Source organism: Ovis aries, chromosome 21, assembly GCF_016772045.2.
Source record: "Ovis aries strain OAR_USU_Benz2616 breed Rambouillet chromosome 21, ARS-UI_Ramb_v3.0, whole genome shotgun sequence".
Lineage (NCBI taxonomy): Eukaryota > Metazoa > Chordata > Mammalia > Artiodactyla > Bovidae > Ovis > Ovis aries.
In genome coordinates this window covers 34455706-34595840 of record NC_056074.1, presented here as the reverse complement: position 1 = coordinate 34595840, position 140135 = coordinate 34455706, and the positions used below count along the sequence as shown (strand labels likewise).

The window sequence follows — 140135 nt, the reverse complement described above, 5'->3', positions numbered from 1 at the left end:
ATAGCAAACACCCTCTTCCAACAACGCAAGAGAAGACTCTACACATGGACATCACCAGATGGTCAACACCAAAATCAGATTGATTATATTCTTTGCAGCCAAAGATGGAGAAGCTCTATACAGTCAACAAAAACAAGACCAGGAGCTGACTGTGGCTCAGATCATGAACTCCTTATTACCAAATTCAGACTTAAATTGAAGAAAGTAGGGAAAACCACTGGATCATTCAGGTATGACCTAAATCAAATCCCTTATGATTATACAGTGGAAGTGAGAAATAGATTTAAGGGCCTAGATCTCATAGATAGAGTGCCTGATGAACTATGGAATGAGGTTCATGACATTGTGCAGGAGACAGGGATCAAGACAATCCCCATGGAAAAGAAATGCAAAAAAAGCAAAATGGCTGTCTGGGGAGGCCTTAAAAATAGCTGTGAAAAGAAGAGATGCTAAAAGCAAAGAAGAAAAGGAAAGATATAAGCATCTGAATGCAGAGTTCCAGAGAATAGCAAGAAGAGATAAGAAAGCCTTCTTCAGCGATCAATGCAAAGAAATAGAGGAAAACAACAGAATGGGAAAGATTAGAGATCTCTTCAAGAAAATTAGAGATACTAAGGGAACATTTCATGCAAAGATGGGCTCTATAAAGGACAGAAATGGTATGGACCTAACAGAAGCAGAAGATATTAAGAAGAGGTGGCAAGAATACACAGAAGAACTGTACAAAAAGATCTTTATGACCCAGATAATCATGATGATGTGATCACTCATCTAGAGCCAGACATCTTGGAATGTAAAGTCAAGTGGGCCTTAGAAAGCATCACTACCAACAAAGCTAGTGGAGGTGATGGAATTCCTATTGAGCTATTTCAAATCCTGACAGATGATGCTGTGAAAGTACTGCACTCAATAGGCCAGCAAATTTGGAAAACTCAGCAGTGGCCACAGGACTGGAAAAGGTCAGTCTTCATTCCAATCCCAAAGAAAGGCAATGCCAAAGAATGCTCAAATTACCACACACTTGCACTCATCTCACATGCTAGTAAAGTAATGCTCAAAATTCTCCAAGCCAGGCTTCGGCAATATGTGAACCGTGAACTTCCTGATGTTCAAGCTGGTTTTAGAAAAGGCAGAGGAACCAGAGATCAAACTGCCAACATCCGCTAGATCATGGAAAAAGCAAGAGAATTCCAGAAAAACATCTATTTCTGCTTTCTTGACTATGCCAAAGCCTTTGACTGTGTGGATCACAAGAAACTGTGGAAAATTCTGAAGGAGATGGGAATACCAGAGCATCTAACCTGCCTCTTGAGAAATCTGTATGCAGGTCAGGAAGCAACAGTTAGAACTGGACCTGGAACAACAGACTGGTTTCAAATAGGAAAAGGAGTCTGTCAAGGCTGTATATTGTCACCCTGCTTATTTAACTTCGATGCAGAGTGCACCATGAGAAACGCTGGACTGGAAGAAACATAAGCTGGAATCAAGATTGTGGGGAGAAATATCAATAACCTCAGATATGCAGATGACACCACCCTTATAGCAGAAAGTGAAGAGGAACTCAAAAGCCTCTTGATGAAAATGAAAGAGGAGAGTGAAAAAGTTGGCTTAAAGCTCAACATTCAGAAAATGAAGATCATGGCATCCGGTCCCATCACTTCATGGGAAATAGATGGGGAAACAGTGGAAACAATGTCAGACTTTTATTTTGGGGGGCTCCAAAATCACTACAGATGGTGACTGCAGCCATGAAGTTAAAAGACGCTTACTCCTTGGGAGAAAAGTTATGACCAACCTAGATAGCATATTCAAAAGCAGAGGCATTACTTTGCCAACAAAGGTCCGTCTAGTCAAGGCTATGGTTTTTCCTGTGGTCGTGTATGGGTGTGAGAGTTGGACTGTGAAGAAAGCTGAGTGCCGAAGAATTGATGCTTTTGAACTATGGTGTTGGAGAAGATTCTTGAGAGTCCCTTGGACTGTAAGGAGATCCAACCAGTCCATTCTGAAGGAGATCAGCCCTATTTTTCTTTGGAAGGAATGATGCTGAAGCTGAAACTCCAGTACTCTGGCTCCCTCATGCGAAGAGTTGACTCATTGGAAAAGACTCTGATGCTGGGAGGGATTGGGGGCAGGAGGAGAAGGGGCCGACAGAGGATGAGATGGCTGGATGGCATCACGGCTCGATGGACGTGAGTCTGAGTGAACTCCGGGAGTTGGTGATGGACAGGGAGGCCTGGCGTGCTGCGATTCATGGGGTCGCAAAGAGTCGGACACAACTGAGAGACTGGACTGAACTGAACTGAACTGAAGACGGGAATAGTGTACTTACTAGGGATGTTGTAAGGCTGAGGTGGGCTTCCCTGGTTACTCTCACTGTAGTAAAGAATCCTCCGGCCAATGCAGGAGACTCAGGTTCAATCCCTGGGTTTGGGAAGATCCCCTGGAGAAGGAAATGGCATCCCTCTCCAGTATTCTTACCTGGGAAACCCCCTGGACAAAGGAGCCCGGCAAGCTAGAGATGGGGTCTCAAAGAGTCAGACACAACTTAGCGACTGAACAACAAGGCTTAGGTAGGTTAGTGTGTGAGCAGTGTTTGGACGGACGAACGCGGTGAGTGCTGTAGATATTTTAACTGCTGCTGCTGCTTTTACTTCCTACTGCTCCGCTGCTTAGTCTCCCTGGGGTCCCTGCCCTGCCAGCCGAGCGTCCTCACTCAGCCCAGGTTCATGGCGTTTGGCATGTCTCTCCCACATTACCTTGGAGGTGTTTATTCATTTGTCTCTTAACTATTAAAACTTAGGTCTTAATCTCCTTGAAGGCAGCACCCTGGACTCTGCTGGCATTCAATTCATTGCTGCTAAGAGGCAGACAATTTCAACTCTGGGGCTTCGAATGAAGCCCTGGTCTGTCTCTACTCAGTACACAAGTGGTAGGGGGGAGGGGGAGGGCGGGGATGGATGACAGACTTTGTTATTTCAGCCAAAATGGAGTGAGGGCTGTTACTCCTGCCATGTCTAAATTTCAGCTCATTGCCTTGAAGGCGAATCTTTTGGAACTGGGTCTCAGTCGACAGATTGTAAGAGGCTCAACTTTTCTGGGCCCTTATCGTTAGGCTCATGAATTTTTGTAATTAATGCTTATTGCGTTCTACGTGAACTTCAGCCCTTTGACGATCCATCTGGACCTGTCCATGCGTGAGGACCCAGTTCCCACCCGCACCCCTGTGCCTCCGCTGTTGAAGGTTTTTCAGCCTAGGGGCACTGATCAAGGCAGCCACCTGGGGGCGCTGTAGTTACACTAGTCTCCCCGGTGACAGTGGCACCAGGACCCAGCTCTCAGCACCAGTCAGGCGCTATCATCTGCATTCCACAGACAGAAAACAGTATTATAGTAGAGCTGGGATTTTAAACTGGCTTCAGAGACAGCTGGCTGCCCTAGCGTCAGCTGAGACAGGAGCAGGCAGCTCTGTGGTGTTCCAGGAGTGTAGGGCTGTGGTTAGGTGTGGGCTCTGGTGTCAGGGCTTCCCCTTGTGGCTCAGTTGGTAAAGAAAATGCCTGCGATGCAGGAGATCCCGGTTCAATCCCTGGGTTGGGAAGATCCCCTGGATACGGGAAAGGCTACCCACTCCAGTACTCTGGCCTGGAGAATTCCATGTACGGTATAGTCCATGGGGTCGCAGAGTCGGACAGGACTTTCACCTTTCTGGTGTCAGAAGCCAGGTTTGAATCCCAGCATTACAGCTTTCTACAACTTAGGTCTTCATGTCTCCGCTTCTGCAGGTGTGGGCTTCCCCAGTGATTGAAGCAGCAAAGAATCTGCCTGCGACGTAGGAGATACAGGAGGCGCAGGTTCAATCTCTGGGTCGGGAATATCACCTGGGGAAGGTATGGCAACCCACTCCAGTATTCTTGCCTGGAGAATCCCATGGACAGAGGAGCCTGATGGGCTACAGTCCATGAAGTCCCAAAGAGTCAGACACGACAGAACATGTGATGGATTATTAATATCATCTGTCTGTAAAACTCAGTGCCTCAAATCAAACAGGGCTGTTGAGCTGATACATGCCTCCTGGGAAAGCCCTCCATAGCTGGCTGCTTCTCTTCGCTGCTGTTGTCTGCACTGGCGTGACACTGTTGGCCCTGGTGGCCTTGGGATCCACACCTGTGTTATAAAAGTGGGGCCCACAGGGCCTTCTTCATTTGTAAGTCTTCCATTTATTAAGCTCTGATGACACGAGGTGCAACGTGATGACGCAGGGAAGTGGGAGCACACAGATGACACGACCCTGGGCTGTAGACTTTGGATAGAGGCATCAATGCAGAAGACAGGGTGCAGCTTTTTTTGAAAGGCAGGTAAATCTGGGGAGAGGTTGACATAGGCACATTTTGGAGAAGTAAAAATTCCCTAGGTTGTCCCACGGTAGGGGTGGCTGGTGTACGGAGAGGCTCTGGCAGCCCTACTGCCTTGCCCAAGTTAGGAGGGAGGAGGGAGCGGGGATGGGGTGGGAGAGAGACAGTGTGGAGGGCCTTGGGAGGCAGGATGTGGGGACATGACCCGCAGATTGTGAAGGCAGGTTGGGAGACAGCCAGTCTCAATTAGCAGCTTGAAGTCTTAAGATCTCATCTGAAGAATTTCAAAATTTGGAACAGGTCTTTAACCCACGTTTTAAAAGTTTTTTTTTTTTAATTTTAATTGTGAAACATTCATTCAAAAGGGTCTAAAACATATCTTCTATTTAAAGGATAATAAACACCCTTGTACCTACCACCCAGCTTAGGAAAGACAGCATTGGGGGCCCGCTGTGTACCCTTCCGCAAACATGTCCCTCTTTCTACCCAGCAGAGGAAACTGCTACCCTACCCTAATATGGGGTTTTATATTTATGCCACTATCTATATCTTCGCTTTTATAATTTTGCCGTAATCTATTTTTCTTCCTTTTTTTTGCTGACTTTTGTACTTTGTATAACTGCACTCATTCAGCTTGCAATCTTTGACTTTATCCACTCAACATTGTTCTTGAGACTCATCAGTACTGACTCTCATAGCTATTGTTCAGTCACTAAGTCATGTCCAGCTCTTTGCAGCTCCATGGACTGCAGCACACCAGGCTTTCCTGTTCTTCACTATCTCCTGGAGTATGCTCAAATTCATGTCCATTGAGTCAGTGATACCATCCAACCATTTCATCCTCTGTCACCCCCTTTACCTCCTGCCCTCAATTTTTCCCAGCATCAGGGTCTTTTCCAATGAGTCAGTTCTTCGCATCAGGTGGCCAAAGTATTGGAGCTTCAACTTCAGCATCAATCCTTCCAGTGAATATTCAGGGTTGATTTCCTTTAGAACTGACTTTTTTGCTCTCCTTGCTGTTCAAGGGACTCCTGAGAGACTTCTCACACAGCTGTAGTTCTTAACTATTTTGCCAACAAGTGCAAGTGGCCAAACAGAACTACCCCTCAGGTTGCTGGAACAGCATTCACTGTGGATGGGGATAGCCAGGTCCCCAGGGCGCATTCATCCTGGGCAGAGTGCTCCAGGGGAGGGACTCCTATCATCAGGCTGAGATGCTCTTGAGCCGGGTGATTGGGAAGCACAGCTTCTCCTTTGTCGTCCCCAGGGGAAGGGATACACTAACACTATGATGGGGCAGAATCTTGCTTCTGGCCCGATCTGCCAGCTCCTTGTTTGTGCTGGGTTCAGGCAGTGGTGGGTGTGGTTGTCCCAGCTCTTTCCCCTGAAATGACCATGAATCTAGGGCCAAAAGCATGCTGGTGCAACTGTTTGATGTGGCTAGCAGGCTGCAGGATTCACTCATTGCATTCATAGTTGGAGAAGCACCAGCCCCGTCCTCTGACATAATTAAGGGGCCGGGGTCCAAGCTTTGTAATGATCAGCACCTTAGGCTCTTGGCAGCAGCTGGATTCCACAGAGATAAGAGGCCAGCTCCTTTCCTTGGGAGGCCAGCCTGTAGGGGATAAACTTGGACAGGTTAATCCTTATATGTCATTCACTGTAGAGCCCCAATATAGGAATACCCTACACTGCCCTTTTATGTCCTAATGTTGATAATGGACATGTGTGTGCTTAGCCACTCAGTCATGTCCAATTCTTAGCGACCCCTTGGACTGTAGCCTGCCAGGCTCCTCTGTCCATGGGGATTCTCCAGGCAAGAATACTGGAGTGGATGGCCATGCCCTCCTCCAGGGGATCTTCCTGACCCAAGGATCAAACCCAGGTCTCATGTACTACAGGCAGATTCTTCACAGTCTGTGCCACCAGGGAAGCCCAATAATGGACATAGAGGTTTCCAGTTATTTTACGATTATAAATAGTGTTTCTGTGAGCATTCTGGTGCAAGGGTTTTCCCTAGGATATTAATCTAGGGGAGGATTTATTATATAGATCATATATATCTATATCATATAGATCATATGTATATCATATTATACATGATATGTAATGACAATTTTTAAAATTTATTTTATTCAAGTGTAGTTCATTTACAATGCATTGATTTCTGCTATACAGCAAAGTGATTCAGTTATACATATATTTATATACTCTTTTTTACATTTTTTTCCATTGTGGTTTATCATGGGCTTTCCTGGTGGCTCAGATGGATGTGAGAGGTGTATATATAATAGCATCTCTTTTTTGACATGTATACATTGCTATATTTATATATTTTTGGCAGTGCTGGGTCTTCATTGCTGCATGTGGGCTTTCTCTAATTGCAGAGAGTGGGGGCAACTCTGTAGTTTCACTGCCAGGCTTCTCATTTCGGAGGCTTCTCTTGTTGGAGAGCATAGGTTCTAGGTACATGGGCTTCAGTAGTTGTGGCTCACGGGCTTAGTTGCTCTGCAGCATGTGGAATATTGCTGGACCAGGATTGAACCTGTGTCCCCTGAATTGGCAGGCAGATTCCTATCCACTGTGGCACCAGGGAAGTCCTGGACTAGCATCTTTACTTTCACATCCATGATTGGCGATGAGGTTGAGCATCTTTTTATCCACTTGTAGGCCATTCGAGTTTATCTTTTGTGAAAGGCCTTTGCCTGTTTGGATTCTTTTTCCTGTTGATTTGCAGATGGTGACTGCAGCCATGAAATTAAAAGACGCTTGCTCCTTGGAAGAAAAGTTATGACCAACCTAGATAGCATATTCAAAAGCAGAGGCATTACTTTGCCGACTAAGGTCCATCTAGTCAAGGCTATGGTTTTCCAGTGGTCATGTATGGATGTGAGAGTTGGACTGTGAAGAAAGCTGAGTGCCGAAGAATTGATGCCTTTGAACTGTGGTGTTGGAGAAGAATCTTGAGAGTTCCTTGGACTGCAAGGAGATCCAACCAGTGCATTCTGAAGGAGATCAGCCCTGTTTTTCTTTGGAGGGAATGATGCTGAAGCTGAAACTCCAGTACTTTGGCTCCCTCATGCAAAGAGTTGACTCATTGGAAAAGACCCTGATGCTGGGAGGGATTGGGGACAGTAGGAGAAGGGGCCGACAGAGGATGAGATGGCTGGATGGCATCACGGACTCGATGGACGTGAGTCTGAGTGAACTCCGGGAGTTGGTGATGGACAGGGAGGCCTGGCGTGCTGCGATTCATGGGGTCGCAAAGAGTCGGACACGACTGAGCGACTGAACTGAACTGAATATATATGTCTATTATATATGTTAATTTATTATTAGTAATATGTAGTAATGTAATTATTATATATTTTATATTATATATTTATATATAATATAATTATGTTATATAATTATTATAATTATAGTATATATAAACATTTTGGATAGTAATCCCTTATCAATGTGTTGCAAATATATTCCCAGTTAGCCTTGCCTTCTCACTCTTTTTTATGGTGTTTTGTGATTTTTGGCTTGTGAAATTCTCGTTTCATTTGTGACTCTGAGAATTGTTTCAGATTTTAGCTGAAAGCTTTTTTTTTTTTCCCAGTCAAAATTTCCATCTGCTTCTCCTTGAGCCCAGGGACTAGTTTAATTATTACCCTGGGATCACTTTAAGTTAAATTCAGCCCTTGAATTTTCTCCAGATTGAATTTTTGAGAGCCTTCACCCCCGCCCTAGACTAAAAATCTGGACCAGAGAGAAGAAAATTGTACTCTTAATTCTCAGGGGAGATTTTTTTTTTCTTATCCATCCATCCATCCATTCATCACCATGATCAAGATATGCAAGATCCCATGTGGTCCTCTTCCATTCAGTGGGTTTGGTTCTCCTTCTCTGTAGCCTGAGAATGTGGTCCCCTGAGTCCCAGCTTGGGTAGGAATTCTGCCTCGAAGCTCCCTGCCTCTGGCAGCCCCGGGGCTGATCTGTGGTCCGTGTGCTCGTCAAAGCAGAAGGCCAGGACCTCCAGGCTTCTGCAGAAATCCCCAGAATAGAAGCTGGTTTCACTTCCCAGAGGTTTTGCTTTTGCTTTATTTTTGGTCTCTGTGCATAACCTTTAAACAAAAATTAGTTGGGCAATGATTTCAATGTTCTTAAATACACACATATAAATATAGTTGTTTACTTCAGAAGACTGATCTGGCTATCAGGTCTTCCTATTGCTGCAACAGAGTAGGACTTTTAGGTAAAACACTCTTACAGAAATGTCTGGGCATGGAGTCACACTTTACAGAATTGAATTTTACTTAAGTTGAAGAAACAGGCTGTGACGTGTTCTCCTTTCTATCTAAGGCAAAATGTGGGCCTCCAGGTGCTCAGTGGTAAAAGAATCCATCTGCCAATGCAGGAGATGCAGGAGACTTGGGTTCGATCCCTGGGTTGGGAAAATCCCCTGGAGAAGGGAATGGCTACCCCTGAGTATTCTTGCCTAGAGAATCCCATGGACAGAGGAGCCTGGTGGGCTCAGTCCATGGGGTCACAAAGAGTCAGACACGACTGAGTGACTAAGAACACGTACACAGCACAATCTCAGTGTCAGGATGAGGGAGCCTGGTGTAGATAGAGAGATAGGGGATCCTCTTTGGTCTCACCTAGCCGGCACAGCCCCTGGCCCTCTCCCCAGGGGGCAGGAAGACAGAAAATCTGGCAGGCTGCCAAGCAGGTCTGCTTCCTGCCACAGGTCAGCAAAAATAGGTTGTTATCAACCCCATCAGGTCTGACTCAACTGTTCCTGAGGCTCAGGTGATTTCTCATACCAGGAGGTGGTTTCAGGGAAGGAAGAAGTTTTAAATTAGGCAAATCTGAACTGGATTTAGACATTCAGGAAAGTCAAAGCTTAGACTGCTTCCTTCCAGAGAAAGCACAGGAAACTTAGCACTGCAGGGGCCTTCATTGTTCACATTCTTTGTACATTTGCTTCTTCAAACAGCACCCTTTGACATGGGAGTGTTGACAGAAGTCTGTATACCATGGAAATTGCACTTGCCAAAGCTACCATCAAAATCCTGAGCCTGTATATATGCAATCGTGGGAGGAAAACTGCATTTTGATCTAGGAGCATCACGAAACAATAAATGGCTACTTTTCTGACTGTATAGGGTAGCGAAGGTCTTTGCCAAGTACAAAGAGGAAAAATAAAAGGGAAACCATACCCATTGTTACATAATTCTTTCAAACAGCAAGATGGAAGGACCTTATGAAGAAAAATTCATGACCAACTCAGTGGGAAACTTTAAAGATGAGGATATCCACCCCTTGACTTGCAAAAGCTCTTAACAGACAAGAAAACAAACTTGGGAGAGTAGATAAGAGAGACAAAGAAGCAATTTATTAGATATCAGAGTCTATAAAAGATTCTTGGCGTGGGACTTCCTTGGTGGTCCAGTGGTTTAAGAATCCACCTTGTTCCTATGGCTTATTCATGTTGATGGATGGCAGAAGCCAACACAATATTGTAAAGCAGTTATCCTCCAATTAAAAGTAAATAAATTAAGAGTCCATCTTGCAATGCAGGAGATGTGGGTTCGATCCCTGGCCTGGAAACTGAGATCCCATATGCCTTGGAGGAACTAAAGCCCGAGCAGGGCAACTACTGAGATGATGAGCTCCAGAGGCTGCATACCACAGCTAGAGAACTCACACACTAATGAAAGACCCTGCATGAAACAACTGCAGCTAAGACCCAATGCAGCCAGTTTCAAACAATAGCAAATAAAATTTTAAAAAAAGAAAAAAATGCTTAGCCTCTAATCAAAGAAACCTATTTTAAATCAGTGATGCTATTTACCTAGTGATGCTCAGATAGGCAAAGCTTTAGAACGATACCATCTGTGGTGGCAAGGCTGTGAGGGAACAGGCACCCATACATCACCAGAGCCCCACAGTCAGGAGGGGTGTAGCTTTCCACCCAGCAGTTATAAGGATTTCTTCCAAGAAAATGGTGTACAAAAAATTACACACATTGGCAGTTGTATTCGGGCTTCCCAGGTGGCGCCAGTGGGTACAGAACCCACCTGCCAATGCAGGAGACTTGACAGGAGACCCAGGTTCGCTCCCTGGGTCGGGAAGATGCCCTGGAGAAGGAAATGGCAACCCACTCCAGTATTCTTACCTGGAGAATCCCATGGACAGAGGAGCCTGGCGAGCTATAGTCCATGGGGTTGACTGAAGTGACGAAGCATGCACGCATGCAGTTGTATTCAACACCTGTTATCCTTAACAATAGACTTGATTTTCATCAAAAGGAGATCAGGGAGTTCCTCATGGGTCTAGTGCTTAGGATTTGGTGCTTTCACTGCCATAGCTCAAGTTCAATCCTTGGTCAGGGAACTAAGGTCAAACAAGCTGCCTGGCCAAAACTTTTTTTATTAAAATGTTTTAAAAAATGAGATTAAATATAGAGTTCAACCATGATATGGAGGAGAATGCAGCTGTTAAAAATTATAAACAATGACACAAGATGTTTACCTTTGCATGAAAAAAGGTAAAAGAGAAAAGTCAGTTATACACTGTGATTCCAATTGGAATCTGCAGATTCACACTTGGTTCAAACACAGCATCAGTGCCATTCCCAGAACTACCCTCTCAGGCTGTTTAAGCGCTCACAATGAGCTTGAGTGATGAGGGTGGTGGTAGAAAGAGTTGGCCCTGGATGGAACTTGAATCCCTGACCCCTCAGAGCACGTCAGCCTGGCTTTTCCAAGCAGCAGCAAAACTGAAAAATATTACTTCACACTAACCCTGAAGAGCACAGCCCGCAGGCCCTGTACAAGCCAGGAGGTTGGACAGGACAGGTCATTCCTAGTCACAGAGGGTAAACAGTCTAGCTAAGGAAAGTGAAGTCGAAAGTGAAAGTGAAGTTGCTCTGTTGTGTCCGACTCTTTGCGACCCCATGGACTGTAGCCTATCAGGCTCCTCCATCCATGGGATTTTCCAGGCAAGAGTGCTGGAGTGGATTGCCATTTCCTTCTCCAAGGAGCTAAGGGGAGCTTCTTAACTAACTTCCACAGCAAGTGTCTGTGTCTTCCTGCCTGAGGGCTCTATTCTGCTGGGAAAGCCTGAGGCAGCAGCTTCCCTCAGCCCCTCCTTATCTTGGATTATCAGCTTGTCATCATATAAGGGAGGAAAAAAAATATTAGGTAAGCATTAGGTTTGGGGCAGCAGGAGGAGAAATTCTAGCAGTTAATAGCACTCAGTAAATGTTGCCGTTTTGGCTTCCCAGGTGATGCTAGTGGTTAAGAACCCACCTGCCAATGTGCCAGACATAAAGAGATGCAGGTTTGATCCCTGAGTTGGGAAGATCCCTTGGAAGAGAGCATGACAACCCACTGCAGTATTTTCATCTGGAGAATTCCACGGACAGAAAAGCCTGGTAGGCTACAGTTCATAGGGTCCCACAGAGTCGGACACAATTGAAGCGACCTAGCATACACACAATATTCTAAGGATTCTTATTTACTAATTCATTTTATCCAACACCCCCATGGGGATAGGTATTATTCCCATTTTACAGATAAGGAAACTGAGGCCCTGAAGAGTTCAATAACTCAACATTACCCAGCTAATAAGAGGTAGAGTCACACAACTCAAACATCCTGGCTGGTATTCCTCCTCCCAGATTGGCCAGCTGCCAGAGCCTGAACCCTACCCACTCTGCCTAGCTTGGGTTAGGTACCCAGCCTACTTTTCCCATTTTAGAACCTCTACATGGCAGCAAAGGCCTTTCTACACTGACAAATTAGTGATGAAGGCCCACATCATATACGAGCAGATGAAGGTCAGCACCACACCAGCACCTGTCCTGACCTGTCCGATGGCCTTGGCCACTGGGGTACCAGGAATCATCAGGGTCAATGGACTGCCATTTAGCCTGTGCCGAGCATCCTTGTGTGGACCACTCTTGAGGACCAAGGGAGAGGGAAGGGGAGCCGGCGATGGGAGAAGTAGCCAGCATCCTCCATGGGAGGCTGGGAGGCCCAGAGAGGGGCTGGGAGAAGCTTGTTTAAGTCTAGTTCTTTAGGCCCTGGAAATTCTGGGTTCCCTCATCCACAATGGCAGCCAGACAGCACAGTTTGCAGACACCAGGTCAGAACTCCCCTATCCGCGGGAAGGGGGCCATTAGCCCTGCCATTCCCCTTACCCAGCTAGGGCTGCTCTTTGACTCTGCAATGAATTGACTTCCCCCACCTTCTTTCATTCTGCTTCTTTTACCTAGGAATGCTGCCCTTCCTTGCAGGGAGGCAAAGTCTCCCCAGTTCAGTCCTGGGAGACAATGGAGTCTACCGCATAATGTGCGTGTTAGTCACTTAGTCATGACCAACTCTTTGGGACCCTGTGGACTGTGGCCCGCCAGGTTCCTCTATCCATGAAACGTGTTGTAATTGTTTAGTCATTTCAGTCATGTCCAACTCTTTGAGATCCCATGTATTGTAGCCAGGCTCCTCTATCCATGGGATTTCCCAGGCAAGAATACTGGAGTGGGTTGCCATTTCCTCCTCCAGGGGATCTTCCCCACCCAAGGACTGAATTGGTCTCTTATATCTCCTGCATTGGCAGGTGGGTTCTTTGAGCACTGAGCCACCACCCCATAATAGAGGCCACAATTCTGAGAAGACAGAGCTGACTCCAAGGAGCAAGTGTCTAAGACAAGAAAGATTCTGTCAGTCATCACCAGTAGCTTTTCCATACCTGCCTTCACTAGGCTGAAACAAGGGTCTACTCAGCCTGTTCACCCTCCTTTGCCTACTTGGAGCTTCTGGACTTGGCCTGGCTCAGGCCCACGAAGACATCAACCCCTCAGACCAGGGCAACAGCAAGAGAACTACCCAGAGGAGAGGGCTTGGGTTATAGTTCCTGGTGGAACCTGCCAGGCAGAAGGTCTGAAGGATAGAGGGCTGGGCGAGGGATGCTTTCCCCCACCCCAGACCTTTGTAATCACAGTGGGCAGAGCTGAAGCTGAGTTGCAGATGAGGTGGACCATGACTACCTTTGCTTAGTTCCCCAGTGAATGCAGTTACACCATCTCCTGCCCTCACTACAGCCAGAACTTCCCTGTTTTGTTGGCATACCCCAGGGGCCCGAGGCCTGAAGGGCTGACCCAAAGGCCTGGTACCCAAGGGCCCATACATGGAGTCCTGCCTGGAGGAATCCTCAAAGCCCAGGGACCTGCAGAGCTCCCCATGCTCTGGGCTTGGCAGTGTCACTGGGGTGACCTGAGAATCACAGCCGTCCTGCTTACCATGTGACCCAGAAGCCAGGAACAGGCCTGCAGATGGGAAAACAAAGAACCCTCCATCCTGTCCCCCCACCCCAGACTCACCCACAATCCCTGATCTACACGTACTCGAGGTCTCCAGGGGCAGCAGGCAGAGATGCTGCAGAGGAAGTAAACCTGGTGAGACGAGAATAAGGTTCAGGCAGGGGGCTGGCTCGGAGCCTCGGGCAGGAAGCAGTGAGGTAGGAACATGGGATCTGGGACCCAGCCCAGGTCCACAGTGCTGCTGGCCGGGCAGGCGGGGAAAGATCTGGGCATACTGACCAGCCCCAGTCCCATGAGGTACAGAGCCATGTGTGCTGCTTAAGCATTTGGAGTCCAGGCCTTCCTCCTTCTGGATGGCTCACGTCTATAGCAGAGGACCAGGCAGGCAGGAACCACTACTCCTGGTAGCACCCTGGCTCAACCTGCAGGGTCCCCCTGGGAGGGTCTATTTTCTCTCTTTGCTTGGTGTTGACCAACAGCAGGAGAGCCAGTGTTTGGCGCCCTCTTTTCCTGGCTCTCGATGACCAATGACTGAAGGTGAGGTGAGAGTCAGGTTACCACTGCTTCCAGAAACACAAGGCCATGGGCAGCTCCCAAAAGGAGTAGAAGCAGGAGAAACTGACCTGAACCAACCTTCAGCTTCCTAGGCTTCCCTCATGGCTCAGGTGGTAAAGAATCTGCTTGCAAAGAGGGATACCTGGCTTCCATCCTTGGGTCAGGAAGATCTCCTGGAGGAGGGCATGGCTATCCGCTCCAGTATTCTTGCCTGGAGAATTCCACTGACAGAGGAGCCTACAGGGCTATAGTCCATGGGGTCGCAGAGTAAGAAATTACTTAGCAATTAACAGCACAGCCCTCAGCAGCCCATCCAACAGGTACCCCTTCATCCAGCAGGTTAGGATTTCTTGGCTCAGGAAGAAGTACACAGCAGAGCTGATTATTAAGCCACCGTCCCAGGTGTTAACCAGTGATGAAACGGCTTCCCTGATGGAATGGGCTTCCCTGATGGTCCAGTGATTAAGAATCCATCTGCAAATGCAGAAGACACAAGTTCGATGCTTGGTTCGTGAAAATCCCAGCACACCAGTCATCCACCACAACCACTGAAGCCCACACGCCTAAAGCCCATGCTCCACAAGAGAAGTCATCGCGATGAGAAGCCTGCCCACCACAACTAGAGAGGAGCCCCAACTCACGGCAACTAGATAAAACCTACATGAAGCAATGAAGACCCATCACAGCAAAAACTAAACACATAAATAAAATAAAATATACAGAAATCAGTCTTTATTAATGTGAAAGATGTATCTTGTTTGGTAGAACGAATGTTAAACAGTAGCATGTGTCCTATGGTGCCATTTGTAGATTATGTAGAAAAACCTAAACATACCCTTGTTGTTTCTGCTCAGTTGCTAAGTCATGCCCGACTCTGCGATCCCATGGACTGCAGCATGCCAGGCTTCCCTGTCCTTCACCATCTCCTGCAGTTTGCTCAAACTCATGTCCATTGAGTCAGTGATGCCATCCAACCATCTAATCCTCTGTCGCCCCCTTCTCCTCTTGCCCTTAATCTTTCCCAGCATCAGGGTCTTTTCCAATGAGTTGGTTCTTCGCATCAGGTGGCCAAAGTATTGGAGCTTCAGCTTTAGCAACAGTCCTTCCAATGAATATTCAGGGTTGATTTACTTTAGAATTGACTCGTTTGATCTCCTTGCTATCCAAGGGACTCTCAAGAGTCTTCTCTAACACATTTCAAAAGCATCAATTCTTTGGCATGCAATAAAACTGCCATTGGTGGTGACACCTAAAACCATTGCCGAAACCCGGGATTGAACCAGGGACCTTTAGATCTTCAGTCTAATGCTCTCCCAACTGAGCTATTTCGGCTACTTCTAAATATACCCTTAATGTATCTATATTTACCTTCCAAAGAAGCTACGTGATAAAAATTCAAAGCAGAATTATGCTCGACTCATCATTCCTAGACTCAGAAATGAGGCCACTCTAGGGCACCATGCCTGGCTCATATTAGGTTGATTCAGCATTTCCCTCCCTTCCTCTGGAGTGGTTTGCAGGTCGGGGCTCACTGCCCCCCACAGCACTCAGGAAGATCAAGCCCCATCTGGGGACTGCCAGTCCCTCTGTGGACTGGAGGGATTCGGCAACAAGTTATCCCCACTCAGCAGATGAGGAGCAGACAAGAGGGAGCCCTGCTTCTGACCTGTGGGTACCAGTGGGTACAGGAGGACTCTCTGGGAGCCAGGGTCCAGGAGAGCAAAGGTGGTAACAGTGAAGTGCTGGTAATAAGACAAAGGGTAGCACTGCCCTCTCATCACCACCATTTGAGTCCTGAGCACTTGGGAAAGAGAAGTCAAGGAGGTGGAAGGGTGGGGATGCAGCCTAAGGCTCTCCAGTATCACTACCACCCCTCTGCCAAAATGCCCACTGAGGCTGTTGGAAGGTGTTGGTGCTGGGAATGGCCCAGCACTGGTGCCCAGGACTGCCCCATGGGAGGGTGTTGCCCAGCTGTCTCTTCCTACAGGTGGGTGGCACCCAGCTCATCCAGTAGATCCGGCTAGTGTCCCCATGTCTGCCACGTGGGAGTCTGCAGTCCAGCTGTGATCAGGTTTGGGATGGATCAGAGTGACCATCAGGCAACACAGCTTCTAGGACTTCCCTGGTGGTCCAGAGGCTAAGACTCCACGTTCGCAGTGCAGGGGGCCTGGGTTTGATCCCTGCTCAGGGAACTAGATCCCACATGCCACAACCAAGAGTTAACATGCTGTTTTACACATTGAATTATACCAACCATACACATTTTATTCATTTGTGGAAATGTCAGATTGCTTTCAATTTCACACTGAAGTTCTGTCCTCCAATAAATGGGTTCATTTCCTTCCAAAAAAATAAAGATTCAGAGTGTTGCAATGAAGATCGAAGACCCTGTATACTGCAACTAAGACCTGGTGCAGCCAAATAAAAAGAAAAAACTCCGCAGCTTCTATGAACACCCTCAGGTGGGGGCGCCCATCTTGCAGGAGCGGGGGGACAGCAAGGGAGCAGTATCCAGGCAGAGGAGGAGTCAGTGCCCAGGACTTAGTCCCCCTCACCCCCCAGCTCTCTGAGTGGTCTTGAGCTCCAATGTGTCCCTGGTCCCTGAGGGTCCTCTCCAACCTGACACTGGTTCCCAGCTGTGGGGTCTCCCCCAGCACATGGCAGCCTTTGTAGTCAATAGAGAAGACAGTGGGGCCCCTGGAGCTTGGCAGTCACCCAGAGCAGGCAGAGCAGTTGTTCACCTCAAATCGGTTCCCAACTTCATCTGGAATGGGGGGAGGGGAAAGAAGGATGGAGGGATGAGTCACAGGGTGAAGCCAGAGGCCGTTGGGCTCTGCTAAGAAGACTCCACTCTTAGGAGAAGTACCTCATAGCGGTCTCCTAGGGATTAAGGTCATTAATACCACTGATGACAAACACGAACGGAAAACTGAATAATGTGGCCTCCTGCCTGGGAGCCTGACACAGAAAAAGGCCTTTGGTAAAAGCTAAGGAAATGGACTTTAGTTATAACGATGTGTCAACATTGGTTCATTAATTGTAATAAATGTGCCATCCTAATGTGAGATGTTAATTATAGAGGAAGCCAAGAATGGGATATACAGGAACACTCTGTGCTGTCCTTTTGGGTTTTCTGAAAATCTAGGACAGTTCTAAGAAAGTCTGGTAACAACAACAAGCCTGGTTCACAGACTAGGCTGCTTCCCATTCACTGGACACAGTCCCAGGGCCCCTTGAATTAGCTCATTACCGGCCATCCGCCCCATCCTCCAAGGGAGGGGCTGTCACCCTCCTCATCACCCGGAAGCCTTAGTGGAGGGCCTAGCAGAGTCCAGCTCAGCAGCAATTAGTCCACATCGGTCCATCATATTAATAATTCACAGTAGGAGGAAGGATGTGTGGCTGGGCAGTTAGAGTCTGGTTGCAATCCAGCCCCACCACTTTCACGCTGTGACTGGGGACACATCATCTTTCTGAGCTTCTATTTCCAGTTTGTGAATTAGGGCTGGTGGGCTTCCCAGGTGGCTCAGCGGTAAAGAATCCACTTGCCAATGCAGAAGACACAAGAGACTTGGGTTTGATCCCTAGGTCAGGAAGATCCCCTGGAGAAGGAAATGCCAACTCACTCCAGTATTCTTGCCTGGAAAGCTCCAGGGACAGAGCAGCCTGGCAGGCTACAGTCCAGGGGGTCACAAAGATTCAGACATGACTGACCAAACACACACACACACACACACACACACAAAACGCTTACCTCGCAGGGTGGACAAGAGACATATACTGGGGGTGATAAGTCATTTGTAGTAATGACTGAATGCTTGACAATGATTAACTTTTCCTGCATGCTGTGCTCAGGGGAAGCTTGGTGGCTCAAGGGCCCTGGCAGCAGAGCAGGTGGAGGCTGTGAACCCAGAGGTGGGGTGTTGCTTGGGGTGGGCCTGAAGGCGTGTTTCTGGAGGACAGGTTGCCTGAGCAGTGCCTGGGGAGCCGGTGCATGCCGGGGGTGCTGGGGGGCTATGTGTTGAGGCAGAGGGAATTTCGGGGGCAGGGCATAGAGAACTGGGGGAACAGTGGGGTCAAGCTGGCTGGGAATGGGGGGAGAGGTGGCTGGAGTGGTGGTGGGAAGGGGCTACTGAGCTGAATTTTTCCTGGCACCATGGAGTTTTTCAACTTACTATTTTGAAGTATGTTCACCCTGTTTGGGGAAAACATCTTAGGAACGTGTTTGGAAATCGGCCATTTTTAGAAGATGGCCGCTCACATCTACCAATCCTGGACAGCAGCTGTAACACTTGCAGTCTCCTTCCAGCCCTGCTTGCTTCATATAGGCCACCACAGTCTGAACAGGTTCTGGCCATTCAGATGGGCCCCCACAGTCCGAACGGGCTCTGGCCAGTCTATCCAGTGGACATTTGCCTGGTGGCTCAGTGGTAAAGAATCTGCTTGCTAGTACAGGAGACATAGGAGAAACGGGTTAGATCCTTGCGTTGGGAAGATCCCCTGGAGGAAGGCATGGCAACCCACTCCCGTGTTCTTGCCTGGGAAATCCCACGAACAGAGGAGCCTGGAGGGCTACAGTCCGTGGGGTCGCAGATTTGGACGTAATTTAGTGACTAAAAACAACAATAAATCTATCCTGATACTGTTTCTTCAGAATTCAGTGGGTTTTGTATACTGACAAATTTCCTGGGTTTGTCTCAAGTCTGAAGTCAAGGGGAGGTTCTACCAGCAACCAAGGACCTCTATCCAGTCCTGAATGGAAGGTCTTTCCTTCCATTCCAGGGCTTGTCCTTATACTTGTACTCCAAAGTGTACATTACACCATCCCTAGACTGAAGTTGGTGAATATATTGTGCAGTGTTAAAATACATTGCAGCTTTAAAGCTGTTTGTCCATTTAATCTTCATCTCAAAATCTGAACATCCAGCTAGCATATACTTGACACCTTGGTGAAATTTAAATGTTAATAAAATAGTATACTCAGAAAAAAAGAGAAATACTTCCAGACTTATTGAAAAGTTCAATACATCCTTCATCCAGATTCCTCAAACATTGCTAACTTCTATGTTTGTTTTAGCACTCACTTTCTCTCAGATTGTACTTTCACACACACACAAGTGCACACACACAAGCACTTTCTTCCATATATCATGAGAGAGCTGGTTGCAGACATGACTGACCCCTCACACTTTACCCACAAATACTGCAGTGTGTATGTCTTTAAAAAAAAAAAAAGTAAGCACAGTCAAAAGATCAAAATCAGGAAATCAACAGAGGTACAACACAACTGTCTAGTCTACAAACCTTATTCAATTCACCAATTGTCCTCATACTTTTACAGACAAGGAGAAAGTTTTTGTTTTTGTTTTTTTCCCCAAACTAGGATCCAATCCAAGGTGAGGATCATGTTCCTTGGGCCTCTTCCAATCTGGGACAGTCCCTCTATCTGTGTCTTTCATACCATGGATGTTTTTGAGGCGTTCAGGCCAATTCTTTGGCAGCATCGCCTTCATTTGGGTTTGTCTGGGTTCTCCTCTGTTATGCATTTTTGGCAGTGTACAGGTTTGCTGTGGTGTTGGAGAAGACTCTTGAGAGGCCCTTGGACCAGTCAATCCTAAAGGAAATCAATCCTGAATATTCATTGGAAGGACTGATGCTGAAGCTGAAACTCCAATACTTTGGCCACCTGATGTGAAGAACTGACTCATTGGAAAAGACTCTGATGCTGAGGAGGATTGAAGGCAGGAGGAGAAGGGTACAACAGAGGATGAGATGGTTGGATGGCATCACCAACTCGATGGACATGAGTTTGAGCAAGCTTGGTGAGTTGGTGACGGACAGGGAAGCCTGGCTTACTGCAGTCTACGGGGTCGCAAAGAGCTGGACACAACTGAGTGACTGAACTGAACTGAACTGAATGGCTTTGCTAGGGCTGCCGTAACAGAATGGCACAGACTCAGTAAAAGTTTATGGTGTCAGAAAGTCTGGTCTCTTCTGAGGCATCTCCTCTTGACTTGCAAGTGGCTGCCTTCTTGCTAAGTCCTCACATTGCACATACACCCCTGGTGTCTCTTTGTGGGTTCAGAATTCTTCTTCTGAGAAATATCGTATGACATCCCTTATATGTGGAATCTAAAAAGAAATGATACAAATGAACTTAATTACAAAACAGAAAGAGACTCAGAGAATGAATTTATGGTTGCCAGGGGAAAGGATGGCGGGGGCGGGAAGGGATAGTTAGGGAATTTGGGATGGACGTGTACACATTGATATATTTAAAATGGATAACCAGCAGTCGAGGACCTCCTATAGAGCATGTGGAACTGTTTAATACTATGTGGCAGCCTGGGTGGAAGGGGTTTTGGGGGAGAATGGATACATGTATATGCATGCCTGAGTCCCTTCACTGTTCACCTGAAATTGTCACAACACTGTTAATTGGCCATACCCTAATACAAAATACAGATTTCAAAAGGAGTAAAAACAATTTTTTCTAAGGATATCAGTCTGATTGGATTAAGACCCACCCTAATGGTCCCCCTTTAACTTCATCACTTCTTAAAGATCTCATCTCCAAATACAGTCATATTCTGAGGTACTGTTTGGGCTTCAATCTGTGAATCGAGGCACAAGTCAGCCCATAACAGGCAGGAAGGTTCCAGAGGTAATGCTGTGTCCTCAGTGCCTTATGACCAGAGGCTCCTGGAACTGCCTTGCCTGATTACTGCTGATAGAACTTTTTTTTTAATTGGGTATAATCACTTCACAGTGCTGTGTTGATTTCTGCTGTACAATGTAGTGAATCAGCCATGGGTGTCCCCCGCTCTTGGACCTTTCTCCTCCCCGCATCCCATCCTCTGTGTCACCGCAGAGCACCGAATTGAACTCCTCCTGTTCAACAGTAGCTTCCCGCTAGGTATCCACTTTGCGTGTGGTAGTGTGTATATATGTCAGCCCTAATCTTCCAGTTCAGCTCCCTTCCCCTCCTCCCGCTGTGTGCACATGTCTGTTCTCTGTGTCTGCCTCTCTATTCCTGCCCTGCAAATAGGTTCATCTCTTTGTATCGATTTCCTAGTGTGCATTAGAAAACGTGTGTGCATTTTTCTAGTGTGCATCATTTTCCATAAGTGTGCACTAACATATGGTATTTGCTTTTCTCTTTCTGACTTACTTCACTCTGTGTGACAGACTCTCGGTGTATCCACATTTCTGCAAATGACTCAACTTGGTTCTTTTTTATGGCTGAGTAATACTCCATTGTGTATATATACCACATCTTTATCCATTCATCTGATTATTGAGTAAGATGGGGTTGGCCACTTTCCTCCATTCTATAGCTACTGTGTTTCTATTTGTAAATATGAATCATCTTATGGGGAGATACTGTGAGACTATGGAATTATCCTGTCCCTCAGAAAACATTCACTCACTGGTGTGCTGATTCTCCAATCCATCATCCTTTTAACACATTGCTCTGCTTTCTATTGTTGTTGATCAGTCACTAAGTCGTGTCCCACTCTGCGACCCCATGGACTGCAGCAAGCCAGGCTTCCCTGTCCTTCACTATCTCCCTGAGCTTGCTCAAACTCATGTCCATAGAGTCGGTGATGCCATCCAACCATCTCATCCTCTGCCGACCCCTTCTCCTCCTCCCCTCAAATTTTCCCTGCATTTCAAAGTCAGCTCTTTGAATCAGGTGGCCAAAGTATTAGAGCTTCCACTTCAGCATCAGTCCTTCCAGTGAATATTCAGTGTTGATTTCCTTTAGGATTGACTAGTTCATAACAAAGAGCTTTCCCTGATGGGAGGTTTAGGTGCCAGAAAGAGCACCAAACAGAGGAGTTGAGAGACTGGGATTTGATCCTGCATTCACCTCTCAGAAGCCGAAGGCCCTTTCCCATCTGTAAAATAGGCGTGGAATTAGACAACACCCAGAGAGAGATTTTCTAACCAATCACCAACATTTGTTGTGAGGAAGGCATCTCTTCCAGGTCCCTAGAAAGGCAGTGAAGAGCAGGGAGCTTCCTCATTGCCAAGGGCAGAGGGATACCTTTGAAAATGTGGTGCTGAGCTGTCTTGGAGCGAGAGAGCCCTGAGCCCTCGACCATGACTCTACGCTGTCACAAAGACTCAGCACCAGAGCTCATCAGTCTGATCCTGGATGACCTTGGCCTGCAGCAGCTTCAGCAGGGCTTTGTTTCCCAGCCAGAGATCAAAGTCAGGTCGGAGTTGTGAGAACGCTGAATCTTAGCCACTAGACCACAAGGGACCAGTAGCCAGTGACAAGGCCCTGGCCCATCAGCTGTGTAGAAATAAATTTCCACATAGAGAGGAAAAGTAGTGAAACAAGTATTTATTAGGAGAAAAAAGAGTGTGTGTGGATAGACACACGGGTGGGCTCAGAGAGAGTCCTGCCCTCGTGGTGGTTTGAATCACTTATATGGGGCCTCCCCTCTGGGTTTCCTTTGCCCAATCATCTTGCTTTGCCTGGTTTTGAGTCTGGATTTGGTTTATCTCAGGGTCCTCACATGCGTGTGTGCGCTTTCTTAGCCAAGATGGTTTCTATGGGTAGTTGACATTACTTACTATGAGGGGACCCCCTCATCCTTTTTTGACTTTCGAGGAGCCTTTCTACCCTGTGCAGTTGGGAAGGTCTCCTTGACATCAAGAATGAGGAATATGCAGTCTTTTCTCTCTTATCATGGCAGGGCCCAGCTCTCCTCTCCTTCCTCATCTTATAGTATCTGTCCACAGGGGACAAACTCTGGCTGCTCACCCGGGGGCCCACCTGTCTCCTGCCTCAAGCCTGCAACTCCAATGTTCACCCTCTGGAGACCTCAGAAATGTCACCTACCTGCTTGGTGATTCCATTTCTTCATGTATACAATGGAGCTAATAGAAGCATACCTAATGTGTCGGGTTGCTCTGAGGATTAAATAAATAATCCATGTAAAGCACTGAGAGCAATCTGCATGTGGTAATCAATCAAACTCAATAAGGATGAAAACCATCATCATTCTTTATGGATGAGGACAGGATCAGATCAGAGTGACTTGACTTGGAAATATTGGCTTCCCCCTCGGTCTCTTCCCAAAATTCAATTTATCTCTTTCATATCTTTTTTTTAAAAAATTACTTGTTTTTTGGCTGTGCCAAAAAGATATTATTATAATTTGGCTGTGTCTGGTCTTAGCTGTGACACAGGGGATCTTTGATCTTTAGTTTTGGCATGTGGGATCTAGTTCCCTGACCAGGGATTGAACACAGCCCCCTGCACTGGGAGTGTGGAGTCTTAGCCACTGCACCACCAGGGAAGTCCCATCTTTCTTACCTTTTTAAACTTCCGTATTGTTCAGTCACTAAGCCGGGTCCGACTCTTTGTGACCCCATGGACTGCAGCATACCAGGCTTCCCTGTTCTTCACTATCTCCCAGAATTTGCTCTAACTCATGTCCATGGAGTCAGTGATGCTATCCAACCAGCTCATCCTCTGTCACTCCCTTCTCCTCTTGCCTTCAATCTTTCCCATCATCAGAATATTTTCCAATGAGCTGGCTCTTTGCATTAGGTGACCAAAGTATTGGAGTTTCAGCATCAGTCCTTCCAATGGATATTGAGTATTTCCTTTAGGATTGACTGATTTGATCTCCTTGGTGTCCAAGAGACTCTCAAGAGTCTTCTCCAGGTACCTTTAAACTTAATCTTTTTATTTTTAAAAATTGGACTTCAGTTTCTGTAAAATGGGATTAAAAATAAGGTCAACCTCATTGGGGCGCTAAGAATAGCATGGTAGTTCTCTACCCCATCTGTTCTGGTAATTAAAGCCAGGGATGGAAGAAGGGCACCAGTGAAGGAAGGGGCCTTTCTAGGCTGGAAAGACAAAGGCTGAGGGGCACTGGGATATTGTGATTTATGGTAAGAGATATACATTTGGGAAATTCTCTGGTGGTCCAGTAGTTAGGACTCTGTGCTTCACTGCCAAGAGGGTGGGTTCCGTACCTGGTTGGGGAACTAAGATCCCACAAGCCATGAAGCATGGGCAAAAAAAGAGAGAGAGAGAAATATATATCTGGTCTTTGTTCCCATCCTAGCAGAGCTCCTAAAACCCTTGGGCTTTCCTTTGAGGAGAGCAAAACAAAGGTGTCTTTCATTATGTTGATGACGTTCCTTTTGGAAGGAACTTAGGGATGGAGGCTGGTGGCAAGGGAGACATCCACATGGTTAGAGAGCTAGAAATTCCAGTCACACATGCCTTCTCCCCACTCCCTGCGAGGAGAGAGGGGCGGGAGCCTGAGGTCCATCACCAAGAGCCAATGAGTTAATCAATCCTGTCTGTGTAGTGAAACCACCCTACAACCCTCAAAGGATGGTGTTCAGAGCTTTCAGGTTGGTGGGCACATAGAGATTTGGCGAGAGACACCCAGACAGTCCCTCCCACACACCTTACCCTGTCCATCTCTTCTATCTGGCTGTTTCTCTGAGCCATTCTGACAAATTAATTGAATCCAACAAAGGGGTTGTTGGAACCTCAGGTAAATAACCAGCTGACACCTGGACTTGGGATTGATGTCTGAAATAGGTGGAGGGGATGGTCTTGTAGGACTGAGCCTTTGACTTATGGGATCTGATGTTATATCTCCATGAAGATAGTGTCACACCTGAATTGTAGGACACCCAGCTGCTGTTGGGGCTTCCCTGGTGGCTCAGACAGTAAAGAATCTGCTTGCAATGCAGGAGACCTGGGTTCAAGCCCTGGGTCAGGAAGATCCTCGGGAGAAAGGAAAGGCTATCCACTCCTGTATCCTTGCCTAGAGAATACCATGGACAGAGGAGCCTAGTGGGTTACAGTCATGGGGTTGCAAGGAGTCGGACACGATGGAGTGACTGGCACCTCAGCTGGCAATGGGGGGTGGTGGGGAACCCGCACATCCTCACAGGGACCAGAGCATGTGTGAGAACCAGCAGGAAGAAGGTCACTTCACCTAGAAGCCCATAGACCATGGTCCCTGTTTTACAGGGAAGAACAAATATGACTCTATATAGGATCTGCTTTTTTTACTTAAACCTTTATATTCTGTTTCTTTGGCTACAAGTTAATCACTAAAGGGATTTTTGCCTGAGCTTAAATTATACATAACGGCCCAGCTAAAATACCTTTGTTTAGCTCACAGGAAACATCATGACCAGGCCCGAGTGTGAAAGGCTGTAGGAAGAAAGAAATTAACATGTGCCCTCTGGAGTCTGACTGGAACCAGGAAATGTTTGACTTTTATCCCCTACCCCCTACACACACACACACACACACACACACACACACACACACACACTTTTAGTATAAACGAAGACAGAATTCTGACTTGGGCAAGTTGATTCTTTGAGACACAAGGTCTACCATCTTCTCAGTCTCCTGGTTTTCTGAATAAAGTCTTACCCCAACAACTCCTCTCTGGATTTATTGGCCTGCGTGGGGCGAATAGTACGCCTGTGTTCGACTCGGTAACACCTGTGGACACTGTGGGCTGCAGAGACGCTTCCCAAAGCTTGCGGAGCATGTTTAACAGCTGGAAGGCAGTCCAACCTCTCCTGCAGGCAACAATGAACCTTGAAGAGTCCAGTCATCTGTGAAGAGCTGGGTCCTAGTTCTAAGAAATCATGGTCTTTTCTATCAAAGGAGAAGTTACAAGAAATAAAGAAGTGATTCGTTCTCAGAATAGTTGAACAGAAAGGTATACAGCCTGCTTGTGAACAAGATTCCTGAAATGGTGGCTAGTTAATTCTTTGTTGTTTTCACTTCCTGATTCTCTTTCCTCATAAGAACATTTTGGTGGGCTAAGTTCACGGACTTTATCCTGGACATGCGCAAAGAACTAAAAAGGTGGGGAAAATAGTTACCAATCGTCCAATAAAAAGTTAGGCCATATCTGGAAAACATTGTAACTCTGCGGTCCTCAGCCTGTGAGAAGGCAGGGGAGGGAAACTGCGTCTTAGGGATAAAAGCCGAGTGGACTTCCCACTGGGTGTCCTTGCTCCCAGACCTTTGTAGCACACTCTTCTGCAGAAGTGAAGAGCTTTTTTACCTTGCTGAGTCACTTTTGATTGTCTGTTTTATTCCTCCAACACCATTTGAGAGCATTTCCAACACAGTGCTCAATCATCTGCTTCTTTTTTTTCTTCTTGTTTTATTCATTTATTTAGGCTGTACTGCATGGTATGTGGGATCTTAGTTCCCCCACCAGAGATCGAACCTGTGACTCCTGCAGTGGAAGCACAGAGTTCTAATGACTGGACCACCAGGGAATTCCCTGGAGCATCTACTTCTGAGTTCCAGCTCTTCTGCTCACTCGTTGAGCAGCCTTGGCTGGGCCACTCAACCTCTCTGTTTTCTCCTCTGGGAGTGAGGAAGATAATGGTCCCTACCTCAGGTTCAGAGGCTGTTTGTGAGAATTAAACCAGCTAACACATGTAAAGTGCTTAGCCTGCTGAATGGCACATAGGAAGCACCTGGTAGATGTAGCTGATACTAGCTGAAATAGGTTGAGTAGTTGCTCCTCAACAAATATATCCACATTCTAACCTCTGAAATTGTGAATATAAAGCTTGTTTGGAAAACGGGGCTTTGCAGATGTAGCTGAGTTCAGTTCAGTTCAGTTCAGTTCAGTTCAGTCGCTCAGTTGTGTCCGACTCTTTGCAACCCTATGGACTGCAGCACGCCAGGCCTCCCTGTCCATCAACAACTCCCGGAGTTCACTCAAACTCACGTCCATCAAGTCGGTGATGCCATCCAGCCATCTCATCCTCTGTCGTCCTCTTCTCTTCCTACCTCCAATCCCTCCCAGCATCAGGGTCTTTTCAAATGAGTCAACTCCTCGCATGAGGTGGCCAAAGTACTGGAGTTTCAGCTTTAGCATCATTCCCTCCAAAGAACACCCAGGACTTATCTCCTTTAGAATGGACTGGTTGGATCTCCTTGCAGTCCAAGGGACTCTCAACAGTCTTCTCCAACACCACAGTTCAAAAGCATCAATTCTTTGGCGTTCAGCTTTCTTCACAGTCCAACTCTCACATCCATACATGACCACAGGAAAACCATAGCCTTGACTAGACGGACCTTTATTGGCAAAGTAATGTTTCTGCTTTTGAATATGCTGTCTAGGTTGGTCGTAACTTTCCTTCTGAGGAGTAAGCATGTTTTAATTTCATGGCTGCAATCACCATTTGCAGTGATTTTGGAGCCCCCCAAAAATAAAGTCTGACACTGTTTCCATTGTTTCCCCATCTATTTCCCATGAAGTGATGGGACCGGATGCCATGATCTTAGTTTTCTGAATGTTGAGCTTTAAGCCAACTTTTTCACTCTGCTCTTTCACTTTCATCAAGAAGCTTTTTAGTTCCTCTTCACTTTCTGCCATAAGGGTGGTAGCTGAGTTAAGGATCTCAAAACCACATCATTCTGGATTATCTGGGTGGGGCCTAAATTCATATATATATATATACACACACACACACACACACAAACATATATATACACACATAAAATATATACATATACGTTTTTTGGTGAGGAGTAACTGGCATACACATGGGTCTGAGAAAGTTATTAGTTAATAATGCTGCCGAGTCCAAGCTCTCTCTGTTCACTGCATGATGAACCAATGAATCTGAGAAATGAAGGGTGAGGCAAGGAAGAGACTTAAATTGAGAGCTGCCAGACTGAGAAGATGGCAGGCTAGCATCTCAAGGTAATCATCTTATTGGGGTCTGGATGCCAGGTTCTTTTATAGATCAGAGATTGGGGACATAGGTGAGGAAGCAAAGTAAAAAGGCCGCAAATCTTGCAGATATCTTCTAAAATGGCAAGCCTCAGGCAGAGGATGTGTTCATTTCCTTCTTTCTGCAGTCTGCAGATGGACAGGGTTCTGAACAAATGCACTGAGACAGTCAGGCAGAGGGGCAGGATGCTCTGAGGCAGGCCATTCTGTATGATCATAATAACAAAAGCAACTAAAAGCAAGTCAAAGAAACAGTTCCAACATGGAGTCAGAATTGGCTTCTTCTCCGCAACAATAATAACAGGAAGTGACTAGTCCCCAAGGTTGTACCTGTGAGTAACTGGGTCCAGAAGGGTCGCCATGAGGAGCTGGGGGTCTTTTTCAGGTCTAATCTCCAATACTAGGATTCATTTTTTTGCACACATTCATTGAGACCCCTCCCACCTGTCAGGTCCCCTGCTTGGCTTTCGTGATGAGATAAAATACAAACCATCTCTGGTTCTTCAGTTGCTGATGAAGGTGATGAGCATAGGGAGCAGGCTTGTGAAAGTTACATATGGAGGGCAAAGCTACAGTATATGAAATGAGGCAAGGATGTAGGAGGTAGGGTCTGAGAGGCTCAGCCAAGGCTTCCCAGAGGAGGTAACCTCTGACCAGGGTTTTGAAGGATGAATAGGAGTTCACAAAGAGGCCAAGGGAGGATATGGTATTATACAACAGGTAGCAAACAGCATAAGCGAGGGCACAGTAATAGTCTGATATGCACAGGGTGTGGCGAGGTGGTGCTAAATGCTGACTGATGTTAGGAAGTGATTAGGGAGAAGCAGAAATGAAGGCGGAGGTACAGGCAGGGCCAGGTCACCCAGAGGCTTACTGACCATGTGAGGAGCTAAGCCTCCACTGTGTATGCTGATGGCATTAGGGAGCTCCACCCAGGCCTCCCACAAGGTGTCAGGTGGGGTCCTACTCTGCTGTGTGTGGTCAGCTCCATGGCCTTCTGAGTATAGGGGGCTGGAGGGTTCTAGGGTAGGCCTCACTTGCTTCCTGTCATGCATCTCACTTCCTGTTTAATTACTTCTTTAAAGAGATCAGAAAGGAACATGAAAACCTGCTTCCTAAGGCAAGGCCAGAGGGAGAAAGTCTTTCTGGGCCCCACGGCTGGGGGGCAGTTGGCCCATTCCCTTGACTGTACGTTAAACACACTTGATGCCGAGAGCATCCTCTTGGGAGCCAAGAGACACTGATGGTCTCAGAAAGGGGCCCTGCAGGATAAGTGGGGAAGGGGGAAAGGTATTCCAGGCAGCAGGAACAGCATATGCAAAGGCACAGAGGTGAGCAGAGGGGATGGGGTAGCTGGGGACACTGGGAAGGGGGCAGGGATGGGTGGGTGCTGCACTGGATCCCAAGAGGACTTGAAGGTGGTGCTGGGAGTCTGGACCATTTCCACAATTGGCAGAGCCCCTGCAGAGCTCTGTTAGGCTCCAGCTTATCTCCTCCAGGGCGGTACATGTGTTTCCTGTAGAGACGGACCTGACTTTGGCTCTATCTGGCTCTGACGTCAGGTTGTAAGCCATGGAGAAGGTTGTGCTTCAGAGACTAGGGTCTGCAGTCTGGAGGTGGCTGCATCTGTCTCTAGGTCCTGGGGTGGGGGGTGTCAGTGGACAGCCCCCTCCCTCCCAGTGCTACCAGGACCCTGCTGCTCCCGGCTCTGACGGCACCAGATCCAAGGACCCTGAGCTCTCCATCCTAGCAGAGCCAGCAGTGTCAGCATCTCCCGGGGAACCTGACATGAAGGAAACACCCAGGCAGCCCCCACAGACATGCTAGATCCGACACTCTGGGAGGGCCCAGCAATCTGGGCTTCAGAAGCCGCCCAGGAGGTTCTGACGCACATTGAACATGCGGTGGGCTGGTGTATCTGCCAAGTGAAGTGAAAGTCACTCAGCTGTGTCTGACTCTTTGAGATCCCATGTACTATACAGTCCATGGAATTCTCCAGGCCACAATATTGGAGTGGGTAGCCTTTCCCTTCTCCAGGGCATCTTCCCAACCCAGGGATCAAACCCACATCTCCCACATTCGGATTCTTTACCTGAGCCACAAGGGAAGCCCAAGAATATTGGAGTGGGTAGCCTCTCCCTTCTCCAGGGGATCTTCCCAACCTAGGAATTGAACCAGGATCTCCTGCATTGCAGGAGGATTCTTCACCAGCTGAAAGCCCTGGTCATGTCACTCGCCTCTGGACTCTGGGCTCCATGAGGGCCCCTCTGCCAGTCTGGGTGTCCCCCTGCCTGCAGCAGTGGCCTGACACTGTGGAGGCCTCCACAGGGTTTTCTGCTTGTATCTTCTCCCGGGAGTGCCTGTCCTCTGCTCTCAGCCAGGAAGCCCCCTCTCTGAGCCCCCAACCGTTTGTGAGACTCCTCGTCAGTGCCTGGTGCTGAAACCCAGCGCTCGAGACTCCTGAAATCTGGAGAGGAGGCACATTCTCCCCATGCTCCCTGCCCCAACTCCATCCTGCCCAGGCAACCTCCATGTGGAGCCTGTGGGACTCACGCGGGAGGCCGGTTTCCACCGTGGGAGCGTAGCCGCTGGCCCCTCAGGAACAAATAGCCCTGCCTCCTTGTTTAGAAAATGCCTCAGGGCCCTGCTCATCTGGAGCACTGTCTTGTTTGTTTTAGTAACTTTTCATAAAATGTCCATCCCCGGATGGTTGGGAGACGAGTCACCACAGTGACTGTGGGGTTGGAAACGAGGGTTAGGGGAGGGAGGGTCAGAGTAGTGGGGGTTCCGGTCTGGAAAAGGCTTCAACTGGAGAGATGGGGGAAGGATCAGAGAAGCGAGGGTTTCAGGTGAGAAGCACCTTGGCAGGGCCGCCAGGAGAGGTTGTACAGGGTGTTCACTGCACAAGGGTATGTGCTGGTCGAGGGGGTGAGGGAGGGCTGAGAGCCAGGAGGAAGGCAGGGCCCTGTCCCAAGCTTGATGCCCTGGAGCTAAGATGTGCCTTTAGGAGGAAAGGGGGGATTCTTTTTTGTGTGTGCCTCATGGCATGTAGCAGAGAAGGCAATGGCACCCCACTCCAGTACTCTTGCCTGGAAAATCCCATGGACAGAGGAGCCTGGTAGGCGGTAGTCCATGGGGTCTTGAAGAGTCGGACACGACTGAACGACTTCACTTTCACTTTTCACTTCCCTGCATTGGAAAAGGAAATGGCAACCCACTCCAGGGTTCTTGCCTGGAGAATCCCAGGGACGGGGGAGCCTGGTGGGCTGCCGTCTATGGGGTCGCACAGAGTCTGACACGACTGAAGCGACTTAGCAGCAGCACAGCATGGTATGTAGGATTTCAGTTTCCTGACCAGGGATCGAACTCAGGACCCCTGCACCGCAAGCATGCAGTCCTAACCATTGTATCGCCAGGGAAGCTCCAAGGGGGAATTCTTTCTAAGCCCAAAGAGCAGTTTGTGCACCACTTGGGGGTAGGAGCTGCGCAGAAATCCCCCCTTTCCTCCTAAAGGCACATCTTAGCTCCAGGAGCATCTTTTAAAAAATTCCTGTTTCACTGCTGCGACGTTACTTGCCCAAGGTCACTGGCCGTACTCCGCTACCTGCGTGGCCTTAGAGGATGTCCGTGCTCAGCAGGTCGGGTGGTGGTGGGATGAGGATGAAGGTACTTTCCCCAAAGTGGAATGGAAGCACCCGCCAAGGGCTGTAGGCACTTGTGTTCAGAGGACAGGGCTCCTCTGTCACTAAGTGGAGAGGGGACATTGCCCTAGTGCTAGTCATTTGTTTAATCAAGGCTCTTACTAATCTCCATCTTGGACGAGAGTGAGCAAGCTTCCCCATCACATTCCTCACTCAGGAACTGCAGTCTCTCAGCAAATTTATCAAGTGCCAGGCCCTACATTAAGCCTGTACCAAAAATGGAAGTGTTTTAGAGTCAATCCTGTAGCGGGGGGTGGGTTTCCGAGTTCTTAATGTGTTTTGGGTATTTCCTGGGTGCTAGATGCTGAGGTTGGAGGAAGAGTCCTGACCTCAGGAAGCTTGGTTAGCAAAAGGAGATCAATCATTTCATCCATGGGGTCCGAGCCCAGACCTTTTTATTATTATTTTGGCCTCCCCCGCATGGCTTGTGGGGTTTTTAGTTTCCTGACCAGGGATTAAATCTGGGCCCTTGGCAGTGAGAACTGGACCAGTAGGGAATTCCCAGTCCATTTGAAATAAAAGCTGTATTGCCCTTGCCCAACAGTCTATACCCATTTTTCTCCCAGAGGGAAGAAACCTGATTTTTATGAGCACCTACTGTGTGCTGGGTCCGTTGTGAATGAGGGCGCCTGGTCAGCCTTGGAGGTGACACTGTCGCTCTTGGTCACAGATGGACAAGCAGGGGCAGGAAGGGGAAGTGGCTTACCTCCCGGCTAGGACTGCGGGCAGCCTGGACAGCCAGACCCGCGCTCTTACCACAGCCCCACCCTGCCTTCCTGGCCATAGAGCCCTCAGGGCCATTGCACAGACCACCCCTACCCCTGGCCCCTGTGCTGCCTGCGCACAAGGCAGGAGCCACATGAGTTTCTATCCTGAGGGTGATGGGGTCAGGGGACCCCACCAGGGAGGGCAGTCCAGGATAGGACAGATGGACAGGACACCCTTCTCCTCAAGCACTTCTCCTAAACACCTGCCACTCTCAAAATGAACATGGGCTCACACTTTCTGCCCTACACCTATTTTTCCATGTGCACTTACACTTGACCCTGGGCTTTTGCAAAATCGCCTTTGTAAAGAGAGACAGGATGAGCTGGGCTGCTGGCAGTTACATCCAGTCCCCATCAGTGGAGATGGATGTTACTTGAACACCAGTGTAATAGCTCACTCTCTAGCTGTCCCCCCCCCCCCCCCCCCCCGCACCCCTCCCCTAAATATACACGCACTGACTCTGGGGCTAACAGCTATTTCCTCCCTCAGCCTCCCTCCCCTCTCTCTGCCTGCCCGCTGCCTCCTGTCTGCCTCGAGGAGCTGACTGCCACTGGGGCTGGAATCCTGTGTGCTCTCTATGCCAGGTAAGGAGACGGTGGCCCTGGGGCTGGGCAGCTTCAGTGCCTTCTCTGGACCTAGGAGAGAGGGCATAGTTTTATCAGGGGAGAGGACTGTTACTAGCTAGGATGGCAGAGAGTAGGGTTTACCGAAGACTGGAGGGGACTTACTGCTCTGAGGAGGGAAGGACCACAGTTCCTTAGGTAATTACTAGACAGCAGTCACAGTGATAGACCATTAAAGCTCTTTTTCAAGACTCAGGAGTCATCTGGGTAGAAGGGTTCCAAGAGTGGGTCCTATGGTAATGGACCCCAAATTCACCCAGCCAGGAAGTCAAGGAGCTGGGATTTAAAGCCAGGTCTCTGACACCAAAAACCTAGTGTTCTCTGCCCCCAGCCCTCTGTCAAAACAGGACCCTTGCTGCTGGGCTTCCTGAGAATCCTGGGAGGCTGGGGGCCAGACTCTTGTCAGCCAGAAGGTCCATTCTGGCTCAGACCCCAGGGCACAGCAGGACATGCTTTCGCAGCATCCTCGGGGGACTTAGATGGGGCTAAAGGGAACGTTTCAGCACAGGGAGGGGCTGGCATGTGTGTGTTTGCTGAGAGTGGAGTTCCTGCAGCCCCCCTTCCCCAGCAGCTGAGGGACACTGGGTAAGATCTTGTGCTCCTCTGAACCTCTGTTTCCTCTTCTGAAAAATGGGGTCGCACAGGGTCATTGTGAGTGTAATTGCTCTGCAGACTCTAGAACTTGGGAAATTCTAGCGTTCTAGGGAGCACACGGGGACAACAGCTTCCCTCCTCCATACCTGCAGGTCCCGAGCTCCAAGTGCCTCACCTGTCAAGGAAATTCTAGTTTGATATCCTGGGCCCTCATCCTATGAAGGACCGTGGTCCCCAAAGAAGGGTGTAGATTTTCTCATCCTGGCCAAAAGTGTCTCCTGTGGAAAGATGGATAGTGAAGATCACTCCCCCTGACCCTGCCTTGCTTTTCCTTCTTTCCCTCCATCACCTCATGCTTAGAGCTCAGAGGCAGAGGAAAGGGAACAGATTGAGTGCTAAACTCTTGTTTCTCCACCTGCTTGTGTTATTCAGGAAATTTTGGGAAAGTGATGGAAACACTTGAGTCTCAGTTTCCTCATCTGCAAAATGGGGTGGAGAGAAGTACCAGCCCCTTTCTTCTAGAGCCGTGAGCAGGAGAACACCTACATAAAGGACCTACCATGGCTCCTAGCATGTTGTGGGGGCCCAGGTCGATCCAAGTTCCCGCCCCCTGCTACCCTGCTGACTTCCTGCAGGTAGCCTCCCACCCCAACCTCTCTGCCCTCACTGATCTCCACTGGCTCCACTTTGGGTGGTCCTGGATTCTTGATGAGGCTGTGGGTCTGCACTTCGGGGATGTCTGCACATCTGGCCAGAGCCTGGCTTCTCCAGCACTTACCTAAGTAGTTGATCAATAAAGAGCTGTTGAATGAGTGTGTGAGTGAGTGAATAAATGAATGAATCAGGCTGGGTTTCCTGGAACTGGCAGAGTGCCTGTAGCCACCCCTGGGCAGGGGAGAGGTCTTTTGGCCCTACTGGGCCTCCAGAGCCCAAATCTGGTAGTTCCTCCTGCCCAGCTCTCTCCCTGCTCTTATCTTATTTCCTCTTCAACTATCAAGGCGGGGGGCGGGGGGGGGGTGCTTCCACTGTTTGCAGCCACACACCCAACCAGCCACCACTGTAGCAGTGAAGGGCTGCAGGAAGATCGGCAGGGAGGCAAGGTCTGGGGGGTGCTGGGGGTGGGTGGAGGGAAGGCACCCCTTAAAGGCACAGACTCCTTCCCTTCCCGTCCCCCAGCCCAGTTGAATCCTCCTGCCCTTTAGGGGAGCCTAACTCACGCCCCAGTGCTCTAGGGATTGGGAAAAGGGAGTCCCGCCTGGCCTGACCTTGGTACCTATTTCTCCAATTGATCTTAGGCTATCTACTTAATCATGCCATTGATATAGTGCTTACTTTGTGCTTACTCTTGTTTGAAATGCCTATAATGGTTGTTGCTGTAGTTTAGTCGCTAAGTCGTGTCCAACTCTTTTGCAACCCCATGGAGGAACCAGGCTCCTCTGTGCATGGGATTTCCCAGGCAAGAATACTGAAGTGGGTTGCCATTTCCTTCTCCAGGGAATCTTCCCACCCCAGGGACTGAAACCATGTCTCCCAATGGTAGGTGGGTTCTTTACCACTGAGCCACCAGTGCAGCCCCTGAAATGTTTGTATATTTATTAATTCATTTAATTCTCCCAACAACCCTATAACCTAGACACAGTCCCCTATTCTGGCCAGGGTCTCCTGTTGCCCAGAACTGCCCCCCTCCCCCCCACAGCGCCTCTTCCTCTCTGCCGCAGAGCCCATCATGTTGGCCAATGTCACGACGAAGCCACTCTGTCCCCTCCTGGAGCAGATGAGCCGCCTCCAAAGCCACAGCAATTCCAGCATCCGCTACATGGACCATGCTTCGGTGCTGCTGCACGGGCTGGCCTCGCTGCTGGGCCTGGTGGAGAACGGACTCATTCTCTTCGTGGTAGGGCGCCGCATGCGACAGACCGTGGTCACCACCTGGGTGCTGCACCTGGCCCTGTCCGACCTGCTGGCTACCGCCTCCCTGCCCTTCTTCACCTACTTCCTGGCCGTGGGCCACTCCTGGAAGCTGGGCACCACCTTCTGCAAGCTACACTCCTCCATCTTCTTCCTCAACATGTTTGCCAGCGGCTTCCTGCTCAGCGCCATCAGCCTGGACCGCTGCCTGCAGGTGGTACGGCCTGTGTGGGCGCAGAACCACCGCACGGTGGCTGCGGCCCACAAGGTCTGCCTGGCGCTCTGGGTCCTGGCCGTGATCAACACCGTGCCCTACTTCGTGTTCCGGGACACCATCCAGCGGCTGGACGGGCGCGTCATGTGCTACTACAACGTGCTGCTTCTGAGCCCTGGGCCGGACCGCAACGCCACGTGCGACTCGCGCCAGACGGCCCTGGCCGTCAGCAAGTTCCTGCTGGCCTTCGCCGTGCCGCTGGCCATCATCGCCTCGAGCCACTTGGCTGTGAGCGCGCAGTTGCGCCACCGCGGCCGCCGGCGGTCCAGCCGCTTCGTGCGCTTGGTGGCGGCCGTGGTGGCGGCCTTTGCGCTCTGCTGGGGCCCCTACCACGTGTTCAGCGTGATGGAGGCGCGGGCGCACGCGAACCCGTCGCTGCGGCCGCTCGTGTGGCGCGGGCTGCCCTTCGTCACCAGCCTGGCCTTCATCAACAGCGTGATCAACCCGCTGCTCTACGTGTTCACCTGTCCAGACGTGCTGCGCAAGCTGCGGCGCTCGCTGCGGAGCGTGCTGGAGAGCGTGCTGGTGGACGACAGCGACCTGACCGCCGGCGGCAGTAATCGCCGGCGCCGCCGCGCCTCCTCCACCAACGCCTCGGCTTCCTCCATCTCCGATAGCAGCGGCCACCTCCTGCCTGCGCTCTGGCCCGCGCGCCTGCTCGACTGGCTGCGGGGCGACCGCGCGGCTCCCCCGCAAAGGGACCGCACCCTGTCTCAGGACGAGCGGGGCCCCCTGAACCGGGCGCTGAGCACCACCTCGGGGTAGGAGGCGCGGACCCGAATCGCCCGGCTCAGAACCATTCCATTCTCCCCGGGGAGGCAGGGGCTGGGAACGATCGCGCGTAGTAGCTTCCCCAGGGCCAGGATGTCCAAATGTAGATATCCTGGCTCTTAGTCTAAGGGAGGCTAAGAAATCTATCTGCATGTTAAAGCCCCCCGTGTGACTCAGTGAATTCTTTTCAGAAAAGAAGTGAGTTAAAGCAGCGATTCTCAAACATTATTGCGCAGGAGTCATCCAGGGATTCTGTCTGATTGAGCTGGCCTGGCCAAGGGCGCCGCGGGGCTGGGGAAGGGGGCGGGACTGAAATTCCTTGTTTCCAAGTTCCCAAGAGTAATGCGAGGCTAAAACCCTAAGACGTCTCAAGCTAGGGTAGTGGATACACAGGACGCATCTCCCTGGAGCTATTTTAGCAGGTGATAGGTGAGGTCGAGTTTTACATTAAACCAGTCATGTAGTTTTGGAGCAGAAAGTGAGGAAAGGTTTGGGAAGCGCTGTTCGGGGCTAACCTTTTCACTGTGGTCGTTTAGGTGTCACTTACTGACCTATATAGGCTTTATCTCAGTCTGGGGAAGAGGGTCAAGTTCTATTAGCCCCACTTTTTATTGATACCATGTGCAAACTGCAGTGGAGGACAGTTAAATACCCTGCCCAACATACAGGATCTGCATACTAACCATTGGCATTTACCTGTTTGATTACTATTAGTATGTGAAAGAGGCCTCCTACCCCCCCCCCCGACCCCATACCCAAGATCCTTAAGATAGTAAGCTGCATGGGAGCCTCCGTCTGCCCCAGCACTGCCCAAAATGGCAAAGCAAGGGGTGCTATGGTCAAATGTTTGGGAAATCTGGCCTAGTTAAAGTACAGTGAGTATCTGTACTGAGGTCTATAGTGTTTGAATGTGCCTGGCAACCTCCAAGACCACAGCCCTTTTTCTGAGCTCACCTGATGTGTCGGCCTTCAGTTCGGTGGGATGCCCTCTGGGGAATGCTGGTAACCCCCAGATCTGTGCGTCCCTCTCCTCCTGACCTCACAGGGGCTGCAGCTCTGACCCTCAGTTGGCAGGTGCGAGGGGTAACTTACCGCAGCACCTCCACTATCCTGTCTGTTTGGCTCAGCATCCCAGGCCTGGTGCATTTGGTGCAGTACACGTCTGGCTGATGGAATACCCATGGAAGAGCCGGGTCAGAAACTTCTGGGACATGGTTCAGGGCTCCCAGTGTTTATTCATTTATTCCCATACTAGGCAAACGAACAGTTGATGGACAGCTGACTGAACAGACATCCCATCCTGATGCCTCACCCATGTTCCCTCAGCCCTGCTCCCTTGCTTCACTCAGCACTTGGCGCCATCTGACACACGATACACTTTAGTTGTTTATTATGTTTTATCCATCAGAATGAAAGCTCCTTGAGGACAAGGACTTTTGTCTATATTCCCTGCCACCTAGAATTGTGCTGGTACCCAGCAGGCGTTCAATAAAGATTTTTTGCTGGAGACTGGATGGCATGAATTAATCAGATTTCTGGGGGCTTCTGCAGAGTCTGGGACAGGAAAGGGGGAGATAGAGAGACACTGCCCCCCCTGAAAAACACCTTCCCCACCCCATTTTAACTTTAAGTGTTGCAAAGCGTGGTAGAGTTCGATTTAGTCTGCTGGGTGACAGGGTCAGTGGGCTGCAGAGGGATCCAAAACAACCTTTGGAAAGGTTCAGGGAGGAGCTAGATTCCTGACTTCCGGTCTCCTGGCCTGGGTTGGACCCAAGACCCTGAGACAGAGCCCACACATTTTGGGAAGTCACCCTCCAGTCTTCAGCTCCCTGAGGAAGCAGAAATTACTCTTCTCAGTTTGAAGGCACTTGGAAAGAAGAGGGCAGTGGTCAGAAGTGGGGGAGGAGAGGGCTGACCCTTTTCTGTCTTCCAGTCTCTGTTCCAGGATGGAGGTTCCAGGCTCCGTCCGCTCCACAGAGACTTGCCCGATGGCCCTTGAAGGCTCAGAGCCCCGGCTCCGGTGGAGCCCCTGTTTGGGAGCCACAGAGCCAGAGTGCCGGGTCAACAGAGTCATGTGGCCAGTGGCCCGGGGGCTGCCGTGTGCGACACGGTGGTTGGCCACCAAAGGCCTCGGCCGTCCTGAGCTCAGACCTTGGTGGCCGGCCGCTGTGGCGGCTGCTTCTGCAGCTGGGCCAGTGTGTCCCGCTTCTCGATGGATCGCAGCTGCTTCTTCTTCGCCCGCTTGAGCTTGGCGGGGTTTCGGATCTGGGGATGGTTGAGGGGAGGGCATCAGTGTGGCCAGGCTTTCCACCTCATTCCCCAAGGAAAGGGAGGTCACCGCGGGGGCCTGGGATTGTGGCATAAGCGGGGGGCCATGAGGAAGTGGCGCCAGGGTGTCTGGAACCCGACATCCAGCCTATCCCCTAGACAGGGTGACACTCACCACTTGGACGATCTCCGCCTTCCGCTCGTTCTCTAGGCGGCGTCTCAGGTTCTCAGCACGGCGTTCCTTCTTCTCCTGGACACAAAGGGGAAGGAAATATGTATGAGTCTGGGTGCTGAGGCGGCCCCGGTCTCCCAGGCAGTGAGAGCTGAGAGAATTCCCAGGGAGGAGGGCCAAAGGGCCACTTATCCCAGCTCCCGGTTGCTCCTGGTGCTGCGGGGGTGGAGAGCCAGAGAGGAAACTATCCCTGTGCCCGTGGGACCACCACCCAGAGGCCTGCTGTAGCAGGAAGTTCCTGACTCCGCCTGAGAAGGTGGGCACCCGATCGGGTGTAAGACATGGGTAGTACCCCACCTGGAAACTCAGGCTCACGTGGACAGCGGTCCTTTGCACCATGCCCCTCATCAACTGCCGCCCTGGGAGAAAGGATCACTGGCCCTTCCCGTCATTTCCATCCTCTCAGTGTCCCCCTCCTCCTTAAAGTCCACGAGCCCCCAGAACGCAAGGGCAAGGGTGAGGCTGGCTTCCCAAGGGTCTCCCCAGTGCAGGGCTAGGAAGGGTGAAGGCTACAGAGAAGAGACCTCAGAGCGATCTGGGTCAGTCTGAATCCTGACGCTGCTACTTCCTAAATGGGTGACTTTGGCCAAGTGGTTTAAGCTCTGGGCCTCTACCGCCTATCTTTAAAGTGAAGATGTGATTACATGAGATTGCTTTGCGGACTAAATGAACGAATACACACACAGGGCCTGGATCTGTACCGGCCCACGGGGGACACTCAGAAGGTGAATCTAGGTGGCGTCTTCCTCCGGAATGGCTACGCTGACTACTGTCCCTGGTGGGCCCGGGGCAGGGATGGCAGCCTCGAGGCTGTGTGTAGTCAGGGGCCTCTTTAGGCTTCGGCAACTCAAGGTAGAAGCGGTAGCCTGGGCCCGTGGGGAGAAAGGAGAAGTGACACTTGAGCTCCCCAGAGCCTGGGGAAGGTCTGGGCTGGGGGCTGGGCAGGGGCACCCCTGAAGAGGATGGTGACAAGAAGGTTCTGTCTTGCCCAAGAGGGAGCCAGGGCTGCACAGGAAGTGAGATAAGGCCCCAGAACACAGCGGCAGCCACACCATCTGCAAGGTCTCTGCCACAGGAGCTGAGCTGGGGTGACTCAAGATGGGGGACAGATGACTGAGTGACTGGCCCACCTCTTCCCTTGAGGGTGGGCAGGGACCACAAGCTGGGGGTGAGGTGTCTGACTCTTTGGGGGCCCCTGGGACCCCCAGGTGAGTAAGGTCCCACTGATCTCTCTGCTCCTGGTGAACCAACACCAGCACCTCCCTCTCTCTGGATGCTGCCTGCTGGTGCTTCCTGGAGACTAAAGAGGTTGGGCATGAACCTCTAAGGGACATTTGTGGCCTTGGGTTGAGTGTCAGGGAGGACTGGAGGATTCTGCAGGCAGCCCTCTCTGCTGTATGGGAGCTGTGTCTCAGAGGACACTGGCAACAACACTCAGGATAAAGCCCCCGATTCGTCAGCTCTTCCCATCAGAGCAGGTCCAGGGCACGGACCCCTGAGCCCATCTCACTGAATGCTCTGATCACCAGTGAGGAACCAGGGGTCTTCATCCTCAGCCTCCTCCCATCCCTGGGGCTCACATAAGCCTCCTGGCTAAATGTGATGTTCCACTGGGCTTCCCTACCCTGGGGTCCTGGACTGCGCTTCTGCTTCTGGCCCAGCTCCCTGTCTTCCCAAGGTCTCTGGGTTAGAGGACAGCTCCTCTCCCCAATTGCCCCTGTTACGGCCAACACCCGCTCAGCCCCCCGCCTGGCCCACCCCTCACCTGCCGGCGCCGCTCCTTCTCCTCCTCCAGGTGCCGGGCGAAGTCCTTGGCCAGCTTCCTCTCCTGCCGGTCCTTCATCTTCCGCTGCCAGGATGTGCGCAGGGGCTTGTCCTGAACCATCTGGGAAAACCTGGATGGGGGGAGCGGGTGTTCAAGGAGCCACTGCGATGCCTGCTTTCCTCCCTCCTCTCGGCTCTGGGCCTTCTTCCCCAGAACGCAGTCAGAATCACCTCCCCACCTGCCAGCTGCCCAGGCAGTTGACTGTCCAGGCCTGGGGCAGGAAAGGGCTCCCAATCACACCCAAGGCCACTTCTGAAGCCCTGGTTATGTGCCTAAGGCGGGTACTCTCATTCTCTCCACTTCGCAGAGGTGCTGACCAAGGCTCAGAGAGGGTAAATAATTGCTCTGGGTCATCCTGCTCCTGAGGAGCAGTCTGTGATCAAAGGTCCAGGCCAAACGGCCTCTGCTACCAAGCTCTACTGCTCTGCCCAAGTGCAGGGGGCCTGGGTGTGGACGCCTCTGGAGCAGGGTTCACTCCCTACTGGGGTGCCCGTTTCATCTCAGAACATGTGAATGGTCACGGTCCCCTGCAGTGATTCAGAGTCTCTCTTCCCAGCAGGGGCAATGTGAACACGGAGTGGCAGCTAGGCAACATCAGGGAAGTCTGGATATTCTAGAGTGACAGTGACAAGGTCACAGGAGGAGCGAGATCACCTCTGTAAGAACACCACCAGGATCTAGGGGTTGGATGACCTATGTAGGATACACTGTGAAATCTTCCAGGAAAAAGGAAAAACACTTTGAGGAGCAAGAAGGAATGAGGAACAAGCCCAGGCAAATGCTGAGGGCTGCCTTGCCTGGTGATGCGGGCCTGGGGGTTTCTGCAACCACGCCCCTCCCTTTCCTTTTTTCCTGAACGATTTGAAACCTTGGGTGCGGGTGTCCCACGGGCCTTCTTTCCTTCTCAACAGATCTTTTCGTAGTGGCCTTTCCACCTCCCTCAATAATTTCTTGACTTTCCAGAGCTCCTGTTTATCCACATCCACTGTATCACAGCCCACACGGTCACAGTAAGCAGGGCTCTGAAGGCTGCAGTGGGCACCGCGCAGAGGCCCCACTCCCACCCCCGGGGAAGGCTCAGTACTGCTCTTCCAGTTCGTCTCTCCCCCCGCCTGCTCCCTAGGAGTCTGGCACATACAGCCTGGACCCTGACCCCAGGCCTGTCCATCCTCAGCCTGCTTCCCCCCTCCCCAGTTCTGCCTGCCCCACCCCAGCCCACCCCCGACTGCTCCCTGTCGCCCTCCCCAAGGGCCTGCTGCATGGACTCCCTCCCTGCCCTTACATCCGGGCATCTCAGACTGGGGCACGAGGCCCCGAAAGGGACAAGACAGAGGGGAGCTGGACACACGGAGCCTCAGGCAGGACTTGTGCTGCATCCCCCCTGGGGCAGCGGTGGAGACGCCCTTTATCTACACTGGCCAATCAGGGAGCGGCGAGTCACACGGGCTGCTGAGCATTTGAAAGGTGGCTGATGACCAGGAAACTGAATTTTGAACTTGAATTGTAAGCTATTTAAATTTAAACAGCCACAGGTGACTGATGGATAAGACACCGAGGCAGTGCAGTCTCAGAGCACTGCGTTTACCTGAAGATTGAAGGAAGCCAGGTGTGGATCCACCACTTACTACCTGTGTGACAGTCGGCTAGGCAGCCTCTCTGAGTCTGTGTTACCTGGAGACGAGGGCCATTCCCATTGCAAAGGGTGATGGGAGGGTTAGTGGCTCTCAGCCCGAGAAGCACTTAGCCCAGTGCTTTGCACATAGTAGGTGCCCAGTGAATCCATCCTTTAGAGATGGGAGCTGGCTCACTCAGGGAAGACTGGGCAGAAGGGGGCATTGGGCCTGGATACGGGAGGTGGGCCTTCCCAGCCTTGGCTGCCTCCCTCAAACCCCCCCACCCCATCCCCCCACAGCTGTAGTAGGTGCTGGCCTCCCCACCCTACCCCCCACCTTCTGATCTTAGAGCTCACTCACCAACCGCCAGAGCTGCTTCCTCAAAGATTCCAAACACCCATTCCACTGCCCTTCTGGCCCTTATCCACAGGCCTGGTGCAGCTTCTGAAGGTGCTTTAATTCTACCACAGCAGCTTCCTTACTGGTCTCCCTGCTCTCGCCCCAGCCCTCGGAACAGTCTGTCCTCTACAGGCCACACCGGTCCTCCCAGAGGTCAGATTGAATTACTCTTTTGCTCAATACTCCCCATGGCTCCGTTGTGCACTTGGGTCCCTACAAGGACCCACGCGACCTGGCCCGGTGACCCCTCTGACCACTCTCCTCCTATGGTGCCCCCCAGTGCCCACTGATGAAGCCTCTGGACTGTTTCTCAAACAGGGGAGCACAAGCTTGCCTCTGGACTTCCTGTTCCCCTTGCTTGGATACTCTTTTCCGATATGTTCATTCAAGCCTCTGCTCACATCCCCGGGGCAGTGAAGTTATCTCCGATCACTGTGACAACGGCCCACACTCTCTGCTCTTTTACTTGTTACTGATATACTATGGGTTGGTTACCCATTTCTCACAACCAGAATGTTTTGTTTACAGCCACGCTTACCCCCAGACCCTAGCTTGATGCAATGAAAAGTGGTTAAATGAATGCACTGCCTTTTGTTTTCATTCATCTACTTGTTCAACTCAGTGTCTAGCATGTGCTGGGCTCTGGGGGAATCCAGCCATTAAAGGTAAATCCCCCCTTTCCTGAAGCCTCTGGTCTAGAGGGGAAGCTGGCAGCCCACAAGAATCACACAACTAAACAAGCATTTGTGCAAGTGGGGGTGTTAACAAAAGAGAAGTATAAGGTACAATGACAACACACAGCTTGAGGACCTGACCCTTGTTGGGTTGGAAAAAGAGGGCTTTTCCCAGGAAGCGATGTTTAAGCTGAGCCCTAAGAGATGAGCAGGGATTGGCCAGGGAGACAGCCTTTCAATAGAAGAACAGTATGTGCAAAGGTCCTGAGCTGGGAGGAAGCATCACCCACAGGGGCACACGGAGGCGAGGTCAGCGTGAGAGATGCTCAGTGATGGTGGAGGAGAGGGAGAAGTCCGGAGCACGTCTCCAGGCAAACAACAGGAAGTCAGGAAGGGTTTCATGCTGTGAGCTGGGACAAAATACCCTGTCTCTCTCGCTTCTTGGTATCCTCTGCTGAGCCTGTTCGTGGGTGCAGGCAGCCCCCTCTTGCTCAGCGAGCTCATCTCCCCCCTCTACCTACCAAGTACCAGGCTCCCACACTCAACTTGCTCATCACCCTCTTCCCTCTTCATCTGGTCCTGCCTGGCCATCAGTGGCCTCAGGATCCTCTGGGACCTGCTGGCATCGATGTGGAAGGGCAGTGCCACCACCTACTTCTCCAAGTCCAACAGTCCAAAGTCTCTGATTGGTGACTTGTAGGAAATTACTCCCTGTTTTAGATTCTTCTCCACTTAATGGGGGAGGGGAATAATTCCCACTGCCTTGGGCTTCAGGGGAATTCAGCAATATGACATCTGCAAAAGGCCTAGCACACAAAGCATGATATACAGTCAATTCTTAGTACATTTCTGCTTCTTCCTTAAAATCACTGCCTTCCCTGTGGTCCCTCACTGTCACAAGTTCCTGCCTGCCAGGTGGTTTTATTGTTGTTTAGTTGCTAAGTCTTGTCTGACTCTTTTGTGACTCCATGGACTGTAGCCTGCCAGGCTCCTCTGTCCATGGGATTTCCCAGGACCTCTCCTTACTGGCAGCCTAAACACTTCTTTAATCAGCTGAGCCTCTTTGTTCCTTCACTCAACAAGCATTTAACTGAGCACTCACTGCCTGCAGTATAGAAAGACATGACCTCATGCATACCCTTTAGAAAGGATATGTAGGGAAGTTAGGGGGGTTGGGATTGACATGCACACACTGCTGTATTTAAAATGGATAGCCCCAAGGACCTACTATATAGCACAGGGAACTCTGCTCAATACTATGTCACAACCTAAATGGGGAAAGAATTTGAAAAAGAATGGATACAGGTATATGTATAACTGAATCACTTTGCTGTACACCTGAAACTAACACATTGTTAATCAACTATACTCCAATAAAAAATTAAAAGAAAAAAAGAAGGTTGCAATCCAGTGCAAGGTGGATCTATAGAGCGTAGGTAAAAGGCTTTCATGCAGCCTTCAGAGTCAGATCTGTGTTCAGGTCCTGCCTCTACCACTCATTTAGCCTCCCTGAGCCAAGAGGTCCTCACATGTAAAATGAGGATAATCCTAATGCCTGCTGTCTTCAGAGAGCTGATGGGTAGATTAAATGCCAAGATGCATGCTGGTCCCTGTTTGAAAGGCCCTTCCCCTGAACAATAGGTACTAGAATGCTTAGTAGCATCCTTTATACTAGGTGCTTATTAACGCCTTTATTAAAAAGGTAAGTAACTGTAATGGATGTTGGTCCATGAAGACCTCCCTTGCTGGTATACTTGTTTCTGCCCCATTATTAGAGAAGGTGGAGACAAAGATAAAATTGTGTTGAATGAACACAGACAGGAGAGTGCTATCCAGGGGTCCTTTGAGGGCACCCCTGCCTGACATCTCAGTGCATTTTACCACATTCGGGTTATAATGACATGTTTGTGTGACTTCCCACTGATGTGAGCTCTGTTTAACCCATGGCCTATCTCCAGACTGCATCCAGGCCCCAGCACCACACAAAACCCCAATGCTGCCCTGTTGTCCCCCACTTCACCTCTTCTTTGAGCGGTCCTTCCACACCCGCCCAGACTTGGGCTTCCCCTTCGGGATTACAGGAACCTCCTCCTTCGGCTTCTTGGACGCTGGGGCTTGGGCCGAAGAACCTTCTCGCTTCTTTGGCGCGGGGCCTTCTCTCGCCGGCTCCCCAGCTGCAGGTGGCTTGCTCGGCTCATGCTGATCCCGTGGGGAGCCGGGCGACCGCGGTGTCAGCTCCTGTAGTGGCTTCGAGGGCTCGGGACCCGGTGCTTTCTGACCGGGGAAAGGCTCTAGTGAACCTGCGTCCTGCTGCAACTGATGTCGAGGGCACCCCGGGGTCGACTCCTCCTTACTCTTGGGCAACTCCGAGTCCGCTTCTCCTTGGTTCTGGGAGAACTTTGGTGACTCCTCACTTGGCTTTGTCTGAAGTAGGTGGGATTCAGGACTCGATTCCGGCTGACTTTGGGGAATATTCAGGTCTGGATCTCGCTGACCTTGGGGGGACCCTGAGTCCAGCTCTGGCTGCTTTCGAGGGGACCCCAAGGCTGGCCCCTTCCGCAGACTAGGTGATCCTGGGCTTGTCTCCGGCTGACGACTGGGAGATCCCAGGCCCGGTGGAGACCTAGGCTCCTCCGTTTCTTCCGGGTTCGACTCGAACTCCACAAGGGCCCGTCTCACCCGCAAAACTGAGGTGGGGTTCTCCGGAGATTCAGGCTTTAGGCCTTCAAGCCGCCGGCTGCGTCTCAGCGGCGTATCCATGGCTCCAGGACCAACTCCGAGCCCACGTGCAGCCTCCGGGACTACCGGCGCCGTCCTATGACGTCAGAAGTCGCCACGTCTGTGCCTGGCAAGAGAGGCTACTGCCGCAGAGGCCATGTTGGTGATGGGAGAAGAGGAGTGGGTGGAGTCCGGGGGGGGTGGGGCCTGAGCTCACTAGGCGCACGCGCAAAGCGCGTTGGCGCATTTTCTTGTGATAGACGAGTCCCAGATTAAGACCCGTAGTTGCTTTTCCCAAGAACCCGGTCTCCTGGGAAAGAGAATGCGCAGGCGGAAAAAGGAAGAGAGGGACCCATTTTTGGAAGACAAGAGGATTGGGAAAACATTTAGGGAATCTGAAGGCAAGGCTGGATGGAAACTTTACCGCTAACTCAGTCCTGTGCAATTGGACAGGGGTTCTCGATTTTCTCATTTGTACAAAGGTGGATGCTTTTGCACTAGTTTGGTCCTGTCAGGGTACTCCTGACCGCCAGAGTGAGTGGTAGCTGGCGGATCCTGGAAGTGGGAAATTTCTTAAGTCCTGAATTGTATGTTAAATGTAATTACATGACTTCCCTGGGTCCAGTGGTTAAGACTCAGAGTTTCCACTGCAGGGGGCACGAGTTCCAGCCCTCATCCCTGAAGGGGAAACTAAGATCCCTCATGCTGAGTTGTGCTGCCCCCCAAAAAGAAAGTGTAATCCTTGCTTTCTCTTCTCCCATTCTGTGCTCAAGCATAAAATCTACAGCTCTCTCTTTGCAATGTTTTCAGCTTTACACATAGGTTAAGGGACCAGTGAGAGACGTACCACCTTTGTTTGTCCTGTGGCACCCCCGGGTGCTCAGCCATGCTGCGCATCCTCTCCATTCTAGAAACAGAAGTTGGATCATCTCTGAGCTTTCTTTCAGCCAACATAGTTGTCCCCTCCCCAACGTGTGAGGCTGCCTCCTTCCCTCCTCTGTGTGAGACCCAGGTGGGGACTTTGAGTTACTCACAGCACTTACCTTTCCTAGGAAGAACATCTTGGAAATTGCCCAACCACATGCCTTCCAGCTCTTTTCCAGTGTATTTTTGGAATTGCCTGGGGATCCCTTCGGGCATCCAGACACCCTGCCCTGCTGTCCCAGCGACTTCTTTTAGGAACCATTAGTATTTAACCTAAGGAGTTATGACAGGCCTGGGAAGTTGTCCAGAGTAGGCCTCTGCCTGCTCAGAGGCCAGGCAGACATCCAAGCGGTTCAGTGCTGGGCACAGCCCGCACCTGCTGAGTCACTGTGGACATGACACTGGAGCAGGAGTGAGAGTGTCAGATCGGGCCCCAGGTGTCTTGACGGCTGATGGAGAGGAGGTAAGGAGGATTAAAACCCAGCAAGGTTCCTGGATGATCAAAAAGAGGACTGAGGATCCCTTAAGACCTCTCACCCCTTAGCTGGTGCCACACAGCTTTCAAAGTGCCTCCCAGTGAGGTTAGCTTGTTGAAATTACCTCCCATAAGGGTAGGATCATGGCATGGCTTCACCAGTATTCTTCCAAGTTGTCAGAAATAGTTGCACCCTTGCACTGAAATCCTGTGTCAGTTCCTGCCTTCTTGGCCACTCTCAGAGGCTCCACCCACAGGCTCAGCATCCCTGGTCCCCTTGCTGCTGGACTGAGGAAGGCCGTGCAGCAAGGCTTTTCCCCAGGCCAGCTCCCCACTGCAGAAGCAGCTCAGTCCCTTCTTTGCCCAGCTCTTCCAACCCCCAATTCTCAGTTCCTTAAATTCCCTGCTCCAGCCTGGAGGCCTTAATCCACCCCAGGGCTGTGTAGAAGACTGCATACCACCTTGCCCTACCCCAGGGGCCCTTCCATTCTCCCTGCTTCCTGAGTTCCCATCCTGCAGAGCCCACTCTCAAATGTCAGTTGGATCCTATCCTAGTTCTGCTTAAACTCACTTCAGAGAGTGATCTCAGATCCCTGCCAGGGGGTGTAAGAGCAGGCAATGTTTTACAGACATCTTTCAGATCAGGTAAGGAGGCCTCTAACCAATGGAGGCATCAAGTGAACTAAGGGCCCAGAACCCTCTCTTCCACCTGGGCTCGGTTTCTCATTGTCATTATAAATGGTGTGCAGGGGTCCCGGGGACACTCCTGAATTTTTCAGAAAAGCTTGGTATGGCAGCCACTGTTGGGACTCTGCTCTCTGGTGCTCCCTGTCTTTCTGCTGCAGATAGACCAACCTCTTGTTCTTGGGGGAAAGGATGCTGACAAGGGTGGGTCTTCTACAGACTCCCAGAGGCCCAAGCAGGATTGAGCCCCATTTCTTACGAAGAAACCTGGTCATTTATCCACCGTCTTTTGGTTTCTTCTGTGTCCCCACCTCAGTTTCCCACTCCCTTGTAGGTGCTTGCTGGGGTCATTTTCTGAATAGACTATTTGCATTTAAATCCTTGTCCCTGAGTTGGCTATGGAGAAACTCAACAAAAAACCCTGGGGCAAGCAGTTATTGAGTCAGGCATTCTTTCAAGCACACTGTATGTACAAACCCATTTTGTCCTTATAACCACCCTGTGAGGCAGGTGCTGTTGTTATTACTCCCATTTCACAGATAAAGAAGAGGCACAGAGAGGCTGGAACACTTGTAAAGGTCACACAGCAGAGAAATGGTGGAGGTGGGATCTACATGTGGGCTTCTGACTGCAGAGCCACAACTCTTAAGAGTAAATCTCCCTGTTGTCCAGGTAAGGGAACCAAGGCACAGAAAAGCTAAGGTGTTTGCCTAAAGACACATAACTCTACATCAAGGAGCAAGGGCTACAATTCCAGAACTGGCGAGCTTAGTTGCCTTGCAACTGCCCTTCCCATGGGCCTCCCTCACTGGTTCCTCACACTGATCCTGGTCAGCTTACTGCAAGATGCTGGGTGTCAGGTCATTCCACCTGCCGGCTGAGGCCCTGTGCATACATGGGCAGGGCAGAGTGTGCTGAATTGGCAATACCTGGCTTTTTATGTAACCTAAGATCTGCTGACTGAAGGAAACCATGTAACCACAGATGATGGAAGATACAGGTCAAGTGTTCATCTGGGAGCCATCGATCCTCCACCCAGCCATGAGCACTGTGATTGGGAGGGTTTGACAAGTCAGGTTTGAGATGTCAGGGACCCCCTGCTCAGCACCAAGATTGGAGATGGTGGGGGAATGGGTCCTGGCAGTCACATCACCTAATGCACTCGCAGAGCACTTAGTGCCTTTCCTCCCCTGGGTGGTCATTTAATCCCCTGGTGTGGGAGGTGGGTTGCAGCACTGGCTGGATGAGGGAAAGGGCAGGGAGGAACCTCCCCAGCTCACCCACAAGGAAATCCAAGGCTGGGAGAGGCTGTGATTTGGTACAAGGTGACCCGAAGATTCACTGCAAGGTGCGAGGTCAGGGCTGGAACTTAGGGTTTCCTGATTCTAAATCCAATCCCCCACTCTCACATCCACTGTGCTCAGGATCAGGAAACAGGCTGAGGATTTGTAAGGAATTTCTCGGACTGGGAGGGTGGATCTGGCGACTGGGACATGGCTGAGCATTGCGGGAGTGAGGACAGGACCTGGATGAGGAGGAGGCATCTCCGGACTTGGGCTGCCCCTGCTTGACCTTCACTGGGCCCCGTGGGTCCAGGCTGCTTTCTCTTCCACTCAGAGTTCTCAAGTATTTGAAGACAGTTATCCCGTAGCTTCCTTAGACTTGCCTTTTGTGCTGACCAGACATCTGCTCCTCTAGCTGTCTCTCCCACAACACAGTCAGTCCTTGGAGAAGACACTGGTTGTCTACAACCTTCCAGAATGTGATGTCCAGGGCTCCCGCAGGTACCCAGGGTTGACTGCCCCACAGAGAGCTGAGTGGACTTGTCCCCTCCCTCTCCATGGTTCCTGTCACTACGGCCAGGCAGCCATCCCCTTTCTCAACAGGGATCTGCCAATTGAACCCTTCCATCTGATTCCAGCTGCCGATCCCAGGATCCTGGACGTGAGCTGCTGGCCTTTCTGGACAAGGGCAGGACTTGTCATTAGGCCTTGTTGTGTTTTTCTTTGACCTTTTGGGAGACCCATCTCTCCTCCTTCAGTTTTGCCACCCCTCGCCCTTTGCATGTGTGAACAGCTGCTGTGGGTACTGTGAATCAGGCTCTACTGAGAACCTGCAATGACAGTGGGGTTATCACATCAGTTCTTATCACAGGCTTTTATCTTGGAGGTTAATCTTTTTTTGTGTGTTCCCAGCAGCTTGTAGGGAGTTTCCAGTCCTCAACAGGAGGGGGCAGAGACTTCAGCAGGGGGCCGGGGGAGAAGGAAGGGCAGGAGTGGCACCTGGGACCTTGGGTATTGCTGGGGTACAGAGAGGCTGGCTGGATTGGGAAGGGACTTCTTTGCAAAGCTCTCATGTACCTGCAAAGCTTATCTCCTGATCCCCTCCCAGCATCTGCAGGTTTTGCTGAAACAGGAAGGGGTGGACATGCTACCACGGGTGTGGTAGCAAGACCTCCTCCTGCTGGTCCCCCTCTGCCCCCCAGGACAGCTTCCCCAGCCTGTTCCCCTGCTCTGGGCAGGCCAAGCAACGGTGGGGGTGGGCTGGGGAATGAACACCTGTGCCTGGTGGGAGGAAGGCACTCCAAGAAGAGGGGCATGGAAGCTCATGCCCCATCTCACCCTCACTCCATGGTGTCCAATAGCAATGCTTCTCAAACTTGGGTGAGCTTCAGAATCACACGGAGGACTTGCTGAAACCCAGGTTTCTGGGCCCTGACCCCAGACGTGATGATTCAGTAGGTCTGGAGTAGGCCTGGGATTCTGCATTTCTATAAATCCCAGGCGATTCGGCGGTTGGTTTGTGGGCCACACTTGGAGGAGCTGTGTCCTGCAGGAGTGAAAGCTTTCCTGCTTTACCTGGTTGGATGGCTCAGAACCTGAGTTCCCATCATCCTCCTATTTACTCGCTCACCAAATATTGATTGAATGTTTACTCTGAGAGGCGCCAAGTACAGCAGGGAGCAGGGCAGTCATGGTCCCTGCCTCAGTGGCACTTACAGTGTCTTGGGGGCACAGATATTAAACACTTGAGTCTCAGAACTGCCCTTTGAAAAAGGTTGAGCAGGAATTGTCATCCCTGTTTCACACCCATGCCAGGTGGGAGGAAGATACCCCAAGAAGCGAGACACGGAAGCTCATGCCCCATCACAGGTGACGAAATAGCATCATGGAGAGGTTATATGTCTTGCTGAAAGTCATGTGAATGTTAAGTGGCAGGACTTAAACTCAGAACTTCTCAACTCAAAATCTGACTGCCATCCCCTGGCTGTGAGCCATCTCAGCTTCATGGGGCTGGGTTTAGATGGCTGAGCTACAGACCCTGGACACATGACCGCTGGGGGCTTCATCCTTATGGATGGAAGGCAAGCTTGACAGACAGGCAGGCCCCCCTCCCCCACGCTCACACCCAACTCAGTTCCTGAGACCAGGATAACTACAGAGTTTCACAGTGAGTCACTTCCCCTCCCTTCCTCACTGTTCACTTATCCCTCTCCTCTCATTTCCTCTAATATTTGGTTTCTCTATAGCTCTGGTCCCTCCTCAATGCCATATCTTCTCCAGCGAGGATTATCTCTCCCATCCAATATGGCAGCCTTGTCTCTAAGGCAACCCCTAAAGAACTTGCCTTGGTGACCAAGGAACAAATTATGAGGCCCCTTTTCTGAAGCACTGGCCAATGAGGTCCCAGCTTGAGGGTGGGCATCTGCTGGCCCTTTGGCAGGAGAATCTTCACTCTCTCTCCACCTCTGCACACTCTAGCGGTGAACAAAAATCAGCCCTGTATCAGACTGAGCAGCATTGAGGTTTTCCCTTAGTCACTAATCTTGCTTCTCTGTTCCTCTCACTCTGCATCCAGAAGTTCATGCTCCCAGAGCTCAGTGGACCAGCCAGGCTCATCCTTTCAGACCTCACACCCCCAAGGCTTGCTCTACTGAAGGATTGTTGTAGAAACATATAGATCATTTCACCCTAAAGGCCCATTCCTATGCTTACAGATTTAAAAGCATAGTGTTTATGATAAATTTTTTTCTTTCAAAATTTTATTTATTTACTTAGCTGTGTGGTTCTTAGTTCCTACACTCGGGATCTTTAGTTGCGGCATGTGGAATCTAGTTCCCTGATCAGGGATTGAATCTGGAGCCCCCTGCACTGGGAGCTCAGAGTCTTAGCCCCTGGACCACCAGGGAAGTCCCTATGCCAGATTTTAAGGATGTAAAAATTACAGCAACATTGAGGAGAAGACATTTTATTGCTATAGATTAACAAATACAAAAATACACCTGTTCCATTAGCAGTTTAAAAGATAGAGATTCTGTTCAGAGTGGCTGCCCAGCATGGAGCGTGTTTGCAGGGATTATCTCACTTAATCTCAGGAAACCCCATGAGGAAATTAACCCTACCACCCTGGTTTTTAGAGGCGAAGGACCGTGTCCAGGGGACAGGCAATTGGGAAAAGGCAGAGAATGGATTGCAATCCATGACTCTGCCTCCCAAGGTGCCTTTGCCCACTCCTCTTTGCCTCTATGTTTTAAGCACTTGACCTAAATAAAAAAATTAATTCTTTCTTTAGCCTAGGCCTAATTTTTTATTCTTTAAAAATAAGTCCCAAGGCAGAAATTTCAGGTCATTAGGAAATTGTAAGCCTTCCACACAGAGCAGGGCTGGACGACTAAAGGGTTATTCCACTGCTCTTTTGTTTTCTGTTCAAAATAAAATATTGCATAACCCTCAGATGTTATCACTTTCTGCTTGAGCAGTTTCAGTTCTCTGCCTGTGGGATGACTCTGGGTAGATCTACATACCCCTACTTTTTTTGGTTATTGAAATTAGCCACAGAAGGTGTTTTAGAAGATTGCAGTTTTAGAAGTTGGCTGCAATGGTGTCTCCCATCCATGGGCTCTTCTTCCAATGTGACCTTGACACCTTTTCCCTTGAGTAATAGGGTCTGTGCCCCGCCCGCTCTCCCCTAATCCTTGAACCTGGATAGACCTTTGTGATTGCCTTGGCAAAAAGATTATGGCAGAACTGTTGCTTTGTGACTTCTGAGCTTAGATCATAAGAATCCCATGTGCTTCTGCCTGACTTTTATGGGGTGCTTGCTCTTGGAACTTAGTCACCACACAGTGAGGAAGCCAAAATCACCCCACATGAAGAGACCACATGGAGAGTCCAATGAAGGTGATCCAGCTGACAACCCACACTGTCTGACAGGCATGAGCAAACGTGCTTCCAGAGGATTCTAGCCACCACCTGTCAGGTCTTGCCCACTTTGAATCTTCCCAGCAGAAGTCCCAGAAATCGTGGAGCAGAGACAACCTCTCCCCACTATGCCATGTCCAAGTTCTGTGCCACAGAATCTGTGAGCATGATAAAATGGTTGCTTTACACCACTGAGTTTTGGGGATGTTTGTTACACAGCAGTACTAACTGGAACAGGAGGCATTTTCTCATAAACAGGAGTCTGTCTCAAGAGAGAATGTCTTGTGGCCTTTTTGCACCTTCTCCCAGGGTATGTATGATTGGCAAGGATGACACCCAATCGAAGCCTCATGACTTCATTAGAGGCAGATTGAATATCAAGCCTTTCCTTGTTCTCTAGTCACAGTATATTAATATATTTGACTTGCTTACTTGTTTATTTTTTATTTCCCACTGACTAGAATGTCAGTTTCCCTTGGATAGGATTTTTTTTTCTATTTTGTATGTTACTATATTCTTAGAGCCCAGACTAGTAAATGCTTGTCAGTTAGCAGTTGCTCAATAAATAGTTGTTGAATGAATGAGTGAATGCATATGAAACATCAAGTGGACACATTGATGGACACAATCATTCTGATGATGATTTCTTATGACAATTTCATTAACATTACCAGGTTCTAGTTATTACAATAGGAAATTATTTTTTAGCTAATGGCAAGCTCACATTGAAGTGGGAATTTCCTGAGAATCACAGTAGAGAACAGACTAGAAAAGAAGTAAGAATAATAGGGAAATTTGCCTGCTGGCTCAGATGGTAAAGTATCTGCCTGTAATGTGGGAGGCCCAGGTTTGATACCTGGGTCTGGAAAATCCCCTGGAGAAGGGAAAGGCAACCCACTCCGGTATTCTTGCCTGGAGAATCTCATGGACAGAGGAACTTGGTGGGCTTATATAGTCCATCTGGTTGCAAAGAGTCAGACACAACTGAGTGACTAACACACTCAAGAGAGTTAGGAGCTAATAGTTCATAGTTGAGAGTCCCAAACTTTTCTTAAAGGAAAAAAGAATCATTCATTGTATGATGAGCAGTTGAGGGATTTCAGGTCTATGCTAAGAAGTTTGGGTGATTAATTTTTTCCTGGACACTCTCTAAAGGAATTTAGAGTCAAGCTTAAGAAGAATTGATTCAGGGGGTTCCCTGGAGGTCCAGTTAGGACTCTGTTTTCACTGCCAAGGGTACAGGTTCAATCCCTGGTTGAAGAACTAAGATCCTGAAAGTCTCATGGTATAGCCAAAGAAAAGAAAAAGAATCAATTTAGGCAATCTCTTTGTGCCTTCTGTGTGCTTGGTATCATGGGAACCACAAATAAATGTGAAATGGGGATGCTGTTGTCTAGCCATGTTGAGTCCAGCTGGAGAGGTGAGACAACCAGCCCAGAGAGGCAAGCGAGGCCAAGTCACAAACCAGTAGGGTTTCACCCACTAAGGCTCCTGAGAGTGAGGGGATATATAGGAGAACTTCCTGAGGGAGGCAGGTCCGGGGGGATTGAGAGACTGTCCAGGTGGGCAGCTTCCCTAGCTGACTCTGAGGAACACTGAAACATTACGGGGATTCATCAGAGGCCTGCTTCCAGTTAACTCGGATTTCCACCTGTAAATCCTCACACAGCTGGTGGAAAGGAAATTAGTGTCGCTTTTGCCGTAATATCCTTAGGTAGATAATTAAATACTTAAGTAGATAATACCTTAAGTAAGAAGAAAAACTTCTCCTCCCTAGCACCAGCCCACCTTCGTGGGGGTATTTTTATGATGCACATAGCAAGATGCTGTATCCATTGGCCTGTTAGAGCCTGAGACCCATCAGCTGATAGCCCCTGGAGTGGGCATTACTGGGAAGCCCAGCTTCTGAAACCAAATAGTGCATAGCAACAAGCTCTTTACCAAGAACATACCTACAAGCTTTTAAAATGACTCCTAAAAAGCTGTTTGGTTGCAAAAGAAAACTCCAGGGAAAATAACAGTTTCAGAACAGTAAACCATGGACACCTGAAAACACTTGGCTGCTATATTTGGGAAAAGATTTGTTACTATCCCCCAGCAAGTCACCTCTGCAGTCTGGAACTGAGAGGAATGCTCTCCAGTTTGAGTGGTGGAAGAACCAGGAGAAAGACAACTCCAAATAACTAGAGTTCTATTTGGTGCACATAATACAACTCTGTTTTGAACATAAAGAAAGAAGGGTTATGGTTTTCACTAATGGGAAAATGATTTCCTCATCATAAACAAATATCAGAAGGTTATTAGTTCAAAGGGTAACAACCTTTTAACCTACGCTGGGTCTGTTCTTCCTAACCCAGGGATTAACCCATGTCTCCTGTATTTCAAGCAGATTCTTTACTGCTGAGCCATCTGGGAAGCCCATTTACCAATGAGAGATCTTGGCTTTTCCAGAAGCTGTTACTATGCTAAGGTATTGCTACAAATATATATATATTAGAGCTTCCCAGGTAGTGCAGTGGTAAAGAATCCTCCTGCTAAGCAGGACGTAGGTTCTATGCCTGGGTCAGGAAGATCCCCTGGAGAAGGAAATGGCAACCCACTCCAGTGTTATTGCTTGGGAAATCCCATAGACAGAGAAGCCTGGTGGTCTACAGTCCATGGGGTCACTAGAGTCAAACACAACTTAGTGGCTCAGTTCAGTTCAGTCGCTCAGTCGTGTCTGACTCTCTGTGACCCCATGAATAGCAGCACGCCAGGCCTCCCTGTCCATCACCAACTCCCGGAGTTCACTCAGACTCATGTTCATCCAGTTGGTGATGCCATCCAGCCATCTCATCCTCTGTTGGCCCCTTCTCCTCCTGCCCCAGTCCCTCCAAGCATCAGGGTCTTTTCCAATGAGTCAACTCTGCATGAGGTGGCCAAAGTATTGGAGTTTCAGCCTTAGCATCAGTCCTTCCAAAGAACACCCAGGACTGATCTCCTTTAGGATGGACTGGGTGGACCTCCTTGCAGTCCAAGGGACTCTCAAGAGTCTTCTCCAACACCACAGTTCAAAGTATCAATTTTCTGGCACTGAGCTTTCTTCACAGTCCAACTCTCACATCCATACATGACTACTGGAGAAACCATAGCCTTGACTAGACGGACCTTTGTTGGCAAAGTAATGTCTCTGCTTTTGAATATGCTATCTAGGTTGGTCATAACTTTCCTTCCAAGGAGTAAGCATCTTTTAATTTCATGGCTGAAGTCACCATCTGCAGTGATTTTGGAGCTCCCAAAAATAAAGTCTGACACAGTTTCCACTGTTTCCCCATCTATTTCCCATGAAGTAATGGGACCAGATGCCATGATCTTCGTTTTCTGAATATTGAGTTTTAAGCCAACCTTTTCACTCTCCTCTTTCACTTTCATCAGGAGGCTCTTTAGCTTCTCTTCACTTTCTGCCATAAGGGTGGTGTCGTCTGCATATCTGAGGTGATTGATATTTCTCCCGGCAATCTTGATTCCAGCTTGTGGTTTATCCAGCCCAGCGTTTCCCTTAATGTACTCTGTGTATAAGTTAAATAAGCAGGGTGACAATATACAGCCTTGACGTACTCCTTTTCCTATTTGGAACCAGTCTATTGTTCCATGTCGAGTTCTAACTGTTGCTTCCTGACCTGCATACAGATTTCTCAAGAGGAAGGTCAGGTGATCTGGTATTCCCATCTCTTTCAGAATTTTCCACAGTTTATTGTGATCCACACAGTCAAAGGCTTTAGCATAGTCAATAAAGCAGAAATAGATGTTTTTCTGGAACTCTCTTGCTTTTTCCATGATCCAGCAGATGTTGGCAATTTGATTTCTGGTTCCTCTGCCTTTTCTAAAACCAGCTTAAACATCAGGAAGTTCACGGTTCATGTATTGCTGAATCCGGGCTTGGAGAATTTTGAGCATTACTTTACTAGCATGTGAGATGAGTGCAATTGTGCAGTAGTTTGAGCATTCTTTGGCATTGCCTTTCTTTGGGATTAAAATGAAAACTGACCTTTTCCAGTCCTGTGGCCACTGCTGAGTTTTCCAAATATGCTGGCATATTGAGTGCAGTACTTTCACAGCATCATCTTCCAGGATTTGAAACAGCTCAACTGGAATTCCATCACCTCCACTAGCTTTGTTGGTAGTGATGCTTCCTAAGGCCCACTTGACTTCACATTCCAGGATGTCTGGCTCCAGGTGAGTGACCACACCATCGTGATTATCTGGGTCGTGAAGATCTTTTTTGTACCGTTCTTCTGTGTATTCTTGCCACCTCTTCTTAATATCTTCTGCTTTTGTTAGGTCCATACCATTTCTATCCTTTATTGAGCCCATCTTTGCATGAAATGTTCCCTTGGTATCTCTAATTTTCTTAAAGAGATCTCTAGTCTTTCCCATTCTGTTGTTTTCCTCTATTTCTTTGCATTGATCACTGAGGAAGGCTTTCTTATGTCTCCTTGCTATTCTTTGGAACTCTGCATTCAGATGCTTATATCTTTCCTTTTCTCCTTTGCTTTTCGCTTCTCTTGTTTTCGTAGCTATTTACTTAGCTGTAACTATTTACTTAACTTAGTGACTAAACAACAACAAATATATATACATATATATATACACACACACACACACACACATATATATATATATGACTTATTTATTCCTTAACACACCCTATGAGGTGGAAACTATCATTATCCCAGTTTGTAGATGAGGAAATGGGGGGCCAGAGAGGTTAAGTGACTTAAGTAACTTGCCGAAGGTCACACAGCTAGAGGAAGGAAGAGCTGGAGTCAAACCTGGAAAGTTTGGTCCCTGGGTGTGTGCTCTGAACCAACATATTATCAGTACATTATATCCTGGGTGTCAATTTCTTTATCTGTCCTGCTGATGTAATAATAAATGAACTTGTGGGGACATGGTAAGGATTTGAGGTAATGTTCATCCTGGGCCTTGCAAAGTGCCTGGCACACCAGAATGGTTTGGTAAATGGAAGTTATGATCATCACCATCATTATCACTGCAACCGATACATGAGTGTCCTGGGCAATCGTATGTTCACACAGTTAAATCAGAAAGGAAACAGTCGCCCAGGAGGAAGCAAGGTTGGGAAAGGGCTCTGGCAGCCTCTGGAACAGCTAGGTGTAAATTCAAACCTCCCTGTTTACTAATTGGGAGTCCTTAGGCAAATCACTTAACCTTAGTTTCCAAAAGAGTTGAATGGGAGAAACAATACTTACATCCCAGGATTACTGAGAAGGTTAAATGTTGAAATGTACTTAGCACTTTGCCAGGCACAGCAAAAGCTCAGGGAGGCAGGGCTGTTGATATTATTATCCTTCCGAGGGAGATGATGCTTGGCTTTGCAGGGAAAAGAGGTGAGCCTCACCCCAAGGGACTATTGGGACTCAGCAGTGACCATGAGGATGACCTCCTGAGGAATTAAGGCCCTGCAACCCCCACTCTCCACCGTCACCAGACCACTTCCTCCACCCCCACTCCAAGTTTCCACCCTCCCACTCCATCCCACTCATGCTTTCCGGAGAGTTTCCTGCAGCAGTCACCAGTGGTTCATATTTGTTCGTGCAACTCTCAGGACTCAGGGTGGAATGGTGATTCCAAGGGGTGCCATTTACATTATTTGTCTATGGGCATGATGACGTCTGAGTTGTACAGTGTACAACCTGTGCATTCACACATGGCGGTCATGGTGGGATGGAGGGCTCCTATGGAGTGCTTTCTCTTGTGGATTTCATTCTGCAGGAGTAGGTGTAAAAAGGTCCCAAGTGTCGTGGGAGAATGTTCACCAGGAGGCTTGCATTCCTGGCCATTCTGGGAGTTGTAGGGAGGTTTGGTATCAATCCTCCATTAGCTAGCTTGCACAGATACAATAGTACAGAGCCACTGTATCAAAAGATATAACATACATAAAGCCCAGTTCTTAAACACTAGTAGACACACTAATAGACACTCAGTTAATATTTGCTGATTTAAAGCAATATTTCTCCAAGTGTGGTCCCTGGAGACCACAGCAGCATCACCTGGGAATTTGTTAGAATTGTAAATTATGAGGTCCCACCCCTTCCCTGCTAAATTAGACATTTTGGAAATGGAGCCAGACAATCTGTGTTTTAACAACCCCTCTAGGTGATTCTGATGCACATTCAAATTTGAAAACCACTGGCTTAAAGACATATCTATTGCTCTTCTCAGTTTATCATAGTATTGGGCACATAGGAGATAATCAATGGGTCATCAGTGAACTAGTGAAGGGCTAGGTGGATGCTCACTGAGTGTGTGGAGTGAATGATGTCTGCTGAGTTCATCACACTGGGCACCAGTGTATGTACCCAGCAATACGTCCAGCTGTCTGCTCATAGCTAACATTCACATAGCTCCTTGTAGACTACAAAATAATTATAGCTTATATTTTCCCCCAGTTTATTCTTTCAATCATGGATGCATTCACTCTTTTAGCAGTTTTTATGCAGTCTTCTTGACAATCCTGTGAAATGAACTACTTCTCAAGTTTAGAGAAACAGAGAGGCTAAGGGAATCACTGAAGGCCACACAGCTTGCAAGTACCAGAGCTGGTATACACCTGAGCGTTAGATGAGCTGGCTCTGGGGTCTGGTGATCTCATTACTCAGCTGTGTGTTCTGGGTCGGTGGTGAGGGCTGTCACTTTACCTCTCCAAGCCTTAGTTCCTTCTCGTGTGAAGTGAGGGAAAGACCAGCACCTGTGTCAGCAACCTCTGTATTTAGAGGATAGACTAAGATACAGGTGTAAAGACCTGGGATGGGGCTGGGCACACAGTCGGCGCTGGCACGTGGTGTCCTTGACTCTATCAATGACATCATCAAATCCTTGGACCCATCAGAAGTTCCTGACATCAAACACGCTCATTCACACATGCAGGTGCGCTTTTAGGACACAAAACAGGAGAACTGGAGGAACTTTCATTGTTGTTGTTCAGTTACCAAGTCCTGTCTGACTCTGTGACCCTATGGACTGCAGCATACCAGGCCTCCCTGTCCCTCACCATCTCCCGGAGACAGTGAAAGAACTTTGGGTCTGTTTTGTTGGATGATTTGTGGTGTGGATACTTAAAACAAGAACTAGCCTCCACCTCTTTGGCAGAAATAGGGCTTCAGTGGAGCCTGCAGCTTCCCTTGGGAGGTCTGCTAAGAGGTAGGAGTACCCTGTGTCCTAGACTCCTCCTACATCATCCCTGGATGTGCAAGGGCCTCCCAGTGTATCTTCTCTAAGTGGCCAGGAGCCTGGCCTTTGGAATTAGAAGACTGGGCTTCAGAATTAGGCAGCCAAGGAGAGGAAATCTATCACTACTTCCACCTTTCCCTCTTCTATTTGCCATGAGGTAATGGGACTGAAGAATTGATGCTTTTGAACTGTGGTGTTGGAGAAGACTCTTGAGAGTCCCTTGGACTGCAAGGAGATCCAAACACTACATTCTAAAGGAAATCAGTCCTGGGTGTTCTTTGGAAGGAATGATGCTAAAGCTGAAACTCCAGTACTTTGGCCACCTCATGCGAGGTGTTGACTCATTGGAAAAGACTCTGATGCTGGGAGGGACTGGGCGCAGGAAGAGAAGGAGACGACAGAGGATGAGATAGCTGGGAAGGTATCACTGACTCGATGGATGTGAGTTTGAGTGAACTCTGGGAGTTGGTGATGGACGGGGAGGCCTGGCATGCTGCAATTCATGGGGTCACAGAGAGTCAGACATGACTGAACGAATGAACTGAACTGAACTGAACTGAACTGAACTGAATGGGACTGGATGCCATGATCTTAGTTTTTTGTTTTGTTTTGTTTTGTTTTTAATATTTAGTTTTAAGCCTGCTCTTTTCACCCTGTTAGTCACTCGGTTGTGTCTGACTCTTTGTGACCCTGTGGACTGTAGCCGGCTAGGCTCCTCTGTCCATGAAACTCTCCAGGCCAGAATACTAGAGTGGGTAGCCATTCCCTTCTCCAGGGGATCGTCCCAACCCAGGGGTCAAACCTAGGTCTCCTGCATTCAGGCAGACTCTTTACCCTCTAAGCCACCAAGGAAGCCCCTGTGAAAGAACCGGAACTAGCCCTCAGGCTGCACACACGTCACCACAGACATCTGTGGGCGCACAGCAAATGAAAAGCACTGTAGCCACGTCGGTGCCTGGGGAGGCAGGAATACATAGGCAAGAATCTTCAGTGTTTTAGCAGCAGAACTTTTTAAAAGCAAAGTCTTCTGTAGACAAGACACATAAAGGACAAAGCAGATAAAGATGGTATTTTATTACCATAAGGTAAGGTAAAGTGAAGTCACTCAGTCGTGTCTGACTCTTTGCGACCCCACGGACTGTAGCTGACCAGGCTGTTCCATCCATGGGATTTTCCAGGCAAGAGTACTGGAGTAGGGTGCCATTGCCTTCTCCAGAGGATCTTCCCAGGGATCAAACCCAGGTCTCTCGCTTTGTAGGCAGATGCTTTACTGTCTGAGCCACCAGGGAAGTCTTAAGTTAAGTTTATTGCCATAAACGTACCTTTATCTGTTTTGTCCGTTATGTTTCTCATCTACAGAAGACTTTCCAAAAGTTCCGTGGCTAACACATTTAAGATTCTTGCCTATGTTTTCCTGCCTCCCCAGCCACTGATGTGGCTCAGAAGCACTGGCGTGCTTCTCATTCAGTGTGCAGCCACAGAGGTCTCTAGTGGCGTGTGTGCAGCCTGAAGGCTAGTCCCTGTTCTTTCTCTATTCACCTTCTAATCCTCGGTCATTTCCCTCAGCCTCAGTTTCCTCTTCTGCTTAAAGGGGAGGGGGGAAGTAGACCAGGTGATGTCTGAGGTCCCTTCTAGTGCGGGCATTGAGATTCTTTGAGCTGGAGCTGGAGGATTAAGGCAGGGGCTGGTGTTAGATCTGTTCAGGCACATGATGATGAGAGAGAACCAAACAGCAGGAGTTGGGAGGCTGTCTTCATCAAGGCAAAGGGAAGAATTTGCAGATGATTTGGGGCAACCAGTGTGCTAACATCCCAGTGCTGTGTTAGAGTCTCCACGTGTGCCTCTCCCGGATCACCCTCCCATTGTCTCCCTCCTGTTCTACACCCAGGATCCCAGGAGGATGACTGTAACAGCAGGCCCCCTACGGGCCAGCTTCCTGTTGGTTTCAGCCAATGAGAGATGCTGGAAGGAAATCTCAGGGAGAAGGGAGAGTGAAGCTGGAGTATTTATTCCCTCCTTCCCTCCCTGGTCACCAAGGATTGGCTACATCCTCTGTTAAGGACAACAACCCCCTAGCATTAATGGCCTAGGATATCACCTTTATCCCTTTTCCTAAACCCTGTCCTTGCCTTTGTAACAGTCCTTTCTTTAAACCCTCTTCCCATTACCCATGTTGAGTGTGTCTTCTGTCCTGTTGGGACCCATTGATGCAGGCTGTCCAGCAGCCTCACTTTTTGGATTTCCTCTCTCCCAGCCTCATTCATTGCTCTCCAAAGCTTACTTTTATTGAATTTATGTATCTATTTTACTCTGTCCCTTGCTCTCTTAATTTCTGTAAATTCTGTGCACATTGCTATAGAGTGGGGCACCCCTCTGGCTCACGCTACAGTGGAAGCAGAGAAGAATGAAAATTCTACTCCGTGTCCAATTTGAGTGCCTCATGCATATTCAGATGGAGTTGCCCAGCAAACAGAGATGCCAGGAAGATGACTGGAATGTTCTGAAGGGGCCAGTACAGAGGATGACCAGGGAAGACACTTTCCAGGAGAGTGAAGACATCAATCTACAAATTCAGTAATGCTCCCGACAATACCTTGCACCCTCAAAGGCAAACGTTTTAAATTTTTTGATACAGAATTTAAAAATTTGTTGTTCAGTCGCTAAGTCATGTACGATGACTCTTTGAGGCCCCATGGACTGCAGCACCCCAGGCTTCCCTGTCCCTGACCATCTCCTGGAGTCAGCTCAGACTCATGTCTATTGAGTTGGTGATACTATCTAACCATCTCATCCTCTGCCACCCTCTTCTCCTTTTGCCTTTGATCTTTCCCAAGCATTAGGGTCTTTTCCAATGAGTCAACTCTTCTCATCAGGTGTATTTATTTATTTATGGGGATCATTGATCTTCCTTGAGGCATGTGAACTGTTAGTTGAGGCATGCGGAATCTAGTTCCCTCACCAGGGATCACACCCTGGCCCCCTGCATTGGGAACATGGAGTCTTAGCCACTGGACAACCAGGAAATCTCCCTTCTGGGGCGCCTGATTTATATCCAGACTAAGGCAGAGATTTGGTGAGAGTTGTGTTGCCATTGCTGGTTGAACCCTATTGTCCATTCTGTCTAGTTTATTTTACAAACAGAGCAATAAAAGATGTCTCCAGGCTGAAGGAGCATGTGGTCTAGTGGGGAAGATGCACATAGATGAGAGGACAGGCATCTGTGACCCTCAGAAGAACCTTCCTGTTTCACAGGCCTTGTCTGACCAGCAGGGTACTCATTTCAACTTTTTGGAAGTTACATGACTTTGGAAGGGGGAAGCCCTCTCCAGTTGCAGCCATTTATGTTGACTCATACCCACTTTCTTCACTCATTTATACAGTGTACCTGACCCCTGAAAGGCTCTGAGTTTGAAATCCTTAAAATGAACAGCAGGAATTTCCCTGATGCTCCAGAAGGAAATGGCAACCCACTCCAGTGTTCTTGCCTGGAGAATCCCAGGGACGGCGGAGCCTGGTGGGCTGCTGTCTATGGGGTCGCACAGAGTCGGACACGACTGAAGCGACTTAGCAGCAGCAGCAGCAGCAGCCAAAGGTTAAGAATCTATGCTTCAACTGCAGAGGGCACAGGTTTGATCCCTGGTTGGGGAACTAAGATCCTGCGAAGAGAGGAAAAAAATAAATAAAAATAAAATAACAGAAAAAACCCCATGTATTCATATCAGTTAATTTTGAAAAGAGGGGGCACACTCCGAGAGCCAGTGTGTTATGGGAGAGAGGAGTGTGGGTAAGGGGGCTCCACAGAGGTGTATGAGGTGGGTGCACTCTGGGGCTGGGGGCTTTCCAGGCAGAAGAACAGACAGACAGTAGAATGGAAACACAGAGCTCTGCGTGTCAGGGGAGGGGGACACCAGATGTCCTGTGGTTGCAGTGAGGCAATTCTGGAAAGGAAAGGAGAAGAATGGTGGGGTCCTCTGGCGGCTGCAAAGACCACCCTGGAGGGATGTGTGTGTAACAGACAAATTTCCCCAGGCTTCCTTCTTGCCCCCAGAAACCAGCTGCGCCCCTAGGGCCAGGGGCGTGCTCTCTGGAATCGCAGGTGAGTGGGCCCCCAATGAGTCAGGCTGGCAGGGGACCCCCTGGTTCCTTATTCCTTCCTTCCCCTTCCTCAGAGCCTCCTAAGCCAAGCTCTCCCAGACAAGAGGGAAGGTCCAACTCCTGGGAACTCCTCCAAAGGAATTTCTCAGGGATTTGGGGTAGAAGTACAGTTAATCTTCACTTCCAGGGTCTGTTTGTTCCCATTTCCTTGAACCCAGCTCTTGGAATTGTGGCAGCTTATGTCTTGGCTACAACCTGGTTATCATGTAGTTAATGTCTTCCACCTGGTGGGGGTTTTAGTATTTACAAGACAGCTCAGAGGTTGTTGCTCAGAATATTATCTATAGCCCTTAAGAAGGAACTAAAGGTCCTTGACTATGCTTAATGACTCAACTATTATTATTTAGTCTTGTTGGACTGTTTTCCTTTGTTTCTGCATATTCTCACTTCTCAGATTAAACATATTCTTTGGCTAAAGGTTTTCCTTTTCATACTGTTCATGGGGGCTCTCGAGGCAAGGACGCTGGAGTGGTTTCCCATTCCCTCCTCTGGTGGACCATGTTTTGTCAGAATGCTTCACTATGACCAGTTCATCCTGGGTGGCCCTGCACAGCATGGCTTGTAGCTTCATTGAGTTACACAAGCCCCTTCGCAATGACAAGGCAGCGATCCATGATGGACATGAATTTGAGCAAACTCCGGGAGACAGTGAAGGACAGGGAAGGCTGGCATGCTGCAGTCTGTGGGGTCGCCAAGAGTCGGACATGACGTAGAGACTGAACGCCAACAACAAAGGCTGTCCGCAGACAAAAAGCAGCCTGAGAACGCGTGGGACACGGACCACAGGGCGCTGCTCTGTTTCCCCATCACCTTGTCCACAAGCTGATGCCCCAAGTGAGCCCTGATGGAAGTAGAGGTACTGCTGCCTGGTTGCTCTGGTTTGTCTTACCTGGACTTCAGGGTAATTGATGGCGTTTGAGGACAAGTCCCTACTCGACTTGGACCCTACATGATTGTCTTAGCCTGCTCAGGCTGCTGTAATAGAGGACCATAGACTGGCTGACTCAACCAGCATTTATTTGTTTCTCCAGTTACTGCAGCCTGGAAATCTGACTTCAGGTTGTTAACATGTCAGGTTCTGGTGAGGGCCCCCTTCCTGGTCTGCAGCCGGCTGCCTTCTCAATGTATCTTCACATAGTCAAGAACAGAGAAAGAATGGGACTTCCCTGATGGTCCATTGGACTTCCCTAGTGGCTCAGACAGTTAAGCGTCTGTCTACAATGTGGGAGACCCGGGTTCGATCCCTGGGTCAGGAAGATCCCCCAGAGAAGGAAATGGCAATCCACTCCAGTACTATTGCCTGGAAAATCCCATGGACAGAGGAGCCTGGTAGGCTACAGCCCATGGGGTCGCAAAGAGTCGGACACGACTGAGCGACTTTAGCTTACCTTACGATTGGCTAAGAGTCTGCCTTTCAGTGCAGGGGATGCAAGTTCAATCCCTAGTCTGGGAACTAAGATTCCACGTGCCTCAGGGAAAATAAGCCTGCTTGCCACAACTAAAGAACCCGTGTGTGCCAACAAAGACTCAGTGCAGACTGCGCAATGAAAAACAGAGGGAGTTGCGAGGTCTTTCCTGTCTCTTCTAAGGGCACTAATCCCATCATGAGGACACCACCCTCATGAGCTAAGGACCCCCAGAAACCAAAACCCCATCTCCAACACCATCACATGGGGGATTAGAGTTTCAAATATGGATTTGGGTGGGGACACAAACATTCAGTCCCTGTGCACGTTAGTCACTCAGTCATGTCTGACTCTTTTTGACTCCATGGACTGTAGTCCACCAGGCTTCCTTTGTCCGTGGAATTCTTCAGGCAAGAATATTGGAGTGGGTTGCCATGCCCTTCTCCAGGGGATCTTCCTGACCTAGGGATCGAACCCAGGTCTCCTGCATTGTAGGCATATTCTTTACCATTTGAGCTACCCAGGAAGCTTTTATCTGACCCTCGCTGACTTTGGGCACTAACCTCTTTGTAAAGGGGACTTTCTTCATGTGGTGGCTGGAATTCCCTCTCCCCTCCCTCCGGTGCTTTGCCCACACCATTTCCCTCTGTCAGGACACCATTCCCCGCTCTGAGGCTCAGCAAGTTCTCCAGCCCTCCTGCAGCCTGGCCCTGGCTGCTCTGTCTCCTCTGTGTTTCCTCCACACCCTGCCCTGTGTGTCCTAATTTCGCTATGTTGTCCTGTGTTTATCTCTCACTCCCCAGAGCCATTAAAGAAGGGCTTTTCCATCTCTGTTTCAAGGAGGTGAAGGAACTGGACCTGGCAGTCAATCAAACAAAGGCTTGAGTCCCACTTCTGCCACCTAGGAGTTGCATTACACAACCTCTTGAGGCTGCAGTGATCTGTAAAATTGGGGCAACCCCAGACCTTTCCTTATAAGATCCTGGAGGACTAAGAGATGGAGTTAACAAATTGGTCAGTCTCCTCTGACATAGATAAGCTGACAAACAGAGGGAGCACTGCAGAGTGGTCATCAGCTCAGGGTCTGGCATCTGACTGAGGATGATTCCTGGTTCTACCACCCCCTTGCTGTGTGACTTCAGTAAATTAGGTAACCTCTCTGTGTTTGAGTTTCCTCAACCGTAAACTCATTTTTTGTGAGGATTTCTTATAAAAGAACTAGGATGGTGGCTGGTGCAGTGAAAACACTCAATCAAGGTTAGTTGCTAGAGCAGAATAAAATTCCTTAACGTGGGGTTGTTTGCAGGTGATCCCTCTTTGCACCAGCCAAAGATAATCCTACGTCTACCCCTGTCTGCAACTTCTTTGTGTCTGTGTGTCTGGGATAGCCTTAGAAGGTGTCAGTTTGGTGAGGCTACTGTTGTGAGGCTAGTGTTCAATCAAACACTAATCTGGGTGTGGCTGTGAAGGTATTGTGTAGCTGTGATTGAATCCACAGTCAGCTATTAGGTAAGGGAGATTTTCCTGGATAACCTGGGTGGGATCTGATCCATTCAGTTGAAAGGATTAAAGAGTGGAACTGAGGATTCCCTGATGAAGAAGAAACTCCCCCATGCATGGCAGATCCAAGCTCGGAAGATCCAGCATGTCCTTCCTGACTGTCTGTCCAGCCCCACAACCCCAGCAGCCAATTCTCTGCAACAAATCTCAATGTGTATCTCCCACTGGCCCTGTTTCGCCTGGCACTGAGCAGGCAGTTTGCTACTGGATGAATTCAGGGCAGCAGGATGCTAGGAAGGGAGCGGGGAGGGAGTGATGGCAGCCCTCTGGAGGTGATGGGGAGGCGAAGGCAAGGGGTGAAGGCTGAGGCAGCACAAACCTATATCCAGGAATGCCCTTCCACTGGTCAGCACTGGGCAGTCTTCAGTCCTCGATTAACACAACCTCCAGAGAAAAGGCTGAGCCGCACCCCATCCCTGTCTCTGCCTGCCCCGTGTTTCACATCAGGTCCCCACTACATTCTTCCTCACCCCTCTCGGTTTCCCTTCCAGCAGTTAGGTGTCTATTGGTGTGGATTGTTTGATTACTGCCCATCTCCCCCACCAGAATCTAATCTCAAAGAGCTTGAGGACTGTGTAAGGGTTCGCTGGGGGTGGTCCTCTCCCCTCTCCAGAGGTGGAGCAGGTGAAGTGTAGTCTTTACCTGTGGAAGGAGGGAATGAATGAATGTGAGGCTGCCCTGCCTCCATCACCTGCCTTGAGGACAGGGGTGCAAGGTGGGAGTGTGGGGAAGGAGGAGGGCATGACTTTGTGGTTTCTCCAGTTCTCCAGTAGGGGTGGGATTAGCATTTGCAGTTACCCTATAGACAGGAGACCATAGGTTTGGGGAAAAATTAGGGTGGGGATTGTCTGCAGTTAGTGATCGGCCTTGTTCCTGCTCTTAGGCTCCCAGGAAAGAGGGTGAGTGGGGCTGTGGAGCACCACGTGGTGAGCAGGGCTGGAATTTGCTCCCACATCTCCAGACAGCCATGCTGCCCGTCACACATTTTCTCTCATCTTTTCATTGTTAGTTGCTCAGTCATGTCCAGCTCTTTGCAACCCTGTGGACTATAGCCTGCCAGGCTCCTCTGTCCATGGAATTCTTCAGGCAAGAATACTGCAGTGGGTAGCCATTCTCTTCTCCAGGGGATCTTCCCGATCCAGGGATCGAACCCTCAGTCTCCCTCATTGTAGAAAGATTCTTTACTGTCTGAGCCACAAGGGCTTGTTTGGTGTGCTTCTCAAAGACCACATTTGTCTCAAACATTTGCATGGCTCTTGGCTGTCTGTGGTGCTTCCATGGAGTCCAGTGACTTATCAATACTTCACTTTCTGTCCTAAAGTGAACTGCAACCTGCAGAAGCTGCAGGTCAGAAGAGGAGAAAAAGGGTAAGTCGGTGACTGAAACCAGAGGTGACAACCAGAAGCAACAGGGGAGGTGACAAAGCAGACAGGAGAATTTGAAGAACTTCAAACCCTAGGAATATCTGGTGCAAGGGCAAGTGACCTGAGCGCATCCATGTACACAGGAGTTTTATAAGACTGCACAGAGGGTCCTATTCCAGGCAACTGAAAACCTAGGCTACAACCACTTGGGAAATGGTCTGTCTAGGAGGAGAGGGCTCCCACAAGCTGCGAAGGCTGACTTTGCTATGTAGCCAGGAATTGTAGCTGCCCACTCCTGCAGGTCTCATCTGACCAGTGAAAGTGCAGGTCCCCAGGAGCAGGGGCCATGCTAGAGCTGTGTTAGGGCAATGTCAGGAGGCAGCCCTTCAGTTTGGAGCCAGATTGTCTGTGTCCAAATCCCATCTCTGCCGCTTGGTTTATTTTTAAAAATTTAATTGAAGTATAGATGATTTACAATGCAGTGCTAATTTCTGCTGTATAGCAAAGTGACTCGGTTATACACAGATATATTCTTTTATATGCTTTTCCATTGTGGTTTTTCACAGGATATTGAATACAGTCCCTATGCTATGGAGTATTGTTTATTCATCATCTATGTAATAGTTTATGTCTCTAATCCCAAACTCCCACTCCATCCTTCCCCCACTCACCTCTCCCTTGGAAACCACAGTCTGTTCTCTACGTCTTTGAGTCTGTCTTTGGCTCATAGATAGGTTCATTTGTGTAGTATTTAGATTCCACGTATAAGCGATAGCATATGGTATTCGTCTTTCTCTTCTTGACTTACTTCACTTAATAGGATAATCTCTAATCCGTGTTGCTGCAAATGTATAGCTAGTTGCCTTTGGACAACCTGCTTAACTTCTCCGATCCTGCATGAAATGGGGATGGCAACAGAACCTACATCGTAGATTGATGAGAGGATTAGATGATATCATCAATGGCCCAGAGTCATAGCCCAGTAAGGATTCAAAGAGCGAGCTCTGCAAATCCATGTGGAGAGTGTCCAGGTGGAGGAAGGGCAAAGGGATGGCTCAGAGGTAGGGGTGTGCCAGAGATGTGTGGGAGACCACCAGGAAGCCAGGCGGCGGTATCAGTGGGCAAGAGGCAGAGGGAAGCAAGTAAGATCACAGAGGTGGGGCAGCAAGTTGCTGTTATTGTTTTTCACGGTGTTTACATGCTTTTTGTGGTTGGCTTCTTTTTATGGAAAGATACTGACTTCTTGTTTGTTGCAGATACAAAGTACCTGGCTAACTTTATTGTATGTGAGAAAAAAGGCAATTTAAGGAAACAGACGGAATACAGTACAATAAAGCAAACTCATGAAGACTGTTTCTGGATGACTGAAATTTGGGAAATGAGAAAGGTCGGTCTCTTCCCACCCCCTACATCATTCACTCAGCCCAAGTAGGTGCAGAATTTTGAGGCTGAAACTTCACGACAACCTCGGATGTCACAGCTGGGATTTTGAACCTGTCTCTGATCTCAGAGCTTTCCAGCTGATCATCTCACCTGCCCACCACCTTACTGTACAGATGGAGACACTGCAGCTGGGGTGGGGAGAGGGAGGGGCAGGAAGACACATTGACGGTGTGGTGGGAAGAGTTGGTCATTTTGTGTCTGACTCAATGCCTCTGCTGCTGCCCACCCCACCCCCACCCCCCCCCCGGAATCCAGGGATTCAGATGCCCAAGTTCTTGCAGAGACCTCTCGGTAGGATGAGTTGAGGGAAGACGGTGCCTCCTTGGGTTCTCAGGGCCCTTCTCTGGCTCCACTCTCAGCCCCATGTGGACAGGCTCCTGGTGCACGCATCACTGACTGAGGGACGTAGACCGGTGAAGAGTGTGCCGGGGGGCTGCTGGCCCAGAGGGCCACTCTTGGGGCTGACCGGGTGGGTGGGCAGTTCCCGGCTGTGCTCTGGTCCAGTGGAAATGTTACAGCAGGTGGGGGCCTGGAGATTCCTTCTGGGCTGAGGGGCTGGGCTGGGTCCTTGGCTCGGCTACCAGCATGGGGCAGACATTTCTAGCAATGACACTATTTGCCCCTTCCTGGTTACTGCCCCTTGAAACCAGTTCATATTAGCCAGGGAGATGGGGTGAATTTGGACAGTGTGGGGATCCCAAGGCCTCTTCACCTCCTCTTCTGCTCATCCTGCAGGTCGCCTTGAGTGACGTCCTCGTAGGATGGCGGAGGCATCATTGACTGCTCCTTGAGCTCCAGTGGTGAGTCGGGGACAAGAGGCAGGTCATCCTCCTGCCAAAGAGATAAGCCACTGTCCCTGATGCTCAAATATGAGGAGCATGTGGCGATCAACAAAGCCCTTCCCGATGGCTCATTTGTTGGAGCCTCAAGTTCCCATGAAGGTGAGGAAACTGACACAAACAAGGCCCCTTCTAGCTCTCTGATGCCTTAACAAGAAGACTTCCTGCCAGACAGCCAGGCGGTGACTGAGACAACTTATTTGCTTGGTGTGAGTAAAACTCAAATGTAAAGTCATGTCAGTGCTATGTAAAAACTCAGAACATCATGACCTTAACATAAAAACAATTGAAGTGTTAACCTTGCAGAATTATGGGGAATTTAGACCATACATTTTCCTTTTTTTTTTTTTTTAAGTGTTCTACAGTTAAGATTATAGTGTGAACTTTTTTTTCCCTTCAGAGAAATGCGTCTAGGATATCACTTCTGGGGTGGGGAGAGACTAGTCTTTTATTTCTAGATCTTTTTGGTCCCAGCCTGCCATTCTGCCAGCTTCACAAGTACTCGAGGGCTTGGATCTGGGTGAAACATGCCTCGGACTGAGTCCTGGATTTCCTTACAGGTGTTTGACCTTGGAAAGTGACGTGGCCTCTCTAAGTTTTGGTTTACTTATCTGTAGAATGGGGGAAGGTCAGTGCCCACTTCAAAGGTCAGTGCCCACTTCAAAGGGCAGTTGACAAGATTATGTTAAACAAGTCGTGTTTCTCTCACATGCTTAGCAGAGAGGGTACTTGGTATCCCTGAAGCGCTCAGTCCCTGTGATCCCCCCTTCGCTGGCTCCCACCACAGCCACAGCCCACAACATACTATGGTTCCACCAGCCTTCCCTGGCAGGTCTCTGAGCCATTGCCCCTGCTTTTCCCTCTACTACGGGTCCCTCTCCATCCCACCTGCAGGTCCAGATCCTGCCTGTCTCCACGGATCTCCCCCATAAGCTCTCCAAGGGCTTGAGAGCTGGGAGCACTGGGGCCTGTTGGTCTGAGCATCCGTGGCCTTTCCTCCCCGGTGGCCCCACATTTTTCACCTTGACTTGGCGCCCTCTTCCATCCTGTGCCTTGTCTCCCCTACTAGACTGTGGGCTGCCTCTGTGTGTGGTCCAGCCGACTGGGCAACACCCCTCTGCCTGATGCTCCCCTCTCTTTGCCCTCCATAGCCTCGTTCCCCATCTCCTGGAGGCCCTCACCTCTGCAGACAGGCGGGTATCCCTGTATGCCATGACGGCCATGAGCCCCGGCAGGAAGACCTCCACACAGGTGACACAGAGCAGGGCCAGCACTAGCCTCTGGATGTGGACCTGCGAGGGAGAGAGGGGAGGGAAAGGCAGGTGAGCCTCCACTGGGTATCTGCACCCATCACCTGGGCACGGGCAGCAGTCAGACCTGCCAGCAAGGACAGTGGGATTTCAGCTCCCAGGTGTGCCCAGCAGGCAGGGTGTGGCTCTTCTCTATGTGCAGTACCAGTCACCCATGGGTCCTTGGTGCATAGTGTTTGAAGACTGGGGTTTTCTCATGGGCCCCTGGTAGAATGGCAGGTGGTCTTCAGCATCATCTTATCCAATCCCACTTAGATGGGGATATCTAAGCTCAGGGAAAAGCAGCATCGCTTACAGCAGAGGAGGGGAAGAACTGGGTTGAGGATCACCATACAGCTGGGATATCTCTTGGGGCCACAAGCATCCGGTAGGGAACGTGTGCATGTGTGGGTCTGTGCACACGTGTCCATGTGTGTGCTCAACCTGTGTGAGCATGGTGGAGGGCAATAAGGAATAGTGAACCACCGTGGTCAGAACACTTGGAAACTGACCTTGAGGGCAGCAGCCACCCACATGGAACAGCTGGCCCACCTTCTGCTTCAGGAGTGCGTGCGCGCGTGCTAAGTTGCTTCAATCGTGTCTGACTCTTTGCAACCCAGTGGACTGTAGCCCACCAGGCTCCTCTGTCCATGGGATTCTCCAGGCAAGAATACTGTGATGGGTCGTCATGCCCTTCTCCTGGTTCAGGGGAGGCTGTGGCTAAAAGAGCACTGAGCTTGAAGTCTAGACCCCGCTGAGTCCTCGCTGCACCACTGCCTTGCTGTGTGGTCTTGATCTACTAGTTTAGCTTCTCTGGACCTCAGTGTTCACCTCCATAAAATGGGGGTAACAAAGTGAACTCGGCCAGCTCTGCAAGGCTGCTGTGAGGTTCAGAGTTATTGGGGTCACTGGGGCTATGCTATTCATAGAGCCTTGAACAAGGAATCAGCAGTCCTAGATTATGGTACTGAATTTGCTGCCAAGTTGCTACTTGACCTCAGGCAGGCCCCTCTCCCTCTCTGGGCTTCAGTTTCCTTAATGATTAAAGTGGGAGCCGTGAGTCCAGGCTCTGTCCAGCTCCTTGATGCTGACCAGCAAGAAGGCCAATATCATCTCTGTACCTTGGCGTGGGGGGATGGGCTGGCCACCCATGCTGGGCTCCAGATGAAATTTTCTGAGAGCTAGAAACTTCCTCTGAGCCAAGCCCAAGGCAGGCCTTCCTGGGAGTCAGAGGACCCTTGGGGGCTGGACACTCACAGTATCAGTGGGGTACGGTTTCCAGATGGGGAACTCAAATGGAGTCTCCAGAAAGAGGTCCTTGACAATGACAAAGAGGCCAGCCAGCACGCAGAGGAAGCTGATGGAGTTTGCTACCAGGCACACCTTCTATAAGCAAAGAAGAAATAACAATCATTGTCCAAAGGCTACAGACGGGGTCTAAGTTCTCTTCCCCGACCAGCCAGTAGCTCACCCTGGGACCTCAGGAAAACGCTGCCCATCTCTGGGCCAGAGGCTCCTCATGCCAACATGGCTTTCTGAGCCAGCCGACCACCCAAGGAGGCTCCCACCAGCCCTCATCTTCTATGGTGGGGTCCCCAAGCTCTGGGTTCTAATGCCTGATGATCTGAGATAGAGCTGATGTAGTCATAGCAATAAAGTGTATGATAAATGTAATGTTTCTGAATCATTGTGAAACCTTCCCACCCCGCCCCCAGTCTGTGGAAAAAAAGATTGGGTACCATTGTTCTCTTGGTTGGGATCACGAGAACCAAAGGACTGCCACTGGGTCCCTAGGTTTCCAGTCATCTTGGCATCAGATATACCAACTGATGCTTGCAATGCTGGAGACCTGGTTTCTATCCCTGGGTTGAGAAGATCCCCTAGAAAAGGGAACAGCTACCCTCTCCAGTATTCTGGCCCGGATAATTCCTTGGACTGTATAGTCCACGGGGTCGCCAAGAATTGGACATGACATGTCTAAGCGACTTTCACTTTCACTTTCTCAGGCATCCAAATGCCCCCATCCTCCACAGGGAAGGACACGATGAGCCCCGATAGTCCCTTATCCTCTCTCACTCAGGTCTGCCTCCTCCCCCACCCACCATGGCCCTGAAATGACTCTGTTCATCCTTATCTTGGGTTATTTGTGCATTATTCCATGAGCCTCTTGCCAAATGCAAACCCCTGTAACAGGGAAAGAGTATGAACATAAGGCTCCTCCAAGCCCTTGTGCTGGAATGGATTTCTCTGCAGTAGGTATTTCCCTAGGCTCAGGTGTAGGAAATGGGGACGCTTTTGGTTCTGCAAGGGGCCCAGCCCAGGAGGAAGAGCCAGGGCTTTGCCAAGCATCTCCTGCCTCTGCTCTGGGTAAATGGCACTATACCCTTCTGATGTGATCCCTGAGAGGGAAGAGGGCAGCCACCGCCCAGCCCAGGCTGGGCGGCTATGAGTGTGGACCTAGCCAGGGCTTGGGGGTGGAGGGTGGGCTGAGGCCACGACACAGGATTGGTGGGATGGTCCTTCCATCCTCCATCCACCTCCGTCCACTCAGGCTTGTGAGGGTGCCCACTCTGCTTCCCGCAGCCACTCCAGGCTAGAAAGATACTTAGACACCTACTGCCCAAGCTTAGTGCATGGGAGAGGGAGACAGGAGGTCTAAGGAGCAGTGGGGACACAGAAGCCAGCCACGGCAGATCAGGAAAACTACCTGGAAGAGGAGACATGTAAGCTGAGCCTTGAAGAATGATCAGAAGGAAAGTCAAAGCCGGGAGAGAATGCCCAGTGGGGAGAGGGTAAGGTACTCTGGCAGAAAATAGCACAGAACAGGCAAGAAACAGTTGTGTCTGGCTGGGCTTTAGAGGTGAGAGGTTGGTGGACTCCCAGCTGTGACTTGGCTTTCAGGACTCTCAGAATTGCTGACATGGGAGGTAAGCCGAGGGCACAGGGGAGCTGAGGGGTGATTGCCAGAATAGTCACCCAGGCTGCTGGGTGAACAGGCTGGATGACACCTCCAGGCCTGGCCTGATGGGACGGTGGCCAGAGCTGGGGTGGAGGAAAGGCAGCAGGTGGAGAGAACGCAGGGAGTCGGGGTGAGAGACAGACCTCCACGACAGGGGCTTTTCTGCTTGGACCCTCTGTGCCATCCAGAAGGCTTGTACCTGCTTCTGGCAAATCCTGGCAAACTGCCTCTGGAATCCCTACTACACACAATGCCCTAGGTGACATTAGCCCAGCCTTGGGATGGGAGAGAAGAGTCAACCCTCCAACTTACCAGATAATTTTTCTGAAACGACTCCATTGTTATTGCCAAGATCCCGGAAATAAGAAACTGCAGAACAGATTTGAAACAGTCTTAAGGGAGAGGCTGGGGTTCCTTGAAACCCACAAATTCCCTTCCCACTATGATCTTAAAAAAAGACAACTTGTCGGGGCTGGTGGGATAGGGAACATCATTCCTCCAACAAAGGGAGCTCACCTGCCCCTACACGGTCCATCCCAGGCCCACTCCAGCCAGGCTACTCTTCTCTCCTGCTTCCCCAGTGTAGCAGCCCAGACCACCCCTCTGCAAGCAACTGAACTATGGCTTCCACTGCAAGCCTCGCTCCCTTCCTGGATCCTACGGTTTGGAGGATATTAGCTCTTGGTTCCCGGGTCTCTGGTATTTTTCTGTGATTATTCTTTCATATGTGTGCTGAGTGCCTACTATGCACCCATCACTGGGAGCACAGGGATGGGTAGGCATGCATGTGGGGACAGTAGGAGCTGTGGGGTCAAAAGACTGGAGTGGCAGCAGGTGAGGGGCCAGGACACGTGTCCAGGAGGGTTTCTGGGAGCTGGTACTGGGTGTGAAAGCAGGACTCCACTGACCCGGGATGGAAGAGGATGCCCTGGGGAGCCTCCAGGGAAGGTGTGGGCAGTGGTCTCCTCTCTCCTCCCACCCTGGCCAACAGGCTTGTGCCCTGCAGATTGGCCCTGACAGAGACTCTGGGCACCAGGGATGTGTGGCCAGATCCAAAGGCCTCCGAGGAAGCCTGGGGAAGGTGCGGCTGCCCCAGCTCACATTCACCCTCCTCTGTGCTGGATGCGCTTGGTAATTAGAGGAGGGTACCAAGATCTTCCCTGGTGGCTCAGCAGTAAAGCATCTGCCTGCAATGAGGGAGACCTGGGTTCAATCCCTGGGTCAGGAAGATCCCCTGGAGGAGGAAATGGCAACCTACTCCAGTATTCTTGCCTGGAGAACCCCAAGGACAGAGGAGCCTGGCAGGCTACAGTCCATGGGGTAGCAAAGAGTCAGACACGACTGAAGCAACTTAGCGCAAGCGCAAACTGGGAGCCTGGGGGCTGCTCTCTTGGGCTGCAGGCTCACGGGAGCCCCTGGGAAGAAGCTGTTTCCAGGGTGACTGAGAGAGTGGACATGGAGTTAGGAGGCTGGGCAGGGGCCCAGGTGGCCTCACTGCTATTCACTCACTCCGCCCCACCCTGCACCCCCTCCCAAAAGCCAGGTTCTCTGGGCCTGCCTGCGCATCCCCAAAGCCGGCCCACATTTTGACATCTACTCACAGAGGCAGCCCCCCAGAACGGATACCAACACTTCTGGACCACCAGGTGAAGGTTCTTGACAGCAGCCACCAGGTAACCTCCAATGAACAGGTACACCAGAGCGATGACCACATGGATGGCCTGGGCAAGACAGGGGCAGGGGACAGAGAGCCGCTGTCAGGGAACCGGCCCTAATGGAGGTCGTTGAGCTCCTGGACCAGCGAGCTGCACAGAGCTCACTTCCTGCCTTCTAAGGATCCTGGTGGGCCTGCAAGGAAGGACTGCTTCTTGGGAAGGCAGGTGGGAGTCACGTACCTGTCCCACCACCTGTGGCCACGGCAGTGTCTCTGGGGGCTGAGGGCGGGGGGGTGCGGATAGGAAAGAGGGGAAGGGGAGGAAGCTTCTTCTACTGAGGCTTCTATGAGCCACACCGAGCCAGTGTCGTGCAGATGTAGACTGCCTCTCCCATCCCTCCATGGATTTTTAAATCTTAGAATAAGTGTTCAGCACTGTCTCAATCCCCCTCCATCCTCAGGCCTCCCTGCATTACCACCCCCACCCCAGTACCGCACTGCAGGAAATGGACACTCACGCCCAGCTCCTTGAGAACACGGCTACTCTTCCTGGGCTTCTCCTGGTGCCAGTTTTGAAGTGGGAGGGCAGGCTGGGTCACCTTCTCAGGTAGATCTGTCAGGCCAGGCGGGGTAGGGCTGAGGACCTTCTCTGATGGGTATCCTTCAGCTTCCGACTTGGGAGTAACTGTGGACGCTCCATCAGCTGCTGTCAAGTCAGGCGGGGTAGGGCTGAGGACCTTCTCTGATGGGCATCCTTCAGCTTCCGACCTGGGAGTAACTGAGGACGCTCCATCGGCTGCTGTCAGGTCAGGTGAAGTAGGGCTGAGGACCTTCTCTGATGGGTATCCTTCAGCTTCCGACTTGGGAGTAACTGAGGACGCTCCATCAGCTGCTGTCAAGTCAGGTGGGGTAGGGCTGAGGACCTTCTCTGATGGGTATCCTTCAGCTTCCGACTTGGGAGTAACTGTGGACGCTCCATCAGCTGCTGTCAAGTCAGGCGGGGTAGGGCTGAGGACCTCCTCTGATGGGCATCCTTCAGCTTCCGACCTGGGAGTAACTGTGGACGCTCCATCGGCTGCTGCTGCCATGACTCCAGCTGAGGACCTGGCTCCTGGCCAAAGAGAAAGGCTAGGTCAAAACTGTCTCATTTCTTGGGCTCGTGCCTGGGTGCCTGTTCCGTCTGCCCTCTGGACCAGGACTTTCCAGAATAGCAGCTGGCCTGAACTTGCTTTGACCTGGAATCCGCTGGGTCTGGGCATGGGGAGAAGCTGACTCACAGCCTCTGCCTCTTCTAGGGCAGAAAGACGAGAACCAGACACACTTCCCCATCATTGCAAGACAGATTGACCCCCACACAAACTGGCTGATTGCAGTTTGGCCAAGAGCTCAGGGTGCAGGAGGCTTGGGCAAGTGGGGATATCTTTGTAACCAGCACCCCCTCCCCCTCGGCTCCCTGCCGCCATCCATTGGCTTCAGTTCAGTTGCTCAGTCTTGTCCGACTCTTTGTGACCCCATGGACTGCAGCATGCCAGGCTTCCCTGTCCTTCACCAAGCCCTGGAGCTTACTCAAACTCATGTTCATTGAGCTGGTGATGCCATCCAACCATCTCATCTTCTGTCGTCCCCTTCTCCTCCTGCCTTCAATCTTTCCCAGCATCCGGGTCTTTCCCAATGAGTTGGCTCTTTGCATCAGGTGGCCAGAGTATTGGAGTTCAGCTTCAACATTAGTCCTTCCAATGAATATTCAGGACTGATTTCCTTTAGGATGGACTGGTTTGATCTTTGCAGTCCAAGGGACTCTCAAGAATCTTCTCCAACACCACAGTTCAAAAGCATTAGTTCTTAGGTGCTCAGCTTTCTTTATAGTCCAACTCTCACATCCATACATGACTACTGGAAAAACCATAGCTTTGACTGGATGGACCTTTGTTAGCAAAGTAATGCCTTTGCTTTTTAATATGCTGTCTAGATTGGTCATAACTTTTCTTCCAAGGAGCAAACGTCTTTTAATTTCCATTGGATTAGGATGAGCCAAAAGAAGGCAGATGGGAACCAAATAATTGTGCTCCCACCTGGGGTGATGGTGATGGCTCTTGGGTGTGGGGCATTAGGGAATGGAAGGGAAGGAAACTTCTGCTGAGGGCTTACAAGGAGCCAACAGGGAGCCAGGAAGCCATTTAGCAATGACAATAAATCAATATTTACTAGAGTTTTCTCTATTGCAAGCACCAGGATGAGCATTTTATATGCATTATCTGATTGTATCCTCATCTCAACCCTATGGTATCCTTCCTTCCATTTTGCAGATAGGGCTCAGAGAGATTAAGCTGCCTGACGAAGGTCACACAGCCAGTGAATGACTGGACTGGGACTCAGAGCTTGGCAGACTGGTTCCAGACCTTGGGGGCCTCCATCTTTTATGTACAGTTGCCTTAATGAATAAAAATGAACACTCTGGATGTTTTAACAGGCATGAGAAAGGGGTTGGGGGAAAACTTTGCAGGAGGCTGAAAGTGCCACTTGCTGAGGGGTTGGATGACTCTATCGTGGGTTGATGCCGGGGCACTTCAGGGCCTGGGGGCTTCCTGGTGACTCAGTGAGAAAACAGTTGGTGGAGAGAGCTGGGTTTGGGCTGTTCCCATTCTTTCTAGTTAAAAAAAGGAGGGGAGGTCACATTCCTCTTGATTTTAATTCTGTGTGAATTCAGGAGATCCTGCTTGGGCATCCACATTTTGCTGTTTTCCTATCAAGGAGGTAGGGATGCAGGAAGAGGGAAAGAAGCTGGGAGGCGCAAGAAGCCCAGATGACTAGATCCTGGACTGCGAGTCCTTCAGAGCCAAAGGGCTGGATGGGGCCCCAGGGCTGGTGAGCACCAGCTCCATGTAGGCACTATGCGGGAAGGCATTTTTGCATGCTGACCTCCCTCGATTCTCAGGAAGCTGATTAATTCTATTCCATAGAAAAAGAAAGAGGTTTAGAGATGTCAAGTGCTTTGGCCAAAGTCACACAAGCAAGGAAGTGCCTGGGATTAGGACTGTGTGTATTGGTTCGACTCCAGTGCTCTGTGCCCAGGCTGCTGGGAGGTGTGAGCAGTATCTCCACTGGCCTCTGGTGACAACCCCTGGTTTAGTAGGGGTGGTTGAGGAGGCTGGGCCCCCCTCCTGGCTGGGCTCCAGAAGCAGAGCCCAGAGACACGTGGTGGCATGACTCTGTTCTGGGACCTGGGCCAGCTCTGCAAGGGAATCCACCCCTATGTCAGTCCCCAGCGCCCCTCTGGCATGGTGAGCTGGACCCAGGGGTGCGGTCGGTGGCAGAGGCCAGTATCATCATCCACTGACTGTAACCAGATTTCTCCCCTGCACGTGGACAGGCAGAACCTAGACCTGAGCCTCAGTGCCACTGGGAAGCACAAAAGAAGGAAGACTTCTTGGTGGAGGCATCTTGGATGAGACAGGTTGTCCAGGGAGATAGTGAGTCTCCCATCACTGGAAGGGTGCTTCTACTTGGCTTTCATTTTTCAGGAATCCGGAGTAACCTTTCTCAAAGTATGTTCCATGGACCACTGGTCCTAATGGATCAGTAGCAAAAGGGTTCCATGATGAAATAAGTTTGGGAAACCCTGGATATCTATCTTCAGTCCCCTCTTTAGCATGTTAAAGGCTCTGAGAATTCCTGCAATGGAATAACTTTACTGTAATATTTAGGGCATTTCCCAAACTTAAAAGGCCATGATAAATGAACATTTTTTTTTTTCTCATAGTCCAGTGATTCTACACACTTGGTACTCTGTGGGCAATATTTATGGGCAATTGGCCCTAAACTTATAAACTTTAAATCCTGGTCTTCTTTGTGGCTCAGATGGTAAAGAATCTACATGCAATGTGGGAGAACCAGGTTCAATCCCTGGAGAAGGAAATGGCCACCCAATCCACTATTCTTGTCTAGAGAATTCCATGGACAGAGGAGCCTGGTAGGTTATAGTCCACAGGGTTGCAAAGAGTTGGATGTGACTGAGCAACTAACACTTACATTTGCCCTCCTTTCAATTTTCTCATGTGTATATCATGGTGGAGGCAGGGATTGGACTGTGGTCTCTAGGGTCACTTCCAACTCAGTAATTTTCTCATGAGACAGAAGGAACTTTAAACAGCAGGAGGGGAGAGAGGTGCAAAGGGCAGGTGTAGATAACCAAAGTCTCTTGTTTGTGAAGCTGAGATCCTGATCTCTAAGAAGGACGTGGACTCTGGGTCCTTAGGAGGCAGGTGCCCTGTTGTCCTGTCCACTGCACCGCCAGAACCTGGCATAGGCTGCTCAGGGGTGGAGGTGGCTGGGAGGGGAGATGGCTAGAGACTGTCATGGGCAGTGGGAGGAACATGTTTAGCCTTGACCCCTCTCCAGTCTCCTCAGCCAGCTTAGGACTCCCAGGTCCAGCTAGCCTGACACCCTAGGGAGCCAACCAGGGCCCAAATATATTTCCTTTGTACCTTCAGCTCCCAGGGGCAAGGCAGGCAAGGACAGTGGGAGGCAGGACCCTCCAGCACCACCCCCTTCCCAAAGAATGGTCCAGATCATGCTGCTGCTGCTGCTGAGTCGATTCAGTCATGTCTGACTCTGTGCGACCCCAAAGACAGGAGCCCACAGGCTCCCCTGTCCCTGGGATTCTCCAGGCAAGAACACTGGAGTGGGTTGCCATTTCCTTCTCCAATGCATGAAAGTGAAAAGTGAAATTGAAGCCACTCAGTTGTGTCCGACTCTTAGCGAGCCCATGGACTGCAGCCTACCAGGCTCCTCCATCCATAGGATTTTCCAGGCAAGAGTACTGGAGTGGGGTGCCATTGCCTTTCTCCAGGTCCAGATCATGAATGCTAGACAAGCCTGGGCTGGATCCTGGGTCTGTTCCCATGAACTTTGACCTTGGGCAGGTCAAATGAGATGATAATATCTTAGCATCTTAGTCTCCTCACCTGTTATGTAAGGATGGATGGTGCCTATCCTGGGGATGGGGGTGGGGCGGGGCTGTGAGGCCTAGGCAGGGTAACGTGTAACATGCAGGGCCTGACGCTGGCCGGCATCACCTGCTGCCTGCTGCATGCCTAGAATACTGCCATTGGGCTCCACTTTGTCCTGACTGGTTCTCTGTTAAGATCTGAGACACCCTGGTCTCATCATCAGGAGGGGTGATCGTCGAGGAGAGAGCGTGAGAGCTCTGGGCTCTAGGGGTCGGGGAGCGGGATACGGGGAGGGCAGGAGAGCACTGTAGATACAGAGCTAGTACTCGGAGATTTATCTCGAGTCCTGAGCTCAACACCACAGGGACCCAGGCAGCAGTGAGTAAGAGCTGGCCGTGGGAGTCTGTGATCAAGCAGACAGTGAAAACCTGTACTGTGGAGGCCTAGAGGACAGGGCAAGCTTCTCAGGATGTGTGTGTGTGTGTGTGTGTGTGTGTGTGTTTGCATGCATGCCAAGCAGAGACAGGCAGAGTTGAGAGACACAACACAGAGACACACCATGTGACCAAGGGAAGGATGAGAGGGCCAGGGACACTTGCAGAGGATCAGGGTTCAGTGGATGCCAGTTAGAAATCAGCCACAAACTCACCAAAGCCAGCCTCCCCCCAGGGCATCAGAACAAGGTGCTGGTGCAAAGGGGTTCACTGTCAGGAGCCAGGGTCCCTGCAGGAGACAGACGCCTCTGCTCTGAGATGGAGTCACACTTGGATTCCAGCTCTGGCCCCAAGGGGTCCTGGGCACCTCCCTTTCCTCTCTGGGACTCAGTGTCCTCAGCATTGTTTCTGTGTGTGAGTTTCTGGGGTTGGAATGGAAATTACCAAGGCTCCTCCTAGTTCCTGTGGTCTGTGACTGGCAGCATGACGGGGCTGCCAGGCAAGAGGTAAATTCCTCCCCGGGGAGAGAATGCTGTTGGTTCTCCCTACTTCCCAGATGCTCTTTAGTGGGGTGGGGATGCCCATTTCCAGCTGCCATAATTGTTGACTGCTAATAGCATATTGCATAGCAAGAAGAGATAAGAAAGCCTTCTTCAGCGATCAATGCAAAGAAATGGAAAAAAACAGAATGGGAAAGACTATAGATCTCTTCAAGAAAATTAGAGATACCAAGAGAACATTTCATGCAGAGATGGGCTCGATAAAGGACAGAAATGGCATGAACCTAACAGAAGCAGAAGATATTAAGAAGAGATGGCAAGAATACACAGAAGTACTGTACAAAAAAGATTTTAATGACCTGGATAATCACGATGGTGTGATCACTCATCTAGAGCCAGACATCCTGGAATGTGAAGTCAAGTGGGCCTTAGGAAGCATCACTATGGACAAAGCTAGTGGAGGTGATGGAATTCCAGTTGAGCTATTTCAAATCCTGAAAGATGATGCTATGAGAGTGCTGCACTCAATACGCCAGCAAACTTGGAAAACTCAGCAGTGGCCACAGGACTGGAAAAGGTCAGTTTTCATTCCAGTCCCAAAGAAAGGCAATGCCAAAGAATGCTCAAACTACCACACAATTGCACTCATCTCACACAGTGGCAACCCCAGTATTCTTGCCTGGAAAATTCCATGGATGGAGGAGCCTGGTGTGCTACAGTTCATGGGGTTGCCAAGAGTCGGACACGACTGAGAGACTTCACTCACTCACTCACTGACACGCTAGTAAAGTAATGCTCAAAATTCTCCAAGCCAGGATTCAGCAATACATGAACCGTGAACTTCCTGATGTTCAAGCTGGTTTAGAAAAGGCAGAGGAACCAGAGATCAAATTGCCAACATCAGCTGGATCATTGAAAAATCAAGAGAGTTCCAGAAAAACATCTATTTCTGCGTTATTGACTATGCCAAAGCCTTTGACTGTGTGGATCACAATAAACTATGGAAAATTCTGAGAGAGATGGGAATACAGACCACCTGACCTGCCTCTTGAGAAATCTGTATGCAGGTCAGGAAGCAACAGTTAGAACTCGACATGGAACAATAGACTAGTTCCAAATAGGAAAAGGAGTCCGTCAAGGCTGTATATTGTCATCCTGCTTATTTAACTTATATGCAGAATACATCATGAGAAACGCTGGACTGAAAGAAACACAAGCTGGAATCAAGATTGCGGGGAGAAATCTCAATAACCTCAGATATGCAGATGACACTACCCTTATGGCAGAAAGTGAAGAGGAACTCAAAAGCCTCCTGATGAAAGTGAAAGAGGAGAGTGAAAAAGTTGGCTTAAAGCTCAACATTCAGAAAACGAAGATCATGGCATCGGTCCCATCACTTCATCACTTCATAGGAAATAGATGGGGAAACAGAGGAAACAGTGTCAGACTTTATTTTGGGGGCTCCAAAATCACTGCAGATGGTGACTGCAGCCATGAAATTAAAAGACGCTTACTCCTTGGAAGAAAAGTTATGACCAACCTAGATAGCATATTAAAAAGCTGAGACATTACTTTGCCGATTAAGGTCTGTCTAGTCAAGGCTATGGTTTTTCCTGTGGTCATGTATGGATGTGAGAGTTGGACTGTGAAGAAGGCTGAGTGCCGAAGAATTGATGCTTTTGAACTGTGGTGTTGGAGAAGACTCTTTTTTTTTTTTCTTTTGGAGAAGACTCTTGAGAGTCCCTTGGACTGCAAGGAGATCCAACCAGTCCATCCTAAAGGAGATCAGTCCTGGGTGTTCATTGGAGGGACTGATGCTGAACCTGAAACTCCAATATTTTGGCCACCTCATATGAAGAGTTGACTCATTGGAAAAGAACCTGATGCTAGGAGGGATTGGGGGCAGGAGGAGAAGGGGACGACAGAGGATGAGATGGCTGGATGGCATCACTGACTCAAGGGACATGAGTTTGAGTGAACTCCGGAAGTTGGTGATAGACAGGGAGGCCAGGCGTGCTGTGATTCATGGGGTCGAAAAGAGTCAGACACGACTGAGTGACTGAACTGAAGGGCTCACAGCTGCCCCCTTTAAATTTTAAGTTTAAATGACACTCCAGGGACTTCACTGGTAATCCAGTGGTTTAGAATCCATCTTGTAATGCAGGGGATGCAGGTTTGGTCCTTGGTTGGGGAACTAGGCTCCCACATATTTTGGAGCAACTAAGGCTGCATGCTCTGGAGTCCATGTGTCCTAACTACTGAGCTCATCTACCACAACTATAAAGTCCATGCACCACAGTGAACAATCCCATATGACATGACGAACACACTGCATGCCACAGCTAACACCCAACACAGTCAAATAAGTAAATACAGATATACATATCATATGCATATATACATATGCACACACATACACATGTTTAGGGGCTTCCCAAGTGGCTCAGGGGTAACGAACCTGCCTGCCAATGCAGGAGACACAAGAGACTCGGGTTTGATTGCTGGGTCAGGAAGATCCCCTGGAGGAAGAAATGGCAACCTCCTCTCCAGTGTTCTTGCCTGGAGAATCCCATGGACCGAGCTGTAGTACATGGGGTGGCAAACAGTCGGACACAACTCAGCCAGTAGACAGCAGCAACAATTAAGAATCATATTAAGAATCTTTTATATATAGTCTTTGTATATAGATATAACATATTCTTAATCACACACACAAAGACATTCCCTCCCCCAACCCTGCAGCCAATGACTGGCTGGCATGGGGTAGAAAAGGCCTACCCCCTGGCCTGATGGTGAGACCCAGTCTGTGCTTCTGAATTGACACCAGCGGGATCTGCTGAAACCAGCGGGCAGCTGAAACCACCTCTGTCCTTGGCTTATTTCCCCTGCCCTGTCCTGCTTCCCCTGCTCTTCTCCTGAGACTCAGTTCAATTCAGTTCAGTTGCTCAGTCGTGTCCAACTCTTTGCGACCCTATGGACTGCAGCATGCTAAGCCTCCCTGTCCATCACCAACCCCTGGAGTTTACTCCTGAGACTACTCCCTCATAAGCCACTTATGCCAAATGCTTGTCTCAGGCTCCACTTCTAGATAACCTGATAGGAGACCCTCTTTCCTTGTTTACACTGTGGGGTCCACTCACCTGGCCCGGGACCTCTGCTCTGAGCTCCAGCCAGGTTGTGCCCTCTGGATCTGCCTCAGTCCCACGGAGAAAGCGCCAGAAGATCAGAACATCTTTACAACGTTAGACTTTGGATATTTTCTGTCCTGGCCCCGCCTCCTGCTTCATGGCCCAGATGAGCTGCCAAGTCCTTCCCATCCCCCAGACCCAGGCAAGTGAAGCTCTCAGTAACTTCCGCACGTCTTTCCTTATAGGTGCAAATTTCCTTTCGAAAGTAAAATGTTGACAATTGTGCAGGTCAGAGACTTTTTCAAAAGTCTTTCTTAAAAAGTATTTATTGATTAATTTGACTGCCCTGGGTCTTAGTTGCAACATGGGGAATCTATAGTTGCAGCATGTGGGATCTAGTTCTCTGACCAGGGATGGAACCCAGGGACCCTGCATTGGGAATGTGGAGTCTTAGTCACTGGACAACCAGAGGCATCCGTAAAAGACCTTTTAATTCTGGAAAATTTCAATAATTCACAAAAGTAAAGAGAATGGCCCTGTCAATTCCCAGGGACAATTGTCAGCTCTCTGAATCCTGTTTCTCTATTCCCACTCCTTCCCAGTGGTAAACAAACCTCAGATATCCTACCATTTTATTTGGAAATATTTTTGGCGTGCGTGCATGCTAAATCACACAGAGAAGTGATGCAGAGCCAAGTGGCCACCCTGGAACACTGAGTCGCTTCAATCATGTCTGACTGTGACCCCAAGGACCGTTGCCCCCCAGGGTCCTCTGTCCATGAGAATTCTCCAGGCAAGAATACTGGAATGGGTTGCCATTTCCTCTTCCAGGAGATCTTCCTGACCCAAGGATTGAATCTCCATCTCTTGCATTGCAGGCAGATTCTTTACCACTGAGCCACTGGAAAGCCTCAAACATTTTAGTATTTAAAATAGAGTGAAAGTCACTCAGTTGTGTTCGACTCTTTGCGATCCCATGGACTGTATAGTCCATGGAATTCTCCAGACCAGAATAGTGGAGCGGGTACCTGTTCCTTTCTCCAGGGGATCTCCCCAGTCCAAGGATCAAACCCAGGTCTCCCACATTACAGGCAGATTCTTTACCAGCTGAGCCACTGTTGAAGCCCATTTAAAAGATAAGGACTTTAAAAATAAGTATGACCTCATGTCACAACTGAAAAGTTAAAACCAGTGAAGACCTGCTTTCCAAGGGGCCTGTTTCTGAGCAATGCAGAGCTCCGTGCTGGGTTAGATGGCAGGCCTCTTGGAGGAAAAGTTCAACACCGGGAAGCAGGAAAACCTCTTTTTCTCCCAGTTCTTGCTACTTAATACATATCGAATATCTACTCAGCGTTCAAAGTTCTCTGACTGTCTCGTCAACATCTTGTGACCTTTGATTTGCTTGACTCAGGACCCAGACCCATAAGTTGCATTAGGCTGGAGGGTGGAGCTGTCTCACTCTGCCTGGCACCCCGTCCACATGCTGCCCCTAGCTTGGCGTCCACATTCTAGGAAGTGAGCAGACCCTTGCCAGGTGGTTCTGGTGAAGGAGGTATGGGCGGGCTTTGACCACCCTCAGCACCCACCTTTTAGTGTTAGTTGCTTCAGTCACGTCTGACTCTTTGTGACCCCATGGACTGTAGTCCGCTGGGCTCCTCTGTCCGTGGCATTTCCCAGGCAAGAATACTGGTACTGGAGTGGGTTGCCACTTCCTTCTCCAGGAGATCTTCCCAACCCAGGGATAGAACCTGGGTCTTCTGTATTGCAGGCAGATTCTTTAATGTCTGAACCACCAGGGAAGCCTTAGTTGACCACTCTCAGCTCCCACCCTAGGCTCCTCTTTTTCCCTCTAGCTTCTCTCTCTGTGCTGTTAACGCCAGGTGGGAGTGGGGCTGGGGGCAGAGAAGTGATGCAGAGCCAAGTGGCCACCCTGGCTAGTCCCCTACACTACGCTTGCTGACTTCAGAGCTATCTATGGGGGCCAGACTGCCTGAGTTCAAATCTCTCTCCTGTTACCGAGTCCAAGATCTCTTTGCTCATTGCACGACAGGCCAATGAATCTGAGAAATGAGGGGTTGAGGCAAGGAAGAAACTTTATTCGGAAAGCCAACTGTCTGACAAGATGGCAGGCTAGCGACTCAAAATAACCATCTTATGGGGTCTGGATGCCAGGTTCTTTTATAGATCAGATGCACCCACTCAACATGCACAACTTTAGTTCATGGGATGAAGTTGTTCCAGCACCTGTGGCTTTTCACTGGGCTTCTGCTTCACCCCTTTTACTTACGCACAACATATAACAAACACATACACACAAACCACCTCATGCCCTTATTCATTAACTGATCCATTCATTTATAAAACATTTAACAAGCACTTGCCACCGGCCAGGCACTGTGCCATGTGTTAGGGGGCCAGGGCTGAATAAGACACTGCCTTCTTTGAGGAACTGGGAGGTTGCGGTCCATAGAGTAATGGCCCGGAAGATGTCCATGCCTCAATCACTGGAACCTGTGAATATGTCACCTTCCACAGTAGAAAGGATTGGCAGAGGGATTAAGTTAAGGGTCTTGAGAAGGGGTGGTTATCCTGGCTTGTCTGGTGGGTCCCATGGAGTCACAGGTGTGTGTGCTACGTCGCTTCAGTGGTGAAAGATTGTCAGTCTTTACAATACTTTCGACTGTAGCCCACCATGCTCCTCTGTCCATGGGGATTATCCAGGCAAGAATACTGGAGTAGGTTGCCATTTCCTCCTCCAGAGGATCTTCCCCAACCCAGGGATCGAACCTGCATCTCTGTCTCCTGCCCTGGAGGCAAGTTCTTTACCAGTAACACTATCTGGGAAGCCCTTGCAATCCCAAGGGTCCTTATAAGAGGGATGCAAGAGGATCAGGGTCAGTTAGAAAGATTGGCAGGGCTACGCTGCTGGCTTTGAAGATGGAGGAGGGGGTCAGAAGCCAAAGAATGCCTCAGCCCCTTAAGGCTAGAAAATGAGAGGAAATGAATTCTTCTCCAGAGCCTCCCCAAGAAATTCAGCCCTGCCAGTAGACTTGCAGACTTCCTGACCTCCAGAAAGTGGGAAAGTATTAGTTGCTCAGTTGTGTCTGACTCTTTGTAACCCCTTGGACTGTAGCCCACTAGGATCTTCTGTCCATTGAATTCTTCAGGCAAGAATACTGGATTGGGTTGCCATTCCCTTCTCTAGAGGATCTTCCGGACCCAGGATTTGAACCCGAGTCTCCTGCATTACAGTCCCTGTGCTGGGCTCTCAGCACACCTGCATATCTGGGGTCCTGTCCTTGCCCCTCCGGACTGTCATCGGTCTCCCTGATCGTCTTCACCATTGCATTCTATCAGTTCCCTGTCCACCATAGTAACTGGTCGCAGCAGTGATAGGAAAATGATGGAAAGCAGTGGTGATGATGACGAGGGAGACAGGTGATAGTCTGGAGGGTGGGAATGGGACCCTAGATATGCAGGTGTGCTGAGAGCCCAGGATGAGCCAGTAAGGCTTCCTGGAGGAAGTGGTGTCTACACCGAGGTCTGAAGGAGGGTTGGAAGCTAAGTGGGACAAATAGGAGAGTGGGGGGTGGGGTGGGCAGGCAGGGAACAGAGGGGTGTCACAGAGGTTCAGTATGGCTGCTGGGTGAAGTGTAAGAAGAGGCAGGCAGAGTCAAGGCTGCAGAAGTGAGTGGGCTGGGTTCTATAAACCTTCCAAGAGCATCTTAGACTTTACCCTGAGGGTAAGGAGAGCGCCTACTGACTTTAAGCAGAGCAATAAATGCTTTTGTATTTAAAATCTCTTGGGCTCTATCTAGTTCAGATATGGGCTGACCTAGCTTGGGTCTGAAGACAGAGGTTAGGGGTCAGGAGTCTGATGCCACGATGCAGGTGAAAGATGATGGTAGTTCACAGGTGCTGGGAAGGAAGATGGATGCGGACTGAGCTGAGAAAGCTAGAACAAACAGAATCAGTAGGGCACGATTATATCTGGGGCTGAGGCAGAGGAGAAACTAAGAATGATTCTCAGATTTTGTCTTGGGAAGCTGCCAAGTCTGTAGCAACATTGATTGATAAATGGTGTGAGTTTCACTGTAGTGGAATGTGAAAGTAGACGCTGAAGGTCTCAGAGGAGAGCTCTGGGTAGAAGACAGGGATTTGGGAATGGTCAGGATAGATGAGATCAGGGATTTTGCCGATGTCTGTCATCCTCAGAGCCTGGATACACAGCCAATAAGCACCTAATGAATAAACCATGAAATGAAGCAAGAGCAGTGGATAAGATCCCCCAGGGGATGTGTAGAGTTCATAGAGGTGAGTCCAGTGCACAGAGGAGTGACCCCAGGGACTACAGCCCTCCAGGCCCCTCTATCCATGGAATTCTCCAGGCAAGAATACTGGAGTGGATAGCCATTCCCTTCTCCAGGGGATCTTCTCAATCCAGGGAAGGTTTTTAATGAATATACCATGATTTGATTACCTATTCTATTGTGGATGAACATTTGAGTTTCAAGTTTTTGCCTTTTATGAGTAGAGCTGTCATAACAAACTCGTGTACATGTCTGGTTTGATAGATATATTCACTCATTTCTGTTGGGTGTACATCCGACAACAGAATTGTTAGGTTATATACTGTATGCTTTAACATATCCTGTGAAACATTTCTTTCCCCCCAAAGTGGCGGCATCAAAACAGACTCCCACCAGTAATCTCTAAGATGAGCTCCTTAAATTCATCAACATATGAGTAGTTAGTCTTTTTAAGTTTCAGCCATTTTGGCATGTCGAGGTAGCTCTTTGTGGTTTTTACTTTGTATTTTTCCAGTGGCTAAAGATGTTGAACACACTTATTGGTCATTTTGAGATCTTTTTCTGCAGAGTGCCTGTGCAGGTTCCTTGTCCATTTTAAATTAAGTTGCCTCCTTTTTTCTTATTTAATTTTAGGAGCTATTTATATATTTTGTATTCAAGTCCTCTGTCAGATATTATGTTTTAAAATCTCCTTTCAGTCTGTAGAGCACTTTCATACTTATTTTTTAATAAATGCTGCTGCTGCTGCTAAGTCGATTCAGTTGTGTCCAACTCCGTGTGACCCCATAGACGGCAGCCCACCAGGCTCCCCCGTCCCTGGGATTCTCCAGGCAAGAACACTGGAGTGGGTTGCCATTCCCTTCTGCAATGCATGAAACTGAAAAGTGAAAGTGAAGTCGCTCAGTCGTGCCCGACTTCTCGACCCCATGGACTGCAGCCTACCAGGCTCCTCCATCCATGGGATTTTCCAGGCAAGAGTACTGGAGTGGGTTGCCATTGCCTTCTCCGATTTTTAATAAATATTAGAAGTTCTTAATTTTAATAAACACTAATTTCTAAATCTTTTCTTTTATGATTAGTTTTGTGTGTGTGTGTGTGTCCAACTTGAAAAATCCTTGCTTATCCCAACGTACTGAAGATAGTTTCTTCTTCCTTTTTTTTTTTTTTTTTAAAGAAACTCCTTTTAAGTTGTAAAATTTAGGTCTATGACCTATCTTGACTTAATTTTTATGTATGGTATGTGATGTAGGAATTGTGTTTCATTTTTTCCCTATAACCAAATCCAATTGCTTCAGCATAATTTATTGAAAGAATATCTTTGTCCACTGAGTTGCAGTGGAGCCCTTGTCATAAATCAAGTGAACTATATAGGTGAACTATATCGGAGAAGGTGATGGCACCCCACTCCAGTACTCTTGCCTGGAAAATCCCATGGACAGAGGAGCCTGGTGGGCTGCAGTCCATGGGGTCATGAAGAGTCGGACACAACTGAGCGACTTCCCTTTCACTTTTCACTTTTATGCATTGGAGAAGGAAATGGCAACCCACTCCAGTGTTCTTGCCTAGAGAATCCCAGGGATGGGGAAGGCTGGTGGGTTGCCGTCTCTGAGGTCACAGAGAGTCGGACACGACTGAAGTGACTTAGCAGCAGCATATAGGTGACGGTCTGTTTCTGAACTCCATTGACCTAATTCTCTAGTCACTAAAAACTATGCTGTCTTGGTTACTATTGCATTATAATAAGTTTTGAAATCTGGTAGTTTAAGTCATCCAACTTTGTTTCTCTTTATGGTTTTCTTGAATATTTTAGATCCTTATGAATATTTTAGAATTTCCATGTGAACTTTAGAACTAGCTTGTCAATTTCTCCCCAAATAAAACTGTTGGAATTTTGAATGGGAATGTATGAAGTCTACAGGAAAATTTGGAGATAAATAGCATTTTAACAAAATTTTTAGCTTTCCAATCCATGAACATAGTATGGCTCTTCATTTATTTAGAGCATCATTAATGTCTCTTTAGTAGTTTTCAGAATTCTTCTGCTTCATTGTTAATTATGTCTCCAGCTCCCATTTCCTCTCAGCGGCAGGACTTAATATTGCCAGTTAAGGTAACTCAGTCACTTCCCCTGACTTCCAGTCCAGAAGCATGATCTTCCTTGCTGGTTTTGCATGGTGGCCACTGTCTCCACTCTTATTTACTGTTATGCTTCAGTCTCATACAACCCACATTGCATGTCAGCCCTCTTAGCCTCTTGTGCTTTCCCCTGGGGGACAAGGGAAACTTTCTGCTGCTTTTACTCAGACCCACATGGGAGTGTAGGGCTCCATGTCATGCCATCAGGCACGCCCTTGGCCATCTCAACTCCACATTCTGGCTCCATGCTGTCTGGACACGGGGCATCTCTAGGGGCCTTGCCGTCTCCTCATGTTACAGCCTGGGATGTGAAGAAGCCTCAGTTCTTTAATTCCTCCTAATTGATCTGTGGTTTTTGGCCATCTCTGCGGAACTTAGTTAACAGGGCACAGAGATGGGAAAATCCCAGTCTGCGGCTCTTTCTCTCTTTCTCCCTCCTCTCTCCAAACGTCTCCCCTCAATTCAGAAAAGTCTCTAATCTCCTCTATGTGTGGCAGGAAAACCATTCTGAAATATACCAACACATTTCTCCCAACTTTATTTAGTTGGGGTCTTCAGCTCTCAGCTCTGTGTCCTCAAGACCCTGTTCTTGATTTTGAAGCCAAATTCTGTTGTGATCCCCACCCAACTCTGCACATGCATGACCCCAGGATGGAGGGACTTCTTAAAAGGGGGCCCTTCTTACCCCACTTTCATCTCCACTCTGACTCATTAGCACTTAGCCACCTAGCTGACTACTTCCTCTGGGAAGACCTCGTGGAAGAAGAAACATTAAAATAGGGTTTTGAAGATGGAGCAGAAGTTTGTTAAATGAAGAAGCAGGGTGCTGAGAAATGCAGTCCTGCCCCAGTCTCTGGGATGAAGAAACAGGAGAAGGGAGGGGAAAGAGCTGATGGGATGCACTTGGGTTTGGACTGTGGGGAGCTGTATGGTAAGAGCACAGACCCTGAAGTCAGATGAAGTTGGGTTCAGATTCTGGCACTGACTTTTACTAGCTTGGTGGCCCCGTGCACATGATTTAACCTCTTCAAGGTTCCCTGTCTTCAGTGGTAGAGTGGAGACATGAATGCCTGCTTAGTTCAGGTGGGGACAGAACAAGGGTAAGGATCACACCACACAGAGCCCAGCCTCCAGAGGTGCCCTTTTGCTGTGACGGTAAGACAGTTCCCCTGGTCTCCTGATCAATATGGGACAACCATTTAAAGCTCCCAAAGTTAAAAACAAAACAAGTCATTGCTATGAGACCAGATCAAGTTGTAAGCACAGTTTATTTCCCTCTGCGGTATGAGAGACAAGCCCCCTGCCAGGGCCTCTAAATACCAGGTGGAACTGTCCCCTTGGCCTGGAGACCCAGCCCAACTCATCATACCTTCAGAGGTGGCTTTCTCCGCAGGCTGGGCCGGTGGAGAAGGGCGGGCGTGGTGGGAGAGGGAGCACTGAGAGGCCAGGGGGCGTCCTGAGCCTCCCTCCAGCCCTGGAGGGTGTGCAGGGCGGAGGCAATAGGGTCTCCAAACCGTTCTGCAGGCAGTTGGGGTCGGGGGACATGCCTCACTTAGACTTTAGACTTCTGGGAGCCCAGGGGAACTGTAAGTGTCTTAAATGTCATCTGGTTCAACACTTTCTTTTCCAGGCGGGAAAACTGAGGCCTGATGACATGGCAGCAGATTATAGAGCTGGTCCTGGGGCCTGGTGACCAGAGGCCAAGCCACCGCCATTTGGCTCTGTGACCTCTGCAGCTGGACTCAGTTCTCCCTTCTGGAGGATTCTGGGCTCTCTGAGCTTAATGACTGTCCCAAGGCCTGAGGGCCAGGGCGGCCCTTGAACCCGTGGCCCAGCGAGGCCAGGGTTTCCAAAATGAGTAGAGAGAAATCCAGGGCGGCATCAGGAGGCATTTTCTGATGAAGGGAGGAGGCCAGGAAGCAGAGGAACACATACCCTTGACATCAACTAGCTTTTTTAGGAAATAAATCACTGCGGGAAATGTGTGGGACAGACATCCCCAGGGACTCCACTCGGTGCCACAACATGAGAGGACTGGGGCGGCGGGCTGCCACCAGATAAACAAGGCGAGGGTGGGGAGAGGCTGGGCCCGGGATGGCGGGGTGGGGAGGGTGGAGGAACGTGGGGAGGGAAAAGGGGGACGGGGAAAGTGAGGGAGGCTGGGCACCAACCCCCAGAGCGACCGTCTACTCTGAAGACTCCTTGGGTATATACGCCACATTATCGTAGGCAGGGGGAGGAGAGGCTGCGGGGCTGGAGATGTTGAAGTCTGTGCTGAAGGCATTCGGCAGGAAAATCACAGGCTGCAAAGCAAAAGAAAAACCCAGGCAATCCTGGTGGCTCCGGCGCCTTCAGGGAGCTGTTGCAACATTGCCCTCTTGTGGGAATTGTGAGAACAGCGCCCTAGTAGTGAACGCTCCAAAGATGAATTGGCCCCACTCATCAGTTAAACTAAATTTCCAATAAGTATTTGCTGAAGTCAGCTATGATCTGGGCCTTGGAGGTACAGCAACGAAACAGACAGGAGTCTCATTTCTCTAAGAACTAAGGTTCTGGATTTCTTTGTCTCTGGACAGCCCTACACTGGTTCAAGGCTTGGATACCACATCCTTGCAGCGTTTTCGCGGCGGCTTCCCTGCCTCCAACCCGTACCTCTCCGCCCCGCTCCCTGCCCCCAGCAGTGGGCAAACCCTCTAGATTGATTTCCCTGAGCCCCACTCTACTCACCCTCCCGTCTGAGCGTGCAGGCCTCTGCTCAGACTTTCAACCCATTTTGCACACACCCATTTCCCAAGGGGGACCCCCCACCCCGCCCCCGCCCGCATCATGGCCTGCAGGATTGTTTCCGCGGAGGCTGACTTCCAACTGGTCCCCTTGCCACGAAGGCCCTTCCTCCATCCCCTCTGTCTGCACTGTCCTCCAGTTTGGGGAAAACGGTCAATGCCCACCCGAGTCATGCTGCCCTTCCTGATGCCCACGTCTCTCGACCTGTGAACTTCTGGAAGGTCCCACTCATCCACGACAGCGATCTCCCTCGTCCCCAGAGCCCGCCTTCGAGGACTCCGCGTCCAGGCGCAAAGAGCAGCAAGTCCCTTGATGCTGGCGCGCCCCGGTGGCCACCCACGAGGAAAACCTTCCCGCGGAAACTCCTCTGAATTCCCAGATGTACGAGTGGGGCGCTGTTTGTGGGGCGCTCTTTGCAGGGCGGGGCGGGGGGCGGTGTGAGGCACTCACCGCGTGAGCTTCGGCGCGAGTGGCTTGGCACCCAAAGTGGGTGGCAATGACTGCAATGAAGAACTCCAGTATGGTGAAGATGGTAAGCACGGCCAAATAGCCCCTGCCTACATCCTGGGGACCAAAACCCACAGTCAAGGCCAGCCGAGAATTCTAGAACAGAGGGGGAAAGGGGGCCCAGAGCAGCGAGAATAACGTGCCCCAGATCACACAGTCAGCTGATGGCAGAGCTGGAGCGGGTCCCCCTGCTGCGTGACACGTACTCTCCCTTGAACTCAAGATTGCTTCTCCGAGACCCGCCAACCCACCCCCCAACTACGCCCACCCACCCCCCAACTACGCCCACCCTTGACGTAGGGTCCTGGGGTCCATATAAACCTGGGGGTCTCTTGGGATTGGCAGACTCTGCTGATGCCCAGGGCCCTACAACCTCCCTTCCCCCCACCCGCGCCTGCTCCTGGATGTGGCTGTTACTCTTCTTCAAGTTTTCCCACTCCTGGGGACGTCGGACAACACACCCAGTTAGTGACACCAAAATCCATGAGCAGAATGGCCGTCCCTGCAAAGGCCGCCATGGCGCTGAGAATGTGGGTCCCCAGACTGATCCTCACCTGCAGGGGTAGAGATGGAGGGAAAGGAGGGGAGAGGGGAGGCGGGAGGAGGAGGAGGGACAGGAGGCCACAGCTCTGCCCCGGGAGCCTCCCACAGGCCTCCTGCCACCCCCGGGTCCTCACACCCATGCCCGTACCTGCGTCCTCCTTGACCTCCTTTCCTCCTGTCCTTCCCAGGGGACCTCAGGCGAATGGCCCTGCTGACCACTCCCCCAGGTCTTACCCTGCATCTCTTCTTAGAAGCTGCTGGAAAAGGGGCCCGACCTCCTTCATGGTCTCCCTAAGTGGGGCCTGCAGAGGCTCCTTGCCCACCCATTACTATGCTCCATCCCTCAGGCTGAGCACCCTGAAGGTGCAGCCAGCCCACGGGCAGGGGTCGGGGGAGGCCCTCTGCTGTGGACACTGAGGTTGGGAGAAGTGTTGGGGTTCCACGTGAGCCCGGGTAAGGGCTGGCAGAGCAAGCACTGCAGACGCCTGCAGGGCACCAGGCAGTGGAGACCCAGGGGCTGTGAGCCTGAGGTCCGGGGAGCGAAGGTCTGGGCCTCACTCTTATCCGGAGGCTCTGGACTTGGGACACGTGGACCACTGGGTGGTCCAGGCGATGGTGGAGGGGTCACCCTCCCCATGCTGCTGGAACCTGATGCTCTTTTGACCCACTAGCTGAAGCCTTCTGGTTAAACAGCCCTAGCCTTAAAGTGGGGACCACTCATGGGTGGGCTGGGGACTGCGGGATTTGCTCAGGTTCAAAGGCCCCAACTCCTCTTATTTTGGATGAGGTCGTTGATCAGCCAACGACTGAGATCAGAGCAGCCTCAGATGTAATCAGTTAACTAATGAATGAAAACTTCTGTTGAGCACCTAGTGCCTGCCAGACACTGTCCAGGGTGCTGTGAGCATGGGGCAGAGTAAATCAGCCCCCCTCTCCCTGCCTCCATCCAGCCTTTACAGCCTGGGGGTGGGGGGATATAGGTTTGATTCTGAGGGCTCCCTGTGTCCAGTCCTGTCCTGTTACAATCCATTCTCTACCCAGCAGCTCTCGGGAGTGTAAGTAGAGCACCGATTCTCCTGCTCCCAGGTGGCTCAGACAGTAAAAGCTCTGCCTGTAATGCAGGAGACTCAGCTTTAATTCCTAGGTGGAGTAGATCCCCTGGAGAAGGGAATGGCAACACACTCCAGTATTCTTGCCCGGAGAATTCCATGGACAGAGGAGCCTGGTGGGCTACAGTCCATGGGGTTACAAAGAGTAGGACACAACTGAGCAACTACACTTTCACTTCTCCCGCCCACACCTTGGGCTCCAGCCTCGCTGGCCTCCCACTGCCCTAAAACTTGACTCCATCCACGAGTGTCTCCCCACCTTTCCCTCTTGGCCTAGTTCCTCCCATTCAGCCCCTGGTTTGCTGTGATCCAAGGTCCTGGCCTCTTCTCATCCTCTACCCTGAGATAGTGGTCTCCAGGCTCCTGTATGGCTGCTGCCCTCTGAACAATGGCTCAGCGACACCTGCTCAGGGACTGCAGACTCTCCCAGCTGAGCAGAATTCCTCCTATTATCCCTGGGCTTTGTTCAGCACTTTTCACTCTGTAAAGACCTTATCTGTGTTGTTTTGTTTTGTTTTAAGCGGGGGTGGGGGGTGTCTTATCAGACATTAGAATGTAAGCTCCATGAGGGCAGGGACTTGACTCTGGTGCGATGCTCAACACTCTCCCATCCAAAGCCTCCATCGCCCCCTGCCCTCCCCCACAATCACCCGCAGAAGGCATGGAGCTGTCTGAGATGTCGACCCAGTGCATCTCTAACTTCTCTGCACTTCCCTTCCAAGACTTTTGCCCTGGTCAAGTGGTCACACATAGTTTCCATGGTGACGCTGCCCACCGTCCCTCCTTGCATCCTCATGCTCTTCCTTCAGGATTTCTCAATCCCACATGCCCACCAAGGCCCAGCCCAGCCATCTCCTGTTCAGGAGGGCTTTTTGCCTCGTCCCTTTCTCTGGGCCATGAGCACTTCATCTGTGGACCCTCACTTTCTGCCTCTTAGGACATTCTGAAAGTGCGTCTTGGTTTCTTCTCTCCTGTAGGTGGGGCAGGGGCTGTGTCTGGCTGTCTGGGTGTTGTCCCATGCCTGGCCTCCAGCAGGAGGCACCCCTATGGAGTGCTTGTTGAAGGAGCATCTTTGGAGGCAGAGCAGAGTGGAGCCTGGCTGTGGCCCCACCTCACCCCTGGGTCTCCCGTTCAGACTTACCAGGCAACTGGTGTGGTTCTTCTCGGCTGCCACTGAGAGGGACCCCGAGATGATGAACTGTGTGGGGAAGTGGGTATCCTAGTGAGGCTTCAGCCGGGACACTGGGCAGGGCACACTATGCCTGGCACTGTCAAGGCCATGGGTATCAGGGAGAGGCCAGCAGCCTCCTGGATGCCACCTTCTTGGCCTCCTGGCCACGCACTTGCGATCACTCTGTGAGGGTGTCCCATGGTTGCTAGGGGCCCCTGTCCAGGGAACTAGGGCCATGGCTTGCAAAAGGAATGTTTTCATTGACACTGTGTCATCGATAGGGAAGGCATTGCTCCTTCAGGCATTCACTCATCAGACATTTGCTGAGCAGCAGGCATGCGGCAAGATCCTAGCAGAGATGGATAAGACAGACAAGATTTCTGCCCTCACGAGGCTTCCATTCTAATTTGGGAGGACCGACACTTAGCAAACAAATAATCAAGAACGCTTAGAAGTTTGAAGGATGGAAGCCGGGTAACTACAGGCGTTTAGTGTCCTTAGCCCCTGCCTTCATCTCCTTCATTCCATCCTCTTTTGGAGGGAGTAGGCTAAGCTCTATGCTGGGAGCTTTTCACACACGGGAGTGGCGTCTGGGTCAGGTCATGATTAGGGTTTGTGGTTGAGAGTTAAATTTAGGCTCAGGCCCCCACCCAGGAGCGGCTGTGCCCAGGAGAATGAGCCTGGGCACAGCCCCGCCCCCCGCCCAGAGGGCCCAGGCACTCACGCAGGCTCCTCCCCAGAAAGGGACGCCGCCTTCGATGAAGAGCATCCCCAAGTGGCCGCGGCGGACCATGAGCAGCACGCCGCCGAAGCCCAGGTGGATAAGGCCGATGAGAATCTGGACGGTCTGCGGGGAGCAGACAGCGGCTCAGCCAGGCGGGCGCGGCGGGCTCCACACCGCCCCCTGCCGGCCGCAGAGGAGAGCGTGGCAGCGCCCTGCAGTCCCGCTTTGAACCCTCAGCAACTCGGAAATAAACTCAGATTCCCTTCTTTTAAGGAGACATCATTATAACAACTGTGAAAGACACGGTATTTTAAGATGGAAAGCCAGTTCCCCACAGCTTTCAGGACCCACCCTTCTGTTTCCATGTCTCCACGGGTTTGCCTTTTGCTCTGACCAGGTCTCAAGCGTACTGTGTTGCTACTTGGCTTCTTAGCCCTCATGTCAATGGCTCAGCATTCCCTGCGCTGACTGCCTCACCGCTTCCTTCCTTGTGCCCCTGCAGCCTGCACAGGTATCTCCTTGGGTGTTTTTCTCACTGGAGTGTCATTGATGTATCCCAGTCACGTGCAGGAGCTGCTGCCTACCAGCTGGAATCTGGACTTAGATTTTATATTGATTAATCAATTAATTAAAGGAGTGGTTTCCCAGCACCCCACTGATCATTCTCAGAAGCGAGATGGTTTTTCCAAGGATGAGAACAATGCGGGCTTCTGGTTCATGCTGCCACGTTTCTTTCTAAGTGGGTTTTTTTTTTTTCCTGTTTTGTTCATTTGTTTTAAAGTAATTACTTATTTGGCTGCTTTGGGTCTTGGTTGAGGCATGCAGGATCCTTCATCAAGCAGCATGGATTCTCTAGTTGGAGCATGCAGGCTGCAAAGTGCACAAGCCTCATTAGTTGCGGCAGGCAGGCTGTGGGATCTTACTTCCCCGACCAGGAATTGATCCCTTGTCCACCTGTCTTGCAAGGCAGATTCTTAACCACTGGACCACCAGGGAAGTCCCTGTTTTCCGAATGGTTTTGTTAACAACTGAATCTAGAACTGAGTGGAAAGGGACATTGACAGCTGCTGAACTCAGCCTCTGTATATCCAGGTGGTGGTGGTGGTTCAGTCACTAAGCTGTATCCAACTCTTGCGACCCCATGTACTATAGCCTGCCAGGCTCCTCTGTCCATGGAATGCTCCAGGCAGGAATATTGGAGTGGGTTGCCAATTCCTCCTCCAGGGAGTCTTCCCGACCCAGGAATCAAACCCGGGTCTCCTCCACTGCAGGCACATTCTTTACTGACGGAGCTATAAGGAAAGATCCTAATCCAGGAACCTGTCCATCTCCTGACTTCTAAATGGACTCCCTTAGTGATGAGGTGCTCCCTGTGGTCCATTTATGGGCAGTTCAGGCTGTAGAATGGTATCTTAGGATCATGTGCCATATACATCTTCCTAACATGAGAGCCAAGCATTTGTAGATTTAAAGGCGTGACCCCTTGAATCCTCTCTTTCCTTGTCTCTTTGGTCACATGTCTTCCATCTTTTTTGTGCCCTTTATGGGGCATCACGTCCCAGTTGCCAAGGCTGCTCTCCTCCGGTCCCTCTCGGGCTACTGGCTCAACACTGCTACTCCAGTTACTCCTCGTAAGACACCGGCTGCCACTTAGCAAATGCCTGTCTGCACTAAGCGATGTGCTGGGTGTTTTACAGACATTATCTCTTTTAACCCTAATGTGATGAAGTAGGTATCCTAAAATTACTATCCTGCTTTCAGAAATGAGGAAGTTGAGGAAAATGAGGTTCAGAGATATTCAGTAATTTGTGCGAGGTCTCCCAGCTAGGAAGTGGCAGGCCAACTAACTCTAGAGCCAGTATTCTCCCTGGCTGACACTCCTTAGAACCTATATATATATAGTTTCTCCTTTTTATATTTTTCAGCAAATTGTGTTTGTCTCAGCAAAGCCCTTGGGGGGTCATTGTTTCCCAGAGTCTGGTCGGAGATTTCCAGTCTCCAGCAATGGCTCCGCCATCTTTGTCCATTGCTTCCAGTCCATTCCTGCCCCAGTGGAGCTGGTGCAGCCTTTAGGCTCCTAAGTTCCAGCATATTCAAGCCCGAGCCTTGGGCCAGCGACTTAGCATTGATGAGCCTAAGCTCCCTAATCTGTCCAATGGGAACTATGATCCCTGTCTCACAAGTGGTGATGAGACCCTAAGGAGACAATGAGTGCAAATTCTTTGGCCCAGTGTGCTCACCTCTCGATGGAGAAGGCAATGGCACCCACTCCAGTACTCTTGCCTAGAGAATCCCATGGACGGAGGAGCCTCGTAGGGTGCAGTCCATAGCGTCGCTAAGAGTAGGACACGACTGAGCGACTTCACTTTCAATTTTCACTTTCATGCATTGGAGAAGGAAATGGCAACCCACTCCAGTGTTCTTGCCTGGAGAATCCCAGGGACAGAGGAGCCTGCTGGGCTGCCGTCTCTGGGGTCGCACAGAGTGGGACACGACTGAAGCGACTTAGCAGCAGCAGCAGCAGTCATTTGTTCACGGTTTACTCTCTGTCAGCTCTGCAGAACGGTCCTTGTCTGCCTGGTGCACAGCTGCATCCTCAAGTCCTCACTGAGCATCTACCAATTGCTGCCCTGGTGGCTCAGACAGTAAAGAATCCACCTGCAATGCAGGAGACCTAGGTTTGATCCCTGGACTGGGAATAGCCCTTGGAGGAGGACATGACAACCCACTCCAGATTTCTTGACTAGAGAATCCCCATGGACAGAGGAGCCTGGCGAGCTGCAGTCCATAGGGTTGCAAAGAGTCAGACACGACTGAGCGACCAAGCGTAGCACATTATCTCCAAGGTGCATGAGTGCTCCCTCCTTGCCCAGCACCTATGCCCCAGGTGGTCGGAGAGGCTGTTCTTACCCCCAAAGCCTTGGGCTCTCCGGTCAGGAATGTCTCCCCGGGCCGCAGGTCTGGTGGCTGGGTGACCCGTGGTGTCTGCGCCCCCAGCGGCTGCTCCTCGTACTGCATGATCCCTGGAGGCTGGCACAGGGAGGTGGGCAGGATGGCTTGGGGCGAGCGGAGGCCACTGGTGTTGCTGGGTGGGATGACGACAAACACCCCATTGCTGGAGGGAGCCGTGGACATCGTGCTCATCGAGAGCCTGGCAGACAGAGGCTCTGGAAATAATAATGATAGTGATGATGGTTACACACCTGCATAAGAGATTGTCAGTTTATCAACAACCTGCCTGCCTACCTACCCCTGTTCACTGCAGTCCCCAGAGGCTGGCACCAAAATCTCTGCTCAGTGAAGAAGGGAAGCTTCCCTCAGGGAAGTAGAGGGATGTCAGAGATCAAGGTGAGGCAAGGCCAAGACTTGAATCCAGTCTTTCTGACCCTAGAAACCACATTCTCCATCTCTGCTATTATTACATGGAAAGGACCTTTAGGAGGAACATGCATTTAAATTGCCTCCTTTGCCCGGAAAGGGCAAGTGACTCACTCAAGGACACACACCTAGTGTGAGCCGGAGCTGAGCATCTCTGCACAGGGGACTGGAGCTCACCCACCACTTCCTGTCCCTTAGCCCATGGCTAATGAGCTTGTGTAAATAATCCCCCTGGGTGATTTCCTGCTGTGGGATCCTTCCTCTTGGCCACGTAAGCAATCACTATTATCCTAGACAAGCCAGGCATGGATTATGGAAACTTTATGCATAGCTGGCCTGAGCAAATGCTTTGGGGAAAACCACCCAACTGTCAGGAGATGGGCTTACTAGGACACAGCAGAGGGATGAACCTGCCAGATTATACAATGAAACAAAGAACAGGCATCCTTCTCATTGGCGTTAATTGGTTCAGCACATGACTTTGCAGATAGAAGCTGGGACTTGAATCCTGGCTCCTCTGGGTACCGGGAGACCTGGGGGCAAGATGGCCACCTGCCCCAGCCTCAATTTCCTTATCTGTAAAGTGGGGATAATAACACTGAGAGATAACCTCATAGGGTTTGGTGTGAACTAAAATAACACACAACCTTGAGAAAAGCCATCCTTCAAAGTCTAACCATTGCTAGGAGTCAGGTACAGGATCTATGCCCTTCAGGAGCATTGTGTCTGGTGGAAAGAGCAAGAGAAGCTTGTAGTTCAGCCCAACAGATGATAACAGCATTGACTGAGCACCAAGCTCAGGGCTGGGAGTAGGAAGAAGAATTAACAAGGCATGTCCCTTGGGATGGACAGGTGCACACTGCTATATTTAAAAGGGATAACCAACAAGGACCTACTATATAGCACAGAGAACTCTGCTCAGCATTGTGTGGCAACCCAGATGGGAGGAGAGTTTGGGGGAGGATGGATACTTGTATATGTATGGCTGAGTCCCTTTGCTGTGCACCTGAAACTATCATAATATTGTTAATTAATCAGCTATACCCCAATACAGAATAAAAAGTTAAAAAAAAAAAAAAGAACGTCTTGTCCTGGCAACGTAGAGCAGGGCTCTGCTAGGACAAGGTGCTGGTGGAGGTGGGAACTGATTCCCCCTCACTGGTTGTGAGCTCATTCGTGTCTTCAGGGAGGACACAGACCTGAAACTCGGGTCCTTGGAGGCGGCTATTCTGCTCTCACCTCCCCCCGCCGCGTTCCTTCCCTTTTCTGTTTCTCTCGTCTTCCATCTTTTTCTTTCCCCGCCTATTGGCCTTTTCCCTCTTCACCAGATGTATTCGAGAAGACAAGGCAACTGCTGAGGATGTTGTGGAAGAGTCCGCGGCAGTCCAAGCACATGGGACCCGAGTGAGATGCTGGGAGACAGAGGGTCTGGGCTGAGGAGAACCCCTCCTGCCCCAGGAGTCTTTGCTTCTTGGGTGTGAGTAATGAACATTTAAGTCCTCATCTCATTCTAAGGGAGAGAAGGCATGGATGGTTAGCTCTGCTTAAAGATGTTTCCCTGATGGTTCAGCAGATAAAGAATCTGCCTGCAGTACAGGAGACACAGGGGACACGGGCTCAATCCTGTGTGGGGAAGATCCCCTGGAGAAGGAAATAGCAACTCCTCCAGTATTCTTGCCTGAAAAACCCCATGGCCAGGGGATCCTGGTGGGTTACAGTCCAATGAGTCTCGAAGAGTTGGACACGACTGAGTGACGAAGCACAGCACAGAGATGAGGTACTAGAGGTTCAGAGAGGGTGACTGTGTCTCCCGCGGTCACACAGCACCTCAGTATCGAAGAAGTGGGGTGGGTCTGGACTCTGGTCTCCTGGTAGAAGGACTGTCGTATTGATGGGAGGCATTCACTCCTGGGTTCAAGTCCTGCCTTTGTCAGAGTGAGGGGATCAGTCCTGTACTCCACTCTTTGGAATACTAGTTCTAAAATGCTTGGAATAAAAGTTAATTTAAAATATACGACTATACTCCAATATAAATTAATAAAAAATAAATAAAATACTTGGAGTCCACAGAGAAGCAAATAACCAACCAATGGGGCCTGAGTTTGCCAACTTTCTACTTCCTCATGCAAGTTCATTTAAAGAAATCACCCACGTTCTCACCATCACTTGGAAAGGATATTCAGCACCAGAGAGGGAAGAAGGGCATGATTTTAGAATAAAAGGACAAAACCTTTAGGTGAAACACATTTAACTCGGTGCTGCTTTGCCTGTAGAGTCGTCATTTCATCAGGGACAAGGCTCACTGGTGGCTCAGATGGTAAAGAACCCTCCTGCAACACGGGAGACCTGGGTTTGACCCCTGACTTGGCAAGATCCCCTGGAGAAGGGAATGGCAACCCACTCCAGTATTTTTCACTGGAGAATTCCACGGACAGAGGAGCCTGGTGGGCTATAGTCCTTGGGGTCACAAAGAGTCGGACACAACTGAGTGACTAACACTTTCAGCATAGGTGAAAACCTTGCTTGGGACCCATGGCAATTTGGAGTGTATCTGAACACTCTCTGGGGTCCCAAGAAGCAGCAGCATGACCTACACCCTTCCTGGGCTCTCCAAGGGGGCCCAGAGCGGCCTCAGAAGGGAGCACAAGTGTAATTAACAGCATCTCTCCCAAGCTGGGTGGTGAGAAAGTTGCTTAAACTGAGACCTCACTCCCCCTTAGATGCAAAGAAAACACCTACAAAAATAGGCTCTCAGCTGATGTCACGGGTTAAGAGGCAATGAAAGTGTCACAGAGCTCCTGAGACTTGAAATCTCTCTCTACTCACCTCTCTGAAGCTGCCATCAGAACAGCCGCACCATCAGGCCAGGGACCACCGTTCTGTTGGGTTCCAGAAGCCACCTGGCCCATGCCCCTAGCTATGTGCCACCCAAAAAGAGACTCTATTTTCCTTGTGAATGAATATGAATGAATCAGTCACCTTGCCGTAAACCCTGATGCACGTGTATCAGGGACAGGCAGGTGGAAAAGAGGCAAAAACATGATCCCCTGTATCCAGGAGCTTACCAGATACCCACCAGGGGAACGGCTGCCTGGGACACAGGAAATGCCCAGACATCAACAAGGTGTGATATGAGCAGCTGCAAGGCCTTCTGCAGTTTGTGGAGTCCTCATGTGTATGGGAAACAAGGACCCTTAAAACAGCCCCTGAGGTCGGTGTTAATCAGCCCATTTTGCAGACCAGTAAACTGAGGGCCAGGGCTTCCCTGGTGGCTCAGTCAGTAAAGAATCCACCTGCAATGCAGGCGAGCCAGGTTCGATCCCTTTGTCCAGAAGATCCCCTGGAGGAGGGCATGGCAACCCACTTAGTATTCTTGCCTGGAGAATCCCATGGACAGAGGAGCCTGGTGAGCTACAGTCCATGGTGTCGCAAGAGTCAGACACAGCTTAGTGACTAAACCATCACCAAACTGAGGGTCAGAAATTGTGCAGTCTAGTGGCCCAGGCCATGGGCTTCGAAATTGGATATAACTGTCAGAGATGTTAAAACAAAAGTTCTAGCTGAGTTCAGATACTGGAGTGAGCTGTGCCACAGATGACCTGGTAGAATTTGCCCAAAAGCAGGTGGTCGTGAACCTCCTGGGTGACTTTGCCACCTTTGCCTATACGGCTGGGAATGGAGACTGAGAGTGGATTTTGGAGAGATTAGAGTGATCTGAGTCTAAACACAGGGGAAGGGAAGTTTTCCTGTTCACCTTGAGACAAAAGGGAGGGGCTGGCTTTATGGACACTTGGAGAAATCGATACTCATTCCTGCATTTTGGGCGTCCGGTGATTCTGAGTTGAGGGAGGGGTTTTGTGGGGAGGTACACAGGAGAGAGAACCACGCCCCCCCCCAGCGATGAGGGGGCACATCCAGAGACCTGGTAAAACACCTCTGCAGAGAAACCAGCTCAAACAACTGCTAGCCTCAAAGGAGGGCGTTGGGTGCTTGCAAGAGCAGCAGCTAGTTCCCCTGTCCCTTCATCTCCTCCCTATGTCATCCGGCCCTGGAGAAACTGCTCTCAACCAGCTGGGGGGAGGGGAAGCTGGTGGGAAAGCGAGGGGAGTCCTCCAGGTCCTCTTCTCACCTGCCGTGTGCTGGGCTGAGAATGCTGGCGCGCTAAACCTCCTGGGACCTAACGGGAGATTGGACCCTCCAGTGACCGTATCGGGGCTGCCTGCCTCACGTGTGAGTAACCAGAAGAGCATAGTCGCCACCCCAGTTTCAGTCTCACATAGTTGCTGTGAGTTTTAAAAGAAGCAGTGCCTGCCTCGTGCCCAGCACAGTGCCTGGCGTGTAGGGGGCAACCAGTGCTTCTAGTCTGTTGCTAGTAACATCCTTATGAAGCAGGTGCTATTACCATTTTGCCGATGAAGAAATTGAGCTCAGAGACATTAAGTGATGTGTATAATTGCTGTCCAGTGAATTATTCTTTGCGAGCCTCAGTTTCTCCATCTGTAAAATGGGTCCCTGAAAATCCTTTTTGGTGCTCAAGCCCTACTCCTATGGAAACTGGGGTGAGGTAAACTGTCCTCTCCCTGGGGGCTTCTCTCCAAGACCTTGCAGGCAGGCAAAGACATGGACGGCTCAGGAAAGAGGGCTTATTACCTGTTGTTTTGAACGTAAGCAAGGTGACCTGCCCAGGGTCACATGGTCAGGGTAAGGGATGGAGCTGGGATACAAACCTAGGTCTTCTCACTCCACCGCCTGCTCTTTCCCAGTTCCCTGAGGCCCCTCCGATGTGGGGGCCACACTGTCGAGACACAGCTGCACAGAGAGGCCCAGGACACTGACACCACTGGCTTCCCTCCCCGGAGCCAAGGTGCCCTGGGGTCCTACACTGATTCACGGGCCCACCGCCTCGGGCTGGGCCAACTCCACCTCTCAGCTGCCTGGACTTGTCTTGTGAGCGTCTCTGAGCATCGACTTTACTCACGAGGCGCCAGAAGCAGTTTTGCTCATTCACAGTGACAGCAGTTGGGAAGGGGAGGTGTTGCCAGCTGGAGGAGAGAGGCTCTTGATGAAAGGCAAAGAGCACATCTGGAACGGGGGGTGCTGCACATCTGGGAGGGGGCAGCTTTGCCGAGTGGCTGAGATCTCAGGCCCCAGGGGGAAGAATCCAGCCTACCCCTCTGCTGGCTCTATCAGCTGCAGGCCCTGGGGCAAGTTGCCTAACCTCTTTGGGTCTCAGTTTCCCCATCTGTCAATTGGGTGACTGTGATGTTGGTGGGAGGTGCTTGAGTCTTCCAAGGATGCTCCATCTATTCCCACCCCCCACCCGCCTCCTGGCCCCACCTCTGTGTCGACGGGTAGAAACTGGTCCCTTCTCTCTAAGTCTGAGCCTGTGGTGTCAGGCTGGCAGGAAGCTACTGGGCTTCTCCAATCCCAGCCCATTCAGGATGGGTCAGACCTGCTCTGCTGTCCCAGAGATGATGGTGCCAGATGCACACACCTGTTGGAGGAGGGTAGGCCTCTCCCCACCCCTACTGCCTGGCCCCTCTGAAAGTTTCCACTATGCTCTGCTGCGCGCTCTGCATCGAGGGCCTGGGGGACAGCCCCTTCCCTTTGCTGGGCCTCTGTTTCCTCATCTATAAAAGAGAGGCGAGATAATATTTGCCCCTAAGCCCCTTGCCAGCTCAGAATCTGTCAGGTCCTTCTCTTTCCTTGGAGAAGGGAGGGACAGGGTTGGAATCACCTTTCAGCCTTCCTCAAGGGAGGGGGGCGGTTGGGTAAGGAGAGGGAGGGTGGAGGAAGGTGGGAAAAGCTGAGGAGGATTCCGGTTCCCTGAGAGGATGGTTGGAGGCCAAGGGTCTCAGGGGATACCTGAGTCTTCTCAGTGACTGGCTTTGAGGAGAGAAGAACCACGCCCTTTCTTTAGCCCAACACCTGGCCGTGGTCCCGAGCTGAGGGTCCCCATCAGAGGGAGGCCAGGAATTCAGAGGCGTGGGAGCTGTCCTGCCCACTTAGTGCCGGCTGGGGAAGGACCAGGGTCACCGCCGTCTCCGCCCAGTGGTCTCCTCCTCTCTACTTGCCTGGCATCTGACGTGCCTTGCCCTGGTTCCCCTGTCACCCCTCATGTCTCCTGTCTCCCCCAGGTCCCCCATCTCGTCCCACGTCCCCTGTCTCGCCCCAGGTCCCCTGTCCCACCTCCCCCGTCTCACCCCAGGTCCCTGTCTCGCCCCACCTCCCCTGTCTCGCCCCATGTCCCCTGTCTCGCCCCATGTCCCCTGTCTCACCCTAGGTCCCCTGTCTCTTCCCAGATCCCCATCTCATCCCAGGTCCCGTCTCAGCCCAGGTCCCTGTCTCACCCCATGTCCCCTGTCTCGCCCCATGTCCCCTGTCTTGCCCCAGGTCCCCTGTCTCACCCCAGGTCCCTGTCTCACCCCAGGTCCCTGTCACACCCCAGGTCCCCTGTCTCGCCCCAGGTCCCTGTCTCGCCCCATGTCCCCTGACTCGCCCCATGTCCCCTGTCTTGCCCCAGGTCCCCTGTCTCACCCCAGGTCCCTGTCTCACCCCAGGTCCCTGTCACACCCCAGGTCCCCTGTCTCGCCCCAGGTCCCCTGTCTCGCCCCAGGTCCCCTGCCTCGCCCCAGGTCCCCTGCCTCGCCCCAGGTCCCTGCCTCGCCCAGGTCCCCTGCCTCGCCCCCAGGTCCCCTGTCTCGCCCCAGGTCCCCTGACTCGCCCCAGGTCCCCTGCCTCGCCCCAGGTCCCCTGTCTCGCCCCATGTCCCCTGTCTCGCCCCAGGTCCCCTGCCTCGCCCCAGGTCCCCTGCCTCGCCCCAGGTCCCTGCCTCGCCCAGGTCCCCTGCCTCGCCCCAGGTCCCCTGTCTCGCCCCAGGTCCCCTGACTCGCCCCAGGTCCCCTGCCTCGCCCCAGGTCCCCTGCCTCGCCCCAGGTCCCTGCCTCGCCCCAGGTCCCTGCCTCGCCCCAGGTCCCCTGTCTCGCCCCAGGTCCCCTGCCTCGCCCCAGGTCCCCTGCCTCGCCCCAGGTCCCCTGACTTGCCCCAGGTCCCCTGCCTCGCCCAGGTCCCCTGCCTCGCCCAGGGACTGGCCTGGGCCTCGCTCCTGGAAGGGCAGGTGTACTCACCCTGCTGTCGCCGCCGCCTTGCCCGCTGCTGCCTGCTCCCCGCTGCCTCTGCTCTCCGGCTGCCCCTCCTGAGTTCACACATGCTCGTGTGAAAGCCTTGCTATTCCTGTGGGGCTTGGAAATCCTCTGCTGTGAGCTGCCACCTCTGGGAAGTTCTCAAGTCCCTCCCGGCTCTACAGCCTCACCCGTCTGGCCTGACCCACCCAGGGGCCCAGGAAGCTGCTGCTGGGAGCATGGGCTCCCAGGAGCAGGGCCCCTGCGGGCATCAACTCCTTCCCTCAATGTTCAGAGGGGAGACTAGGCCCGGAGAGGCCAGTGGCCTGCTGGGATCCCACTGTGAGTGTCAGAGCCAGGACCTGGTCCACAGGGGTCTCCATCAGCCTCCACCCTCTTGCTGCTCAGGATGGGGGAAGACTGAGAGTTACCCGGAGGAGGCGGCCTGACTTCTTCCAGCTGAACTTGTCTGATGTCAGCGGAGAGGGCAGTCAGTCCCCCGCTTTCCCGTGGCAGAGCGCAGAGTGTGTGATTGTAGGAGTGAGTGTGAGCAGGTATGAGTACATGTGTGTGACGGCATGGGCACAGAGAATTTGTGTGAGTGTACCTGAGCTTGTGAAAGCGTGTGTGTGTGTGTGTGAGTGCATGCATGTGAACATGTAGGCATGCATAAGTGCCGGTGTGTGAGTGTGGGTATATGTGAACATCTGTGAGCATGTGACCGCGTGTGCAGGTGTGACTGTGGTGTGTATGTGGGGGTGTGGACTTGTGTGAGGGTACTTGAATGTGTTAGCATGTGTGGCCATGAATGTGCATGTCCACAGAGTGGTATTCGAGTGGTGTGGGTGCAGAGAATTTGTGCACCAGTTTCTAGATTCAAGTTCTCATCAAAATAGCCCCTGTGACCTCTGGGCACAGTCAGGGAGATGGTGTTGGGGTGGACTGGAAGGGCATGGCCCTGGCCGGCTCTCAGCTCAACCAGGGATAGGACAGTCTGATTGAAGAAATGGGCCTGGTTCTTTTTCCGTCTGTGAATCCACACCTCCTGCAGCTACAACAGGAGTCTAGCTCCCCAAACCCCTGGATCCAGGCTGCCTTGGGTGCAGCAGAAGTGGCCGGTGCCAGCTCTGACCTGAGGCCTCAGGAGGTGCCACCTGCTTCTATTGTCTTCAGGAAACCAACACCTGCCCCGCAGCATGTCCTGGCCAGCCTGCTGGAGGACGAGAGCCAAGCCAGCCCAGGAGCAGAGCCAAGCCAGCCCAGCAGTGCCCACAGAGGCCCCAGAGTGTGAGAGAGCACGGCCAAGGTCAGCAGGGCCATCTGGCTGACCCTGAGCTGAACACAAACACATGGCTGAGCCTAGATCAGAGCAGGAGGCCTGCCCAGACAACCCAGTGACTGGTGAGCAAAAGTAAACGCTTATGGAGGAATGCCACGGAGGTCCCATGGCTGACTGTCTTGTGGTCCTTCTCTGGCGATAGGCGAATGAAGACGTCTGTTCTCCTGTGGCTGCCTCCTCGTCTCTCACATCAGCAACTCCGTAAGCCAGGGACCAAAGAAGCTGTGCTGACCCTTTAAGGACCGGGAGCAGCCAGAAAAATGGAAGCGTCCAGACTCTAAGCCCAGCACTAAGCCCCGCCCAGTCCTTTCCCACAGCTGGTGACCCGTTTTCCTTCATGATTTGGGCACTGTGGGCAGCCACCGTCTCTAGCTGAGTGACTCTGTTTTTCTTTCTGGGAATGCTTGATTCTTTCCTGTCATTTACCATTTTCAGAATAATGGGAGTGCCCTAACTACCTCCACAGGTGATAAAAGATATTTTTTTAGTATCCCTATGAAGTCTCATGTTCCAACCCATCACAGGTATTGTTGTTGTTACTATTTTGCTATTGTTATTATTCTTGAAGTTCAAATTGTTCCTTTTTAAGCCAGTGGGATCTCCTTCACGCTGGCTTTGTGTCCTTCTGAGATGCCCCTCGTGGGACAGTTTCTGCGTCTCAATTTCCTCATCTGTAAAACAGGCTTTAAATATCTACCTGTATTATTGTTGGGAGATGAAATATTTGTGTTTCGTGAAATACAGCTGCTGTATACATGTTACTGATGGTCCTGCCCCTTACCCTCCCAGCTCCCCCCCCCACCCTCTGACTTTTTATATTAGAATGACCTCTGGAACCACACCTTAAGGGCTACACAGTGGTCACAGGGCCCTTCTGATGATCAGTGACACAAATGTGTCATCCAGGGCTTGTGACTGGGACGCATCAGGGCATCAGGTATGATGGGATGGGAGTTTCCCATTCTTCACTCTTTTTTTTTTTTTTGCTCCCTCTTCCTTACTCCTAGTAGAAAAAGAGATGCTTGAGCAGAATCACTGATTGCAGTTATGCTAGGAGCAGTTGTCACATTAGCAAGAAAGAGGTTGGTTGGTCCCTTGTTGACACACCAATTGGAAGTAACTCTGGAGGTCTGTCAGGAGCCACTGCCACCTTCTTGCATGGCACCAGGAATGTGGTTTCCATCATTTAAAAAAACTTAATTAATTAAATGTTTTCTGTATCGATTTGGCTGTGCTGGGTCTTTGTCACAGCATGCAGGATCTTTTCATTGCAGCATTCTGGGTCTTGTAGCTGCGGCATATGGGATCCTGACTAAGGGTTGAAGCTGGGCCCCGTGCATCAGGAGCTCAGAGTCTTAGCCATTGGACCCTCAGGGAAGTCGCACTTTGGGGTCTGCTGTCATGCTGGAGTCAGGACTCTGGAGGGGGAGGCGAGATGAGGGGACTCCCCAGCAGCTGACTCTCCATGGGCCGAAAGCACGTGCCAGGACACTACTACTCCACAGGGCATTTTGTGCAAATGGGGAAGGTGCCTTTTCATCAAGATAAGGTGTTTTAAGTTACTGTGTATATACCACTGAGCCACCTGACTAGCTCTCTCTCTTGGGTGGGGGTGTGGCATGTTTCCAGAGCCCCACACAGCAGCACGTGGGTCCATACACTCTTTTACTCATTCACCCGTGAGTGCTGAGGCGTCTACACTGCAGCTGCAGTGTCCACACTCTCCACTGCTCCCCTTGCTCCTTGGGGCAACTGTGTCAGAGTCAGAGCTTTGGGGAAGGGGCCAGAGTTGGACCTCCAAGAGTTCCATGACTGAGGCACCAATCTAGAACAGCAGACCCGGGATCAATCCCTGGGTCGGGAGGATCCCCTGGAAAAGAAATAGCAACCCACTGCCATATTCCTGCCTGGAGAATCCCATGGACAGAGGAGCCTGGTGGGCCACAGTCCATGGCGTCAGAGTCAGACACGACTGAGTGGCTAACACTGAACAGTGCGCCTCCGCCAGGAGTGAGTAAAAGTGCACCCTGCTCTTCACCAAGGTTAAAGGGTGCCGTGTCCCAGGAAATGATTTATGAATTTTAAAAAAGAGACAGCAATAAATGAAAGTGAGGAGTAAAGAAGGGAGAAGGGGATCGTTCATTCTGGACCAGCAACAGTGCTGGGCATGGGCTTCCGTAAGTTTCTGGGAGAAGGAAAGAGTCAACTGAAATGGCTCCTCGTCACTGAAACAGACTGTCTGTTTCTGGGCAAAATCAGCTACACCTTCCTAGGAGGGTACAGGGGGCACCATCACTGCAGCGTTGGTGGGGGAGGTGGGGTTGGCAGGGCTGGTGATGACGTTGGCCTGGCCAGTGGTATTGTCAGTCACGTTGAAGGGGCCGGTGGGAGTGTTGGCTGGGTTGGCAATGACTACGGTCGGAACCTCTGTCCTGTTCTGAAAGACAAAGGATATGAGGCCATCAACTTCCCCTGTGGTCAATTGCAAAAATGGCCACAAATTCTTCCCCTTCCTGTTGCCATGCCCTTGGGTAGACCCTCCCTCGCTGATGCTGGTCTTAGTCATGGAACTTCCCTGGGTCAGTGGACCAACAGTGAAAATGTGAAGCATCAGAGATCTGAGAAATGTTTGCAAATCCAGGCTTGCTCTCTCGCTGCTCTTCTGAACGCTGAGGCTGCCATGTAAAGAAGACTGGACTGGCTCACTGGGTGATGAGAGAAAAGTAGGCCAGTTGGCCCTATTGGTAGGTGGCGTGCCAACTGCCAGACATACAATTGAGAGCATTCTAGACAATCCAGTTGGCAGGAAACTCACCAACCGACTGTAGACTCATGGCGAGTCCAGCAGAGGTCAGCTGAGCTGGCCCAAACCAGAAGAACTACCCAGCAGACCCAGAGAATCATAAACTACAGAAGCAGCTATGTTTAAGGGGCTAAGTCTGGGGATTGTTTGATATGTAGCAATAGCTAATGTACAGAGAAATCGGTAGCTAGAAGCAGGATAACAAAATCTAACATGTGCCTTGGCTTTGGGACTGGATGGCCAGTGAGGCTGGAGAGGTAGCCAGGAAACTGGTATAACAGGCTAGGTGTATAGTTACCCACAGTATGTAGCGGGGAAGGACTGTCGCATTTTGGAAGACAGAAAATGCAAACTAAAAACTTTTGCCTCTTGCTACGGAGACCAGGGTTTCCTGCATTGCAGGCAGATTCTTTACCATCTGAGCCTCTAGGGAAGCCCTGATAAAGGAGATCACCGGGCATTATATGGGAATGTCAGTTGCTTGCTCCTAGCTGCATATGGTAAAGTACCATAATAAAAATGTTTTCAAGAGATCAGATAAAGAATGATTCATTTCACAAGTAATATTTAGAGGGAAAAAAAGAAGGCCAGGGACCTGAAAAATTAGAAAATAAAATTGTCTTATTTCCAGGTTCCTCACAGATAAATGACATTTGAAGTAAAAGTAGGCCTGAGAACAAAGATCAAACCAAGATGTCTCTATACAACTCTTTGTGAAGATCTATAAAAGGTTTAAGGCAGTGACTAGCAGATCCTTCCAGCTAGACAGAGAAGCTTCTAAGAATTTTAAGGGCATGGTCCCACAGAAACTTAATCCCAAAATAGATATTCTGAAAGAGAGAGGACTGTCTGGAACATAATCTCAGGTGTGATTTTTGTCAAACAGTAAGAACCATAATCTGATAAAACATTCTCACTCTTTTAAAGGAAATTGTGTCAGCAAACAGACCATCGCCTTGGATTAACTTGGAGCTGCTCAAACTGCAAAAGGGCCTTTGGGTCCTACTTTCTTCATACAGGAGGCAGTTTGAGAGAGCTATTCTTCTTCCACAAGATGAAGAAGGTGGACCATTTCATATGGAAAATGGGCCACTTCTTATGGAAAAGAAACAATGTTTTCAAGCGTGGAGCCAAGAGTTCAGAGGATGGAGTCAAGAGAGAGTAGATGGAAGCGCTAGAGAACTGTGATCTGGGCAAACTCTTCTGGGGAGTAGAATTGGCCTCTCATCAAGGCACACTCCCCAACCCTGGGATGGGGTAATAGCCAGCTGGCCCTAGGGTGTCAGGATTGTTATGGAGCCTTGACTGCCCTGTCTTCCTCTTATAAAACAGGAGGGCACACTGCATTTTCCATCCCCTTGAATCTGAGGTTGGCCAGGTGACTTACTTTGGCCAAAGAGACATTAAAGAATGTGACATGGGCAGGGACCTAAAAGTCTGTGCCTGTGGGGCTGGCTGTGTCTCACTGCTCTTGGAATCCAGCTACCCTAAGAAGCTCAGGCTAACCTTCTAGAGGAAGTGATACCACTTGGAGCAGAGATGGACTTTTCCTTGAAGATTCTGGTTGGTCAGCTGCTGCCAACCTGGCAGCTGCTACACCTGTCTGAATGTGATACCATACAGGGCTCTATGGGGGTCCTGGGCATGAGGCCTTTCTGTGGCCCTCATCTCTTTGATTATAGGAAACAGCCTTCATTCAGGTCCCCTGACTTTTCCTGAGTTCCAATGGGCAAATTCAAACAGCTGTTAATTAGGGAGGAGACGGGAGGAGATGCAAGACCAGGGAGAAATAAAACAGTCAAGAGCAGCCTTGGACAGGGTCCTATTTCCCTATCAGTGGATACACACAGTATCTTTGAGCTATTTTACAGATACTGAAATGCCCACCAGGTGAGAGAAGTTAATGATTAACAATAATGTACCGTCCACACGTATGTAGACCCTAGACCAGTTGTACCTGAAGGTTGATGATGCTGGCTTCTACCTACCTTCCAACCAACCCATCGAAAGAACGTCCACAAGCTGATCACATCCTCTTTGAACAATTATGATAATACTTCCCACTATCTTCCCCAAGTTGGGACACAGCAATTTTGATGAGGGCATTAGGCCACTGTGACCATCACCAAACCACCACCCCCCCCACCCCGCCTTTGCCTAACAACTCTGTCTCTGAGATTCAATTCAGCACCAGTGTATAGAGAAGCTGAGCTTTTGGTATCAAGTGGGTCCATCTGAGGCCAGCAGAAGACCCACTGGTCACACTGAGACTCAGAATCATGACCTAAAGAAATGGTTGCTGTTTTAAGCTGCTGAGTTTTCCAGCAGTTTCTTTTGCAGCAAAACTCCGCAGATACACCCTCCTTGTGATGGACTGAATATCTGTATGTTAGAATCTTAACCCTCAATCTGATGGTATCCAAAGGTGGGGCCTTTGGGAGGTAATTAGGTCATGAGGGGGCTTCCCAGGTGGCACTGGAGGTAAAGAACCCACCAGCCAATGTAGGAGACAGGAGACATGGGTTCATTCCCTGGGTCTGGAAGATTCCCTGGAGGAGGGCATGGCAACCCACTCCAGTTTTCTTGCCTGGAGAATCCCATGGAGAGAGGAGCTTGGCAAGCTACTATCCATGGGGTTGCAGAGTCAGACACAACTGAAGTGACTTAGCACACTCGCAGGTCATGAGGGGGGAGCTCTCATGAATGGGTTTAGTGCCCTTAGAGAGAGAGATGCCAGAGAGCTCTCCCTATCTTTCTATAAGATAGGGAAGCTATAACAAGAAGACAGCCATCCGAAAGCCAGGAAGAGAGTTCTCACCACTACCGGACCATCCAGGCATCCTGATCTGAGACTCCTAGACTGCGAGAAATAATTATAAGCCATGCAGCCTGTGGTATATTTGTTATAACATCCTGAACCAACTAAGATGTCCTCTCAGGCCCCACTTCTCCCAATGTTCGGTCACCTCTGCTACCCCTAGAACACTCTCTGATTCCTGGAACAGGGCCCAACACTTACCACAAACTGGTTCCAACACGTAGCCTGGCACCCAAAATGTGAGACCACACAGGTGAGGCAGAACTCCAGCAGGGCGAAGGGGAGGAGACCACCAGAAATTGCCTTCATGTTAATCTAGGGGCAGAGAGGAATGGGAAGGGTTTTGTCACAGAGGTGACTGTCCTGTGACCATCCACGCCTGTAGGCCTCATCTTAGGCAAGCACCACATGCCTCAGCTGGAGAGCCCCAGACCCTTTGGCACGTGCTCCACGAGCAGTTGCTATGGGTGCCCCTCTCACACGCCCCCATGGTACCTTTGAGGGCATGATAGCCAGACTTCCAACTGCCAGTACCTGCGTTTCTGGTCTATCAATGAGTGACAGGGGCTAGTGGATAAATACCCTCGATTCTCACCCCTGGGCTGAGAGGGAGTGACTGAAGCATGTGTCTGCACTGCTTTCCCAGGTGAGTACTCAGTGTTGGATGAGGTCACCTGGGGGAAATCCTCTGCCAGCTGGACCCAGGCAATCGGAGGTCTTCACGCCTCCCCTGTCCTTGGAATGCACTTCTGCAGTGGGAGTCATTTTTGAGGATGCAGCCTTGAGAGGAGGTGGTGTTAAGACCATCTGGACTGGATGCAATTACGTTTGTAGGATTCTGACGGGCAGTGCAGAGGTCAACTCATGTTGCAGCAGCCCAGGACAAGCCTCATACATCAGTTCCTTGGCTTATCAGACCTGCCACCTGCCAGTCTGGCACGGCTGCCTCTTTGGTCAGTCTCCCCCTGCCCTCCAGGGCTGGGGACTGGTTTAGGAACCAACACTCAGGGTAAGTGGATTGATTACATGACATCTTTACTGGTCCCTTCTCTTCCCCACCCCATTTCTCATCACCCTGCTGGCATTTGCTTCCTCCCCCAAATAAGCTACTTGTTTCAAAGTCAGTTCTGGGACTTCCCTGGCAGTCCAGTGGTAAAGAATCTGCCTGCCAATGCAGGGGACATGGGTTTGATCCCGGGTCTGGGAAGATTCCACATGCTTCGGGGTAACTAAGCCCATGTGCCACAACTACTGAGCTTGCCCTCTAGAGCCCACGTCCCACAGCTACCAAAGCCCTTGAGCCCTAGAACCTGTGCTCTGCAGCAAGAGAAGCCACTGCAATAAGTCCACGCTCTGCAACTAGAGAGTAGCCCTTGCTGGCTGCAATTAGAGAAAACCTGCACGTAGCAATGAGACCCAGTGCAGCCAAAAAAAAAGAAAAGTCAGCTATGGGAGGAACCCAAAGTGAGACCCACCTCACAAGCACACTGGTACATGTGTGGCAGACTGGGGTCCAGGGCATTCGATGACCCCAGGAGTAGTTTTCAATCAGTGATGGTGGGAATTGGTGGGCGAGTACCCCAGGCACCTCACTCAGGACAGGATGTAACTCTGAGGCAGTGTCCTCTCTGTCTGCTAGAGTCCCAGCAGGATTAAGCTCTGGCAGTGACTTGCTTGGTGACACCCTTTACCTGTACCTTCCTTTCCTTGTTCATCTTATTGTCTCCCCTACCAGTATTTCCTAGGGGAACCTCTGAAATAAATGACTTGCTCCTGAATCCCTGTTCCAGCATCTGCTTCTGGGGGCCCCAGATAAGAGGAGAACCTGGGGGCAGCACCTCCTGTTCTTGCCACCAGCTGTCCCTCCCTCAACAGCTTCCTGGGGACAGGTGGCCTTAAGATCTGAGTGTGGCTACTGCCCCACCTACTTGTGCTGGCATTTGCTGCCTCCAAGCAGGAACAGAACAGGTACAAGGAGGGGCCACCTGGCTCCAGCTCTCTGAATCTCAGTGTCCTCATCTATAAAATAGGGTCTATCTCACCTGCCTCAGAAGTCAGGGGTTTTGGTGAGGGTTACATATTTTAGGATGCTTTTGAACTGTGATGCTGGAGAAGACTCTTGAGAGTCCTTTAGGCAGCAAGGAGATCAAACCTGTTCATCCTAAAGGAAGTCAACCCTGAATATTCATTGGAAGGACTGATGCTGAAGCTGAAGCTCCAATACTTTAGCCACCTGATGCAAAGAGCTGACTCACTGGAAAAGACCATGAGGCTGCGAAGGATTGAGGGCAGGAGGAAAAGGGGACGACAGAGGGTGAGATGGTTGGATGGCATCACCAACTAAATGGACATGAGTTTGAGCAAGCTCCAAGAGATAGTGAAGGATGGGAAAGCCTGGTGTGCTGCAGTCCATGGGGTTGCAAAGAGGAGGACATGTCTGAGTGACTAAACAACAACTAACACATTTTAGGACCTAGGGCTGTCATACTAGGGTGGGATTTGGCTGTGATTCCTTCCAGCTCTGGAACAACCTCATAAACAAGCCTCCCCAATCTTTCGGAAGCCTGGGGTGCTGGTAGTCTGGATGCTCACCGACTGGGTAAAGCACAGATCCAAGATGAGAAGCAAGATCCCAGCCAGGGAAACGATAGCGCTGACCACGTTCATGCCAATGCTGCCATGCACCTGGAAGGGGCAGGGGGAGAGGCACCGGTGAGTCGAGTCTGAAGCCAGGCTTGTGGGGACTCTCAGGGAGCAGGAGGAAAGGGGAGCCCGGGCGGGAAAGAGGTGGGTTGTGGAGAAGCCAGCTTATCCTAAGCTCCCTGAGGTGAGAAGATTATTCTTTATTCAATAGGCAGAGTCCACCTGGGGCAGGGGCTGTATTTGTTTGGGAATATACCTCCATAAGTAGCTGACAGTGCAGGAAATGAGATTCAAAGGCCAGATTGGGAGGAGAGGTGGCAAGGATGCAGAGCTGCTCTGCGGAAGAAATGAGCACAGGGATGCGGGTGATGGTGGCAGGGGGCATGAACTGGGATTAGAGGATTGCCTTGAGAGAAGGGAGAGGAAAGTTCTGGTCCTGCTGGAGGGAGCTGGAGTCTGGGCTGGCAGGATTGGCTGGGGAGGGTTTTCAGAACCAGAAAGTCTAGTACTCCATTTTAAGGGATCTGCTGCCCAGTGTCGGGCTGCTGAAATCCTCCAGTCACTCATGATGTCCCCTGCTCAACTGCCTCCCCTGGGGGGTGGTTCATGGGGATGGAGATGGGGAGGGAAGGACTGAGTCCACCTGTGGGCTGAGGCTGGGAAGGCTGGCAAGCAGAGTAGAGATGGAAGTAGACACTTCAACTGGAAGTCAATCATCAGAACCAGGGGGACTAGGAGCCCCCCACGAGCTGGTAGGCATCTTGGAGAGGTCATTGGATTTCCCAGATGTGGGACAAGAGTTTGATCCACTTTTGTTAGGGGATTAAGGAGCACTGTGAGCTCAGCTGATGTTGGGGGGCCTGGGGAAGGGGGTCTTAATCCCGTTGTAGAGGATGGAATAAGGCAGACTGAGGGGCTGCAGGCATTTGCCTTGCAGACAAAGGACTGGTAACTGGAAACCCTCCGTGGGACAAGCCAGCCCCCAGCTAACCCATGGCTTTCCCGCTGAAAAGGCAGAAGAGACAAGAAGCCCTTTGGAGAACATGGAGAGGGGCAGGAAGGACTTGGAGCCAAGGAGGAGGGCCCTTAGAAGCTCTACATTTATCCCTAAGCTTTTTAGAGGCCGCAACAAAATAAAAACATGCACGGTATATCTCTGGCTGTCGAGACAGAGGATGACATTCTGACAGTGCAAGGGAATTCTGGGTCCTGTGTCCTATGGTTTGAACTCTGAACTGTTCAAGGCACATTCTCCCCTCATTTTTCTAGGTCTAGCCAAAGGGGAGGGCAGGAAGGGCCTTAAAGAGGTGGCTGAAATGTACACACATTTCCACTTGGCCTCTATCTGACTTTCTGCTTAATTCAGAACACCCCAAGGTCATGGTGCTGTGACTACTTGGCCACTTGCCAAAATGCCAAGTGTCTGAGTAGTTAAATACAATAGGTGAAGGCACGGTGCTGGGGTCAGAGGGCTCTGGGCATAAACCCCAGCCTGGCCACATTCCTGCTGTGCGGTCTTAAGTCCAGTCACCCGACCTTTCTGTGACTCAGTTTCCTCTTCTGCAGAATGAGGATCACAGAAGTTTGTAGGCCTGTGGGGACTGAATGAAGTAAGGTATGTAAGAGCGCTGAACCCTGGGGCCAGGACCAGGCCACTCTGAGAGGCTCCTGGGAGGCCCCTCCCCCCTGGAGAGTCACATTCCAACACTGAAGGATGATGAAAGATGGAATTACAACTCACCATGCAATAACTGGGTCTCTTTTCAGCCTCCACTGAGAGCGAGCCAGAGATGATAAACTACACAGACAAAAAGGAGTAGGAGCAGTTGTACAGTGTGTTGGAAAGACCACAGTCCATTCAGAGGTGTAGCTCTGAGTCCTCAAGGCTTACATACCTTGTTTCTTAAGATGGGCATGTCTGTTTACCTCCTCTCAACATTTTCACTATCCCAATGGTTAGATACCACAATACCTAAACTCCTCTGTGTCTAGGTTAAAATCTTTTCCCCTAAAAGCCTACATTTTGTTTCAGGATACTAGACATCTCATTTTTGTGTCTGGTCCCCATTGGGCCCACTCCCTGGGCACAGGCATCGCCCAAACTCATGGATCATCTGGCCTCCCACCACCCTATTCTCGACTGTGATCTTGGAAAAGCAAGGACAGGGTATCAGGGTGAGCAGAGCCTTAAGGCTGGGAGACGGGAGACCTAGGCTTCTGCTCCACTCTTGCTCCTAACTCACCTTGCTGTGACCCTAGGCAAGTTACTGCTCCAGCTTGGGGGTCCCAACTGGCCCTAGATGCTGCGAGGCTGGTGACTGATATGTGAACCCAGAGGCAGGAAGAACTTGGTCCAGTTATGAGAGCCCTCAACTGAGGGGGCCTGGGCTCCATCAGGACTTTCTTCCAACCCTTCCTGGCTGTGAGCCTGCAGTCATCTTGTCTAACCTCTCTGAGCCCCAGTCTTCTCATCCGGCACATGGACATGAACAAACAGACCCTGCTCTTTCTATCTACAAGAGGGTCATGTGACCCTGTGGAGAAGGAAATGGCAACCCACTCCAGTGTTCTTGCCTGGAGAATCCCAGGGACGGGGAAGCCTGGTGGGCTGCCGTCTATGGGGGTGCACAGAGTCGGACACGACTGAAGCGACTTAGCAGCAGCAGCAGCATGTGATCCTGCAGTTGTTGTTTGGTTGCTAAGTCGTGTCTGATTCTTTGCAACCCCATGGACTGCAACATGGCTCCCCTGTCCTTCACTCTCTCCTGGAGTTTGCTCAAGTTCTATATCCACTGAGTCAATGATGCTGTCTAACCATCTCACTCTCTGCTGCCCTCTTCTCCATTTGCCTTCAATCCTTCCCAGCAACAGGGCATGGGAGAATAAGGGTGGGGTTATACATGATTTACATGTTTACATTTACATCAAATTCCAAGAGGGTGGAATAATTAAAGCACGTGATTGGCTTGTGAGTAGCTGAAAGTTCCTTAGAGGCAGGGGGCGCGTTGCTGGGGCATGGGGTCAGGGCCGGGTCCTTAACCCTGTCCTGCACCTACAGTCTTAGGTGGCTGGGTCTGGGCTCCCAGGGCCCTATTATTGGGAGTGCATTCCAGGCTTTTTCTTCCTTTGCTCCCCCATCCTGGTCTGGTAACTCAGAACCCAGAAGGAGGCCACAGGGCCTTGTACTCACGGATACTCCTCCCCATGCCAGGTACCCTGATATCGCGGAATAAGATTTTGGCCAATACAGTGAAGGATTGATGGCAGTGAAGATGTGAGTCAGGCCGATGAGAATCTGGATGGCCTGTGGGGAGGACAAGGCATCGTGAGAAAGAGCAGAGCTGGGGGCCTATGGGATTGTAGCTCCCTCAGCAGCCCAGACTGTACCCCCAGAATCCCTGAGTATGACTGCTGTTGGGGCCAAAATCTCTCGGGGTGGGGTCCATGTCAAGGTGTTGTTTTGAAGCTCCACAGATGATGCCAAAGTACACTCAGAATTGAGAGCCATGGACATAAACAGAAGGTGGAGGGGTGGGGGGTAGAACAGATCAGGATGACTTTCCCTTTGGACTCAGGCTTGCAGAGAAGATGCCTGGGCGGGGGCTTTGGCAGCAAACCAGACGGACTTAAATCTTGGCTCTGGCACTCACCAGCTGCATGGCCTCAGGCAAGCACCCTCCCTGTGTCTCTCTCTGACTGGGCTGACCATATCTGGCTTGCGGGGTTGCTGTAGACAGGGGCCCCCAAACTCCAGAATCTAATGCCTAATAATCTGAGGTGGAGCTGATGTAACAATAACAGAAATCAAGAGTACAATAAACATAATGCTCTTGAAATAAAATGCTCATCCTGAAACCATTCCCCCCACACTGCTGCTGTTGCCACTAAGTCACTTCAGTCATGTCCGACTCTGTGCGACCCCATAGACGGCAGCCCACCAGGCTCCCCTGTCCCTGGGATTCTCCAGGCAAGAACACTGGAGTAGGTTGCCATTTCCTTCTCCAATGTATGAAAGTGAAGTCACTCCGTCATGTCCAACTCTTAGCAACCCCATGGACTGCCGCTTACCAGGCTTCTCTGTCTATGGGATTTTCCAGGCAAGAGTACTAGAATGGGGTACCATTGCTTTCTACATTCACCCCACCCCGCCTGTGGAAAAATTCTTTCAGGAAACCAGTCCCTGGTGCCAAAAAAAGTTAGGAACCACCGGTTGCAGAGATTAGAAAGAGGGCCCTATGGAGACTTCCCTGGCAATACAGTGGTTAAGACTCTGCTTTTCAATGCAGGGGGCACAGGTTCAATCCTTGGTTAGGGAACTAAGATCCCATGTGTCACAGGCATGGCCAAAGTTTTTTTCTTTTTTTTAAAACAGTGCCCATAAAGCTTATAGATAGGTCCTGCCACTTGGGAGATGTTTGCAAGCCCTCCACCCACACCTTTCCTAGGCCCCACCCCTGTGTATTCCCTGCTGTGGCAGCCTCAGTGCCTGCAAGCCTGTGCTGTTCCTCCTTCCCACATGCTTTTCTTCCACTTCTGTCTGAAAGGTACTGGCTTCACCCTCATCCTACTGAAATCCCATCTTTCTTTCAACGACCAAATGCATCCTTTTACGGACACCCCCACATTCAGGACAAAATGCCTCCTATTTGGGGATCCTGCAGCACTTGCTATACCTGAGGACTTGGGGTGACATTTGACTTCTTCAGGCCTCAGATTGCTCAGGGGTCAAGTGATCAGTGTTGATCAGATGTGCCAGCTGTCACGCTCAATGAGTCTAAAGCTTAGTGTACAGACCTGGGTTTCATGTCAGCTGCTTCATCAAATAACATGCTTGATCTTGTCTGTGTGCCCACTTTATCTTAAGATAAAGGCACAGCTTCTCCCAAATGAACTGTAGTTCACTAAAGGGAGTCCATGTTTTTGGTCTTTCTCTGTGTTTGATCAGGTTCCCCAGGCATTTGCTCTAACTCAGAATAATCCTTTCGAAAGACTTTAAAGTAATTGGAATCCAAAGTTAACAAGCATTTGCCCAGTATTAATTAATAAGGAAAGTAATCATAACATGAAATTAATAACTACTATGTAATATCGTATAATATCTTCACCTATCGAAGGTTTTCCACACACATTTATAATCTCATTTCCTGCCTGTGACCAGGATTTCTATTCCTGATACTGTTGATAAAAGAAAATTTCCCATACTGAGGTTTGGGGAAGTCATTCATTTATACACGTAATGCTGACTAAAACAGCCTGTTTGTGGCTTATCAAACCTCCATTGTACATCTGCTTTAATTATTAAAGAAAAGGGCATATTTACCAGAAGTAAAGAATGTCTACGTTAAATAAATATTAGGAATTCTCTGCTCGTCCAGTGGTTAAGGCTCTACGCTTTCACTGATAAGGGTGTGAGTTCAATCCCTGGTCATGGGCTACGACCCTGAAAGCTATGCACCTTGATCCCCCTCTAAAAAAAATTCACCTGGGAAATTTGGGGACTTCCGTGGTGGTCTAGTGGCTAAGACTCTGTGCTCCTAATGCAAGGGGCCCAGGGTCTGATCCCTCGTCAGGGAACTAGATACCACATGCCGCAACTGAAAAAAAATATCCAACAAGCTGCAGCTAAGACCTGGCACAGCCAGAAAAAGACGAAGAGAGATGAAATGCCTCCCTTCCCGGGATGCCAACGCTGGTGCTCCTTCAATGATAAGCCTCCCTTCCCAGGTGCGTTGGCTCAGATGGTAAAGAATCTGCCTGCCAATGCAGGACATGTGGGTTAGATCCCTGGCTCCAGAAGATCTGCTAGAGACAGGAATGGCAACCCATGCCGGTATTTTTGCCTGGAGAATTCCACGGACAGAGGAGCCTGGCGGGCTACAGTCCATAAGGTTGTAAAGAGTCAGACACGACTGAGAGCTAACACTTACTCCCAGGTGCAAAGGCCACACTGACTCCCTCGGTACATGTTGATCTGGTTTTTTTTTTTTTTTTTTTTTGAAACTTTCAACAATTGTACACTTGCTCCAATGAGATATGAAACTGTGCCGACCACCCTACTTCTCCAGAGCAGTTTCTCAGAGTTATCTGAGAAGCTGTCTTCTGTGCTACACACCTCAGTTTGGCTCAAATAAAACCTTTTTCTATTCCTATTATAGATTGGTTATTTTTGCTGGCAGTGTTTCATAGAAGTTAATCCAAGATTTGATTTGGATAAGTTTAGGAGGCAAACAATACCTTGCTCTTGGTGCAGTACACTGGTTTATCTGTCCCTGAAGGATCGACAAGGAGGGGTGGGCTGGGGTGTGTGTGAGCTGGTCCTATCCTCCTGCCCCCAGCAGGTGGTTGGGTCCTCTCGGGAGAGCTGGCCAGTTTGTACTCTTCAAGCGCCAGGACAATTTATGCATGTCCTGTGGCAATTACCAGAAGGTACTCTAGTTACAACAGCCCCTCCTAGGTCTTCAAGGATGGTTTCTGGACAAAAACAAGGGAGAGACTGGCCTCTGTGGGGTCGTCCTGACCCAACCTCCAGAAGCTGCCACCTACATTTGTGTCCTCTGCCCTCTGAACCTATTCCCTTCCTTATCGAAATGCACTCGCTACAGCCGGGCTCAGGAAGGGACCCAAACTGGAGAAAGAGACCACACTCACCCCCAGTGTCCTGACCTCGTCCTTTATGAATTTCTTGGGATCGAACGTAAAAAATGATCCAAATGGCATGTTCCATTGGAATTGGTTGGGGGTATACATCGGCCCAGGGGCACATGTGGGAGGATTCTGAGGGCCTCCAGGCAGGGTTTGGAGGTTTGTGGTTCCCAGTGAGTACTGGATCTCCCCAGGTGGGGTCTGCATACTGGCCACTGCTGTCGGATGCTGGAGCTGAAGCACTGTGGGCAGACCCTGTGTGGCGTTCACTTCCGCTGGATTCTGGATCACTACGCGCGGCGTCTGTAAGTTCGCTCTTCCTGCATCGCTCTCGGTCACTCTGGATGTTAAGTAAGTGGCCATTCCCACAGGCTGCCCCTTGCTCCCAGGAGCCACAGGATTCCTGGCCTGGATCACGTACACGTTACTTGGTGCCATACCACCAGGCACAGCGTTGACTTCAACTCCCTGCTCCGTCATGATGCTCAAGTGCTGCAAAACAGGTAAGAAGGTGCATTTTCCCTCCTCTGAGAAAATTAATATGTGCTGCATCTGATCCCATCCTTATCTTTAGATTCATCTTCATTAAAATAAAAATCACCAAAAATAAAAACATCGGAATCATCTAGCATGATATTATACAGAATGATCTCCTTCTCTTCCTTGTAGTCTGTGTTCTTCGGGACATGTTGGTTGGTTTTGTTTTTTTGGTTTCTTTGAGGTTTGGATTTGCAAGACTAGGTTACCTGGGGCCCCTTATCCCTGTAGACTCTTGTTTACAGCTGAGGCAGTGGGTTTGTTTAGAATTCTGAGGTCAGTGTTTCAATCTGCCTGCCTTAAATATCTGAGTCATTGATTGCGACTTCTCCATCCTCTCCCCTGCCCTGGCCACAGCTGATGGCCTAGGGGTGGACAAGGGACCCCAACTGGGTCTAGAACTTTCCAATCTTGGGAATGTGGAATTGGACCCAAGAACCATTTCGGGTTGAGGGGTTTATGCAGAGCTGGAGAGGGTCACAATTGTGTCATGTGTAGGGGTAGTAGAGAAAGTCAGTTAGAACGAAAAGAATGAAGCTGATATAGCAGGGCTGAGGGGTGGGGAGAAATAGTTGAAGAAGCAGGTGGTGGGAGAGGGACAGAAATAGAGAGACAAAGAGAAGGAAACACCTTGGATCCTGATGATTTTTTACTGTTTATCCAAGTTCTCATTATCCCCAGCTGTACTCTCAGCCTTTTGAAATCTGTAACTAGTTTATAACTAGTTATGGGTTTAATCTAATGAAGCTAATTTGTGTATGACTTTTCCCTAGTGGCTTAGACAATAAAGAATCTGCCTGCAGTGCAGGAGACCCGGTTCAATCCCTGGGTTGGAAAGATCCCCTGAGGAAGGGAATGGCTTACCCACTCCAGTATTCTTATCTGGAGAATTCCATGGACAGAGGAGCCTGGTGGGCTATAGTCCTTGGGGTTGCAAAGAGTCAGACACGACTGAGCAACTAACACTTTCGCTTCACTTGTCGACATTAATTGGTTTTGGAGTGGAAAACAAGACTATCTCTGGCTACCTGTCTTCCCAGGAGGGACCATGGACCCTGTGGAAACGTCATCTTTTACATCTCATGAGTCACGTCCCAGCTGGTGTCGTGGTTAGGACCATGTAGGAGTTTTGCTTATTTCTATTTATCTGGGTTTAAACCATTATGGGCCAAGGTACTGGGTATTATGATAGTGGCCACACCCTTAACAACATGTAGTTACAACTGAGTCCTGAGCATTAGAGACTGTTGTGAAGGGAAGGGCTTGAAGTGAAACTTGGATCTCACCATGATTTGACCCCTGATAAGCTGAGTGCGTGCTGAGTCTCTTCAGTCATTTCTGACTCTTTGTGACTCTATTGACTGTAGCCTGCCAGTCTCCTCTGTCCATAGGATTCTCTAGGCAAGAATACTGGAGTGGGTTGCCATGCTCTCCTCCAAGGGAATCTTCCTGACCCAAGGATCAAACCCATGTCTCTTATGTCTCCTGCATTGGCAGGCAGGTTCTTACCACTAGCGCCACCTGGGAGGCCCCGATGAGCTGAGAGGCTTGGAGGATTTCTTCATTATCTGTGCTGATGAGCAAGTACGCCATGGGTGGCGGCGGACGAGTAGCTTCAGACTCTGAAGACACTGACAGGTGGAAAGGTTTCCCATTTAGGTGAGAGAAAAGGTCTCTTATGTCATTAATGTTGATATTAACTGTTAATGTTAATTGCTGCAGCTGCTGATCTTATCTCTCCACCTAAATGATACACTCCCTGCTGGCAAGAAACTGAATCCTACAGTTACTAGATTCCAGCTAGCATCACCGACTCAATGGGCATGAATTGAGCAAACTGGGAGACAGAGGAGGACAGAGGAGCCTAGCGTACTAGGACTGCAACAAGTCACACACAACTAAACAAAAACAACAGATTCCAGAAGTCTGCTATCATGGAGTTTTCTGCCCAATAGAAAGTGCCTCTAAGTTGCACTTACAACATGAATTCCATCACATCCCACCCCACCATGATCCTAATTGCTTCCAGAGGGAGAGAAACACTCCGAACTATCAATGACCAACCTGGGTTTGGCTGGCTAGTTAATTGGCACTATTTAATATTAATAAGCTAAAAAATAAGCTCAAAGGCAAGACAGCATCAGGGCTAAGAGTTCAGACATCCTTGGGTCCTTTTCCCAGTCCCTTCATTTACTAGTTACATGACCTTGATCAAGTTGCATGAGTTCTTTAGGCTTCAGTTTCCTTATCTCTGCCAGATAGATTATAATAACCCTTTCTCAGAGGGTGTTGTCAGGATTAAGTGAGAAACTTTTCCGCACAGAGCCTGGCACAGAGGACATACTTAAACGTCTGTTTGTTGATGAGTAGACACCATCCTTGGTCTTCCCTGATGGTTCAGCAGTAAAGAATACGCCTGCAATGCAGGAGACTCAGATTTGATCCCTGGGTTGGGAAGATCCCCTGGAGGAGGAAACGGCAACCCACTCCATTCTTTTCTGGAAAATCCTATAGACAGAGGAGCCTGACAGGCTAGAGTTCATGGGCTTGTAAGAGTCAGACATGACTTAGTGATTTAAACCACCACTACCACCACCAGAGACCATTCTTGGAGAAGGGCCTTTGTTTTGAACATTTTTCTTAATTGATCTCAAACTAATTTCCAGTACCTACAGCCATGGATCTAAAGTGTGGTCTCTGGACAGGTGAGACTGTTTCACTTGGGAACTTATTAGAAATGTAGATTCTTGGTCCTTTGCCTCATTCAGTGCAGTCAGTTCAGTCGCTCAGTCATGTCCAACTCTTTGTGACTCCCATGGACTGCAGCACGCTAGGCTTCCCTGTCCATCACCAACTTCCAGAGCCTGCTCAAACTCATGTCCATTGAGTTGGTGATGCCATCCAACCATCTCATCCTCTGTCGTCCCCTTCTCCTCCTGACTTCAATCTTTCCCAGCATCAGGGTCTTTTCCAGTGAGGCAGCTCCTCACATCAGGTGGCCAAAGCATTGGAGCTTCAGCTTCAGCATCAGTCCTTCCAATGAATATTCAGGACTGATTTCCTTTAGGATTGACTGGTTTGATCTTGCAGTCCAAGGGACTCTCGAAAGTCTTCTTCAACACCACAGTTCAAAAGCATCAGTTCTTCGGCACTCAGCTTTCTTTATGGTCCAACTCTCACATCCATACATGACTACTGGTCCTCTGCCTAGACCTACTAAATAAGAAGGGCTTCCCTGGTGACTCAGATGGTGAAGCGTCTGCCTGCAATTTGGGAGACCTGGGTTGGATCCCTGTGTCAGGAAGATCCTCTGGAGAAGGAAATGGCAACCCACTCCAGTACTCTTGCCTGGAAAATTCCATGGATGGAGGATCCTGGTAGGCTACAGTTCATGGGTTCGCAAAGAGTCAGACACGACTGAGCGATTTCACTTTCACTAAATAAGAATCCCCCAAGTGTGGGGACCAGCTGTCTGTTTTTTAAAATGTTTTTTTAATTGTGGTAAAAAATATATAATATAAAACATACTATTTTAACCATTTTAAGCATATTTAATTGTACAGTTCAGTGGCACTAAGTACATTCACATTGGGGTGTACATACACCCCAATATTCATTGCAGCACTTATTAGAGTAGCCAGGATATGGAAGCAACCTAAATGCCCATCAACAGCTGAATGGATAAAGCAGATGTGGTACATATATACAATGGAATATTACTCAGCCATAAAAAGAACGAAATTGTGCCATTTGCAGCCATCTGTTTTAACTTACTCTCCAGGTGACTCTGAGGCTGGTGGAGTTTGAGAATCATAGTGGTATATAAATGTCCTACACATCTCCTTCTTGGTTTAATTCTTTTCTCTTGGATCCTAACAGGTAAAAATATAAACTATATAGAACTCCAAGAAATTCCCCAATTTTTTCTTATCTTAAAATCTAGGGACTTCCTTGGTAGTCCAGTGGTTAAGAATCCACCTTGCAATGCAAGGACGAGGGTTTGAGTCCTGGTTGGGGAACTAAGATCTCATATGTCCCCGAGCAGCTAAGACAGTGGGCTGTCTGATGCAGCCAAGTAAATATTAAAAAATAATAATAACTAATTTAAAAAATCTAGCTGGTCTCTCCAGTCCTCCCATAAGAGCAACAGCTTTCACTGGTCTGTCAACTGACAGTTCAGTTACTCGCTGTGTCTCCTCACTTTTTTTTTTCTTTTTAAAAAGTATTTGTTCTTTTTCTTTTTTCTCCCACTAATTCTGATCCTACCTGCCTCCCTGCAAACAGGGAGATGAAGTCTTTGAAAGTGAAATAACTTGCTTGTGGATAAATGGATTTGAGACTCGAATTTATTCTTTCTGACTGCTATCTTCTTTTCACTATATATTTTTTAAATTTTTTAAAAAGAATGCTCTCTCTGCCAGGTGACATAGGAGTGGCAGAATATTTGGCAGTGTCAACTGAGATGGACCTATACAGGGTATGCCACTTCTGCCTTGACCTTGATTTACCCCTTGCTTTCTCGGAGGAATTTCAGGTTTCCCGTAAGGGTGGTTTATAATGACAACTACAGCAAGCATCGGTATTTAGACTCCACAGCCCTGTAGGCATCAGGCAATTCCTCCAGCTATATATCATTGCTGTGAGCATTTTGCAGACAAAGTAACTGAGGTTAAGTAACTCAGGTCATGAACACACAGCTAGAAAATGCCAAAGCTGAGATTTGAACTCTGGTCTGTCTGCCTTCAATTTTCATAAGGGATACCACACAGAATGTTACAGTCTGCTACATGATATGAGAGAATGGATTATATTTGTCTCCCTTTTTCAGAACAGACTTTCTTTTTACATGTGTGATAAATAATACAACTACAAACCTGGCGACTGGCAGAGGCAGCTGGCTCCTGTGATAGACTCTCCCGAGACCCCTTTAGTCCCCGCTGCTGTCAGGAACAAGGGAGAGGGTTCTTTAGGAGCCTTTCCATCAGTTCTAGGTCCTTCATATACCCGATCACACTTTAATTACAGCTGGACTCCGGGAGTGGGGAAATGGAGATGTCTTGTGGAGTTTCCCACCTTCTATCTTAAGATATCTGGGTTCATATAGAGATATGAACTATCTCTGAAACTTGTTCTGTTTTTTCACTTACCTCCTTAGCTGGCCAGACTCTGCATCTCCAAGGTTAGGTGGTTGCAAATTCTGTCTCTGTGGACTGCGCTGGCTTATCTTAAATGCTCTTATAAAAAGGTATATACATCATATACAGTTCCCTGCCTTATGGCATTTCCCCAGAGACCCTACTCAGGGCCCGTCTAGGCCCCATGTCTCCCCTAGTGTGGTCCAGTTTCTGTGAGGACCAAGGAGAGGAAGTCATAGATGTCTTACCTGGTTGACCCTGCGAGCCTTTCAATGTTCCTTCTTCTGATCCTGTGGGCCTCTGAAACCTGGCCTACAAATTTCTGATAAAAGAACATTTGGTTTCTCTTTGAAGCTCCAAAGTCTTGTTTGCAATTTCACTTTGAGTCAAACAACGAATCCATTCTCTGGCTTCCGAGTTGAGCTCATTTGACCTTCAGAATATTTATGGCCTTCATTGAGTAGGAACGGAGTTCCATGGGCCTTTCAGAAGTGGGCCACTAAGACCTCATAAGCCAATAGATTTATAAGCAATTTTAGGAAGTAATTAACAAGTATTTACTGAGTGTCTTCTGTGTGTCAGATGGTATGTTACATGCTGAGGTATGTAGATTTCTAGAAGTTTATAATGACGTGGCAAGATAGAATTTAACCGTTGTCAGATAATTGTAGTACAGGCATACCTTGTTTCATTGTATTGCCAGATATTGCTTTTTTTTTTTTTTATCAATTGAAGGTTGATGGCAACCCTGCACTGAGCAAGTCTGTAGCGCTATTTTCTCATCAGCATTATTTTAAAATTATGGTATAGTCCTTTAGACATAATGGTATTGCACACTTAATAGAGCATGGTGCAGCATAAACACAACTTTTAGTTGCACTGGGAAATCAAAAAATCAGTAGCATATTTACTTTTTGGAAAGGGTCTGGAACTGAACCCACAACATCTCTGAGTTGTGCCTGTACAAGTTATGGCTGGAAACGAACAAACAGCCAGGCCATCAGTGATAAAGTAGGTGGAAGACATGTCAAAGATTTGGGCTGGTCTCTGAAGGTTTGTGAGTGGCTAGACATTGAATAGGACATCCAACTAAGAGTGGACTTTGAAAGGAGGCTCAGGTTAAAGCTGCACAAAAGGCGCAGTCTATTCCAGAAGAGTGTGAACCAGAGGCACGGGTGCATGTTAAAAGGTGTCAGGAAAATCAAAACTATAATAAAGTATCACCTCACACTGGTCATAATGGCCATCATCAAAAAATCTACAAACAATAAATGCTGCAGAGGGTGTTCAGAAAAGGAAATCCTCATGCACTGTTGGTGGGAATGCAAATTGATACAACCACTATGAAGGACAGTATGGAGGCTCCTTAAAACAGTATGGCGATTCTAAAAACAGAACTCCCTTGTGACCCAGCAATATATGCTGGGCATATACTCAAGAGAAAACCATAATTCAAAAGGATACATGCTCCCCAGTGTTTATAGCAGCACTATATAATTAGCCAGGAAAGCAACCTAAACATCCACCAACAGAAAAATGGATAAAGAAGATATGGTACATATATACAATGGAATATTACTCAGCCACACAAAAGCATGAAATTAAGTCATTTGTAGAGACTTAGATGGACTTGGAGAATCCACACAGAGTGAAGAGTCATGCAGAGTGAAGTAAATCAGAAAGAGTAAAGCAAATATCCGGTATTAACACATATATGTAAAATCTAGAAAAGTGGTATAGGTGATCTCATTTGCAAAGCAGAAATAGATACATAGATGTAGAGAACAAATGTATGGACTCCAGGGGGAAAGGGGGAGGGATGGGAGGAATTGGGAGACTGGGATTGATACATATATACTTTTGATCCTGTGGAGATCAAACAAGTCAATTCTAAAGGAAATCAGTCCTAAATATATATTGGAAGGACTGGTGCTGAAGCTGAAGCTCCAATACTTTGGCCACCTGATGTGAGCAGCCCACTCATTGGAAAAGACCCCCATGCTGGGAAGGATTGAATGCAGGAGGAGAAGGGAGTGGCAGAGGATAAGATGGTTGGATGATATCACTGACTCAGTGGACACGAGTTTGAATGAACTCTGGGAGAAAGTGCAGGACAGAGGAGCTTGATGTGCTGCAGTCCATGAGGTTGCAAACAGTCAGACAGGACAGCGATTGAACAAAAGCAACATAAAATAGGTAACTAATGAGAGTGTCCTGCATAGCATGGGGAACTCTACTTAATGCTGTGAATGGGAAGGTGACCTGAATGGGAACTGACCTGAATGGGACAGTGACGTGAGTAGAAACGAAGTCCAAAAGGCAGGGGATATATGTATATGTATTTATTTTTCTGTACAGTAGAAACTAACACAAACATAGGTAAAGCAACTATACGTCAATAAAAATTAATTAGAAAAAGAACAAAAGGGGGAAAAACTGTTGCAGAAAAGTCTACTCCAAAGTATACCTCTTTGGCATAATAATTACAGTTGGTTGAACCTTGAACAACACAGGGCCTAGAAGAACCAACACTCCACATAGTTGAAAATTGGGTATAATTTAGAGTAAACCCTCTGTATCTGAGGTTCCACATCTGTGGATTTAACCAACCTTGGGTTGTGCAGTACTACAATGAAATAAATTAGCAGATAAGTGGACCTGTGTAGTTCAAACCCAGTTTGTTCAACGGTCAACTGTCAACTGTGTTTTGGACTGATTATTTTGAGGAAGAGCAGACACAGGAAAATCTCTGAAAACAGAAGTTACCTTTTTGTAAGAGAAACATAGCTTTATAAAGGAAGCCTTCATTTGTAAGAATGCCTTCCTGTCTGTACCAGGAAGGAAAGGATGACAAAATCACAAGAAACTCTTCTGCAGAGAAGGCATGCCTTAAATCTGTGTGACAAAGCTTCCTCTTGTTTACCTCCCATAATCAGCCTCCTCACATCTCCCTCTCTTTTCTCTGGAGCAGAAGATGGGACTTAAGCCTGAATTTTGAGTCAACTCTGAGTGTTACTCATTTTCCCCTACATATCTTCTATGTACACAGTTTAGTTCAGTTCAGTTCAGTCGCTCAGTCGTGTCTGACTCTTTGTGACCCCATGAACCGCAGCACGCCAGGCCTCCCTGTCCATCACCAACTCCCGGAGTTTATCCAAACTCAGGTCCGTTGAGTCAGTGATGCCATCCAGCCATCTCATCCTCTGTCGGCCCCTTCTCCTCCTGACTTCAATCTTTCCCAGCATCAGGGTCTTTTCAAATGAGTCAGCTCTTTGCATCAGGTGGCCAAAGTATTGGAGTTTCAGCTTCAACATCAGTCCTTCCAATGAACACTCAGGACTGATCTCCTTTAGGATGGACTGGTTGGATCTCCTTGCAGTCCAAGGAACTCTCAAGATTCTTCTCCAACACCACAGTTCAGAAGTATCAATTCTTCGGTGCTCAGCTTTCTTTATAGTCCAACTCTCACATCCATACATGACTACTGGAAAAACCATAGCCTTGACTAGACAGACCTTTGTTGACAAAGTAATGTCTCTGCCTTTTAATATGCTGTCTAGGTTGGTCATAACTTTCCTTCCAAGGAGTAAGCATCTTTTAATTTCATGGCTGCAGTCACCATCTGCAGTGATTTTGGAGCCCCCCAAAATAAAGTCAGCCACTGTTTCCACTGTTTTCCCATCTATTTGCCGTGAAGTGATGGGACCAGATGCCAGTTTATGTGATAAACTTTCGTTTTTCTCTTTTTAATCTGTCTTTTGTTTCAGGGCCCCAGCTGAGAACTTAGAAGAGTAGAAAAGGAAAATTATTTTTTTCCTCCTCTAAAATGTCCACCCTGATTGTTCATTGGAAGACTGATGCTGAAGCTCCAATACTTAGGCCACCTGATGTGAAGAGCTGACTCATTGGAAAAGACCTTGATGCTGGGAAAGATTGAAGGCAGGAGGAGAAGGGGACGACAGAGGATGAGATGGTTGGATGGCATCACCAACTCAATGGACATGGTGAAGATGGGAGATGGTGAAGGACTGGGAGATGGTGAAGGACAGAGAAGCCTGGCATGCTGCAGGCCATGGGGTCGTAAAGAGTCAGACATGACTGAGCAACTGAACAACAAACTAACTCTTCAAAACCCATCTTGAAACCTGTCTTCCATGAAGACTTCTTTACACTTTCCAGTGAAAATAAATCTCCTTGAGACTCAAATGTCTCAAATGTCAAGTGCCTGGGGATGGGTTCTGATTATTGCAGCCTTGTAGGATCACCCTTTTCCTTTAGGTTTCTATTGTTTGGGCTGCTGGGAGGAGGGCAAGAGGAATTCCATCTTGAAGACTGTCAGCCATCTTAGGCAGGATGAGAACTGGGCCTGAACCCTGTTAACCATCATTAAAGAAAAAACAGGAAACGCCTTCCTAACAGATGGCAAACAAAGATTGAAAGTGAAAGGTTGTCTCAGTTAGATTAACAACAGTGCCTGCACCTGCGTGTTGTAATGGTTAATTGTTCCACCCCTGTACATTGTAAAACTAATTACTAAGGTGTAACCAGTCATGTAGCTGCTGCTGCTGCTGCTGCTGCTGCTAAGTTGCTTCAGCCGTGTCCAACTCTGTGCGACCCCACAAACGGCAGCCCACCAGGCTCCCCCGTCCCTGGGATTCTCCAGGCAAGAACACTGGAGTGGGTTTCCATTTCCTTCTCCAGTGCATGAAAGTGAAGTGAAGCTGCTCAGTGGTGTCCGACTCAGAGCGACCTCATGGACTGCAGCCCACCAGGCTCCTCCATCCAAGGGATTTTCCAGGCAAGAGTACTGGAGTGGGTTGCCATTACCTTCTCCGAGTCATGTAGCAGAGGGTATAAAACCGAGTCCTCTGAAATCATTGGGGTCCTTGTTGGCAACCGATTCCCCTTGGACTCACTGGTGTAATAAACTGTACTCCACTGTCTTGAGTGTCCTCTGAGGTGTGTTTTGTGGTTCCAGATTCTACAACACTCAGTTGAGTTCAGTTCAGGAGCTCAGTCGTGTCCGACTCTCTTTGCAACACCATGAATCGTAGCACGCCAGGCCTCCCTGTACATCACCAACTCCCGGAGTTCACTCAGACTCACGTCCATCCAATCAGTGATGCCATCCAGCCATCTCATCCTCTGTCGTCCCCTTCTTCTCCTGCCCCCAATCTCTCCCAGCATCAGAGTCTTTTCCAATGAGTCAACTCTTCGCATGAGGTGGCCAAAGTATGGGCTAGCTAAAGCCCCATTATACATATTGTGGTCTCACTCCCAACAACCTGGAGGAGCTGGGTTGTGGATTATGCTTTTCTTAGTCACCTCTTGCCTCAACTTCGTGCTTTATACTTTTCTGATCCAGGTCATACCTCCCTTTTCCAGCTGTTTCTCCAACCTGAAAGAATTCAGTCATGAAACACAGCTCTTTGTTATAGGTTGAACTAGATCTCTTTCTGCGACATCCCATGCCCAAATATGTGAGAGTCCCTTGGACATCAAGAAGATCAAACCAGTCAATCCATAAGGAAATCAATCCTGAATACTCATTGGAAGTACTGATGCTGAAGCTCCAATACGTCAGCCACCTGACACAAAGAGCCGACTCATTGGAAAAGACCCTGATGCTGGAAAAGATTGAAGGCAAAAGGAGAAGGGGGTGACAGAAGATGAGATGGTTAGATGGCATCGTTGACTCAATGGACATGACTTTGAACCAACTCCAGGAGATAGTGAAGGACAGGGGAACCTCGCATGCTGCAGTCCCTGGGGTCACAGAGAGTTGGACACAACTTAGCCACTGAACAACGACAACAACCTCCAATACCTCATCAGTCAGTTCAGTCGCTCAGTACCTCATAAAGTGAAGTTGCTCAGTTGTGTCCGACTCTTTGCGACCCCGTGGACTGTAGCCCACCAGGCTCCTCCATCCATGGGTTCTCCAGGCAAGAATACTGGAGTGGGTTACCATTGGAGGCAGGTTCATTACAGATGGGCTTCCCTTGTGGCTCAGCTGGTAAAGAGTCCACCTGCAATGCAGGAGACCTGGGTTCAATCCCTGGGTCAGGAAGATCCCCTGGAGAAGGGAAAGACTACCCACTCCAGTTTTCTGGCCTGAAGAATCCCATGGACTGTATAGTCCATGGGATCTCAAAAGAGTCAGACACGACTCAGTGACTTTCACTTTCACTTTGACTTCCCTGGTGGCTCAGACGGTAAAGCGTCTGTCTACAGTGCGAGAGACCTGGGTTAGATCCCTGGGTGGGGAAGATCTCCTGGAGAAGAAAATGGCACCCCACTCCAGTATTCTTGCCTGGAAAATCCCATGGATGGAGGAGCCTGGTGGACTGCAGTCTATGAGGTTGCAAAGAGTTGGACACAACTGAGCGACTTCACTTTCACTTTCATTATGGAAGTAATCAAGTTAGAATTAGGTCTTTGAGAAGGTCTTTAATCCAGTAGGACTGGTATCCTCATAAAAAGGGCAAATTTGGACAGAGGCAGATGTACACACAGGGAGAACATGATGGGAACATGAAAGCAGAGACTAGGGTGATAGATCTACAAGCCAGGAATCCTATAGATTGCCAGCAAATCACCAGAAGCTAGCCAAGAAGCATGGACCTGGCCATCTATCACACCGTCAGAAAGAACTAACCTAACTGCAGGTGATACACTGCTGTTGTTTAAGCCACCCAGTTTGTGATATTTCGTTACAAGCAGTTTGGAAAACAAATGGGGCTTGATTTTCTTTCTTCTTCAGTTACAGGAAAAAGTTCCATGTGGCAGAAATGTACTAAAATTGGGGGTAGGGAATAGAGCTTGCTTATGAACTGTGGTGTTGGAGAAGACTCTTGTGAGTCCCTTGGACTGCAAGGAGATCCAGCCAGTCCATTCTGAAGGAGATCAGCCCTGGGATTTCTTTGGAAGGAATGATGCTAAAGCTGAAATTTCAGTACTTTGGCCACCTCATGCGAAGAGTTGACTCATTGGAAAAGACTCTGATGCTGGGAGGGATTGAGGGCAGGAGGAGAAGGGGCCGACAGAGGATGAGATGGCTGGATGACATCACTGACTCGATGGACGTGAGTCTGAGTGAACTCCGGGAGTTAATGATGGACAGGGAGGCCTGGTGTGCTGCGTTTCATGGGGTCGCAAAGAGTCGGACATGACTGAGCAACTGAACTGAACTGAACTGAGCAGGGGCAGTGCAGCAAAGCAGAGCAATGAATTTAACCTTGGGTAGTAGGTGTCTCTGATCTTAGTCCCTAACTCGTTCCCAGCACAGAGAATTCAAAGCAGGTTTTCTCTAAGACCCTGGACATTCTCCACGTTTCCAGGACCCCCTCCCCTTCTTTTCTCACTCTTCTTTTCTGTCCCTGGGCTTCCTCATGGCCCCTTCATGTTGCCCCCAGAATCAACAGATTCTTCTCACATGATGAGGCAGCCTGTTTCAGCCTCCTCAGCTTGGTCAGGCCCTTGAGTGGAAGGAGGGACTCACTTCTCATACCTCTAGAGATCCTAAGATAGTTGAGTTGTCCCTTAAGAAAATTTGCTGCCAAGAAATGTTTGCTTTCTCGACACTGTTCTGTTCCAAACTCCCATAGCATCATAATTCCACAGCATCATTTTATTTGAGCCTCTCTGTATCCTTGGTCTTAGTTATCCCTGTGCTACTGTTATCTCTCTATAGGTCTCCACTTCCTGATGAGGCTCTGAGTCCCTAAGGGGTTGGATCTGGTTCTTATCTGCAGAGGCTGCAGCTTGGTGTCTGAGTGCATATATGCCTGAAAGTGGCAAATCAAAGGCAGGAGTCCTGACATGCTGGAGGATTGAGATCGAACATCTTAAAAAGCGAGCCCTTGATCAGGGCCTTGAATG

At 49.8% G+C, this 140135-nt stretch overlaps 5 protein-coding genes, 1 long non-coding RNA gene and 1 other non-coding gene across 16 annotated transcripts; 2 read left to right on the top strand and 5 right to left on the bottom strand.

The window, feature by feature from the left end:
* Window positions 1-15479: 15479 nt before the first annotated feature.
* On the bottom strand, window positions 15480-15552 carry TRNAF-GAA (transfer RNA phenylalanine (anticodon GAA)). Its single transcript has one exon. It is a non-coding gene; the product is annotated as a tRNA-Phe (tRNA).
* A 17407-nt stretch (window positions 15553-32959) lies between these two features.
* On the top strand, window positions 32960-38137 carry PTGDR2 (prostaglandin D2 receptor 2). Of its 4 annotated transcripts, XM_042237708.1 has the most exons (3): window positions 32960-33042; window positions 34108-34310; window positions 35394-38137. In XM_042237708.1, the coding sequence occupies exon 3, from the start codon at window positions 35402-35404 to the stop codon at window positions 36620-36622; it is 1221 nt and encodes a 406-aa protein (XP_042093642.1). In that variant the 5' UTR covers window positions 32960-33042; window positions 34108-34310; window positions 35394-35401; the 3' UTR covers window positions 36623-38137. The 4 variants fall into 4 exon arrangements, with proteins under 4 accessions (XP_042093642.1, XP_014958608.2, XP_042093643.1 ...); XM_015103122.3 differs by lacking the exon at window positions 34108-34310; XM_042237709.1 differs by lacking the exon at window positions 34108-34310 and having other exon boundaries at window positions 35372-38137.
* CCDC86 (coiled-coil domain containing 86) lies at window positions 38002-46458 on the bottom strand. The gene is made up of 4 exons (XM_004019557.6): window positions 45660-46458; window positions 40894-41023; window positions 39072-39146; window positions 38002-38893 (listed from the first exon to the last, which is right to left on the bottom strand). The coding sequence occupies exons 1-4, from the start codon at window positions 46397-46399 to the stop codon at window positions 38774-38776; spliced, it is 1065 nt and encodes a 354-aa protein (XP_004019606.2). The 5' UTR covers window positions 46400-46458; the 3' UTR covers window positions 38002-38773.
* Window positions 46459-47667: 1209 nt separating this feature from the next.
* On the top strand, window positions 47668-70696 carry LOC132658367 (uncharacterized). Its single transcript, XR_009597935.1, has 3 exons — window positions 47668-47744; window positions 48980-49112; window positions 70616-70696. It is a non-coding gene; the product is annotated as an uncharacterized LOC132658367 (long non-coding RNA).
* On the bottom strand, window positions 70600-86701 carry MS4A10 (membrane spanning 4-domains A10). 2 transcript variants are annotated; one of them, XM_042237848.2, is made up of 8 exons: window positions 86567-86682; window positions 85885-86007; window positions 78062-78654; window positions 77491-77610; window positions 76202-76258; window positions 74188-74316; window positions 72823-72933; window positions 70600-71633 (listed from the first exon to the last, which is right to left on the bottom strand). In XM_042237848.2, exons 2-8 carry the CDS (start codon window positions 85997-85999, stop codon window positions 71511-71513), a joined length of 1248 nt encoding a protein of 415 aa, XP_042093782.2. In that variant the 5' UTR covers window positions 86000-86007; window positions 86567-86682; the 3' UTR covers window positions 70600-71510. The 2 variants fall into 2 exon arrangements, with proteins under 2 accessions (XP_042093782.2, XP_060260264.1); XM_060404281.1 differs by lacking the exon at window positions 85885-86007 and having other exon boundaries at window positions 86567-86701.
* Window positions 86702-94249: 7548 nt separating this feature from the next.
* MS4A15 (membrane spanning 4-domains A15) lies at window positions 94250-113588 on the bottom strand. 3 transcript variants are annotated; one of them, XM_042238289.1, is made up of 7 exons: window positions 110344-113588; window positions 102749-103005; window positions 99839-99961; window positions 99085-99141; window positions 96753-96845; window positions 96235-96348; window positions 94250-95303 (listed from the first exon to the last, which is right to left on the bottom strand). In XM_042238289.1, exons 1-7 carry the CDS (start codon window positions 110423-110425, stop codon window positions 95187-95189), a joined length of 843 nt encoding a protein of 280 aa, XP_042094223.1. In that variant the 5' UTR covers window positions 110426-113588; the 3' UTR covers window positions 94250-95186. The 3 variants fall into 3 exon arrangements, with proteins under 3 accessions (XP_042094223.1, XP_060260263.1, XP_027815530.2); XM_060404280.1 differs by lacking the exon at window positions 110344-113588 and adding an exon at window positions 104416-107275; XM_027959729.3 differs by lacking the exon at window positions 110344-113588 and adding an exon at window positions 104456-107275.
* A 208-nt stretch (window positions 113589-113796) lies between these two features.
* On the bottom strand, window positions 113797-132558 carry MS4A18 (membrane spanning 4-domains A18). Of its 4 annotated transcripts, XM_042238286.1 has the most exons (8): window positions 132503-132558; window positions 131994-132059; window positions 126589-127074; window positions 123131-123244; window positions 121682-121738; window positions 119890-119982; window positions 117499-117612; window positions 113797-114113 (listed from the first exon to the last, which is right to left on the bottom strand). In XM_042238286.1, the coding sequence occupies exons 3-8, from the start codon at window positions 127060-127062 to the stop codon at window positions 113946-113948; spliced, it is 1020 nt and encodes a 339-aa protein (XP_042094220.1). In that variant the 5' UTR covers window positions 127063-127074; window positions 131994-132059; window positions 132503-132558; the 3' UTR covers window positions 113797-113945. The 4 variants fall into 4 exon arrangements, with proteins under 4 accessions (XP_042094220.1, XP_042094221.1, XP_027815483.1 ...); XM_042238287.1 differs by lacking the exon at window positions 131994-132059 and having other exon boundaries at window positions 132267-132558; XM_027959682.2 differs by lacking the exon at window positions 131994-132059.
* Between the last annotated feature and the right edge of the window lie 7577 nt (window positions 132559-140135).

Bases quoted from the DNA above. Each gene is read 5' to 3' on its own strand.
- CCDC86 (XM_004019557.6), bottom strand. From the start codon at position 46,399: ATGGATACGCCGCTGAGACGCAGCCGGCGGCTTGAAGGCCTAAAGCCT. The intron at 39,147-40,893 runs GTGAGGGGTGGG...CTTTGTGTCCAG, and splicing joins AGAAGGAGCGGCGCCGGCAG to GAGAAGAAGGAACGCCGTGC. The intron at 38,894-39,071 runs GTGAGTGTCACC...AACCATCCCCAG, and splicing joins AGGCGGAGATCGTCCAAGTG to ATCCGAAACCCCGCCAAGCT.
- MS4A10 (XM_042237848.2), bottom strand. From the start codon at position 85,999: ATGGGATTCTCCAGGCAAGAACACTGGAGAGGAGGTTGCCATTTCTTC. The intron at 78,655-85,884 runs GTTCGTTACCCC...CTCTTTGGCCAG, and splicing joins TCTCCTGCATTGGCAGGCAG to GAGCCAGGTCCTCAGCTGGA. The intron at 77,611-78,061 runs GTGAGTGTCCAT...TGTCTTGCCCAG, and splicing joins GTGTTCTCAAGGAGCTGGGC to GCCATCCATGTGGTCATCGC.
- MS4A15 (XM_042238289.1), bottom strand. From the start codon at position 110,425: ATGTGTGAACTCAGGAGGGGCAGCCGGAGAGCAGAGGCAGCGGGGAGC. The intron at 99,142-99,838 runs GTGAGTGCCTGG...TTCCCCACACAG, and splicing joins CTTTCTGGGGAGGAGCCTGC to TTCATCATCTCGGGGTCCCT. The intron at 95,304-96,234 runs GTGAGTGCCTCA...TTTGCTTTGCAG, and splicing joins CTCGCGCCGAAGCTCACGCG to CCTGTGATTTTCCTGCCGAA.
- MS4A18 (XM_042238287.1), bottom strand. From the start codon at position 127,062: ATGACGGAGCAGGGAGTTGAAGTCAACGCTGTGCCTGGTGGTATGGCA. The intron at 123,245-126,588 runs GTGAGTGTGGTC...TCCTCCCCACAG, and splicing joins ACGAGGTCAGGACACTGGGG to GCCATCCAGATTCTCATCGG. The intron at 121,739-123,130 runs GTGAGTACAAGG...TTGTCTGTGTAG, and splicing joins TGGCATGGGGAGGAGTATCC to TTTATCATCTCTGGCTCGCT.